The 127,996-nt window shown below is 55.9% G+C and overlaps 1 protein-coding gene across 2 annotated transcripts; it reads right to left on the minus strand.

Moving 5' to 3' along the window:
- Nucleotides 1-36,010: 36,010 nt before the first annotated feature.
- Nucleotides 36,011-106,495, minus strand: MGAT5B (alpha-1,6-mannosylglycoprotein 6-beta-N-acetylglucosaminyltransferase B; the record flags this gene model as incomplete). Of its 2 annotated transcripts, none has more annotated exons than XM_082326651.1 (17): nucleotides 36,011-36,335; nucleotides 37,498-37,772; nucleotides 38,270-38,344; nucleotides 45,215-45,331; nucleotides 47,197-47,343; nucleotides 48,058-48,213; nucleotides 50,998-51,128; nucleotides 51,820-51,953; nucleotides 52,874-53,005; nucleotides 64,910-65,079; nucleotides 65,754-65,918; nucleotides 66,756-66,926; nucleotides 68,413-68,486; nucleotides 69,852-69,964; nucleotides 81,497-81,641; nucleotides 99,914-100,026; nucleotides 106,428-106,495. In XM_082326651.1, the coding sequence occupies 17 exons, from the start codon at nucleotides 106,493-106,495 to the stop codon at nucleotides 36,137-36,139; spliced, it is 2,385 nt and encodes a 794-aa protein (XP_082182777.1). In that variant the 3' UTR covers nucleotides 36,011-36,136. The 2 variants fall into 2 exon arrangements, with proteins under 2 accessions (XP_082182777.1, XP_082182776.1); XM_082326650.1 differs by having other exon boundaries at nucleotides 50,992-51,128.
- Between the last annotated feature and the right edge of the window lie 21,501 nt (nucleotides 106,496-127,996).

The raw sequence follows: 127,996 nt of genomic DNA on the forward strand, positions 1-127,996 counted from the left end.
TGAAGAATCTCTAGCACTCAGGCTTGGAAAATTGATCTAGCAGTTTCTGTGAAGCAGCATTTCCAAGCTCCCCTTCCTCAAAATACACTCTAAATGTTAATTTGCATGCTCGAAAGGAACCGGGTGATTTGTCATTATATTTGCCTCCTCTCCCCTCTCCCAGATGTAGCTACTCGTTCCCTTCTTAATTGATTTTCATATTTAGATTCAGTTCTAGGGAAAGTAATTTGGGGACTGAATCGGAGAGAGAATTAATAGCTGACAACAAACGGGAACTTCGATGGGACTTCATTAGGCCATCCGAGCACCCAGACTGGTCCTCTCTTCCTCCAGCAGTTTAATTTTCTTGATCTATTATAAATCATTATATTGAAAAATAGCTACTAAATAGAAACTCCTCACTGCTTTGCAAAGCAGAGGCGGAAGCCTCCAGGTAAGGGGGAAGAAATTATTTGCAAGCGTTCATTGGAATACAGGCCCTGGCGGGTCTCTCCCGGCTCCATCAGCCGTGGCCGGCGGCAGCTCGGCCGTGCCGATCCGCGCGCCGCTGCAGCCCGGGGCCGGACCCGACGCGCAGCCGGAGCCTCCCCAGCCCAGGCGGGTGCTGCAAGCCTGGCGTGAGCCTGGCCTGGCCAGGCGTCGCCGGTTCGCCTTGGGACCTGTCCACGTCTCCGGCTGCCTATGGCGGGAGCGGGACCTGGACCGGGGAGCGGAGAGGAGCCCGAGGAGGTGCTCATCATCCCAGAGCTCTCGTCAACATGACTTAATTAGCGGTCACAAGGATACAGGCGGTGTAGCAGTGCTCCAGCTGATGGGAATTACCCAACACCAAAAAGTTCCCTGGGTTCACCTGCCCAGGGAGCTGCAATTCCACTTCGGCTCTGGTTATACTCATTGCACTTTTAGCACCTGAACTTGTAAAATAAAAATCTTTTAAGGAAGAAATGTTTTTCTGCCAGTATGTTTCCTTTTAGGGCCACTCCAAAGCTGGCTGGCTGGAGAAAGCAGGTTCTTCCTCTCTCCTACTGTTTTAAACACAGTTAATTCTTTTATAAATTAACTTGCACAATGTCATGGTACATTACCTCACCTTGGAATATTTTTATTCTGAACTTTGCATGGCTGATAAATGGAACGGTACTTGGATTTTCTCTGGGGATGTTTTACCCGTAATGTAACTTATTAAAATACAGCTGACTGCAGAAGAAATAGCACTTTTTCAACAAGGTCCAGGTTATCCAGTGAAACACAGATAATGAATAATGGTTTATGGCAAAACTGATAATTCAGCAGCTATTATATAGACTGGCCCTGTGGTTCCCTTTAATCATTGGAAATTGCTAGGCAAAGTGCCAGGGACCACCGGCTGGCTGAAAAGCAGGGGTGCCCAGGAGGGAATGGCACAAGGTCACCCTGAGGGGTGACAACTCGGGCGAGCCCTGCCAGCCACGACGTCCCTGCCTGCCTGCCCGCCGCAGCCAGGGAGCTGCACCCGCTTCCGCAGCCGCTGCAGTTTATTCCAGCATTTTATCCCTGGCCATGAAATGCTGCTTTATTTACAGCGGGGGCCAAGACGTACAGCAAAATGGTTTTATTTCTGCCTGTGTTTGCTTTCTCCCATGTGCCAGGCGAGGCCGGCTGCTGCGCCGGATCTGGGGTGCGTGGCCCTCAGGGTACCCCATCCCCTGCCAGCCAAGGGGGGGACCCCAGCCCTGCTGGCTGTCCCGGGGAGCGGGGAAGGGCTTACCCCCCCCAAAGCTTCGAGGATGCTGGGCATGTTTCTCCAGTTATTTTCCACATTTGCAAAGGCTGCCCCTCCGTTCTCCATCAGCTACAGCCAGCTACAATGCATCAGCAGGCAAATACCTCCTGCCGTTCAAGTCCCCCTGCCTGCCCCATGGCGGGGGTGGCCGGTCACACCATCCCACCCCCGATCCCAAAACAGCTCCGGTTTTAGCCACCAGCAGCCTGGCTTGGGCCCAGCCCACGCTAAAGGACCATTTCAGTAGCCAAGAAGAGAGAAGGCGGCTCCCACCAGAGCCAAGCAGCGGACGTAACCCCTGACCGTACCACGTTTCTAACATCTGCCACGTACCTCAGGGCGCGGGGGACACCGCTGAAGGCTCCGGACTGAAGGCACCAGGATGCCTCCAGCAGCATCGCAGCTCCTCTGCATCGTGGGGCTGGGGGGGAGCCGGGGGGAGCCGGGGGGAGCCGGGGGGAGCCGGGGGGAGCCGGGGGGAGCCGGGGGGAGCCGGGGGCAGGCAGGCAGGCAGGCAGCCCGCCCTGCCCTGCCCACCAGCAGCACCTGCCTTTGGCCTCCTCCCTCCCAGTAAAGAAGGGAGATGCAAGCCCTCCTTCTCCCTTTCCCTCCCTTTTATAGCACCCCAGCCAGAGAGGGACCATTAACCCTTCCCTGCCTGCAGGCCCTTGGCTGTAACCCAACAGGGCCGGGCAGCAAGGGGACATCACGGGGAGAGCTGGTGTCTCCATGTTGGCCCCATCCCATTTCTTCCCTCTCCAGCCCCCCATCACTACTCGGGGTGTTGCTTGGCTGCTGCCAGCGGTGATGAGAAAAAGCAGATGGTAAACACTCATTTTCTGAAGCAAGGTTAACCCAGAGAATTAGCAGCAGAGAGGCAAATGGAGCTGTTTGAAGGATCAAGGAGTCGGGGGGGACGTGATGGGCAGGGAAGGAAGGTGCACTATGCCCTCAGGTGGAAGAGGAGAGCAGTCCAGGATCACTCCACCTGGCCAGCATGATACCATCCAACCAGCATACCATCCAACAGGCAAACTGCGTTGTGTCGGGAGGCCTGGGCTGGCCCCAGCCCAGGTGACATCCAGGGATGCTGCTGGGGCTGCCACGGGCTCTGTTGGGTAACGCTAAGTGAGCACTTAAGTGCTGTGCCTCAGTTTCCCAACTTGTACCCCAGGGCTAACCTCAGTTACCAGCAGTGTCGGTAGTGACGTGTCACCCATCCAAAGTACACTGAGAATCTCTGCAGAGAGATGTAAATCCAAGTCAAACACTCCTCCGTGTCTCTTGGGCAGATCAGGCGGTAACCAGGTCCGACAGCAGGGCCCCAGCTGGCAGGAGGGCAGGGGCACGGTCTCGCTTGCAAGCACCAGGCGCTGCTTGCGTAGAGCCATTCCCCAGTCCTGCCTCGTGCCAGAGCATCCCGACTTCATCCCCAGTGGGGCCTGGAAAATCCAGGGATTTGCATGTGTGGACTCTGCTCAGCATTGAGTCGGGTTTAAAATAGCTTCTCTGTCCTGCCTGCAGCCGAGCCTGGCCGGGTCAGCCGGGATGGGAGGCAGTGAGCAGGATGGTTGGAGGCAACAGGCTGCTGGAAGAGGGCAGTTGCCTGAAGGATTTCGTGCAAACCTCCCTCTGCATTAGTCACCCTCGTGCCAGACCCAGCGCAGACCGTATCCACAGCGCGAGGGGCTGCAGCTTGCAAGGCTGGGCTTAAACTGCCCCAGACGGCATCCAAAGACCTCCCTTTTACTGATTAGCAGGCAGTCGTGCTTACAGCTCCTCGCAACTCTTCCTCCTCTCTTCAATAAACACCTCCTCCTCCTCCAGCGGCAAACCTGCCGGCGCGGGCAGGAGCCCCGAGGCCTGAGCGCGGGAGCCGCTGGGCCCGCGAGGTGCTCGGGAAGCCGGGCGGCAGCCACTGCTTTCCCAAATCCCTTCTTAATTATGCATGATGAACACTTGAAAATCTGACCCGAGGTGGCTGTTGTTGAGTCATCTTCTGTTTAATCGCTTGCAAATATTACACTGTCTCGCAGTGTGGGCTGTAAATTACCAGCAAATAAAGTGTGGAAGCTGCTTTACAGCTAATATATTGCTTCTTGGGAAAGTTTGGGATTACAGGAGTCTTTCTGCTGAGATTACAGCCCTTCCCAGGGATCAGGCTCTGGCGAGTGGAGGGCTGGGGGATGTTGCGGGTAGGAAGAGCCACGGGAAGGGTAAAGCAGGGAGGCAGCCAGGCCAACTTCTGTGACAATGTTTGTGCCGCTTGCTGAGAGCCTCAGAAGTGCCAAGCACTATTTATCAATATTTCCCAGTACCCTCCAAGGTGAGCCTTTCTGAAGATTTCAACATGAGGGTTCATTAAGTGACTTCAAGTGAAAAAGAAAAAAAATAAAATCCACTATTCAGCAGTACAGATTTCCCCAGAGGCTTCTGTTATTATCATCTTTCCAGTTATGAGTGATTTATCCTTGATATTCCTGGCTTGGCATACGCGCTGTGAATTGTTGCTCCCACGGTGCATCCAGCCGGTCTCGACGCCTGGGCAGAGGGGATGCAGCCGCCACAGGTGCCAGCATCCCTCTGCCTTCCCGGCGGCGCCGGGGACCGGGCCGTCCTGCTGTCCCTGCACGAGGCTGGGCCATCCCCGTCGCTGGTGTCTCTTAAGCTCCAGCCATGGCCAGCCCTAAATGCTTAAAAATTGTTGCAGGAAATCTTGAGATTGGGATGAAGCTTGGAGTGGGTTGATGAAGCCTTTGGGGCAACTTGGCTGGTGCCATGTGGAGCTTCATGGCCATGTTTGGTGGTGACCCGAGTCAGGCAAGACTTCTGCCAGCAACCAGCCCTGTTAGGAAGGTCTCCAAGAACAAGACTGAAAGTTGAAACTGCCCCAAAATTTCCCCTAATTTATTAATTCCCATCTCCGGACTCCACGGTCCTCCGTCCATCACCAAAATGCATCCATCCCAGGGGAAGGAGGTGATGGTTGGGAATCTGAGGAAAGGTGATAAAAAGCAGAAAAGACCAGCAATGCTGCTGAGCCACCTTCCAAAAATAGACAGTAGCCAAGCAAAGGAAGAAAAAAGTGTCTCCCCTCCCTGCCTTGAGCTGTTTGGGATTTTTCCAGGCACACGATTAGATGAATTAGAGGGTTACGGAGAGGCCCAGGGCCGAGCTGCTGCCAGGGGAAAGTCCCGCTGGGATTTGGCTTCAGCACCAGCTGGTGACGGCTCAGGACTGCAGCAGGATCTCCAGTCACATTAAAAATGACAAATTTCCAACCTGTGGCAAGCATGAAACGATGACTTGGATGTGGTTTGCCCATGACTAACAGGAAATAAGATTTCCCATCGTTTCTAGATCATTCTCTTAGTCATGCTGAAAGGAAACGTTACTCTGAAGCGAAGCATCCCCCCCAAGAAAATCAAGATTATTTCAAGGTTTTATAACTTCCCGTTGGCCATCAGAAAACAGGAGGCAAAATCAAGAGCAGCCTTGCTCAAATGTACCCCAACCCACTGCATCCCTCTGATTTCCTAGAAAAGGCAAACTAAGTGTTAAGAAGCACTACTGCTTTTTCCCAATCTTCCTCCATAACTCCAAGACAAAGGATAATTAATTGATGGAGGAGCCTCTTTCTATGAAGGCACTTACTCTACTTTGCAAAGGAATGCAAGCTATAATTAGCAGGGTTTTTCTTTCAGTGTGTGCAACCTGCAAACGCTTGGCAGTCCTCGGGGGCTGCTGTGCTGGGGGCTGGATCATTTCTAGGTGCTGAGCAGGGGTCAGCCCTTCAGGCATTTCAGCAGCAGCTGGCGGCACAAGTGAGGATTTTTCAGAATCAGCCAGTGTGTTTAGCTACATTTCAACTCAAAGCATCACCTTGAGGCAGAAGGAGATGTGTCCATGGTCCGTGAGTCCCGGTGCCTCCATCACTGTTGGCGTTTAAAAGTCCTGCAGGTTTCCCTATCTGCCTCAGACACCTCACCCTGACGCGGGACTGCAAAGGAAAATCACAGTTCCTATGAAAGGCAGGTGGGAAATGAGATTTCGGATTCTATAAGGGTGATGGATAGAAAGACTGTGGTTGTTTTCTCGGGGTGCCCAGCTGGGGTGTGCCTTCCCAGGGCTCACCCCGCCTCTCCTGCAGACCAGTCCCTCCCTGCCCGGGCACCCAGCTCGCTCTTTTTTTGGAAAACACTACCCGTGCCTTAGAAAAAGCCTGGAGCAGCAGAAAGCCATTTCCTCTACCAGAAATACCTGGAAGAGAGCAAAAGAAGTGGGGAGGAAGGAAGCTATAAAGCGGAGGAAGCTGTAAGGCATTCAAAACCTTGGTATGGCGACGCTCAGGAGCTGGAAAGGAATAAAAGAGTGTCTGGTCTTTGTTCACCCCTGGAGCCACGGCTTTGGCAAAGATGAGCAAGAACAATAAAAATTCCACCAGTCCTAGGTTTTCCTTGATGAGTGTTGAGGATTTTCTCAACAAGAACTCTGAATAGTGTGAAAATAATAACGGAAAACATTTTTGTTTTCTCTAGGGAGGAAGATGCACATAAAGTGGTTTTTCCTGGCCAGGTCATGCTGGCAGCAGCCCTGGGTGCAAATAGCTGCTGCACAGATTTCAGGAGCCACCCTTGGAGAAAGACTGGAAGGAAACATGTCCTTCCCTCCTTCCCTCTCTCCTTCAGCTAATTTTTTATTTCTCTTTCTGGCTGTGCTGCGGAGAGTAATGAACGTGGGTGATTTGCCATCAGATAAATGGCATGCCATTAGCTGCCTGTTTAGAGACCATATTTCCTCTTTGTGATGAGAGCTCAATATCTTTCCAATGAGTTATTACTTGGAGATCTTCTAGACCTGGACTTTAAGTACTGAGCAATTACTGCGCCGTAATTCCAGGGCTGCTCGCCTCCCTGCTAGACACAGTCTCTTAAGCCTCGTCAGGTTGACTGGAGGAAGCTTTTTTAGTTTTAAAAGAATGGCTTAATGGCAGCTGTTTCAGGCAGCTCCCTTTTCCCTTCGTCTCCTTTTCCATCCAGCCTTTCCAGTCACCTGCTGCAATCGGCTCGCCCTGCCCAGCAACGCGGGGTGGTGATGGAGGGGGTTGCTGGGGCTGCAGGCACCAGGGTTGCATCCTGCAGCAGGAGCGTGTTGGAAATAACAGAGAAGTGGCCAGAAGCTTGTACCCACACGTGCATTAGACCATGGCACTGCTGCCCCGTTATGCCCAAGCTCTCCTGGGCGCTGGCACAGCCACACGTCCCAGCCCAGCATCTCCCAGGGATGCAGCCCATCGCTAGCCCTGCTCCCCCCTCGCCTGCCTGGGACCTCCACCACTGCCAGCTCCAACGGCCTCGGGCAAACTCCTTCCTGCGCTAGGGCCACCTCCCCTGTTTGCAAAGCAGGAAGGAAAGCCCTCCCCTCCGCTCTGGGAAAAGCCCTTCACCCTGGGATGCAAGGCCGGAGCCACATTTGCATCTTTAATACATGCAATTATTACTCTCCAAGCTCCCAGTCGAGGCCAGAGCTTGGTGGGGCATCAGCGGAGGCTTGAGCAGTGGTTTTGTCTTTAAATCTCATTTTTGGGGAGTATCAGCATGCCCTGACCTTTTCTATAGCTCAAGGGAGTAGTGGGTGATGTTGGGGGCCACATTTGGAGCTGTTTCAACAAAAGGTTCCCAAGATATGCACATTTTCCCCTCCTAAAAATGAATTACAAAAGTAATAGGTGCTTTCTCAAGCTTTGCATGGAGCTGGAGTTGAGCCCGGCTCTTGTCCAACACGATCGTGGCATGGGTTGGAGGGAAGTGCTGCGGTTGTGAGAAACGGGTACTCTAAAACTGAAGGAAAAACACCAAAATTTTGCAAACAGGCTGAGCTGGCCCCTGTGCTCCCACGATGTCCAAGTGCAGGCAGCAACGCTGCTTCCCTCAGCGGCCGGAGGCCAAGGGGAGACAACGACGTACGTGAAAGCATCGTCCCTTTTAGCGAGCACCAGCAGCTCCTCTGCCTGCAAACCTGTGCAATCACTGCCAGAGACTGACTCCCCAAAAGCGCATTTCTTTTCTATAAAAGAATACAGCAACAACAAGCAGAAAACTCGGGGCTAAAGCCATTAATGCAGAGTTCACGGTGCCTGGGGCATCTCATGCATTTTTAAACGTCTCAACGTGCAGAAGTGGAAAAAAAGGCAGCAGAGTGCCCGGGGCTGTCCCGCCGCCCACTCGGCTCCTGCTCCGGGCACCTCCGCCTCCTCCCAGCCCCAGGGCACCCTGCTCCGCGTGAGTCCCCAGCAGCCCGGGCGGTGGGACGGGACAGGGTGCAGCAGGATGGGATGCAGTGGGATGGGATCCAGTAGGATGGGATCAGCAGGATGGGATCAGAGGGATGGGATCAGTGGGATGGGATGCAATGGGATGGGATACAGCAGGATTGGATCAGCAGGATGGGATGCAGCAGGATGGGATCAGAGAGATGGGATGCAGTGGGATGGCATCAGTGAGATGGGATGCAGTGGTTTGGAGTCAGTGGGATGGGATGCAGTGGGCTGGGATGCAGTGGGCTGGGGTCAGTGGGGTGGGATCAGAGAGATGGGATGCAGCGGGATGGCAGCAGTGAGATGGGATGCAGCTGGATGGGATGCAGCCGGATGGGATGCAGCAGGACACAAGACAGCAGACCAGGAGGAAGCGGGATGGGATGCAGCAGGACGGGACGCAGGGGACAGGGTGCAGCGAGCTGTGATGCAGCAGAGGGGCCGAGCACCCGTGGGTGCCCCCAGCCCTGCTGGGAGCCACTGCAGGAGCAGGGCCCAGCTCTTGCAGAGCCCCAAGCACTAACTCTCAGCAAACAGGTTTATTCACAAATGCCAAATTCCTATTCATTAAAGAAGAACATTCCTGATGAGCAATTAAACACCTAAGTAAGGCTCAGGTGGGTGGGTGGATGGATGGACAGATGGACGGGTGATGAGCACCACAAACCCCCTGATTTACCAGGGCAAATGCTTTTATAGGAGAAATGGTAAAACGGAGCTAGCCAGGAAACTTGCTTTTTTTTCTCTTTTTTTTTAGCAGCTCTTCTTACTTTTGACGTCACTGCACCTTCAGGGCTTGGGAAGGCTGCAATGCGCTCACAAGGCATGGTGTGTGAGGGGGGACCCTGGCTGCTCTTGGCCGGAGGGCTGCTCGTTTGAATCAAAATCTCTTTCTATTCCTCCTATGACTTTATTCCCACTACCAGATGCAGGACAAGCACCCCGTCCTGGGACAAGCCAGCCAAGGGGTCCCACACCACTCCCTTCCCCCCCTCCAGAAAAAAGTAGGGTAATTCTTGCAGCATTGGGGTTTTTTTGGATGACCGAGTAATGGAACAAATCTATGGGAGACATTTCAGCTTCCCAAACTGCTGACGTTGAAACGTATCCAGGAGACCAGGCTAATACTGGGAGTATTTTAAATAGATCAAATAATGATTGCTTTGCAAAGCCAGATTTTTATGTCTCAGGCCTCAGGCAGGTAGAGTTCAAGTGCGTTTCAATAGTGTATTAATAGTGTATTAATGAAGTCTGCATACACCACTTGCGATCTTCAAAGGCACTCTTGTTTTTGAACTGTAATTGTCCACTGAGAAATGACAAAACAAACAGCAATTACACTGGAAAAGGGATTTTAAAAAAATTATGCCAGTGGGACTGGAGCTCATAAAACAGCATTAGTGATATATACACATTAAACTGTTGCCAATTGCTGGTGAATTGAAAGCACAGAAGTGCCTTGTTTTCATGTTTTCTTTCTTTTCCTTTTTTTTATTATTAAATTTTTGCAGTGAGAGCAATGCCCAGGGATGGAGGCAGATGGTGCATCTGCAGCCGGACCATGAGGAGCTCCCAGAACGTCCCCAGGCTGAGACGGGACCAGGGCTGGGCCCCTGCCGTCCCTGAGCTTGCAGGAGACGTGGTCCCTGGAAATGGCAAATAATTCCTCTGCACCTGAGGTGCCCGACGTGGCCGCAGCGCCGGGAGCTCCCTTCCGGCGTCGCTGCCCTGCAGGAGCGAAGCTACAGCACATGCCCTGAAAACTGGCCCAGCCTCTCCAAAAAGATGAGAGCTTACCCACCCAGAGGGCATTTGCATTGGCATGATGCTAATAAGTCATTATTTTTATTAGGATGGCGCTGTCCCTCTTTATGTGCAATCTGCAGAATTCTTTTCCATGAGATAATATAACCCACGCCGGACCCAGTGTGCAGAAAACTGTTGATAACAACACGGGGCCATTTATTTTCTGCAGTATTGTTAAAGTGAAAGCACCAGCCAGGCAGCGTGGCCAATTACTGTCAGCTCCTACCTGCAAATACGGAAAAATTCCCCTTCCTAGGCAGGAGAAAGAGAAGTTATGGACTGGACTCAGTGCTGCAGCAAGGCTAATAATAATAATAATAATAATAATAATAATAATAATAATTTCTGTGTCCGGAAAGATTAGGGGCTGAAGCGCTCCCCGCCTGCTCTGCTGTGTTGGGTTTCCACCTTTACTTTTGGAGCGTTTCTAGTTTCAGACCGGTTTCTGTTTACCTTAAGTACACTTTTCTATTAAAAAGAGAAGTGTATTGTTGAGACCTAACCTACTGTAATTTAAGTAGCTTGTATAAAAACGTTAAGCAGCACATGGTTGCTGTCAGCTCTGCAAAGAAGCTCTAAAACCACTGAAGCATTAGAAGGCTCTGGCTGCGGGGCCAGATCCAGCGCCTGCCAGCACTGCTACCCTCCGAAAGCGCAGGCAAAATAAATACCTCCCTGCATCAACATTTTCCACTAATTTAGTCACTGCAAAACCGAGGAATCTGGGAGGAGGAAAAATGGAAAATCTCGTTTACCTTTCCCTGCCTGTGAAGAAAACCTAAGTGATACATTAATTTTAAAAACATAAAGAATATGAAAATCGGGAACAAAGTGCTCAGCTCCCTCATTGCAGATAGTACTTATCTTGTTTAGGAGATCAGTTTTAAATGCATGCTCAGATAAGCTTATTTTTTCATCTGTAGCTAGCACATTTTAAATGGTTTTATTTAACTAATAAAAACCATTTTTGATGCTGGTTTTTGGCCATCTTAAATTGAAAACCAATTTCCATCTGAATAGACCATGGCACACGTTGTGAGTCCAAAATTAATAATCATCTCATAAAAAAGAGATGCATCATTCCCTATATTATAACATAATAAAATGCAAACACGGAGAATTGCCATAAATATACATTAAGCTACATAATTGCTTAAGTAAGCTCACATACATAAAGGGTTTTCTTCTGCTTCGCAAAAAGGAGGAGTTGTAAAAGAAGTAAACCTGCAGATTAGTGGTTACCAACCAAGAAGAATCAAGTTAAGAAAATAAATAAAATGTACAAATGAGAAACAAGATTAAAGCTGATCATTTAAACCAAGCTTTCTGCTTTGCTAATTTAAATCATGATTAAAACGGGTGGCTGAAATCAATCGTCTCCGAAGCTCTAAAGCTCCCTGCACCCTGGGAAGGGCTGGGGAAGGGTGGGGGCAGCCCTGGCGTTGCCGGGGGTGGAGTGGGATGCGGTGGGACACAGTGGACGTGGTGGGACGGTGGCAGGGGATCCGCCGAGTCTCACCCCCCTGCGCCTGTCGGGCGGGTGCTGAGCTCTCATGGATTAAAAAAACTAAATTACAAGTGCCAAGAGCTGCCCAGGGTTGTTAAATCCTGCCCAGCCCTGGCTCCATCAGACATCGCGCTCTTGGAAAGATGCTTGTTCCACAGGTGCTCCTGACTGCACGGGTCAAAAAAGTAAGCCAGGGATTCAGGGCAAGGCAGGAGTATTAGAAAGGCAGCGGTGTGATGGTTGATGTTCAGTTTCGATGCACGTCCCATGATGTTCAGGAAACGATGGGTGGCCCAGAGCCATGGAGTGGGGAGATGGGGTCCCGGCACCCAGCAGCCACCAAATCCATCCCCTCCCAAGTTTTATATGAGTAGGATATGCAAGTTTTATAGGAAAGTGTTAACAGGGATCCTCCCAGGTAGGTGTCCTACAAGCTGGACAGGGTGAGAAGGGGCAGCAGACGTGTGCCAGCCCCACGGCAGTGTCCCGTCTGCTAACCCATCCCCTGTTGATGGGAGACGGGAACTACCTTGCTTCTGCCATCGCTGTTAGGGTGCTGCAGGGAGCCCGGGGATGTGCTGTGTTTGCAAAGCCTGACAGCAGCAAGCGCACCAGGACTCCCCGCCACACATGGCCATGCCACCACCCGTGGGTTTCCCGGCACCGGGGAGCAGCGAGGGCTTCACCTCTCTCCACGCCAGGCTCCCGCGGTCCTGCGCACTGCTCTCGAGGACGCACAGTCTTTTTGGAGTGGATGGGGAGGTGTCTGAGGAGCTGGTTTGGGATTTCAGCAGGGCCTGGGGCAGCCCAGGGGACGTGCAGGGACATGGTGGTGCAGCTTCCCGCTGGCTACGGCAGCATCCCGGGAAGATACTGAATTAGAAAAAAAATACAATTCCTTCCTGGCATCTCTCGCTCTGACTCGCTTCCAAAGCACACCCCCGCTGCCGAGCAAACCAGCCCATCTTTCTTTCATATGAAAGAGAGAGGCTCAGCAAGATGTAGCAATAATCTGTCGTTTTTCTATTCCACTGCTCAGCGAGGAGCCTCTGGGGATGGCGAAGAAGGAAAGGGACCTCAAAATAGCGGCAGACTTTCTGTGCAGCTGGAGAAGCTTTCTGGAACAAAGAAAAACCTGGAACAGAGCAAACATTCCCCTTCCCCATTGCTATCCCAAGGAAAGGGCTTGGGTGCAAGTGGCATGAAGTGCCCTATGTCTTCGCTTGGTTGGGAATAGCTAGTAGGACCTGCTTGGAAGGGTGGGAGGCTTCAAAGGGGCATCTCCCATCATCAACCAGCTGTGACACCCCAGGGCTGGGAGTCCCCAGCGCATCTTCTTTGGAAGCTGGGTGCTGCGCTGACTGCCAGGGTGCCAGGGAGGCAGCAGAGGCACGGCCAGTTTGAAGCCCCCATTTGAAGCCCATTGCCTGCGGATGGGACCACACCGAGCTGCGCCTGCCCAGTCCCCACTGTCGGTCCCCTGACATGCCTCCAAAATGAGACCTGAGCATTTGAGCTTCATACTCCTCACCAAACACTGCAGGCCTTCATCCCCTCTCCCCATCGTCCTCCTGCCCCCAGAAGAGAGAGGAGATGCCTCAGCCAGCATGGGGGAGGCTGCCCTGTAGCTGGGGCTGCAGGAGCGGCTCTTTGCTGGGGACAGGATGCCAGAAGAACCAGGACAGCGTAATTCCCTCTGCTGGAGCACGTAAGCAGAGATTTGGTTTCTGAGAGGGGTGAGAGGCACCTTTGCACCACCCAGCCTTGAGAAGGGCTCAGCCCCGGGAGGGTGCAGACCCCGCAGCCGGTTCCCTGCCCGAGGAGCAGGCTGCAGGCACCGAGCCGCCACGATTTTTGGTGCCTGCCTGACTTGAGCTCTGGCCGCAGCCCAGCTCAGTAATTTCCACGTTCCTACCACTGCCTTGTTAAACCAAACTAGGCGTAAGCTGAAAGCAAGCTGTGGCAAGGAAAGTGTTTGCAAAGCACCAGCACCAGATGTCCCAGGTCCCAGGTGAGCCTTGTCTGCCGTAAAAAGCACCAGCTCGAGGCTTTCTTTGTCTCGCCAAAAAACAAGCGCTAAGGCTAAGCACAGGCCTCATGCTGCCAAGGGGTGTAAATTGGCACCTATTAGCCATCCTCAAAATACCTCTAACTTGTTTGACATAATGAGGTGATTAAATCAGCATGAGAAATTCTGCTTCTTGAAGCCAACAGGACGTGGCGAGACAAATTGCATTTCAAATCTCAGCACAATTAGGGAAAGGACGGAGCATGGTTTGGGGAGGGGGACGTCTGCGTGGGCTTCACTGAGCTTGCTGTGCCGTGCCAGCAGCTCCGGGCCGGGCGAACAGGGAGTCTGCATTGACCCGCAGCCCTGCCTGCTCTGTTAGTGCTCTGAGAGCTGGGAAAACACAAAGATTGCCTAATATGCCTGATTCCACCCATTTTTCAGCCCCCCCAGACCCATGAGGCCCTGCGAGGACACAGCTGCAATGGGTGCCAGCTCTAGTCAACAGCTTGCCACCATCTCCCACACCTGCTGCCCACGAGCTTCCCTGCCACCAAGCTCTTGCTGTAGAAACGCCGTGCGTTAAAGCTGGCGTCAACACAGACAGACTCCTCTGGGACGGCCTCCGTTAGCAAAGAGCGTTCGGCAAAGAGCTTGCTTTTGCTTCAGCAGGTAGGGGAAAACGAGCAGGAAAGCTGCTGCACGGCGCATAGGCCGGGTAGTAAATGGAGTTTGCGCTGTTGGCGAGGAGCACCCCAGCAGCGTCTCGGGTTGGCGTCCTCAGCTGCTGGAGCAGGCGAGCATCTCCACACCACCACGCAGGAGAGGATCGGCCAAACATGAACACATGGGTGAGAGCGCCAGAAATCAGTCTTCGGCCCACACCAGCCGACCCAGGAGCTCCCTGAGATCCCGGGGGACCTCTCAGACCACCCAGCCCTGTGCTGCTTTGGAGACCTCCAGGGTCTCCACGTCGGTGTGGACCTGCAGAGCTCTGCCAAGCCATCCGCCTCCACCCCCCTGTACAGACGTTTCCAGCAGATTTTCAGTGACCTTCAAAGTGTTGTCTCTGCTTGGCCGGCTCTTGTCTCCGATGATTTGGTGCCTCTCCGGTTCCTGTCATGCAAATGCAGGGATGGTAAATCTTTGGCCAGCAGTAATTCACACCTAGACATCGTGGGGAGTAAAGATAATGAAGGTTTTTGAAATCCAACAGCCCCTAAACACTTTCAGGTGCTGTCTTTGCCTTTCTGTCTTCATGTTTCAGGGACAAATCATTCCTTACAATCTGTGTTCCCAGACCCTCTCGCCTGAACTCCAGAGAAGGTTTTCAGTTAGGTCTAGCACAACGCATGGTCATTTGTCATAAATTTTTTTTTGTTCATTTATCTCCATTCTGTCTTTTCAAGTCCTTTTCTTGCGTGCTACTTCGGCCAAATTCCCAATTCCCTGAATTTATTATCACTATAAAATGGTTGCCTGCTCCACAGCATGACCTAGACGCGCACCCCACTGCGATGCTTTAGAGGCCTTCGTCTGTTCCTATAGCAACTGGAAAAAGAGGCAAGCACTGCAGCCAGCACAGGGACGGATCCTGCACGGATGCTGAGAGCCCTTCCCGGCCGGGAGGCTGCGAGGAGGCCAGAAGAACACGGGGGCATACGCGATGCTGGGATGAGTGGGACAGAAGCCCACCTGCCCGGTGTTTGCTGTTCCCCGGTCACCACGTAGCGGCTCTGTGCTGGGTCTGGGTGTGACCAGGAGGACACGGCTCTGCTGGGATGCTGGATGGGTGCTTGGTGCTTTGCTTGTCAGAGAGGGGCAGAGCGTGGTGTGCTTGAAGCTAGGGTGGGATGGAGAGAACAGGCACTCATTGGGACATGGATTTAACCACGGGGACGTGGCTGCCAGCCCCGGGTCACCCGGGTACCCGCAGTGCTGCCCACCCATCGAAGCCCATCCGCTGCCTAAGGGAGCGGAGCAAGCACAGCCGGGGCGGGACAGGGACGGTGACATCCAGCCGGGTGGCACAAAATCCCGCGCCCTGCTGAGCTGGTCTGGCTCTGGTTACTCGCTCTATCCTCCAAGTAAAATACCTCGCACAAACCCACTCTCTCCAAACCAGCCATCTTTGCAACAAAAAACTGCTTCTGCAAAATCTACTGCCTTTAACCTGCTGGTAGACATTAACGCCTTTACTTTCATTTACTGATGTTATTCTCTTTTAATTCTTTATTAATCAATTCCCACATCAGCCACTCCATCAGTTTGCCCAGGATCGAAGTGGAGCTGACAGGCCTGTAATTATCCAGGTCATCTCATTTATCCTCTTTTAACGTTGGCAGAGATCTCACCTGGGAAATCAGCAGAGAAGATTCAGCTCCTGCTTTTGACACAGACACGATTTTGTTTTTCCTCCTGTGATGGGTCCCAGCCCCCAGGCTGGGGATCCTGTGGGGTTTGCCTGACCAGCACCTTGCGTACAGCCACAGGCACCATCCCTGTCTCCCGTAGCATCCCAGCTTTCATTAAAAACTGGGAAAATAGCATGGAAGGGCCCCTCATCCTCTCTGCAGCACAGGGACGGGCTCCTCTGCTGCTTGCAGAGCGTGAGCTGGGCTCTGGCTGTGACGGCTCTCCGGTGTCACCAGGATACACGCTGGATTTCCTAAGCATCCCCTGTCCTGCGCTCTGTCAGTCCCCTCCATCGTGCAGCAGGATGATTTCCCCCATTTCCCAGTTTGAAAGCAAATGTTCAAAACTAAAGTAAATAAAACCAGAGCAGGTGCTGGCCTTGCCCCAGGGGAAAAGTTTCCAGAAGGAAATAACCCAAAGGGGCTACACATTTCCCCATCCTGGCTGTTCGATGCGGTTCCCATGCGGGTCGGGCTGACGGCGCACACGAGCGTCCCGGAGCATCCCGGCAGAGCTGGCCACGGCCGCAGGGCTCAGCCCCGAGGGGGAGGCGACCCCCAGGACTCGCAGCGCAGCGGGACAAGAGCCCCCAGGTGCCCCCTTCCCTTCCGAGGGCAACGGTGCCAGGGCCAGAAGCTGCCCTCACAAGGGCTCCTGGCCGCTCTTTGGCCCAGGCTGAGCTTTCCTCCGCCAAGCAAAATACCGTGAAACTGCAACAGCCTCAAAGAAAATGAAAAAAGGAGCATTTGCAGGCAGCAAACGTTCATATTAGGGCTCCTCCAGCAGATAACTTATAGCCACCTATAAAAGCTACATGCAGCACGTCTTCCAAGGCCAGGCTGCTTTTAACACCCATCAAAAGACACTGAAAAAAAGAGAAGGGAGACAAACAAAAGCAGCAATGCTATGGAGAAGTGCCCTGGCTGCATCGCACCGGAGGCCGCACGTTTACACACACCTATCGCCTCTGATCCGGCGCTCCTTGTTTCTGATTTTACACTTCCAAAGGATGCTGCTTTTTCAGGCAGCACCGTGAGCGACCAGCTGAGCCCCGCGGGTCCCCGCTGCAGACGGTACAAAGCACGGGAGAGATGGATGGGAAATAGCTTCTCCTCCATCTGCAGCCACGCGGTCGCGACACGCTGGCAGGAGAGACGGGCAGAAAAGCCTTCGCTTGCTACCATCTGGCAGCCAGAGCCCAGGGAGCCGGGGCTGGAGGTGAAGGAGAAAATAGCTTTTCTGTTTACCTGCTTGTAGGGAGGAGGAGGAGGTTAAATTGGGACCAAGAGCCGGTTTGCAAGCCTGGCAGGGAGCGCAGAGTCACATTCATGACCTCTGCTCACCGCTGCAAGAGCTTCTTCCTGAAGGCAGATGAAAATATGGGGTTTTTTGGTGCTGAGATGCACTGGAAACCAGAGCAGACATCATCAGGCTTTGTCCAATGTTGATCAAAACCCCTCCGGGAGGCGGCTTTATACCAAAGGATTTGTGTGGGATTGCTGTTCAGCAGCGGAAGGGTTTGTTATGAGCAAAGGCGCCGCGGGGAGGATACCAGGGGATGAAAAACCGCTGCATTTTAATGCCTAAGGCTGGCTGGGGCTTGGTGGCACTTCCCTCTAGCTGCTGCTTTGTAATCCTGGTTTGTGCTTCCCAGTGGGTCACAAGCTGGGGGCCAAAAGCACAGAGCAAAAGGGCAGCCTGATGCCTGGAGGAGGTGGTCCGAGGGCAAGGGATGCTCTGCAGGGCTCGGCAGCGCGGGGACTGCTCAGCGCTGCTGCAAGGAAGGAGACAGCAGCAAACCTCATGGCAGCGTTTGCCAGCCAGGAAAGCTTGCAAAAAGGTAACGGCCTCCAAGCAAGTGTTTGCATGCGAGTTGCAGAGCAAGCGTTGCTGCAAGGCCCTCAGAAGAAGCTCAGCGCTGCTCCAAAGAGACTGAAATTTGGGTCAAGGAAGGGATGGAGTCGACCGTTCTCCTTCCCTCCACCTGAAGGCATGCTCACAGGGTCCTTGGGCACGGGGAGGGACCCTTGCTCCAGGGCAGCCTGGGGGACATCGTGGGGGCTGCTCCCATCCAACACAGGGAGCTCCAGATGCGCGGACCCAGGGAGCCTGCACTGAGCTGGGAGGCGAGCGGCACCGCTCCAGCCCTGTCAGCAACCTACACCAAAGCAACACTGACGTTTCCCACCAAGATTTCTGAACGTGAAATTTCTGCACGTGAAATTTCTGCCTGTGCCTGGGCTACTTCATTTTTCATCTCTCCTGACTGCGAGCTGCTCCACTCCTTTCCAACTGACGTTGGGCTCTTCCTATTTACTGCCTGCCCTGTCCTTTCCCTGCAGAGGTGGGACGCGCCTCTCTCCAGCCACGCAAGGGATGGCTGGAGGCAGCACGGGCACCAGAGCTGAAGGAAACGCACCGGGTCCCTCTGCCCCCCGTGGCCACGGCAGAGCCATCGGCAGGGAAGGGTGTGCGGGACCGCAGGCTGTCCAGCCCCAGCCAAGAGCAGCTTTGCCGGTGCCACGAGCCAGCCTCACGCTGCAGTTTGGAGAACCACCACCGACATAGAAAGGATGAAGACCAAGCGCTTTCTGAGCGCGGCAGGCAACATTTCCACGTGTCCCTGTTTGTGGCACAATAAACCCCAGCACATTATAAGGAGGGAGCCCACTGCTGTCTGAAAGGCATTTAAAAAGCTTTGTTCAATACACGCGTGGTTGTTAAAAAGCCCAGCATCGATTCTCCTTGCACATTCCCGCCAGCCCGGCTCTCCCCACCCTCCCAAACCCGCCGCTCCTCCAGCGCTAGGATCCCTTTGTATGGCAGCATTTTATCTAACGCACTCGATAGGATGAAGCTATGCAGTAGGACTCGCAGAAATGTCTTTTGAGCACACCTAAAGCTGCTTGTTAACCAGAAGGGAGATACAAAGAGCACAAACTACTTACTGGGAAATTACGGCTCGCATGTGCTGCTTGTGCACAAGCCCCATCGCTACCCGGCAAACTTCTCAGGAATTCAATAGCGCCAAGGATTTAATAGCTGCGGGGATGAAGCTGTGAAAAATAAATGGGCTTTGTTTGGTAGCTTCCTGCCACTTGTGGAAAACAAAATGGTTTCAAACACTGGGACTTTAAAGCTGGGTATACTTAAAATTAAATAAAAAAAAAAAAAAAAAAAAAAAAAGGAGATTTCCAGCTGATTTCTGAGTGGTGAGATGAGCTTGTTTGGAGAGTGTGGGGAAGGAGCCTGAGGCTTTAGAAATGCTCGTTCCTTCTTCCCTCCCGTGAAAGCATTAGGACAAACTGAAAGAGCCTTCAGCCTCACAGGGTCTGCATCGCACCGCCTCGCTTCTCAGCGCCGCGCCGGGCTCGGGTGGGAAAGCACCGCCAGGGTGCCAGGAGGTGAGGTTTCCTGCAGGAGCAGAGGTGCGTGCCACGGGGCGAGCATCAGCCCCGCTCGCCCCGCGCCGAGGGCTGGGGCAGGCCGACGAGCCTGCGACCCACGGCGGGCGGGCAGCAAAGCGAAAGCCGCTCACCTGTGGAAATACAGCCCGCCAGCTGGAGGAAGCATTCCTTTATTTACAGCAGCTTCCCAGGATCCTAGGTCTGAATTGAAAGCATTTGCTCGCTTCTCGAGAAGCTGTTTAGTCCTCTACAGAGAAACACACAGCATCTCCATAAATTTCAGCAATGTCCAGAGGGCAGTGGGATCAGAGAAAATGCCCTGACCATGAATCCATCAATCTCTTCAGGAAAGAATCAATTTTTATGTGCTTGTAGCTGTGGGGATTATTGTTGACCTTGTGAAATCATAAATAGAAGGTACTTTTGGCACAGTCCCTGCTTTCATCTGGCTTATTTTTCTCTTCCTCTCTCTCCCCACCTCCCCGGTTTTGGAAGGTAGCTGCCTACTTTGCGGGCAGCCTGCCTAGAGCATCCTCGCTTGGAAATATGCTTTTCTTTTTTTTTGTTAAAGGCAGAAGAGGCCCTCGATGCTCCTGGGCTCCATCTCCTGCTGAGGGAATGCACCCAGCCAGTGCTCGCGTTCGCATCAGCGGGGCACGGCCAAGGCGGGCGAGTGCGGGGCACGGAGCCGCTGCAGCCTGTGAGATGCACCCAAAGTCCTTACCACACTCATTTAGCAAATCCTTACGGCTACGCTTTTTTCACCATGCACCCACAGGCGTCATGTTCCCAGGTCAAACCGTGCTGTTTAGTTGGAGAGGGTCCAATAAAGTGTATCTGTCCGTAACAAATGAGCTCAGTGTTTAAGTCATTGCACTCTTAAAGACACCTGCAATATCAAATTTTGCTCTGAATATGCCCTCAGCCCCCTTTTATGGGCTCTTGAAATGCCTGCATGCATGGGTGCGCTTCTGCAGAAGCACAAACCCCCGAGAAACCATTTGGAAACAGGATCAGGAATCTAAAGGCTTTTGCAACAGTCTTCGCCCTGCTCTCCCACCTCCCAAGCCTTCCCGTAGGGAGAGCTGCGGCTTTCTTCCTGCAGCGCTGCAGGGAGGTGTTACAGCAACTGACCCCAAAAGTGCCTGAGCAAAACTCCATGAAGAAAACCCCTCTTTGTCCTGGGTTTTAACAGTGCCATCCTGAAGCAGCAGCATGGGATGCTCCAAGAGCTGGTCCAGCCTTGGATGGGTGCCTGGTACCCTGGGCTACGTCAGACAGACACCGAGACCACCCGTCTTGTTCCTTGGGTCATTCCCTTTGCCTGGCCAGCTAAGGAAACTGTAGGGATGCTTTTATATTTGGTAGATTACAAAGCTGCTAAGCTTTGAGAAGGACATGAATGAAGAACGAATACAGATTGAAAATGTTCTGTTTTTTCCCCATGCCTTTGGAGCAGCCCTGCCAGCTCGCTTCACGCAGGCTCTCACTTGGACCAAAGCCCTGGTTGTCAGCACCACGATGCAAGGAGCAGCCAGGCAGCGCAGGGTCCTTCCCTCTGATGGACCCATTTTGCCTCGTCATTAATCATCCACCTAAGGAAGCAGCAAATATTTTTCTGCATTATGCTTCAGTGGGAAAAAAAAAAAAAAAGTTTTAATAGAAGAAGCTCCAACACCTCAAAACAGTGGCTAAACCTGACCTCTTGCCTCTTCCCAGTTGCACAGGCTCTGGACAGGGCAGCTGTGGATTTGGGGAGAACTCCCCATGCCATGAGCATCACTTGCAGCCCCATTTCTCTCTCTGGGGTTTTCTGGTGGGTGGAAGGCGAGTGCTGCTCACGCTCCCCTCGAGCGGCCCTGACGTGGCTGCACTGTTCAGGGAGCCCTACCCCAAGAGCCAGGGAGAAGGAGGGTCAGGAAGGTCCTGGAGAGAAGATTGCACAGTGCTTCCCTTTCGCTGTTGCCTCTTGGCAGCATCTTCCTTCGGCTCCCTGCCACAGCTGCAAGCCAGTACCGCCTGGGACTGGCATTTACCCTGCCTGACCCTGGTCTTTCCTTTTCTCCCCCCCTCCCATAACAAGCCAACAAGCATACCATTCCTCCAAGTAGCTTTTGGCCCCCAGCACCTTTGCAGACCCCATCCTGGCTCAGACCTTCATAGGTTTTAAAGAAAATGAGAGCAGGGTCTGACCCTCCAAAGGACAGGACCGGTGTTGGGATGCTGCTCCCCTGCAGCCAGGCTGCCCAGCTCACGGGCAAACTGCTCTGCTGCTAAATGAAGGCAACACACTGCCCTGGCAGAACATGGTGAAAGGAATAAACAGAATGCAAGGCAGCCAGCATGGGCAGCATTTCAATCAGGTCAGATGAAAACTCAAGTTTAAAAAAAATCCCAGATACAAATCTAGTTTCTCCCATCAAGAGTTCACAAGTGGCTCAGCTCCAGAGAATGAGCAAGAAGAGAGGACAAGGGCTCTGCCGAGCATGAGGAGACCTGTCCGGGTCCTGCTCCCCTCTGCTCAGCGCAGGAGCAGCTCCTGGTGCACGTCCTGGCGGGGACGTTCAGCGCTGGGCTTTGAGCAAACCCTGCTGCCACCACAGCTGGTCCTCTCCCGTGGGGACCACGGGCATCCCACAACCAGGATTTAAACCCAGAATTGCCCTTTGCCAGATGCAAACCCAGATCTGCAGGAATGGCCCCGAGCAGTACCCCAGGCTCCCCACGGGCACTGGATCGTGCCGATCCAAGAGCTCTCCTCCCTGCTCATCTACCCCAGGCATCCAAGTACTGGAGCTATCGCAATTGCTCCCATAGCTCTTCCCACCTCCAGCCCCTGCAGCTCATAGGACCCCTGGATGGTCGGCAAGATTCATTCACAATCAGCATTCACTCACAGCCACTCTCGGAAAACGGAGAGCCGCAGCAAGTCGAGCCAGCGGGCAGCACAGGTCCCTCGGCCGACGGCCAGGAGCACAGTGCCAGCCCTGCTCCTTCTCTAGATGCACAGCCCAGGGCTGCCTTTTCCTTCTTCTCCAGTACCCAACCAATTAACTAAACAAACAAGGAAACAGCAATTAACCTGGTGTTGGCCTCTCCAGCCTCCTGCTAGCAATCCTCCCTTGAATGAAAGCTAACAGATTTCCTGCCACTCCAGACAGCCTGAGGGCATGAAATCAGCCATCATTTTTCATCCTCTGCCCCCCTCCAGCATCCCGTCTGTTCTGCGGTTCTCAGCCCCTCCAGCCTGCTGCCCTCGCCCAAACGCGCCCGGCGGATGCCTTTTAAGTGAAATCAGACCCAACGAGCTTTGCTTGGCCCACCGCCCCTCAGCCGCTTGGCCTGGGGAGATTTGCAGATGCAAGCGCCCATGGGTGCGTCCCAAGAGCCGGCCGAGCCCCCGTGACACGTGGCCCATGCGGGGCTGCACGGGTGGCCTTCAGCACCCCTGGGGCTGAGCACCCCTGGCACAGAGCCAGGTCCCTCTTCAGCCAAATTTGTCAGCATTTCAACAGTCTCTTCCCTGATCCTGTAGTTCAGCCCAGTTATATGGATATCTGCCCCGTCCCCGGCACACCGCCAGCTCGCTCATCACTAGTGGCATCGGGGCAGGCCTGGCATCAGTTCTGCCCGCACGTGGAGACACGCTGCAGCCGCTCACCGAAACGCCTCGCCCGCTCCCTGGGAGCATCGCAGCCACTTCACTGCTCCAGGATGCGCTGCAAGGCTGGATCAGGCTTCCCAAAGAACATCGTGCCCTTACAGATCCCACAGGAATGAGGCAAGGCACGGGTTTTGTAAAACTACTAAGAGAAAAAAAATAATAGTATGTATTTTACAGACCCATCTTCTGCACAGACAGGCAGCTCTTTGAAAGCCGGAGTGCCTTGTAAAATCTGGGTCAGTTTTGTGAGATTATTTTGAAGGAGTGGAAAATCATTTTGACAACTTCAAACTACCCTGTTTTGGCTTCCCTCCCTGCCCCCCTGAATAAAGCGCCTTGGAATGACTTTTTGTCTTTATAATCTACTGAAGTTAAATCAAAGTTAAGACCCAAATAAAATGCCCCGAATGATTGGCAACAGAGTGCTGTGAACTCTCCCCGCGGAGCCGGCAGGGAGCAGCCAGGTCTCTCACCCAGACCAGCGCTGCCACGACTGATTAACTGCGTCGGGTAAATCATGGCTTGTCTGACCGGTGCTCCTCTTCTAAGCCCAATTCCCTTGTATTTCCAGCCCAGCAGACATCACCCTGAGGGACAGAGACCTGGCAGCTGTGTTCTGATCCAAGAACGACTTATGCCCTGTTTCTGGGATGGGAATGTGAAAATATTCACGTTACAGAAGCAGAGCATCCCCAGCACGGAGATGGAGCTGGTTGTACCCTGTCCTTACTGCAGGCTCTGCCCCACGGGACAGACTCACTGCCCAACCGCAGGCAGAAGCTGCCTGCAAAGCCCCACGCCTTCCCATCACGTGGACCAAAACAGCCGTCCCACGTGAGATGAGACCCATTTGGGGACATGAATCTGGGTGGCAGCAGCATCACAGCGCGAGCGCCCCAGGTGCCACCGCACTAGGATTCACCTGCTTCAGCAGAGATCTCATCCTGATCAGCAGCATCTGCTCTCCTTACCCCACCGCTCCTGTTTCTGGAGTGACTGACCATCATCTGTTGCTGTGACCTTCCCTAAATACAGCCCGAACGGTGCAAGACAAGGCTTTGGCAAGTAGAGAAGCAGCAAAGGAGGTACAAGCCCACCCCATGGGCAGCAGATCACCCCCAGACCCCTCGGGGGGCTGCAACAGCCCCGTCGGCACGAGGACCTGCTCCCGCAGGGAGGGCACCCAGGCTCGAACAGGCTGCGCTCCCACCCCAGGGTGCTGGGTGCTCCCAGGGCCCCCCACTTCAGCGCCCGCCCCGCACAGCTCATCAGTCTCTGTGGCAGGAGGACGGCAGACGGAGCGGGTGATAATTTCATTTCCCTTGCAAATGAGGCCCCTTTCCTTCCCCATCCCCAGCACCTCATCAGCGGAGCCGTCATCTCCACCCCGCTCCCCACCAGCCTTCGCCGCCGCCTCCACTCACTTCAGTTTGCTCACCCAGCCCTGACAATTTCCATCTCGTGAGGAGCCCTGGCCGTCACTGTGTTCTTACCATCTTGTTGCAGACAGTTGATCAGGCAGGTTTGCTTATTAATGAGGTTATGACAGTTAACTATTAATAACAACAACAACAACTTGCTTTTCTAGCAAACATTGTTCCCTGAGACCTTATCCAATGCCGGTTGTTGAAGGCCATGTCCATATGGATATGCTGCTTAGGATGGATGCTGCAATGGGCTGGTGCCTACATGGAAAAGGGGCTTTATGGATGCAGGAAGAGGGCTGAGGTCTAAGACGTGGGTGCAATGAGCTGGAGAACCCCAGCAGATCCCACCTCGGCACGATGCTCCCCATGAGCGCCCAACCCTGCAGCCCCACTGCTCAGCCCCAGTGCTCACTGCTGGCAGGGAGTATTTTATCCCCCCGTTTCCCCATGCCTTGCCCTCCTCCATCAAGGCTTTCCCAGCCCTGCTGCTATCCCCCTCGGGGCGGGGGGGGTCTGACATCAGCCAGCCTGAATCCACGAGCTTTGCCAAGACACCGACTGTTTTGCTATATTTAAACAGCCCTGGGAGCACTCTTGGTCTCAACAGACCCATTCCCCAGCAAAGGTGCTTTTGAACTACACCGTGCCATAGCAGAGTAATTAAAAGCAAGCCTGAAATCTTCCCAGGGAGCTCAGAATACAATTAAGGCTGAGAAAGCTCCAGAAAACAGCCTTGGAGCTCCCGAGTCCCCTCCCAGGCAGGGGACGGGTGCAGGCGCTGGGTGGGGGGCACAAAGGAGCAGCCATGGAGTCACGCTGCCTCCTGGGGTAGCACCTGCCTCAATTTCCCCACTCTGGTTAACGCACGGTCTCCTGCGGCATTGATTCAGATCACAGCAGTTGCTGACCTTCCAGAGACCTGCACTCCGCGGCCGGGATCCCGCACCGCCTTGGCTGGAAATCCTGCAGGGAGCAGAGAAGGAGCCATTTATGGGGGGTCCCGCTGCCCCCCTGGACCTCTCCTCAGCCCAACCCAGCCCACACGTCGGTGCCCCCAGCCAGCCTCTGCCCTGGCTGCTGACAGCACCTGGGCGCTCCTGGGGAGCCCCGAGGCAGCGGGGATGGGCTTCATCCTCCTCCAGCCCTCCACCCTGCAAAGCGGATCGATGCCAGCCCCGCTAGGAAGGCCAAGACAGCCAGCAGGATCCAGCCCCGCTTTCATTAATTTCTGTTGAATAATTAAACCCTGGGAAGTTAATACTTTCTGCTTAAAAACTCAAATTGCAGTGTTTGTAATTACTGTTTTATTGAAGCATTAAAAATTAAAGGGCATCCTGAGGTTGCAGTTAGTACAAGAGCTGCGTTCAGCCCTGGGTGAGAGGAAGGCGAGTGCTCGGGCACCGGCCCAGCAGCGGGGGGGGGCACGGCCTCTCCATCCCCCCCTGCCACGGAGAGCAGGCTTTGGGGATCAGCAGTTACCAGAGGAGCAAACCCCCCAAACCTGAGGGTCCCAGCCACAAACCCTGCCCAGCTCAGCCTGGCTCCTGAGACCCAGGCTGCCTATCTCAGGATGGGGGGGACCCTCAACAGCCCCCAAACCATCACCCATGTCGCTGCCAACACTACCCCAACCCTCCCTGCAGGGCACAGGGGTGGGGACACCAACTCACCGAGCCAGCCTTGGGGCCCAGCCATCCTCTGGGGCCAACCCAGAGCCCCCACCTGCAGCAGCTCAGCCCAGATCCCCTCTGCCAGCCCTTTATAGGCTCCAGCTGCTCTCACCCTCCCTGCACCGCAGGGTGGACTCGCTGGAGGCCAGGCTGGCTCCAGGCTGCTGCGTATGGACCCTGGGAATAGGTAACAAGGGCAGAAAGGTGCTTTTAGGACCACAGCTGCAAGGAACCCTCATCTCCCCTCGCCCAGGTCTTGTGTGCTCCCATCCCTTCGCCATCACTTCATCCCATCACAAGTGGAGATACTCAGTCTTGAAACTCACAGCCAGAGCATCCGCTGGCCCCGCAGGGCGAGGGCATGTCTGGGTGGGAGGATGTCCTGACGCGGGGTGGATTCCCCCCGGAGCGAGGGGGCATGGCCGGAGTGCTGCGTCCGACTGGGCGGCTTCACAGCAGACAAGAAATGGCTGGAAATGTCGGCAGGTGTTTTCATGCATGCAAAAAGGCGAGCGGGCAGGTTGGAGAATTACCAGCTCGTGGCGTGGTGCTCATCACCTGCATGCAGAGGATCCCTCTGCCAGGTGCCGGTGGGGAGATGCTGCTGGATGCGGGGACGCGGTGCAGAAGGCAGCGCTGCTTCTCTGCCGTGTGTGTCGGGGAGGTGACGCTCCGAGCCCACCAGCCCACGCGTGCCAGCCTGGTCTGTGCCAGGAGCAGGGCTGGACGGGCACGGAGGCATCCCAGGATGTTTAAAACACTGCTGCGTGGCACAGTGAGCCTGGCCCGCGGGAAGGGTGACGAAAGCCACCTCAGTCCTCACAGAGGACACCTCTCTCTTGCAAAGGAGAGGCTCAGCCTGGGGGTGGCGCGGCCTCCCTTGTTTTCCCAAAGTCCTATTTTAGCAAGGAAAACAAACATAAAACCCAAACAGGAGACGCTTTATTGGCTTTGGGTGGGGAGGAAGAGCTATTCAGTGCTATTCCCATCACCTCACTGCTGCCAAGCCGAGATCATCCCTGTCCCGCCCGCCGCTCCCGCCGGCCCCTCGTCCCGGTCCTGCTCTTCCCCCCCAGCCCCGTGTGCCTTCTCTCAGGAGATGTGGCTTGTGCTGCATTTCCACCCTCAGCCACTTCAATGCTCGTGCTTCTGCGCAATTCGCAGTCCTGAGTGTTGGCAGGTTGTGCGTCTGAGCTCCCAGAAATAGCCATCGGCTCTTTCCCCGCCAGCCCACGTGACTCCAGTTTGGGCTGTGCGGTCCCCCAGTTTGGGGCTGTGTTACTCTAGTTTGGCCCCCAATAGCCCGTTTTGGGGGCTGCAGTGGGCCTCAGCCCAGCTCTGGGGCATCCGCCCATCCCAGCCATCCCAAGGCACGTAGACCAGCACTGTGACCTGAGGACCAGCCCGGCGGGATGGCTCCACAGACTCCCAAACTGGTTTCCATGGCAGCCAATTTTCAACTGTCTCATCGGTTTCCATGGCAATAAGACTTCTCCCTCCCCATCCAGGGTGGCAGGGCATTGCTCAGGGGTTCCCACAGCAGCTCCCCCCAGCTTGAGAACAACCCCCAGGTTTCCCAGCAGCTCCCCCAGCAGCTCCCCCAGCCCACCAGGATCTCTGCCCTGCAAGCAAACCAGTACAACCAGTGCAGCTCACTACACCTGCATGGGCAGCACTGCCTGGGGACCTGAGGGGCACAAACATGCTGCGAGCACCAGGGATAGTCCCCAAACTCAATGAGAGACAACATCATTTTCTCCTGCTTCTGACCCCCCCCCAATGCTTTCCTGCTGCTGTCTGTTGTGGCCGGGGCCGCTGCGCAGGTACCTGGCGCTCTCCCAAACCGAAACATGCAGGGCTGTAAACCATCCCTCCGGTAGGAGAAGGAGACAAGCTTTGTAAAAACGATGCACAGCAGATGCAGATTTATTTTACAGTCCTGTTGAGGATTTCGAGTTAGTCACCGATACGGGACTAAAAATGCCACCGGGGTCCTCAAGTTTTTATTTTTCCCATTCAACACCACTTGTAACAAAAACATGCAACCAAAATAGCATCTACAAAACCGGACCGAGCCCCTCGGGGGCGATGGCAGGAGCTGGAGGCGGGGAGGTGCGAAGGCACCGGCTGCGCGTGGGGTGGCCGGAGGAGGATGCAAACAGCATCGCCCTTCCTCTGCCGCAAACCAGGCTTCCACTGGAGATACCCCCGAGACCTGTGGTGCACATGTTCTCGCGGCTTTGGATAAAGCTGAGCCAAATCTAAGAAGGAGCATAGTCCTCTATTTTCTGTGCTTCTAAATATCGGCAGTAATGATTCTGGGGCTGCTGCAGGGAGTTTGTCCTCTCTGGGGCATTTAATAGAGCTTTGCCCAACTGCTTTGATGCATCCTGGACCGTGGGCACCCAACATTTCCTTTGGGGCCATGCTGGAAGCCAGCCCTTGGGGTGAAGCCCTCCAAGAGTTCCCCTTTCAGCCCTCCGGCTGGGCCTCGGTGGCCTGGGAAAGGACCCGAAGCCAAACCAGCACTAGCAGGGTCTCTCCCAGTGCCTGGGCAGGAGGCAGGCAGCGGGCAGGTTGTGGCTGCCGGGCATAATCCTCACCCTGCGGCCCCAAAAGCAAATTGCCCAAGGTAACACCAAAGCCGTGCCGCGATGCTCCCACGGGAGCTCCCACGAGCAGGAGAGGGGTGCAGAGAAGAGGTGTCGGGGGGTTTGCTGGGCGGGCTTCAGGGAGCAGTGGGGGGAAGCAGGGTGGGCTTGGAGCCGGGGCTGGGCTCGGTCCTGAGCTGCTGCCAGGACGCCGAGGGGTCCGGAGCCCACCAGCATCCATGGGACAAATGCGATCAAGAGCGGTGCAGGAGGAAAGGACTGCTCCGTATTCCTGCTGAGACCAACGCGTCACAGGAGGACACTGCTTAATTAACGTGCTCAGAAAAAGAAGAACAAGCAGATGTTTTCATTCAGGCTCTTTTTAGCATAAAACAGCAGGGGAGGAGGACAAAAAAAGTCAATTAAATCTCCCCGCAGTTTAGTTTTCTGGTAGGAAACGGCTCAAACAGGAGCACGAGGAGCCAAATTCGCTGTGTTCTTGGAAAAGCAGCGATGATGCAAGCCAGCGCATCATGCCCTGGCCGCCGCAGGGGGTCACTGGGCCACACGGCGCTGTCCCCCGCCTGTCCCCCGTCCTGGGGAGCAGCACGTTGAGGGGACCAGACCCGATCTGAACCCCCCGGGGTGTGCCCGGGTGGCACGGTGGCAGCTCTGCTGGCGGGGACACGTAACTCCGCGTCCTCTGCTTCCATAATAAAGTTAAGGCAGATAGCGTGGTTGTTGCTTGGGGGGGAAAGATGATTAACCACTATAATCCCAATTACAGCTTCTAATTGGGATTAATTTGTTGAGTTAATTAAGTGTGGAAATGCGTTGCCTCCCAGATTTCTTTTATGAACTTCTTGTTCCCAGGCCCAGTCTCTGCCTGGCCACATCTGGGCACAGCTGGAAGGGCAGAGGACTGGTCGCTACTGTGTGATGATGCAGAGATTGCGGTGGCACTGCCACCACCGGTGACAGCCAGCCAGGCTCCACATTAGCACCCATCTTCCTTTGACCTAGATGGAGAGATGGCAAGATTTGGGGACAGGAACCAAGATGATTCAAACCTCGGTGCCAAACCTGAACAGGCCTTTGCAGAGGGACAGAAATGTTGCAAGAGCCTGGGGACAGTGGTGGCTGGGGAACATCTTCATTGCAGCTGCAATGGAACTGGTGGACCGAGGGGCCGGTGAGGAGGGCTCCTTGCAGGTAAAACTGGTGCAACACCCTGCCCTCTTCCCGGAGCAACCCGGCGTGCCAGGCTTGGTGAGAGCAAAGGCTGTGGGTGAAGCACACAGAGGGGGCTCACGGGACAGCAAAGGCGTGGGACTGGCAATGCCAGGGAAGGGGAGACGCAGCGCTTTGCGTGCCCGGGCTCTGTGCAGCAGCCAGGGCAGCCGGGTGCACCTTTCCCTGCGGAAAGCGTTGCTGGAAGGGTGCAGACCGGGCTCTCCCCGGCTGCAACGGCTGTACAAGAAAGCCATGGACCTGTGGAGCGGGGCCAGAGGAGGCCACAGAAATGGTCAGAGGGCTGGAGCACCTCTGCTATGGAGAAAGGCTGAGAGAGCTGGGGTTGCTCAGCCTGGAGAAGAGAAGGCTCTGGGGAGACCTTATTGCAGCCTTCAGTACTTAAAGGGGGCTGGTAAGAAAGATGGGGACAGACTTCTTAGCAGGGCCTCTAGCGACAGGACAAGGGGTGATGGTTTTATACTAACAGAGGGGAGATTCAGACCAGATAGAAGGAAGAAATTGGTTGTGATGAGGGTGGTGAGGCACTGGCACAGGTCGCCCAGCGAGGTGGGAGATGCCCCATCCCGGGAAACATTCAGGGTCAGGTTGGACGGGGCTCTGAGCGACCTGACCTGGTTGGAGATGTCCCTGCCCATGGCAGGGGGCTGGACTGGGTGGCCTTTGGAGGTCCCTCCCAACCCAAACCCCTCAGTGACTCCGTGACTCCCACCTGCCCAGCGCCGCAGGGCCAGGCTCGCCTCGCTCCCCGAGCCACGTCTGCGGATCGTGCCCCTGCTCCCACCGCAACGAGACAGCTGGCAGAGCTGCTGCCGCTTCCTATTATTTTTCTCAACACTCTCCTGAAAATTAATTAATTCAATTAATTGAATAAATAAACAATCCTCCACGCTCAGCAGCGCTGAGCCAGCTGTGCATCGCGTCAAGCTGCAAGAACATCCCTCGCTCCTGGGCTGACTTGCTAAGGAGTGAGGGGTCCGGGTCTCGGTGACATGAAACTGGGGTAATTTGGGAAGGAATTGGGGCTGGTGAGTAAGGGGTTGCAATGCACCATTCAGCAAAAAGTTAAACCCCTGAAATGGCTGCATTTCCATGCAGGTTGCAAAGTCTTTCCTTATTTCTTAGAGGTGCTGCCAGATGCTTTGAATCCTTAGATGAAAGGAACTAAATTAGGGCAGGTCATTATTTCCTGTTTTCTGGCTTGTATTTATAGAAAAGCTGATACATCTGGTAGCGTGTTCTAAAACTAAAAGCAATTCTCTGTCCTGTTTCCAACTGGTCTTTACTGGGAGCTGGATTCCAGGGGGTGGGAGGCGGTGAGAGGGGCTGCACGCCCCGCCGGCCTCTTTCCTCCCGACTTTCCGAAGCCAGCAGCCAGGGGTTGGGAACGGCCACGTTATTCATCTCTTTTTGCCCTCCTGAGGCCCTTTGCAGGCAGCGGTGGCACCTGCACCCAGGGCTCCCGGCTGGGGTCCAGCCCCGCAGAGGCACCTAACCCCCCCAAAGCACTCCCCCCTCCCCAGCCTCCCAACCTTTAATTTTTCCCCCTTCCCAGATGACCTGGATGCCGAGGGCCGGCTCCCGGCTCGGCTCCCCTGCGGCCTGGGCTGGGGCATGTCCCGTCCCCCACCGTGGGTGCTGGCGGGAGAAGCTGCATCCTCAGCAGTTTTGCTCTGCTTTGTGGATGGGGCATTGGTATTTCTCTGCCTGCCTGGGAAATAATATTGGATGGGCCCTATCTCTCCTGAGAAAATATCGATCCAGAGTTTTAATGGCTTTCGGCTAACGAGCCACAAAATGAGTGTCACTGGGCATCGCTGCTGGAGCTGATAAGAAAGGGAGCACTTAGCCCCACAGCTTCAAAAGGGGTTTTCACCCCCCCCATCCAAGTCCTTTCTACTGGAAAAAAGAAAAAGAAAGAAGAAAAAAGAAAAAGAAAGGAGAAAAAAAAAAAAGATTTCACTGCTCTTTTCACTCAATAAGTCTGAGGACAGATTTGCAATTTGTTAACTTTCTTTTTGGCTCTGACTTTGCCAAAGGGAGGGAGAGATGAGGGAAGGGGACAGGAGATTAAATGCGTTAGTTTATTTTGGGAAGTCTTTCTAAAGGGGGGAAAAATAATAATAATAAAAAAAAAATTAAATAAGCATGACCCCAGGGAGACAGGACTCAATTAAAGCAAGACCTTGAAATACATAAGCCAGTAGTCTGGACCGCGGGGCCATTAGACATCCCTGTCAGGCAGCACGCTTTGCTTACCGGAGACTGCGTGGCAGCTAGATCCATCACCTGGGGAAATAACCACCGGTGCTTACATCTTCAGCAGCTCCTTGATCTAGCGATAAACCCGTTAGGGGAAATAAATGGGTTTCTCTTGCCTGGACTGTCCACATCATGGATGCAATTTGCCAGTTTACCTGGCTGCTGATAAGCAGGCGATTGGGAGGGAAAAGCTGCTTAACGATTTCCTAATAAAGCCCCAGATAAGAGCGGAGCAGCACCATTACCTCCCTCTGGTTGTGATTTACAGCCCAGATTGCCGCTCCGGGAGCCAGCGGTGACTGAGCCTCTGCGGGGACGATGCTGGCGCGGGGCGAGGCGCCAGCCGGCAGCGGGATGCTGCGAGGGGACGCGGGGCAGGGACCACCCGCCCTCTCGCCGGGACCCCCACCGCCCCTGGCACTGCCAAGGGAAGGTTTTGATGCCATCAACATTAAAACCAGAGGAAAAGAAAACTCTAGAAAGAAAGTTCTGAGTGGAATTCCTAAGGAGAGCGAGGCTCAGGAACAAAAATCACCCCTGGCTCCATTTCTAGGTACAGAAAATGGATTTCCAGAACAATATCACTCTTTCGACACGCCTGTCCTGGTTTCACGGTTGCCAGCAGAAGAAAACAGGTTAAAAAAAAAGAAAACCTTCCAGGAGTCTCTGCCTGCTGCGGTGCCACCGGAGATGCCATCAGAAGGGCCACATTCCCCCGAGCAGAGCCCAGGGGCTCCCCACGCACATGCTCTGGCTGTTAAATAAACTGGCCTGTCCATGAAGCTGACAGCTCCTCATTTGATTTTTAATTGTTTGATTTTATTTGTAGTTTTGACACCGTTTCCCTTTCTCTTCCCCCTCCCAACTGGGGATTTATTCTTGGTAATTAGCTGCAGTAATTAGAATCTCTTTCATATGGCAGCGCTTCGGCTTCCCTTTAAATCTCCTCCATGGTTCTACTTAATAAAATGTGAACTTAATGTCTGTATCATCCTCAGCTCTCCCTTCCAGATGGAAATGTGTCCTGACGGGGGAGATCGGGGCAAGCACTGGAGACCTGCTTGGGCAAGGGCTCGGGAAGGCAGCGGGATGCTCCAGTGACCGCTCCGGCACAGCTGGGGCCAGAAACAGGCAGAGAAAAAGCATTTCCAGGTGACAAAGTCCCTTCTCTTTTACGCCAGCTCCTCTGGGAGGAGATGACCCCATCCCTTGACGTCCATGTGGGGGTGCCCGGGACCAGCAGCGCTGCAGGAGTCGATGTGCCCCGCAGCCCTGGCACACGCACCCCACCTAACAAACAATTCGGTGCCAATTCTGCACCCGAAGCTGCCGTTAATACCCAGCGCTGGCGTCACTGAACCAGCCGAGCCCCCACCTTGCCCCAACGTGGGGTTTTATAGACCAAGGCATGCCCCTGCTCCCAGGAGCTGGGGCTCCATGCGGGACAAGGCAGGAGGGGCTGCCCCGAGCAGCCGCGCTCCGGCCCCCGTTACGTCCAGCGCCTGTGAGCGATCAGCAATCGCCGACGGGCCAACAAAAGAGGCTTTTCCCCAGGCAGCACTGAGAGCAGGACTTGGTGCCAGCTGATGGGGCAGAGACATGACAGGTAATACCAGAGCATTACTCAGCCCCATCACCCAAATTTACAGGCTGGCTCGAGATCCAACAAGCTTCCAGACCGATCATTATTTCCCGTGACAGCGGCGAAGGTGAGCCAGCTGCCTTTTATTTCAGCTTGGAGAAAAATGCTCCTGCCAGGGGATAATTGGGATGCTCTGTGGCAGGACGCAGGTGCTGGGCTGCCGAAAGGTGAAGGCTATTTTAAAAGCAGCTGAGCAGAACCAGTGGAGAGAGCTGCCCAGGATGCCGATGTGCAACAAGCGCTGCCTCGAGGGGCATCCCCAGCCTCTCGGTCTTTAAAGCTCACTTAGATCCCCTGTAAAACCAGGTTGTATTTGGTCCTTACAACCCTGGGAAGTGAATTGCTGGTGCTTGCTGCTTGCAAATCCCCGTGCCTCTCCTGGGCCAGCTCCTGCCCACCCAGCACTTGCAACAGCCAGGGCAAGCGGCACGAGAGCCTTTGCCAGGCGATGCTTTGAGACTGAGATGAAAGGTGCTGTAGAAACGCACAAGGTATTATTGTTCAGCTCTGCAAAGAGAGGTTTGCGCTGCTTTTATTTATACACATGCTGGCTGCAAGACACAAAAATTACTTAATCAATCCTTCCCCTTGCCTGGCGTCACAGGCGGGATGGAGGCTGCCTATGCAATTTTGCACTGAAGATGACAAATTGCTCCAGGATAACGGCAGCGTCTCCAGCTCCCACCTCATCCAGCACAGAGCGTGGCCGGTCTCGCCGCGGTGGGCTCGGCAGAAGGGATGCCCGGAGGACTGAGCACCGTGCAGTGGCCCTCTTCCCAGGGCCAGAGCGGGGAGATGGCGAGGGAAGCTGGGGGGGAGCTGGGGTCTGCCTAATGCTCTTGCACAGCTGAAGGAATGGGATTTTCTCCCAAAACCTGGCTGCAAGCCACCAAGCCACCGGGAGGACAGGCTGGAGGTGCCAGGGCTGCGTGGCACAGCTCCAGCAAGTGGCTGGGTCGTGGGGGAGACCTCATGCACTCATCCTGCCGTGCCACTGCTCTCCATCAGTCACCTCGAGCCAGGGGGACAAGCCTGCCAGGGCCTGGGACCCTGCGGTGACTGCCAGGACAGGCTGCCCCACCAGCCTCCCTCACCGGCCGCGCCAGAGCCTCTTCCATGCAGTTTCCAGCCCGTAACTTGCCAGCCACGTTTTATGGGATGCAGAAGTCTCACCACTGAGCACTCTGAGCAACGGCAGGGCCGAGCACCAACCTCACAGCACCACACTCACAGCCTTGCTCCGGTGAGCAACCCTACAAAAACAAAGCAGGTCACCCCAGCCAGCACTAACCCAGCAAGGGGACACACCAGGAGGGGAAATACCGGCAGCAGTGAAAACTCCCCTAAAGCGAGACGAAGGGCACAAAGAAAAGTTAAAGATGTGAAGACAGCACATGGAAGATGGTTGACGGGAGCTCACCTCCTCCCGTGGCTGCAACATCTGGGGCACGCAGAGACACGACGTTGCTTTTGCAGCTGCTGAGTTGCCCCCTCTCACCCGGCCTCTGTCTGTGCCCGCTGGCAATTCCTTTTGGCTGCTGCAGCACGTCCTCCTCCCTGCCGCGCATTCGAACCCCGCGCAGCCCCCGTGCCCCCAGCTCCGATGCCTCGGTCCCTGGGGGCACGTACAGCTCTGTGCACAGCCCAGCAGGGCGCAGAGCAGCCCAGGGGCTGGGGGACTCGCTTTGGGCACCGCTGCCCTGCCGGCAGCACTGCCCCGGGGACCAGCCCCCTTCCCAGGACCCCTCCCCGGCCCCATCCTGCCCCTCGCTTCCCAGCGACAGCCTGGGGACCCGTCCAGCCCCCCCAGCTCTTCCTGGGGGCAGCGTGGGCACAGACCCCGCTGTGTCCATCCAACCCAGCTGCTCCCCTTGGGCTTTGTCCTCCCCCAGCTCCGCAGCCAAGGCAGGCACTGGCAGCCCCCCTGCGCCCCCCAACACAGCTCTGCCCAATAACTCCCACAGAAGCGCTGGGTGTTGCTTCCCCTTTAATTTACCACTTGTCAGGGGGAAGGGTTAAAAAAAAAAAAATCAATAAATAAAACAACCTAGGATGCTTGAAGAGGATGAAACCCCTGAAACTGCAGTCTGCTGGTGGCTCGTCCCATTGCCAGAGGAGGGGAAGGGTGTCCCCGGCCCCCCTCTCCCCACCACCCCGTCCCAGTGCCACCAGGTCCAGGTGGGTTCGGATGCGGTCGGACAATGCTCCTCGAGAAGAAAATGAAACCAAAGGTCAGGACACGGTCATTCACAGTTGACTGGCGGACGAAACAACCCCCAGAGTCTGATACCCCCGGCTCACCCGCCGGGAGGGACCTGTCCCACCTCCCTCGGCTATTGCAGAAGCTTTGAGAAAAAGCCACTCGTTGCACGTTGTGTGTCGCAAACACGGGGAGGGGACACATCGAGTCACAAGCAGTCCCTGCACAGAGCCACCTGTCCTTTGCGGTAGTCGCGGCAGGGGCAGAGGCGCCGGTACTTGGTGTTGTAGCCCGCGCAGCTGAAGAGCAGCGGCTCCTTCTGGAGGTAGCACTCGTGGACGTTCTCGGCCACCGCCGGGTAGAGATGGTTCATCTCGTACTCAGTGCTGTCGCAGGTGATGCTGAGCCTGGGAGCAAAGACAAAGGTGAGTCAGTTCAGGTGGGGAGGCTGCCTGGGGTTTCACTGAAGGGTTTTTAGTGCTCTTCGGTCCTTCTCGGGGAGGAACCTTCACTAAGTGTTGAGCCAGATCTTTGCTGGTTGCACCAGCTATGTTTGGCGCCCTTTGGCTAGACGTGACTGCTTGTCACCAGCCCAACACACCGTGCAGGAAGGGGTGACCCTTGCAACTCAACCCTGCAGCCCAGAGACCACGCCAGCCCTCACGTGGGCCGTGGATGGCTCAGGAAATCATGCACAAAAATGCACCCAAACCTATTACATCCCCCAGTGACCAAGAGGTCTGTCCGCTCTCCATGGGCACCTCCCACAGCAGTTAATGGCCCCCAGGAGGGCACACGAGTTCAGTGGATGCCCACGTGTCCCCCAGCTAGCCGGGATTAGCCAGCAAAACCGGGACGGGCACCAGCAAATGCCTCAAGGAGCAACAGAAATGCCCTGTGCAGATCTCGGCATCTCTCTCCTCCCACCCGTGCCCGCATCTGCAGATGGAGAGGCATCGCCCTCCCACCAACCCCTCTCAACCGGTGAGTCCCTGCGCCAGCTCGTTTTAAGGGCTGGAGGGGGGCATGGAGGGGAGAGAGTGAAATCCAAGCCCCAGCTCTAATTTATCATATAAATATGTCAGTGGGACTCACAGCGCCTGCCTGACCAGCGTGACAGCAATGGTAATGCTCGCATTTTAATTGCCCACAGAGCAACACGGAGCCTGGTGGCAGATTTATACTCTATTAAAACTTCACTGCTGTGTGTTCAAAATGCAGTTTTATAGAGAAAGACATTTAAAAAGAGAAAAAGGGAGAGCGCGTGGAGGAGGTGGAGAGGAACGGGGTGGCAGAGAGGCAGGAACAGGGTGGTAGAGAGACGGAAACGTGCCTGGAAAGGCTATCGTTGCCTGCTGAATCGTGAAGCTGGTCAAGGCCAACATGTGCAAGCAATGGACTGCTTTGCAGGCAGCACCCTGCCTACATCGCCTTGGGCACGAAGGTACCTCGATGGGATTTTGGGAGGGAGGACACAGGGAAAATGGGTGCTGGGGATGTGGGGAGCAGGGGGAGCATCGCCTGGCTGACGGCCCCCGCCACTGCCTCGCCATGAAGAGCACAACTCACTGGAGAAACACCTCCTTCTTGTTGAGGAACCTGAAGAAGGTGGGCTCACAGACCAGCCCGCGCCGCCGGCACGTCTCAGTGCAGGCGTGCCGGGTCTCCGACACCCACACCTGCAGCGAGTCCACCGGTGGCCAGGCGTGGGGGTCCCGGCTGGCGCTGGGCGACCACACCAGGTGAGTGGCATTGGGGGACAGGGCCAGCGGGCTCGGAGGGCTTTGCATAGCAGGACTCTTGGCCTTGGGAGGCAGAGGAGGAGACGACGTGGTGCAGAAATCCTAGCGGGAGCAAAGACAACAGGTCAGTGCCCGGATGGACAGGGCGAGATGTTGGGAATGGGGAAGGGAGGCTGCTGGTGGGACAGGAGGACACTTGGGCTGCTGAGTTTGCTCCTCAGGTTGAGGTCACCTGCATGCATGGATGGCATCTCCTGCTGTGGGAGATGAAGGCACCAGCCACCTCTTCTTCTCCCTGTGCTGCCTTATTCTCTGCAGCAGAAAGGCCTTCACCCAGCCCCAGCACCCCCAGCCCCCCTCCACCAGCCCCCCAGCATCTTTGGTTCATGAAAAATCTCCCCCAGCCCCCATCTCCCGGTGCTCTCTGCGATTAGGCCACCGGCTGCACAGGGCTGGGACCTGGGGGCCCTCGCTGGGGAGCTGCAATGGGTCAATGGTTTCTCTTGTCCAGGGAAACAGGGATCAACCCATGGGAGAACAGGGATGGTTCCCAGGAAGGACAGGGATGGTCCTCCAGGATGACAGGGACGCTCCCCAACCTGGTGCTGAATGTAGGCGTGGATCCGCTCCAGCATCCCCTCGCAGGTGTACTCGTAAGGCAGGTAAGGGTCCACCTGTGAAGGGGGAAGAGCAGAGCACAGGCAGCAGCCGGGGACAGCCTTGCCCTCCCCCTGGGCCAGCAGTGCCCTGGGCAATGGCTCTCCCCGCCCGCTGAAGCCCACGGCTCGGCTCGTGTCTGCCCACCAAAGCAAGCAGGGCAGAACGCTAGGACTGGAAAAACTTCACAAGCCATAAAGCACTTGAGAGAAAGAGGATGAAGGATTAATTTGGGTTCAGCCCACATATTGGTGAAAATGAAGTCACCCTTTTCCATTTCAGTCTCACTTTTCTTCATTTTTGGTAAGTTATAGAATAAAATAAAATAAGATCAGGTTTCATGCAATAGGTCACTTCCAATTAAAGCATGAACTGTTTCAGCCCAAGAAACACTCCGCAGCTGCGGGCAGGACTGGTAAAGATGGCAAGCTAATCCAGAGCAAGAGCACCCCGGTGGCGCATCCCTGGGTCTGGTCTAGCATCCCCTGTTCCTCTGCTCCCTCGTGCTCCGACCTGGGCACGGCTCTGCCTGCTCAGAGGGGAAGGTCCAGGCTTCACCGCCCCAGCACTACGACCCACCAAACCCCCCGGCCGGTGAAAAGCCCAGGGCTGGGACTGGCTGTGCACAATACAGGAGAAAAAAAAATCTCTTGTCCCACTGCCACTTCTCTGAGGGTTTGCTGCCCAGCACGGACGGTTGTGCTGGGGTGGAAGCCGGGATTTCTCCCAGTCTCTGGGGCTCGGTGCCCCCCACTGACGCCGGCACAGGCTGGGACGGGGCAGGGAGGCAACAGTCGGCTGCACACCGGGACGGAGCAAACGTTGATGCCGGCGCTGTTGCAGGCGCTGCACCCCCACGTTGATACCTGCTATTTATACAGAGCCAGCAGCGCTTAAACCGCGGGTGTATTTTTAGCGCGGGTTATGAAACGCTGCCGGTCTTCGGGAGACTTCTGCCTGCGCTGACATCCCGACATTGCATCTCCCTGTCCCGAGAGTCACTCTTGGGTCCTGGCCTGGGAAACCCCCCCCTCTGCACAGCAGCATCCCCCAAACGAGCATGTCCCCTGCACAGTGGCAGCCCAGGGTCCAGGGCGAGCAGGCAGGAGCAGGCAGAAGCAGGCAGCCAGGCTCGCTGCCCACCAGCAGGACTGGTGCGTGGCCATTGCCCCGGGGTCAGCGGTGATTTTCCCCATGGGAAGAGCATTGCCTTGAGGGCTGCGTCACTGATGCACCCTTTCCCTCCAGAACAAATTATTTTTTAAGGAACTTTCTGCCCTTGGAAGACAGATTTTTCCACATTCCCTTATTTTTCCAGAGAGATGTTACCTGAGCCACAGGACATCAGTGCATGGAAGGGGCTGCTCCTGGGACCCCCCTTCCCCCCATGCATCTCTGCAGAGCTTCATGCAAAAGAAAGATTATAAGCAAAAACACCCCGAAGATAATTCATCCGGAAACCAGTCTCTTCTATTTTCTGAGCTCTGCACCTCCAAAATAGCTATCTCCTTTTGAAGTACCTGTCAAACCCAAGCTCAAAGGCTCAGTCTGCTGAGAAGATCCCTCTAAGCATCTCCCTGCCATAAATATCCCACCTGAGAGCTCAGCAGGGCTGGAAATCACAGCTGCTCCGTCTAATTACAGATGTGCACGCTAATCAGGGCTGACACGATGACAGCCACTGATCCTCCCTCCGAATTGCTGACGGGCGCTCAGTTAACCGGGGCAAAGTCCTCCACAAAGCAAAGCTGCCTGTCTCAGTCGCACAAAGCCTGTGCCAGGCTGGGTGCTGCCCGGCACCCGTTCGGGGGAGACAAACCTCCCCTTGCTCAGCATCACCAGCGCTCGGTCTCGTCTTACCACTGCTTTCATGGCCGCAATGCTGCAGGGCTTTTCCCGGGACCCCTTTACACCAGGCCTGGTGCAGACTTAATTCTGTAAAACAGCCTCTTTCCCCCAAAACACCGCTGTGGTACCCGGTGGGATGCAGCACGTCTGCAGCAGGGCGGAGGCAGAAAGCCTCCCTGCACCTGCGCGCGGACTTGGAGGCGATGCTCCGGGCGCACTCCCACCCATGCAGGCTCCCAGGTCGGGTCCAAGGGCAGCAGGAGGCCGCGGCCAGAGCCTGCTGCAGCCCCCGCTCCCCCAGCCCTGACACCCCCATGCACCCCTCTCCCCCGGGGGCTCCCCCAAAGGCTCTTGTTTCCCCCCGCTCCCTTCTCCTGGTCTCGTTAGGATTCAGCTTGTACACCCGGGACTGATAGAAAATGCCAATTTCAGGAAGATAATTGTTTAATTAAAATCTGACAGCCACATCACTAACGCTGCTCCCTGCACCGGCAGCTCCGGCTCTCCCCAGAGCCCTGGGAGGGAGAGGGGGGGCTGCGAGGTGGGGACCGCTGCATCCCCTACGCAGCGGAGCAATGCACGGGGTGCCGCGGGAGGGAGGGGAGGGGTTGGTGAAGAGGGATTTTGCCATCCTTTCCCCCAGGCATCGGTGGGGAACACGGGGCCAGAGCAAAGGCACCGCACAGCGCTGCAAACCGGGATGTGATCAGCCAGCCCCAGTGCTCTCCATCAGCCAAACGGGGAGTTACTGGTGCCCCATGGGGATACCGCCACGAGAGCCCAGGTTTTATAGTCTTCAGCAGGAATCCCAGAGCTGCAGAGAGCAATAAGTCTCCCTCGCTCAAAAAGAAAAGAAAGAAAAAAAAAATCCAACCGTCATCAGACAAATAAGTAGAAAAATAATGCAATTCTCTGCTGGCACGTAACAGCAGGCTGGGAACACTTTAACCAGCTATTTTCGCTGTGATGTTTAATACGCCACTCTTTCAAGCATAGTCTGAAATGTATAATTTTCCATTATATTCCTGTGTGTTTGACTTTAATATAATGAAGCCTTCTCCCTTCACTACACCAGAATATTGGGTCTATTAAATTGCTTGTGCGAGGACTATTTTTGACAATGGAAAAAGCTGAAGGCCAAGAAAATGGTGGCGCCTGCAAACGCCTCTCCTTCTCCAGCCTCTAACCCCTCCTGAGGGCTGTAATCCATCACCGGGACAAACCTCCCAGCATCACCTTTCCCTCGGGGATGCAATTTGTCTCTTGGCCCCGTGCGACTGTGCCGTGGGATTTGATCTCTGGGGTAGAGGGGTTTGGTGCTTCCATGATTTCAGTTTTCCTTACGAATAGGTCAGGGATGCGAACCCTCAGGGAAACCCAAAACTGCTCCAAGGAGGGGTGAATGGCAGAGGCACGGCTTGCCAAAAACCTTCCCCAGCAGTTGCAGGGTGACCTGGAGCAGCTGCCACCTCCAAGAGGACGAGGGAGGGGAGCACAAGGGCTTTTCTAGGGAAAAAAACCCATATTGCAAACCCAAGCCACGATTCAGATCTCTCTCCAGAAGGGAGAAGTTTCTTTCAAGCAAATCCAGGCTGGCGAAGGGCGCCGGCTGCATCTCAGCTCCTTTATTTGCACAAATAGGGCAGCCAGCCCTGCCAGCAGACCCGGGCGGCTCCAAGCACACCGAAGGGGCTCTGCCAGCCCGGCCGGAGCCGGGGCAGGGCTGTAGGTGCAAGCATGGCACATCCCGCCCCGAGCTGCGCAGCCGCGCCGGCAGCGACCTGGCCGCAGGGCCACGGGCAGGCCGCGGCAGCCGCAACGTAACGCTGAAATATCGCTGGAGCACCAGCAAATCCCCCAGAGCCACGATGCTCCAAAGCAGGAGGAGCTGGTTTGTCAGCTTGACCGTACCAGAATTACTACCAGGTTCAGGAAACCAGCTCCCAAAGCCCTTGGGGGGTCCCAGCACCCAGCACCCTTGTTCCCGGGCCCCAGCACCCGGCACAGCATGGCTGCCGCCGGGAAAAGCTGATGGCAGAGGCAGAGCAAAGACGACATCTCACAGCTTCCCAGAACATCCCATATCCCCAGAAATGTTTTACTGAGTTTTGCCTGGAAGATGCAAAACTAAAGCTGTGGGATAAGTGATTTTTCAGTCATACAACAAAAAAAAAGAAAAATAAAATCTGTTTCAGGTCAGTTTTCAATTTCCAATGTTTCCACCCATCAAGGGGAGGAAAAATGCTGTGTTTCAAGTTCGGCAGTCTGTTTGGGTTGGTAAAGCAAAGGGAAATGCATCATTTCAGACACAAGCCTTCCTTTCAATAAACTGGCAGGGTATTTTCAAACAAAGGCAGGCAGATGGGAAACAAAAACATATTATTTCATTCCAGTAATGTTGAAATGAAATGTTTTGATTGAAAAAATAAATTCGTGATGGTTATTTTGAAACACAGACAAATTCGTTAGATATTCTGATAACAAAACACCCCATTTTGCCTTCAGGGAAAAAAAGGAGTCAGTAAAATAGTTTCTCCGAGCTCCGGTACCTGGCTGGGAGCAGCAACCCTGAACTGCCCGGCCACCGGCTTGCTGCCGCTCCTCAGGCTAACACCCTTGCTTCCAGTTCCTGCTGTAGCAAACAGTATTTTAAAGACAAGATACCAAGGGATTCCTGAAGCCAAAGCCCATAATAAGGTTTTTAAACCTGTACGCTATGTCAATTTTTAGGCTTAATTGCCTTGACGCCATCTCTAATAAGAGATTTTTCTATTTAAAAGACAAAAAGGGAAAAAAAGGGAGGAAAAAAGAAGTTGCTGTAAGTTATTCACATTCACTCCCTGCTCTGCTGCGGGAGGATTTATACAGCATCGTTACAAAAAGCCAGGGAGGCGAGGTGTGGGATTAACCCAGCGCGCTTCTTGGTGGGAAGGAATAACTTCTCTCCAGAGCGGCTGCACGTTTTCAATGCAAGCGGGACGCCAGCGCCTGGTTTTATCCATTTGAGGCAAATTCAGGCCTTCAGCCTCTCGGCAGGCGAGGGTCATTACAGCGGTCGGGACGCTTCACAGGAGGGGACCTCGGGGTGGGGGTCCCTGGTCCCGCAGAGGCGGGCGGCAGCTTCAGCTGCCCCGGGGTCCCATAGGAGACAGAGTTTATCCGACTACATGTGGTGCCACGCTGGGATGGGAAACAGAGAGCAGCCGCCCTGGGATGCCTCACCGGGGCTGCCTGCCCGCGCAGGCAGCTGCCAACGCTGCCCGCGCGCCGCGCCGGCGTTACAGACACCCTTGTTCCAGCTCGGCTTCCCCTGCCCTCCTCAGCTGTTCAGCAACTGAAGAAATGTTAATTAAGGGAGGGAGGCAGGACGTGTTGTGACTGCACCACAGCTGCATTTACATGAAGAGTGGGAACGGGGAGAAAAGTGGAGATGGGAGCTCGTCTTTGGGCAAAACAGGGATCGGCACAGCAGCAGCATGCTCCGGGTGAGCACCCGGTGCCAGAGAGCGAGTCCCCACACCGGCTCCTCCGGCCCCGGTGCCCATCACGCCACCAAATCCTCTCCTAAAATCCTTTCTTTCTTCTATTTTTTTTTTTTAACCAGAATTATCATTAAGCGTCTAAATGACCTGGTGCACATCCATTTGACACTGCAGTGCAACACAGCTGCTCGGGAGCCAGCAGAGCCCTTTCCCCGGCCCTTAATTCTCCAATCATTTTTTAATTATTTCAATAGCATGGCAGCGCCAGGCTTCACTATTTTCTTTCTCCTTTCTGGAAAAACTGAAAATTCCCTTCTCTCTCCTGAAACAGAGCCTGGCAGCTGCCGGCTGCCCGCCCACGGCATTGCCTTCGCTTTGGGGCCATCTCTCCAGCCCAGATGGTGGAGGGTCAAGCGCTGACAGCTGGCCCAGCAGCACAGCAGCAGGGATGTAATTATTTTTAATTTAATTTTAATCGAGATACCGGAAAGAATGTGCAAAACAACAACTGGTTTTGTAAGTCAGGTTTGTTCGGTCTTTGCAAACTCATAGAGAAAATCAGCGCGAGGTGAAGAGCTGCGGCAATCACCCATGATAAGGTGCGAGACCCGGGCAGACAGCACGGCTACATTAGCTCAATGAAGTCCCCAGACTGCCACAGACACCCACTTCTGCGGCCTCTAATGTGGGGAAAAGCAAAGATGACACCTCTCCAGCCAGCATCACCCCTGTCCCCCCCAAAATCCCACCCAGCACCACGAACCCCAGACCCCCGCAGCCCGACGCAGAGCCCCGGTTTCACAGCACATCACAGTCCTCACGAGGGGACGGCTCATCCCGAGCAAAGCAAATTGCAAGCAAAACGGAGATCAGCACTTTTCTCCCCTCCAGGAAAATTGACTTTAATAATTTGGACAACTTGAAAGGCTCCTGCCACAGGGCAGGAGGTAAATATTCATGAGGGAGCGTTTCCAGGGCAGGCGCAGCCGCAGCCGGAGCGCTGCCTTCCCTCTCTCCGTACTCCCCTTCAGCCTTCACGGAGGCAACTCCTGGGGCCATTCCTGTTGATTTGCTCAATCCAAATGATAACGAAGAACAGTGAAATGGGGGAACAGCGGCGCAGAGGCCAGCAGCTCTCAGGGCGCTTGCAGGAGATGCTCCCTGGGTTTATCTTTGCTTCACACCAGGTCCCAGCATTGCCGCGCATCTCCAGCTACCTCAGCCTCCTGGTCCCAGACCTCATCTCCCTTATCTCAGCTTTCCCTTGCTCCAGCTCTGCCTGGAGGATTCCCAGGGGATCCCTCAAAGGCATGGCGCTGCCCTGGGGAAACACCTACGATGCTCAGTACCAAAGCAAGGTGAGGGCACGAGTCCCCCTGAAGCTGCAGGAGAGCAGGATTTCTGCTCTGCACATGCAAATAGTTTCCAAGGGGAAGCAAGGAAGGAAAAGCAATTAACACTCGAAAGGGAGAGCCAGGCACCAGCAACTGCTGCCGATACCTGTCCCAGCAAACCCAGCAGCGGGGAGATCGCCCAGCCACCTCCTCTGAGCCGTACCTGGGTCCTCATGATGGTTTTGATAGCAGCTTCAAACTCCTCGGAGTTATTGTAGTCAACAGTCCACACATGCGGCTTCCCGATGAAGTCTTCAGCATATGGGTGCTGGGAGGACACCTAAAAGACAGCAGCGTGAGCTGGTTTTTGCAGTCCCTCCCAGAACGGCCGCTGTCTACCGCCTGCAGCCGCGACAGCAGCCTCTTCTCCCCAGGAACAAGCGCTGGGACGAGAGGGAACGGCCTCAAGCTGCGCCAGGGCAGGTTTGGGTTGGGTATTGGGAAAAACTTCTTCCCCCAAAGGGCTGTCAGGGCCTGGCCCAGGCTGCCCAGGGCAGGGGCTGAGTCCCCATCCCTGGGGGGATTTGAAAGACGGGCAGACGTGGTGCTCGAGGACATGGTTTAGTGGTGGCCTTGGCAGTGCTGGGTTAACGGTTGGACTTGATGATCTTAAAGGTCTTTTCCAACCTTAATGATTCTATGATTCTAACAGAGAGGAGCAGCAGGCTCAGGCACAGACACGCTGGGTTTCAAAACACTGCACATAGAGATGTGCTGGAAAAAGAAGGTCTCCTCTGAACCCAGCTGTCCCCTGACACCAGGCTGATGCTCTGAAATTCCCACTGGGTTGGGATGCCCCATTCCCATCAACACCAAAATCGCCTCCACAGCCCTGAATATCTCCATCTCTGTAATACAGGTAAAACCTTGACTTGAGCCATTTGTGGGTCTGGAGTGGCAAAAACAGACGAAAGCAGCGAAGCTCTGGGAAGGCACCGTGTCTCTAGGGTTTGCCAGCTCCAGAAACAAGGCACAGAGAAAACCCATCACCACCAAAGACCGGGGAAGTCTGGCACCAGGAGAACGCAGTGCTGGAAGCTGCATCGCCCCGATGCCACAGGCAGCCCCGTGCACCCGTACCCTGCAGCCACCTGCCTCTCACCGGGCAATTTGGGGAGATATACCTCTTCTGTTTCAGCCCCTGAGCTGCCTTTTCAGCCCCACATTGCTGCAAGGCAGCCAGAGCCCCAGATCTCCTCTCGGGAAAGGAAGAGCGGATGCTGAGCAGAGGAGGTGTTTCGGGGGCACCGCAAAGTGTTGCAGAGGCGCCTGAAAACCTGCCAGCTGGAGGAGGCGAGCAGTGCATGCTCTGTGTTTTATTCTCCAGCTTGCTGTCCTTTCTCATTTTTTGCTGACAGATTGGTCACCTCCTTCCCCTCCGGTGTATAAATACCCTGGAGCATCTCACAGCCCTCGCCCTGGCGCCGGGCTGAAGCACAACCACAGCACCCACCCAGGATGGGTGCTAACACCGGCAGTTAATTAGGGGCGTGTGTGGGACAGATACAGGGGTGCAGGACAGCCCTACCCCCAAATGATGGGTGCCGCTGAGCTGGGCTGCAGCAGGGCTGAGCCACACAGCCCCCGACAAAGCCCTTTTCGGCGGAGGGAACATTGCACTGCATTATCCACTTTATTAATAATAAAAGAGGCAATTTTCTCAACCCTTTAACTTTTAAAGAGTTCCTGCTTCACTTAGATTGAATTCCCAGCGACAGGCAAGTCCTGGGAGGGATTTCGTACCCCTGCAATACTGTGGAGGTCCCAGCGCCTCCCAGGATGTACAAAAGGATGAACAGGGGAGCATCAGGCCCGCTTCGGGAGCAGGGTACGGGGTGTGCGCGGGTCTGCGCTGATGGGGAAGGAGCTGGGGTCTGGGGTCTGCAGAAGTCTCCTGCACCACCTTCTCCTTTGCAACCCCAAACCCACGGCAGGGCCCCTTCCATCCAAGCGCTCCGGATGGAGACGGTGTGAGGATGGCAGAGGGGACCCCATCTGCAGGTATCTGCACTTCTAAGTTCGGAGGAAATCTCGCCAAAAAAAGACTATCTCAGTTTAGCAACTGCTCTGCCCCGGGCCGGCCCAGCACCCCGGTGCCAAGGGGTGGCTCCATCCAGCCCATCGCTCGCCTCCTGCCAGACTCACCTCTCTCGACGTCGGCTTCCCGCGGAAGAACTCGTGGTTGAGGGAGCTGTGCGGGGGGTCGAACCGCGCCTGCAGGAAAACGCAGCCGTTGGCGATCGCCTCCAGCGGGGCAGGACCCTCGTAGGGGAACCCAAAGCCAATGAAGAGCTGCAAGGGAGCAAAACCATGGGCTGGTGAGCAAACACAGACAACCCCATAGGAAAGTCTCCCGAATAACCCGCCAGCATCCCTCTCTGCTGCTCTGGTCCCGCACACCAAGCCTCTAAAGGCAGCTCCGTAGCTCCCCATAGCTTAAATGTGCTAAAAACTCCCCCTCCTTCATGGCTCACAGCCCACTTGTGCAAAGCAATGGGGTGTTCAGGAGCTGCACGTTCCCCCGTGGTGGCTACAACCATCGTATTGGTCCTGTACAGAGAAATATGGGTTTGCCAAAGCCATTCGGGCTGGAGAACCAACAGCATTTCCTCCAGATGCTGGCTGAAGGCTCCCGGGATGTGCCTGCACCCCACACACTTGCTCCGAGAATCCCATTTATCACAGCCATGGGGAGAAAAAAACCCCCACCCCATTTAGCAATAAATGAATTAATCAGGAAACTTTGTGCTCCGTCTGCAGACAGTCTGCAAGGAGGAACTCATCAGACACATCTTGATTTGAAATGATGTGCTCTGCTCGGCTCCCGGTTAATTAGCCCTGCTGATAGCGCCTGCAAGGCTGGGAGGAGCGCAGATAACGGCCTCTCACCCCACCCCCTCCTTTAATTAGGTTTTATTTCTCAAGGCAACTGAGTCCTGGCTGCTGGCTGGTTAACGGGGGGCGGTGAGCGGGGTCCCGCGGACGCCCCGGCTGGCTCTCGCCCACCTTCGCCTTCCTCAGCAGCTGCTGAAACTCGTGCTGCGGCAGCAGCCCGTGGTTCTTCACGAACGCCGGGACCTCGGGCGGCCGCTGCGTCTCGTAATAAACCGTGCCGTGGATCTCCATGTACTTGTTGAGGATGGCCAGGAACTTCTCCTTGCCCTGGGCAGGAAGGCAGAGGTGTGAACCGCACCAGAAGATGGGGATGACCCCCCTCCAGTTATAGGGGGAGATTTAACTCTCAACCGCTGTCCCGGAGCAGCCGCGGTGCTTCAGCCCAACCCACGGCAGTGCACAACCCGCACCCGCCCCTCTGCATCCCTTGAACACGCGTCCTGGACCGTCCCAGGCTGCCAGCGAGCCTGGACGGCTGCGGGATCCGGCACCCGGCACCTCGAGCCCCTGCCTTCCCTGCCACCTCCGCGGGCAACTTCCGCGCTGGAGCTGCTGAATTAAAGGTTTCAGGGATTCAGGGGGAAGGTTGCAAAGACCAGAGCTTGCTAATGGCCTCTTATTCCAAGTAACAAGTCCCCAGGATTTTCTCACTCAGGTTTAAGCCTGTTTTACTACCTGGAAAAATCAAGGGGGTCATCAGTTTTCTTCTTCTGGAGGCTTTCCTCCTTTTGCTCTCTCCAAAGCAGCCTTCCATTTTGACAATTTCCCTATTGCAGAGTTTTCTGCTCGGGAAAACCACAGAGGGACCATCCTTGAGATGCTGTATTTTCAGCTTGTTCCAGTGTTGCAATAGGCCCCGAAAGAGCAGAGACCAGGAGGGAATAAGGAGGTACAAACGGGGAATTGGAGAAAACCCCGTACACCTCTGTAAAGCCTCTCTGACCACTGTTTTTCTGCCCTCAGCCATGTATCCCTGGACTTCTCTAAGGCTAAAAACAAGTGCTTTTGGTGGGATGAGGCTGCAGGGTGAAATCCTGGCCACGGTACCAACAACACCCAAATCAGCACTGTTTTGATATCAATTCCCTAAGGCAAAGGGCTTGGGGAGATGGAAGTGAAACACAGCTTATAGTCCCTGGGTAGCACCGGGCACTACCAAGCATCATCGAAGGGGTCCGATCCCCAAAGCCCCCTGCACATTGTGGGGGCCGGCATGGGAGACCCCATCCACCACTCCATCCAGGCACCACGAGCCGCTTCGACCCCTGGAAGCTGGGCAGCAGCCTGATGAAAGCGGCCTTTCCCAGCTTATACAACTTTGGCTCCTGTTGCGAGCCAGAGGCGAGAAGTTCAGAGGGGCAGGACATGAGAAATAACGGGAAGGCAGGTTTAATGAAATGTTTCTAAATGTCAAAAAGATCCTGCTCTGGAGACGGTGCTTGGTCCAAGGCTTGTAAATAAGCATTGGGCTCTGGAAGATGGAGGTGCTCTTTTCCTTCCTAGACCTCAAAATCACTCAAAATAAGGAAAGGCTCCTCTTCCCCCTTATTTTAATTACATGGGGTAGCACAAGATACAAAGCAATGCCCAAGCAGCCTGGCCTTGAAGAACAGCCACCGCAAGAACCAGCCCCAGCCCCTTCACCCAGTAATAAATTACCCCAATTATGCAGTTTTGGGGAAACTGATGTTGTTTGTGAAGTCTGGCTAAAAGGAGCAAACGTTCGTAGCACGAAGGGTGGAGGGCAATGTCCCTTCCGAGGTTTTAATTCTCTTTAGTGCCTTCCCAAATTAACCTAACTAAGCTCAAATGGATAAGAAAGGGCGGGGAAATGGTAGAAAAAGACGACAAGATGTTACAGTTTCCCTAAAATGTGATTTAGTGGGTTTCAGTAGTTTTTTAGGGAGCCCCCCAGCTAGGTGGATGCTGGGGGGATTTGCCCTCAGACATGGGAGGTGATGGAAAAGCCACAGACACCAGTGAAGAGGAGCTGGCGTGGCTGGATCCTGGCCCACCGCAGGCTTCCCTGTGAGGGCAGAGCCGCTAATCAGGAAAGGTGGGGATGGGGAGGAGATACAGCCCCCGGCTGCATCAACCCGCGTCGATCCCGGCAGCTCGGGAGGACCAAGCCCACGATGAGGCAAGGTCAACTCCGGCAAAACCTCTTCTCTCGTGAGAAGACGCGCAGAGGTAAAACCCAGCAGCAGCTGGTGCGGTACAGTACCTGCAACTGGAGCAGCCCCAGGCGGTGCGCAAAGGGAAAAAAATAGAAATAAATCAAGTGACAGTGAGAATTAGCTCCTTTTTTTAAGCCCTGGAAGGAAAAGCAGCTGGCTAACTCTGGATAAGAGAGCGGGGAGTACACACGTCCCCTGGCCGCAGGGGAGATGCAGAGGAGATGTTTCGGGGGGCTGGGGGTACTGTTGGTCTTTTTGCTCACTGCCAGAGCAGTTTGGGGCTGGGGGAAGAGCGCGAAGGGTTTTACCCCGCGTCCACTGGCCTAGAGGTGGCCTCAGCCAGGATGCACCAAACGTGGCCGAGTGTGGGGTCCCAGCAAGGACCAGCACCGGCCACCACCGGGGATGGAGCAAGAGCCCCTGCGCCACTGCCCACCCCTCTCCCCCGGGCGTTACGGGTGTGGGAGGGCAGCGCAACCGCCTTTCACTGGGCACGTGAAAGCAGAGACAGACCATCCGCATCATAACATGGGAGATCACCTAACGGCAATCATTGTAATTAATACATAAAATCATTGATATGAAATCCTCAGTCTAGGCAGTGTGTTGGGAGGAAGCAGCCCTGGAGCAAAGAGCAGGGGACGGGGTCTCGCCAGCCTCTGCCTGGTTTGCTCGGAGGCGCTGGACGTGTCGCATCACTGCAGCAGCCTCAGTTTCCCCTCTACGAATGGGATAAGGATGCTCCTCTACAAACACACCGAGATCTGTGCCTCTGAAGCTCGGGCTAGGAGCCAGAGGCTGCTGCCACCCCACAGCTCTGCCTACGACTGCCCCTGCCCGCCCGGCTGCTCCCCGCAGTGCCGAGGACACCCACCTTCCAGATGCTGGCCTCCTTCCCGTACACCACCGCCATGCTGCTCACTTTGTTGGACTTGATGAATTGCCTCTCTGTCTTGTTGAGTTCCTCCGACACGAAGCCCATGAAGGAGTTGTCAGGGGTGTGAGCTGTGGACACCAAGGGGAGAAGACATGTGGCTGGACAGATGTTTTCTGGGACCTCATCAGGGTTAAGGACGCAGCCCCACCACAGCATGGGGCTGAGACGAGCCCAGCTCCAGAGCCTTGCTGGAGGTTTGAGGAAAAATAGCATGAGTCCCATCCAAACAGCTCATAAAATACAGGCTTTGGAACTCACTCGAGCGACTGTTTAAAAAGTAGTGCATTTTTAAGGCTGCCAAAGGGGCTTTACCCAGACAGGAAAAAGCAACATTTAAGTCACCCAACAGGTCACTGGGCTCATTGCAGACAAGCACATCTCCTTTCCACACCACAGGCAAGTTTGAACCCCTGAGCTGCCTCTTGCCCCTAAAACCCCAGCTGAAATAAAACCAGGCTTTGCAATCAAAACCGCCTGGCATTTCCCCTCCCAGGAGCTGGAAGCTCCTGGCTGTGCCCTGTGTTTGGCCCTGGCTATGCTGGAGCCAATGACCCATCACGGAGGAAGGAGCCAGGTCTCTCTCTCCAGCGCATTTCTATAGCCCGAGAGATGGCCAAGCAGACTGCGGAGCTCCTTGCAGGCAGTGGCGGGCAGGGGGAAGCAGGAGCGGAGCCAGGGAGGATGGCATTGCCCACACATCACCTCCTCCAGGAGGCGAGCCCCTGAAACCGCCCCGCCGTGCCCCCGTCCCCCACTTACGGAACATGGTCATGAACTGGGTGGGCTGCAGGTTCCAGTAGCCCCAGTTGGTGCGGTAGCCTCGCAGCGTGGCATACTCCTCATGGTTGTAAGCCGGCTCCGTCCCAAAGGTATCGATGACCCGGACGCGGCACCTGGGAGAGGAGACGGGGCCTCACACCTCGAGGACATCGGTTCGAGAAAGTCCCACTGCCAGGGACATCTGGTGTCCCCGGGCAGCTCATGCCTTTGCTCCCCGAGCAGAGGGTGCAGGCACATCCCAAGCAGCCCTTCCCAACCCTCCGCTCCTTCTGTAACAAGCAATTTCCCCTTGCAGGGCTTTCATCTCCCTGATGCTGGTGAGAATGATGTATCTCCTGAAGACTTGTTAATGCTTTTCCCAATATCCCGGGAATGCTGAGGCAGGCATTACCAGCACAAGACTGAGGAGAGAAGGGGAGCATCAAGCAAGGGAAGAGCAAAACAAGTTGAATGCGAGAGCAAATGCATTTATAATAAAAGCAATAACACTGCTTGTCATTTTTCTCTCTAATAAAATTGTGTAGGATAGTGGAGGAGATGGGAGAAAACATAATAAATAGCAGGACTATCAGCACTAAATTAAATTGCGTATTTTCCTGGCTGGTGATGTACCAGGGGATGATGACATTTGTCTTGATGCCGAAGGAGCCAGGGATGGGGCTCTGCTTCTTGCAAATAGAAAGGGCTCGCACTTCCCTCTGTGGCGCGGCCGCCCCTGTCTGCGGGCTGCAGGCACGGCGCTTGGACGCGCACACGCACCGCAGGCACACGCAGGGGTTTTTCCCCCGATTCAGTCTCTTCTAACGAGGTTTTATCTTAAACACGTGAGGCTCCGGAGCGAGCAGACTCCTCGTGCCGTGGCAGCGGGGGACACAGCAGAGCAGCAGCAGCTGGTGGAGCCAGGCAAAAATCAAAGGTGCAATCAAAGGGTCCGACTCCTTGGACGTGGGGCTGTCCTTCGCGGTCATTAACATTAGTCTTTGCTTGCTAATTAATGAAATGGAGAGTAAGAGAAGGGAGTGGCTTTGCTTACCTGTATTTCTTAAAGGAGAGCCCCATGTGCTGCTTCATCTGTTGGAGACCGTGGTAGTCGGTGTAAATCAGGTCGAAAGGCAAAGGATTGGTCAGGGGGCAGTTTCCCCGTCCTGGAGGCACCCCTAAGTGACTGGGGAGAAGCAGGAGGGACTGATCAGCCCCCCAGCACCATGAAAGCCCTGCAACACCGACACTCATTTCCCTGCCCAGTGTTTAACAGGGGCCGTCACCAGCTCCCCAGTCGATGAGGGGAGGAAGGTTGTTCTCCTCTCCCCAGCCTTTGTTTCTTGGGCCAAAAATCTGAGGTTTTGGGGAGTCCTGCTCCCTCCCCATCTTCGCACATGCTCCAGCCGAGTTCCTGCTCCTCACACATGGATGATGAGGCTTTTGCACAGCATTCCCAGCCAGGGCTCACCCACGTCTCATTCGACACACACATTCCCCTGGACCTCTCTTGTCAAAGACACCAGATGTCATTTGCTTTCATTGCAATGACAACAGTGACAGACTTGCAGAGCCACGTCTTTCCCCTCCTCCCTGCCTGCAAGGCTCCCAGCTTAGCCTAGATCTCCCTGTTCCCAGTCCCATATCCCGCCCCGTGCAAACACCACGCATCCTTTCTCTTACTCCAGTCCTTACAGGTACCCACCACATCCCTGAGCACCCTCAGATTCTCCTCGATGCTGGTGGCGCTGCCTGTCCTTGGACGTTGTGCACATTTCAGTAGTATTTCTGCCTTCTTGTCCCATTTATGAAATAGTTCAATAAAGCCAGGGCAGCCGGACCCTGGGTCCTGCTCAGTGGGTTTTCAGCCAGTTCCTTACAACAGCCGTACTCAGCTGTCCTCAGGTCTCCATCATATCGGAGAAGTCGGGGCAGTCTGGTGAAGTTCCCACTGACTGGAAAAGGGGAAACATAACCCCCATTTTTAAAAAGGGAAAAAAGGAAGACCCAGGGAAGTACAGGCCAGTCAGCCTCACCTCTGTGCCCAGCAAGATCATGAAGCAGATCCTCCTGGAAACTACGCTAAGGCACATGGAAAATAAGGAGGTGACTGGTGACAGCCAACATGGCTTCACTAAGGGCAAATTGTGCCGGACAAATTTGGTGGCCCTCTATGACAGGGTTACAGCATTGGTGGATGAGGGAAGAGCAACCCACATCATCTACCTGGACCTGTGCAAAGCATTTGACACTGTCCCGCATAACATCCTTGTCTCTAAATTGGAGAAACATGGATTCAATGGACGGACCGCTCTGTGGATAAGGAATTGGCTGGATGGTTGCACTCAAAGAGTTGCGGTCAACAGCTCGATGTCCAAGTGGAGATCAGTGACAAGGGGTGTTCCTCAGGGGTCGGTATTGGGACCGGCGCTGTTTAACATCTTTGTCGCTGACGTGGACAGTGGGATTGAGCGCACCCTCAGCAAGTTTGCCGATGACACCAAGCTGTGTGGTGCGATCGACACGCTGGAGGAAAGGGATGCCATCCAGAGGGACCTTGACAGGCTGGAGAGGTGGGCCTGTGAGAACCTCATGAAGTTCAACAAGGCCAAGTCCAAGGTCCTGCACATGGGTCAGGGCAATCCCAAGCACAAATACAGGCTGGGAGGAGAATGGATTGAGAGCAGCCCTGAGGAGAAGGACTTAGGAGGTGTCAGTTGATGAGAAGCTCAACATGACCCAGCAATGTGTGCTTGCAGCCCAGAAAGCCAACCATATCCTGGGCCGCATCAAAAGAAGTGTGGCCAGCAGGTCAAGGGAGGGGATTCTCCCCCTCTACTCCGCTCTCGTGAGACCCCACCTGGCGCACTGCGTCCAGCTCTGGGGCCCCCAACGTGAGAAGGACATGGACCTGTTGGAGCGAGTCCAGAGGAGGGCCACAAAGATGATCAGAGGGCTGGAGCACCTCTCCTCGGCAGACAGGCTGGGAGAGTTGGGGTTGTTCAGCCTGGAGAAGAGAAGGCTCTGGGAAGACCTTATTGCAGCCTTCCAGTACATGAAGGGGGCCCACAAGAAAGCTGAAGAGGGACTTTTTACAAGGGCCCACAGTGATAGGACAAGGGGTAATGGCTTTAAACTGAAAGAGCATAGATTTAGATTAGATACAAGGAAGAAATTCTTCACTATGAGGGTGCTGAGGCACTGGAACAGGTTGTCCAGAGAAGTTGTGGATGGCCCATGCCTGGAAGTGTTCACGGCCAGGTTGGATGGGGCTTTGAGCAACCTGGTCTAGTGGAAGGTGTCCCTGCCCATGGCAGGGGGGGTGGAAATAGATGATCTTTAAGGTCCCTTGCAACCCAAACCATTCTATGATTCTATGATACAAGGCTGGTAAACCTGCGGCATGTCTCCTTCCATTTTCAGTTACCTCTGTGAACTGAAGAAACCCTCTCTCCAAAGCTGTTCCACTCAGTGTACCACTGATGTCAGCCTGACAGCCCATCTGCTCGTCTGGACCATGTTTCCTCCTTCTTCTCAGAAAAAAAACTGTGACATCTTCCAGCTTCAGCAGGTTTCTCAAAAATCCTTGTTACATGTACTTGTGATTTCTGAGTGCCAGTTTGCTCAGAAATACAAATGATCCACCCCTCAGTTTCAATGTTCTTGTATTTTTTTTTGTCCTCCCAAAGACAATAACTCCTCATCCTCACCCCCATAACCCCACTCACACCCAAAGAGCAACAGCAACATCCTCAAGGAAAACCAAAATGTTGAGCAGATTTGGTCCACTCGGGCTCTGCCCCACTCCCACCACGCAGTCACCCTGTTTTGTTCTCAGTCCTTCTAACAGGGCTGAGGAATTTATGTTTTATTTTGCAAGTCTGAGCTCAGACAGTGTGAAATCTCACCCTGAGCTCCTGCCTGCCAAAATGTCTGTCTTTGTTTTCTTCTGGGCTCTTCACTTACTCCTAGCACCTATTTGGAGATGGGAATTTATCCCAGCCATCCCTATAAGTATTTTCCCTTTTCTTAGGAATAAAAAGTCCAGCCAGGTTTTCAATTCCCAGGCTTTGAAGCCTTCGCTCTGTGACCTCTCTTACTGGTTCTCTTAATTTCTCTGCATTTGCCCTTCTGAACCCGAGAATCCTCTTTCCAGCCTCTTTCTCTGTCACTCAGCTGAAGCTCGAACGGACCCGCAGTCCAAAGGTCGATCCTCTGGGGAGCACTTCCATAAGGTCCTCATCCCTTGCCCACACCTACAACTACACACAGCATTTCGTCTATTGATCCCATGGCTGTTTGTGGAGGAAACTGGTGGCTCTCCCACCCAGGAAACAGCCAAGTTATACAGTTATCACAAGCATCTGCTCTCCAATCTCTCACTAGTCTTCACCAACATCATCAGCAGGGTCGTATGTAGCCAGTGAAACTGGCTGGCCATTATAGCTACCATAAAGGTCTCTTGGGTCTCCTCCTGGCCATATCTCGCTCTTCTTCTGATATGGCTTGAAGCCCTTGAGCGTTGGGCACCAAGATCCCTCTTCCAGTCCCATCCCGACCCGAGACTGGTGAAGGGTCATCCCAAACTCCTGACTATGACCGTGACTCCAGAGAGCAAGTAAACGTGGAACCACATCACTCACCAAAGCCAGGGAAAACACAGAATTTCAATTTAAGGCAAGGAGCTGCATTTGCAGCTGCTTCATTGCTCTTGTCACAAGGAATACAAGCGTCAGCTCAGGGCAGCCCGCCCGGGTCAGCCGCAGGGGAAACAGGCGGCCGTTTTACCACTTTTATGCACAATTTTACACGACATGGTTGATCGGGAAGATGGCAGGAATAGAAAGGCTCTCACCTCCAACAGCCACCGCAGTACGATAAATAGGGCAACAAGGAGACCCACCCCTCCCAGGGAGGCTGAACCAGAAGGGGAAGTAAAAAACCCCAGGATTTTATAGAGGTGCAGTGCTAAACATCACATTTGCTAGCACATGTACTGCTTTTTCCTCAGTCATCAGGAACGTGTATTCAACAGCTACGATCACTTTGCTGCTGGAGGATGAGCACACTGCTGCTGACCCCCCAAGCCGGGCAGCACCTCGCGCTCTGCTCCTCAAACCACCCCTGAATTTTGACTAAAGCTGATCCATAAACCTTGTATTTAACTAAAAATCCCGAAATCGTAATGCTTCTCTTCCAGCATACCCCATCCTCTTGCTGGTAGGCATCACACAAGCCGCTGTGTTACAAAATCATCCATAATTTTAAAAAGCCCTAACCAAGCTTGACAAGGGGCGGCGGAAGATGGCAATTAGTGTATCTATCTCATCCTGAAGCCTCCAAAAAACTTCCCACTGGTTCGGCACAGCAGGTCTGGCTGCCCCGTCCCCCCTCGTCACCGCGACCTGCCACACGTCCCCTCTCCGGGTGTTTGGGACTTGCCACGTCCATTTATGTTCCAGCACCAAGGCTGTGAGGTAGGAATAGCTCTAAAGGCAGGACGGGTGGCTTTGAAGCAGAGCATCTCTCTCATTTACCCCCCTTATCCTTCCTAAACACTTGATAAACACTGATTTTAATATTCCAATCATGCAAATCCAGGCTGCACCTCCGAGGTGGGGGGGATTTTTTTCATTCCTCCTTATTTAAACATTCTTTATTCAAGCTTTCATCATCTGCCAGTTAAGTCAACTAATTTTCTACTAAACCCAATTTCACTCATGGTTGGAGCGAAATTTCCTGATTTTTCCTCATGCCATGTACTATTAATGGCGCTCGAAATTACGCAAATAAAATTGATGAGCGCAAATGCCTTCTTCTCAGCCAGCGCAGCCAAGAGATTTGTTTTTGAAAACCACTCGATCCCAGCTCCTGGAGAAGCCTCCCCTCCCAGGCCAGCCACGGACGGCCGCCAGCTCGTGCCCGGGCTCAGCAGCTCCGGAGCCCCCGCAGGTGACCCGGTGGCTTGTCCCACCCCAACATCCAGGATTAGCGCGTTGGCTCAGCCCTCGCTCCCCTTCGGGAGAGAGCAGCCGAAGCGGCTTCAATCCAAGCGGATGCAAGCGCCTAGCTCGCCTCTCCGCCAGCTGCCTCCACCAGCTGTGCCTACTCCAGAATAAATCTACAGCAGCTTCTTGTCCTCCTATTTTCTCCTTATAGGTACTTTAATCAACCAAGGGATGCATTCCCTTCCTGAGCGCGGTGCAGGCTCTCTGAAATCAGATGACTGCGGGGTTATCTTTACATCCCATTGACCTACTTTCAAATTAACCCAACGTTTCCTTCCACGTTATCACTCCTGGGGCTGAAAAGTCCAGCACTAAATGGATCTCGTGGGCATCTACCGGCAGGCTGGGCCAATATCTTATCTTATATTTAATTGCATCTTCTCTGCCTGCATCTGCTATCATCAGCAAGGCAGACTGCAGCAGGGATATGGAGAAAGGCTTCTGTCCTTTCTGCTCCCTTGGCTTCTCCCTGTCTACAAGAGCCCAGCAAGCACAGGGCCGTTATCCGGGGGATGAAAGGTGCCGGAGCTGAGCCTGGGCAGCTCCCAAGGGTCTGCAATGACCCTGTCATGAGCAAATTAAAGTGCAAATCGGAGCCCAGGAGATGAACACCCCACTGCCTGGCCTCCGCTCCCAGCTCTCCCTCCTGCTAGAAGGGACACGATGACCTCAAAAGCAAGGTTTTTCAAGCAATTACAGCATGCTTTTTAAGCCACCTGCAATGATTTTACTTTTGCAACGTGCATCTGGACCGTTTCTCTGGCCCATCATCGATCCCATGTGATGCAGCCCTGCCCATCTGGGGGGTGAGGTTCAGCAATCAATTTATTTATTTCCGAGGTTCAACAAAACCCCATTTTCCCGTCATGGCAGGACGCAGCACTTGCTGGAAACCTTTGCAGCACGTCCCCAGAAGACAGCTAATGCTGAGGTTTTGCTGTTTGTCTGAGCAGCAGCAGCACCAGCGGGTCGGGGCAGGGAGGTCCCCAGGACAGCATTTTTTCTGGGCTGCAAAGGTAAGCCATGAGGAGTAAAGACTGCTGGATGCTTTGCATCTTATAAGGGTATTGAAAGCCTCCAGAAATGGGAAGCCAACAGTCCTGCGGGGCCGGAGGGTTTGATCCAGGGGCTCCCAGCTGGACCAGCTCTGGGTATGCTGAAGCCTCCGTCCCCAGCCTCGCCAGCCGAGAGGGGCTCTGCCCCTGCAGGGAGGATCAACCCTCCCCACGCGCCAGGCGTACCCTCCTCTGACCCATATAAATCTCCCAGCAATTAATAAGGTTATGACAACCTTTATTTGACAAAGCAGAGGTTTCTGCAATGGCAAAGAAGCCAGCGAGCGAGTCGTCATTTGGCTACAAAATAAACATATTTCACGACGGAGCGCAATTTAACAGCTCGGTAATTCCTGCTAATTTATGCACCTTCCTCTCCTACAAAATGAAGCCCTCAAAGGTGGAAGAAATCCCTCCCCGCCACTCCTCACCACAGCTCAGCCCAGCTCCTCACGTGGCTGCCGCCAGCAAAGCTCCGAGCCGCCTCCTCGGAGGCACCGGGAAGCTGCTGCAATCAAAGGGCGCAGCTCTGGCAGTCTCATTTCGATGTACCCGGCTTTTAATTGCGGAGCTACACGGCTGTCCCCGGCTGGAGAGGGGAGGAGGAGCCGGGGAGGCGATGGGATCCACCGCCCTCCCGGCCAGGCAGAGTCAGACCCTGGGGAAGCACAGGAGGGTGCCAGAGCAAGCAGCTCTTTCCACTCAGCAATTCAGCAAATCATGAAGAAACTTCCCAGGAAAGGGAAATAAATACTTGGGCTCCCCCGGGAAGCAGCAGAAGCTGAGCACTTGTGTGCTCGCAGTGCCTGGGCAGACCCTCAGACAGACCCTCGGACAGACGGGCTGTCCCCTGCTGTCCCAACTGCTCCAGCAGCTCAAAATGAAGGCACATTTTTAGCCAAATCTTCACAGACACCACTAGAGCAAAGCCGATTTGTACCCACCGACACCCCAGACCCCTGCCTACCCCACCACCTAAGGTACGTCTGCTGGAAACACGTCCTGATTAAACGACGGACTGGAGAATCCAGCAAAGCTCGAACACACAGCAGTGCGTGTTAGCCCTTCGTTAAGTCTTCGCCTCTGTCTTTGCAAGGGTTTGCAGCAGTCGAGTACCCACAATCAGGGGCATCATCTTCAGCTCCCACCGAGACCGGTAACCAAACATCCAGCCTTTCCAAAGCCTGCAGCATCCGTACGCAACTGTGTCCCAGCAGGAACATCAAAGCCTGGCCAGAAAAAGAACAACCCGGTAAACCTAACAGCTTACAGAAACACTCATCCTCAAGTAACGGGAACATCTGATGCTGCAGTAAAGGCTGAGGTTTCCTCCCCACACTGTGGAGCTGATAAATCCCACGGCCACACCACACAGCTCCATCAGGACCGCGGGCGACCGGTCACTCTGGCTATTCCCACGAGAAATTCCTGGCTCGCCTGCACAATGTCGGGACTGTATGTGCCAACTGGTGAGGGAAGGTGAAGGCTGGAGCCTGGGCATCGCACGAGTTTTTACGTGAACAGATGCAAGACAGAAAGATAGCTTTTATCTGCCAGAAAATAACTGGAAATGCCTTCGTGCGGACATCGTGTTTCCATTTGAACAGCCTTTTTTGCAGCCCGAGTACACCTCGGTGACTGCGGAAAGCACAGGAAAACAGCAGCTATAATTAAGTACGTGCCCGGCAATGAGAAGAGAGCGGCGGCAGCGGGAGCTGAGCCTCGTCCCGCTGCGGTGCCGGCCCCGCCGTGGTGCCAGCCCCGCCGCAGCCCGTCCACGCCGCCCCGGCACACGGAGAGCGGCTTGCTGCCCAAAGCACACGCTGGTCACAGCTGCCGCTCAGCAGGGAAGAGGGCTGCCAGCACGGGGTACGAGCACGTGCTGAACGTGAAGTGCCTTGCCAGGGCCGGCATTAGGAGTCACGAACTTGACACTGGAGCAATTAAGCTCTGAGAACACTTTGTAAAGCCCTGACCCCACGAGGCATCAAATCCTGTTTTCTTCGACTTTCTGTCCTGCCTTATGAGCACTTAATCTCAAGGGGGGCACTGCAAAAAGCACCTTTCGGCGTTGCTGAGATCGGTAGTCCCTGCCACTCCAGCAGCTCACAGCACCGCACCCCTGTCTCCCAGAGCCTCTCCCTTAGCCCCGCAAAAGCAGCTGGAGATGCCGATGTGACCACTTCCATGGCTGAAGGGCAGGGGTAGGAGCTGGAGGTCCCCGCAGCGCCCGTTGTGCCCCTTCTCCTGGGGGAAAGGCCGAGCGCACCCCTCGCCGCCTGCGGCTGGGGAGGAAGGAGGCTCGGCTTATGGCGGCTTCTGCACCAGCGCAGCCAATGCTCCGAAGGAGCCGCTTGTAATTTTCCAACGTCTGCTCCTAAGCTGCCTCATTAACAACCCAGCTCAGGTCTTCCAGGCACTTCCCACTCCTCCCCTACCAAGCCACACACACACATGCACGCACCCCGGCCTGGATTCCCACTTCCCTGAAAGCACATTTTGGCTACCAAAGCAGCATAAGGAGCCTGTGGTAAGAATAAAGTGTTTGCATTCAGATTTGGGATCTTTCCTCCCTCCCTGCTTCAAGGCAGTGCTCAAAATGCCGCCGGCTCCCTCCGCCGCCCCTGCCCACCCAGCACAACCCTCCGATGGGAAACAGTTCCCGACTCCCTGCTCCAGCTCGGCGCCCCGCTGTCCTCCCGGGGAGCTGCACACGCCCAGCGACACTTCACACCAGCTCCCAGATAATCCCGTGTTTCACCCCTTGCCTGTCAAGACAGATCACAAGCAGCTCACAAATTCACCGGGAAATGCAAAAGAGGACGAACACCTGCACTTAGTTCAACTACAGGAGAAAAACTAGCCTCTGGTAGGACACAGCGGCGGAATTCACAGCTCTTTAATGTCTACAGTGGGCAAAAGATAAGCTAGATAAGCTAGCCCTGGAAAACCAGGGCTGAGCTCGGCAGCACCGGTCTCAGACCTCACAGGGGCATTTGGACAGCGCCTAGCCGAGTCGGGGAGCAAGCCTGCAGATCCCCAGAGCTCCCTGGCTTCACTCCAGACTAGCACCGGTCCCCCAGACCGAAGGAAGAACCATTTAACACCCCTGCTATTCACCGCTTGGCATCTGCTGCTCTCCCCATTGGAGCCCCCCGGCACGGAGCGGTGCCCAGCACAACACGGTCACGCTCCCGACCTGTGTTCACACCCAGCCCTCCATCACCAGCTTTTTGGAGCAGGGACTTACTTTTCCTCCTCGATTGCCTGATCCCCAGCATTTCAGACCCAATCCTGACCACTGCCTCCGGGCACTGCTGCATTGCAATCAATACAGATGCTAATAATGAACAGCTCTTAGATAACTACCGGCTGAAGCATATGCACACAGACCTTCCAGTGATCCCTTGCCAATGATCAATACATGTAGAAAAATCAGCTCAGAAATTTGAAGAGACAAAAAACAAACCAGGAGAGAGGTTATTGCATGCTGAATAACTGATGGGCACCAGCCTTTGCTCCATGAAGGCCGTGCTGGGTGGGAGCAGCTACAGCTCTGAGCCGTGAAAGGAGAGGGGATGCCAAAGAAAAATAAACAAGAAGCGGACTCAACATTTCACATTGCTGGAGCAAAATATCCCCAAACCCACACCGATGCCCATGCCTGCCCTGCTGCAAGCTCAGCAGGAGATACCTGGGATGGGAGAGGACAAATTGAGCCCCAGTCTACAGCGGAGCACAGCTTTGCTGCTTCAGGAGGTTACATGGGGCAGGAGAGATGAGAAACCACTCAGGCTGACCCTTCCACGGCGACAGAGCTTTAGCTCTGCTTCAGCCCCACGCCCCAGCTCCAGCCCCTCGCGCATCCCCTGCCTCTCTGCGTACCAACCCCCGCGCAAAGCTGCCGCTACAGGTAAAGCCCCCTCCAGGCTTTAACGAAGTACCCAAGATTAACTATTAGCACAACTCAGGATTAATTACACATGTTCTGCTAAGCCTCCCGCTCCCTCGTGGTCGGGCGAAGGCTTCTCTCAGCACTCCTCAGAGCCACCGCTAATGCCGTACCAGCCCGACAGCAGGGACGTCGCTGTGAGGTCTGCAAGCACGGAGCAGGATTGCTGGCACTGCTCGGTCCTCCCCTCGAGGCGGACCTCCGCTCGCCCCAGCCCCATCAACATGCAGGTAGACCCACACCGTGGGTGTCCAGCATTTAAAATGGCATCAAAGCCAGGCACAGGACAGGCGCTGAGGGATGTGGGGACAGTTTCTGTAGCCGGGACAGAGAGAAGTGCAAGATGTGCAGCCCCAGCCTGGCTCGCTGCTACGAAGGGGAAGAGACAGAGCTGCCGTTCCCAGGCATCCCAGGGGATACATCCAAATCCACGTCAGAAGAGGAGGTCTCATCGCTGCCAACTGATGTCAAAGCTCCTGCGCTTCTGAGAAAGGCGAAACACTGCAGGCAGCAACGCAGCTCTCTCCAGAGTCACTCGCAGAGGGAAACGGATGCCGCAAACCCCCCCGTAACTCAGCCAGCTCCTTCCCCTCATTAAACGACCACCGTGAGGCTCTTCATTAAAAAACACAAACAAGAACCACACAACAACAACAACACAACCCTCCCAGCCATTAACTTCTTTCATCCTTGAGTACACGGATATTATTTAGCAAGTCAATTTAGCTCAGCACGCCACGTGGAGATCACCGTGATGCATGCCCGCCTCTTTGAGAAGCTGCTGCCTTTTGCGTTAGGACCAGGAGGGGTTTTTTGAGTTAATTGGTCAGGAGCTAATTCCATGCATTAATTCTGAATGCCACAGGGGCTGGGTTGGGTTTTTTTGTTGTGTTTTTTCCAGGATTGTTGTTTATTTTCACTCCCTTTTCATCATGGCTCATTATGTGGCCAATGCTGGCTTAGCAGCGCCCAAAACCTACCCAGTCCCCAAGGCAGCTTCAGGCTTTCCTTGATTTATAACCCATCCTAATTTGCGTTTTCCCTGGCACTTGCCCTCCACTCGAGATGTCTCACGGGAGGCAAGGAAGCCTTGCAAGGTTACAGGAGGCAGCAGCATCAGCCCAGTAATAACAAAACTGCATCAGCAGAGAGGAACGTGGCATGTGGTTATCTTCTCCCTCTTACTTGTTCCATCTAATATTGGTCCCTCTTGGAGACAGGGTGCTGTCTAGAGACACTTGTAGGGTGGCCCGGTGCTGCTGTTTGCACGCTCTCACCCTGCATCGCCCGATATCCCATGGTGGAAAAAGCCCGTCCCTCTGTGGGAAGCGCCCCAGCAGCGGCAAATTCCCCCACAGGTCTGGAAGCCACCACCGGCACCCCCTGGAAAGGGACTCCGTGGCGGCTGCCACCCCCCTGCAAGGGACGCAGGGTATTTTTGGCAGCCGCCCCAGCTGCCTGCCTCGCGGCGGAGCAGGAAGGCAGGGAGGGAAGGAAGGAAGGAAGAGAGCACAGTCACTGCTCAAACAACGCCGGCGAAGCCACGGGGGCTGAGCACAGCCGTGCATGGTGGGAAGAGCCAGCGACCTGCAGGACACCTGCATCCTGCAGCCATACGGCCACCAGCCCCACAGAGAGCATCCCTGGGGAACGGCGGGGTAAAAGAGAGACTTTCCCATGCCCAGCCCCAGGCAGGCATCAGGGGACACGTGCGATGCTGACAGCAAGGGATTAACGTTGCTCAGAGCCAGCGCCGGCACCACAGGGCAGAGCCCTGCCCCAGACATCTCCACATCAGCCCCATGCAAAGCCCTGCTGCAAAGCCTTAGTTTGCACCAGTCCTCCTCACTTTCCTGGGATGCAGAAGGGATGGGATCCATCCCAGCTGTGACGCTGGTGGTTTGCACTTGCCCAACACCTGCACCAGCACAGCACCAGCACTGACCAAGGTGCAGGTGGGGAAAAGCCACCCTCGAGCCTTTGCAGACCTCGTGCTTTCACACAAAACCTCGATGCAACCCACACATGGGGGGGGCAGACCCTCTCGGGGGGGACCACGCACCCGCAGCACCCACCTCTGCAGCTCCTTCAGGGAGACCGTGACCCTCAGGCTGTGTCCCAGGAGGAAGAGGGCAGCCAGGATGTCAGCCCACTGCACCATCTCGCCCAGCGGGCCCCCCTTCAGCACCCGCGGGCTGAAAACATCCCCCGACTCCTCCGTCAGGAAGCCGATATGGATCAAGATCTGGAGAGACAAGGAGAGGGGTCAGTGCCGGAAAGGGCAGTGCTGGGGGAAAGGGACAAGTTGGGTTCTCCAGCCCAGAATGACTTATGGTCCCTGATTCCCTCCAGCTCCTTTTGCAGGCTGTAATTACTCAGGGAAATCATTCGGGTGTAAAGACAAGTGATCTATGTCCAGTTAGCAAAGACCCAATAGTCAGAGGCTACCAGCTCCCATCGACTGATGCTCCCTATCTTGGGACCAGGCCCATGTTCCCAGTGTACATCATGGTCCGTCCCATGGACCGGAGCCGGATCTCCGGGGACACAGGGACCAAAGGGCAGGGCACCGCAAAAACAGGAATGGGAGGGCCAGCAAGCTCGGCACCTCCACAGAGGAGACGTGCCAGCCTCCCTGCCTGCTGCCGACAGCAGTCTGCCGGCTGGACATTGTCTCCCACCCACCAGGACCTGTCTCCAAAATTCACCCCATCGTTCAGCAATGCCAGTCCTGCAATGTCCTGAATGCACGCAGAGTCGCGCCCACGGACCACAGACCCAACCCTGCAGACCCACGTGCTTCCGTAAATGAATTTTCCTCCCAGCCTGCTCACATCCCAGCTGTCTCCGCTCCCCGTGTCCCCAAGGGCTCAGCTTTTCCATCCCCCCACCACAACCCCCTCTTCAATTTGCTCGTACGTGTTTCTGGTCCCTTTGCCGGCCCTTCAGCTTCTGCTTGAGGCGCCGAGCCGCCCGCAGCCACTGCTGGGCCAAGTGCCGGATCCTCTTCTTCATGAAGCTGAGGGACTCCTTGCCCGTGCCGATCAGCTCCAGGAGGCGAGCCAGGTCGCTCCGGAAAGCTGCCTAGGAAAGAAGCATGCTCTGCGTTTTGAGTGTAGGGAAAGCAGCCACGAGAGGAGCCCCTGTGCTGGCACGGGGCTGGCGGAGGTTTGCCCATCACGGCTGAGGTGCTGTGGGTTCTTCTGGGATGGTCACCTTCCCCCGGTGCCACCAGACCTGACACCAGAGCTCCTCCTCTTAACGCACCAAATCCCAGGGGCCCTGTTGCACCCAGAGCATCTCATGACATCCTGGATTCCTCAGCACAGGACAGACATGGACCTGTGGAGCGGGGCCAGAGGAGGCCACAGAAATGGTCAGAGGGCTGAAGCACCTCTGCTATGGAGAAAGGCTGAGAGAGCTGGGGTTGCTCAGCCTGGAGAAGAGAAGGCTCTGGGGAGACCTTATTGCAGCCTTCAGTACTTAAAGGGGGCTGGTAAGAAAGATGGGGACAGACTTTTTAGCAGGGCCTCTAGCGACAGGACAAGGGGTGATGGTTTTATACTAAAAGAGGGGAGATTCAGACCAGATAGAAGGAAGAAATTGGTTGTGATGAGGGTGGTGAGGCACTGGCACAGGTCGCCCAGCGAGGTGGGAGATGCCCCATCCCTGGAAACATTCAGGGTCAGGTTGGACGGGGCTCTGAGCGACCTGACCTGGTTGGAGATGTCCCTGCCCGTGGCAGGGGGCTGGACTGGGCGGCCTTTGGAGGTCCCTCCCAACCCAAACTGTTCTGTGATTCTGTGGAAACCTATGTGTGGCATCGTGGCCCTTCTGACACCGCTGGCTCTGGGAATATTTATTTCCATCATCTCCCCCCAAGCCCCAGGACCAGCAGGACACAGGCTGCCCCCACCTTACCTGCACCCGCGGCAGCGGCGGGGGGGAAGGCAAAGCCGCCGTCCGGTTTCGCCACGGCAGGGGAGGGCAGAACCACTCGACTTCACTGAGGTAGATGAGGAATGAGCACTCGGTGCCGTCCACGCCAAAAAACGCATAGCAGGGGTCGGAGGTCCACCTGGCTCTCATCCACTGCGAGGGGGCAAAGAAACTCGTGGGGCTCGTCGTCTGGACGGGAGGGGACGCGGCAGCCCTGCGAGCTGCCCCTGCTATGGGCAACCTCTATTCTCCATCACCTTTCTCTAGCTGGGAGCTAGAACTGAAGGGCAGAGGGTGGATAAAGGGCTGCAAACCAGCAGGCACCCAGCGCTGGTGCTGATGTTTGCCCACCCGGTGCCTCCGGGGCACACGGGGCAGAGGAAGAGCCAGGAGGGTTTGCTGGGGGCTCCCTGGGTTTCCAGCACTGGTTCCAGCACCAACATGTGCCTTCCCGGGGGGCACAGCCATTAATCCCTAGGAAACGATACACCACAGGGTATCTTCTCATTAGCTTTGCTGGGGAGCCAGCCGAGCTGCTGATCTCATCATCCCGGGCGCAGCAGCGCGAGGAGACAGATCCACCGGCAGCCCCAAGGATGATTTCACATGAAGGAGAATAACCAGCGACCGGAGCAGCGATTTATCATCCCCCACAATGGCTCTCGCCAGCCTCTTCCTAATTCACCTACAAAAACAAATCTACTCCGGAGACAGGTCACTGCGCCCAATATGTAAAACGCAGCAATCACCCGGACAGGAGATTGAATTACAGCCTTCCACAATTAAATTACATTCCGAATTTACTCAAATCGTGGAAGGAAAGGATGCCTAGCACCAGGGGAAGAGGAAAATCCAGCCCCCCGGTATCATTTCAATATACCCTTCAACATCTTTTCAGGAAGACTCGGCCCTGCAGAAGCCTGAGCTTGAAGCAGGAGGCTGGGAAGGGGAGGAAAGAGATGCTTTTAATTAGTTCATGTAAATATGCTCTCTGACAGAGCAATCATGCTGCAGGCCAAACGCCAGGCTGCGTGCAGGTGTAAAGCGCAGGCTGGGTCAGGCGGGACATCCGATTCGAGGCGGAGGTCGGGGCCACCTTAACGAGACGCTCTTCTGTGCAATGCTGGGAGTATTCCCCAGACACGAGCTAACGCTCCAGATATTTAAAGACGATGTGACAGTGCTTTCTCCTCACCGCGCTTCTGTCATTAAACACAAACTACAGGCAGGGAGGCTGCAGGCAGAGGTGGTCTCACGGTGCTGATTCTGCTGCTGCCTGCACACCCCTGGGTACTGTGGCTTCAGTGCTTCGTATGACTAAAACCGAAGGTATATGCCTTATTATTGGGGGAAAACAGTCACATTGGTACAGCAAAGGCTCCCAGAGGAGGTCGGACACCTCCCTCGTGTTTTCTCCTTGCAGCACAGCCGTGCTTTGCTTTCCACATCTTTGGCTCTGCTCCTCCTTCTGCAACCAGCCACACCTTTCCCGTTTTAAAGCAAACAGGTTTATTCTGGAAAGCGTCCCCCTCCCCACTGCTCCTCCCAGTTTAAACCCCAGAGCCATTGCTTTGTGCCCTCCCCAGCAGCTTCCACCCCAGGGTCGAAACCCTCGCCCAGACAGGGAATCCTGACTCACCTCCACTTTCCCAGCGCAGTCAGGGTACTTGGGGTCCCTGGGCACCTCGCACTGGTCCCTCCTGCCTTCCACCGCTGCAGAAAGACAATTTGGGCATGAGGAGAGCCTGGGATGTGCTGGCAGAGCAGACAGAAATGCTGGGATGGGATGGGATGGGATGGGATGGGATGGGGCTGCCAGCCCCCAAGCACGTTCTTCGGCACCGCAGCTGGGCTGGCAGGCAGCCCCCTCCCGCTTGACAGAGCAGGACACCAAGATGTGATGCATCTTCCCCAAGGTCAGGGAGCAAACAGAGGAAACCCAGGAAACCCCCCAGCTCTGCTTCAGCGCCGAGAGCACATTGCCCTCTCCTAAATCTCAGCAGGCCTCTTTATAGCACCTCCCTGCTGCTCTCAGCCTGGTCCAGAGCCCGGGTCCCACCTATCCCTGCTCCTGTTAATCATCCCTAGGCAGGCTGCAGTATCTAAGGAAGCACCTGACAGCCTTCACACCGTAAACTTGCAATAGAAATTGTCCTGCTGAGCTGCTGAGAGAAGACTCAGCCCCCAGGGCCAGCCCCAGAATAAAGCACAGAAGTGGCTAAAAATGGTAATAGGATCTTTTCTTCCTCTGTGGTTGGACTAATAAAAGACAACACCCCTCCTACATACCCTCCTTTGCCTACAACTGAAAAAGCATGAGCTGGAAGAGGCAATGGAAGCATCTTCTACCTGATGATGCCAGCCCAAACCTCGGGAAACACACAACTGTGTGGAGAAACATCTGGAGAGCCAGCTGCCCTCACAGCACTGCCGGGCTGGGATGGCAACGTCTCTTCTGGCGCTGGATCCCAGCCCCTGGGCTTTGGATCCAAATCACCACATTTTTCTATCCAGGTGTTTGTGCTGGCACTGCTCCTCGTCTTTAATTCTGCATTTAATTCTGTGGCATTTATTTCTGACAGCAATTCAGATTTGTCACCATTCCTCCCCCTTGCAGGCATGAGCTTCCCAGGTCTTGCTCCTCTGCAGATTGATCTCCCCCGCTCTCGAGTCCTCCTGGGCCAAGCGAGGCAATGCTTTTAGAAGATTACTGCTGTCAGAGGCCACGGAGGGGGGTTCCCTATGCAGCCTCCTCTTCCTGGCTGTCATAGCAAGGTGAGAGCCCTGGAAACCTCCGAGAAGGCTCAAACCACACTCAGGACCTCCTTTCCCTCACAGAAATGGTCTGACCACGTGCCGCATCCGCACAGAGTTGGATGCAAGCAGCCCTAGGTCTGCTGAAGAGCTTCAGGTGCCCTGCTTAGCCCTGCAGACAGGAGCGAGCTGGGCAACCTCAGCTCAGCATCCATTCCCCTGCATTTTTACCAACCCTTTCATGCTAGGCTTGGCTGGACCTCCCTCCTGCAACTGCCCAACAGGCAGGAGGTTTGGAGCATGGGGACCGCTGGGGACACTGACCTTTCCCGTTCAGGAGGCTGTTCCGGAGAATCTGATCGACTTTTATTGCAATATCCGAGACGTTTTGAGCTATAGCTTGGATCCTCTCCATCAACCCGGCTGCTGGCTGGAACCTGGGGAAAAAAAACCAAATAGACCCTGAAAACTGGGTGTCTCCCAGTGGTGGCACCCCGGGGTGCCTACAGCAAACTTGCCGTCCTTGGAAGCTGCCAGCAGGTTAAACTTAGCTCCAGGATGCAATATGGCAATGCCTGGTCCAGCGTGTACGGGGCAAAGAGCTCATTGCCTTCCAAGAGGTTTGATTAAAAACCTGTGTAAATCGGCATTCTGCCATTTTTCGCACTGTGCTGATAAACATGGATACATCTGTGCATTTTAGGTGGGGGAATATTAAATAGGCTGGAAAAAATTGCTTTTCTTATTTCAGATGTGCTATGTTTGAAAATCCTCTGCTGTGATTATTGGCCTTGCAATGCATGTAGGAAGCTGTGCTGGGAAAAAAAAGGGAGAAAAAAACCCAATAATACAGAGAAAGGAAGGCAAAACTGGAGGGAAGCTGAGGAAGCTTGTGGGCCTGGAGCAGACTGCAGACAGATGCAAAACACGCGGGGCACACGGATGGCCCGAGCCAGCCTGCCCACCACAGGCTTAGCGAGCGGCTTTCCAGGTTCCCCAGCGAGGAGCAGCGGGGAGGGCTGTGCAGGGCCGGGGGGCCGGGGTGAGCGTGGGCAGCACAGCGGGAGCCAGGGTCGAGCTGGGTGTCGCAGCCCCCGCAAAGCCCGCAGGCACCTTCCCACCGAGGCTCGAGATCAGATTCCACCGGTTTGAATAGCCGCATATGCCGTCTAGCGAATTAAACCTCGCAATCAATACCGTCCTGGGTAAACAGCACCATTAAACTCATCTACATAACACATTGTGCAGACGGAGTGACAGAGCACTGTAAAGAGGCCGGGTGTCAATTAAAACCTGGTGTAATATATAAAAGGGCAAGAGAACTCAATCCATCAGCGGCGGTGCCCCGCCAGGCTTGACGAGGAGCAAGCTCTCCACCTCCAGCGCCTTGCCTGCCACTTCCACCACGAACAACCACCACGTCTCGGTAAGCGCGGCTATCGCAGTAAATAACTTCCCGTTCTGCAGCATCTGGGTCATAAGTTTTTCCTCCTGCTGCCGCCAAGATCATTATAATACAAGGAAATGTCATAAGCAGTGAGCAAAACCAAAAGGGCTACCTTGAATACTCTTGGCACAGAAAATATGTGCTGATGTCAGGTCCTTCTCAGTGAAGTTTTATGTTTGTTCTCCAGCAGATCAGTGAACCCGAAGGCTGGGATTTAAAGTACCTCTATCCTCAAGGCTAAAAAAATCCTGTTTTTATGAACCGATACTGCTTCGGTTGTTGATTTAAAGTCCATTCGCTAGCAGTGAGCAGCCCACATTTTTCCTTCTGGCATGGTTTATGACCATCAATACTCAACCTGCATGCCTCCACAGGGAGCCACATATCTTAAGCTTTTAAGAAATAATAATTAAATGCAGAGGACACCATTGCCCCCAAGTAACTTTCAACCTTTTGCAAAAAATAAACCCCAGGTCTCCTGCCAGCTGCAACAGGGAGGTTGCTCATGAGGGTCTGATAAAATACAGGCAGAAAAATGACCTGCGATGAGCTCTGCTTACAAGCACGGCTCCGAGGAGATAACACGCTCCTGGTCTGAGGGCTGCACAGCTCAGCCAGCCCTGAAAGTCCTCAGCCCCCCTGTTTCTGCAACCCTTTTTCCACCGGCAAGCAGCCCTCGGGCCGCTCAGGTGATGCACGTGCACTCAGTAAACAGGGAGAAGCTGGGAGGGGCAGTTTAGGAGCAAACATCCCAAGGATGCAGTGCATTTAGAGCCAGCGAGCCCAACCCCCTGCTCCAGCAATAGGAGAGGGACGTCAGCTCGGTGGAGATGCTCCTCAGGTTTCTCCACTGCTCACGGAAAGGAGAGAGGATGAGTACAGCCATGGCAGCCCTGCTCCCGTGCTTCAGAGCACCAAATCAGCCCACGATCCAACTTCTACCTTCTCCCAGAAGCTATCCCAGTTCTCACTTGGGTCCGAACCGGCTCCCAAACACCCAAGTCACTAGGTGAAACCCAAAAGTCAACAGCAACCTCAGTACCCATCTCCTCTCTGATGACTTCCAGACCTCAGCTCAGCCAGGGCTGAGCACTGGGCACCCACAAACATGTTCAAACAAAAATCAGGATCGTTATCCTAAATAAACGGCTTTCTTCCAGGCCCAGCCTCACAGCCAGCCTACGTCCCGCCGGAGCTCCAGCCACAGCAGTGGTTTCTACCAGGTGATGGATCTGGCCCAGCATCTATGCCAGCCTGCCCAGCTCCTGTAAGCTACAGCTGCTCCCCAAACACAAAGATTTCAACTCGGAGCCCTTTGATGTAAAACGTACGTTTGATCATCACACCCGGACAGCGCTTCCAGGTCGCGCAAACAAGACAGTTGTGTTGCATGGGCTCTGTGAGGCTTTCCCCAAAACGCAGAGGGTTACTGAAAAGTGACGCATGGTTCAGTGTCCACCGTGGCTCTTGGCATGTGTTAAGACAACGGAAAAACTGCAGAAAACCTCCGTCCAAAACAAGCAACCAGGCTCCAATCTCCCTCCGCCTGCACGCTCATCACCCTTATTTGTCAAACCAGTTTTTGCCAGATCCCCAAAGCTTTGCGTCAGGGATTTCATGCTTGGGGTAAAGAGCCGTGCTGCCACGTCGGGAGCACTGATGGGCCTCGCTGTTAGCGCTGGCACGGGCAGCACTGAGTCAGCCGCCTCGGTGTTTTTATCTGCTGGGCAGCAAGGCTATCACTTGAGCAGCAAATTTCATTTAACGTATTAAAGAGATGACAAGAAGGTTAAGCGTAAGCTGCATCACCTATCATTACACTGATTTGTCACCTGGGCAGAGGACAAGAAAATAAGACATTGAAAGCAAAACCTTAAATGCAAAAAGGTTTTCTGTAGCTCGTCGGAATTTGATGCCTTATTCTTAGTAACTGGAGACACTGGGAAGGACAAGGTGAGCGGCTTATTCTGCTCAGTGACGCTAAGCAGAAGGGGGCCATCCCGCCGCGTGTCTCCGGCCCAGCCGGGGTGCCAGCACGGCTCTGCCAGCCCAGCAGAAAGAACAACTCGCTTCCAGCACTACCACTGCACTGGGAGCAGCGATGGGCTTTTTTTTTTTTCCTTGTTGCTTTTTAAATTTTTCTATAGCAACAATATAAATGCCACCAAAATGCGCTGGGGCTGTGCCAGCTATTGAAACTATAGTAAATTACTATGGGTTTTCTCGAACAAATTTTTCCCTGGGACCTTAAAACCGTTTACTACAGCAAATACAGTACTTTTACTTCTAACTATCAATATTGATTTCATCTTTATTATTTTCAGATTTATATTTCCCCATGTTGATTAAGATTCAGATCACACTATGCCTTATAATGCACTGTATACAGTATTCATCTCGTTTCAAGAACTGCTATTAAGATGTATCTTTCCCCACTGGCAGATCATTTGCCATATAATATAGCTGGAGGTTGAGTTTTCCTTTACTTTTTCATGCATTAATTTGGTTCCCTTCACTTTGTCTCTTGTCCCCAACCCTGCAGCAGCAGCTCAGATTCAGCCTCTTTATCCCTTTACAAGCCACTGTATTTTTATTGCCTTTTATAAAAGTGGCATTATGAAAAGATGAATCTCTTTCTATTTGTGTGTTGTCTTCATAATACAAGCCCTAAACATATTTGCTTGCTCATCCGATATTTCTTGCTATTAACTGGTGAGAGCAGTGACTTTGGGAAGACCAATACAGATGGAGAAAAGCAGATGTTTTGAAAATAATACATCAACAAGCGCAGCATTCGCACAGAGCAGTTTACCAAAGGATTTCAGCTTGCTCATTACAATGTCGGCACTGCCATTTGCCTCTTTAAAGGTTTGGGGTTTTTTTGTGCCCAAAGACCCAAAGCAGAGCAGAAAGCAGCTGGGACGGGTGCCTGGGGCCGGGCTCTCGCTGCTTCCCCGCTCCGGGGACACAAATCACCCCCTGACATCCAGCCCCAGGACAGCCTCGCTCTCCAGGACAGGGAACCAAAATCCCGGGAGGGGCACTGATGGATAACCCTTCCCAGCAAGGGGAACAGGGCCTTCCCGTCCTCCTGGCTGCAGCATTCAAGGTGGTGCCTGTTAAAATAGCCGGGGTATCTCCTGGAGAGACGAACCCCTACGGCATCTCCGGCAGGGCACCCCGCAGGCTCAGGCTCCTCTCCCCACCCACCCCGGTGGGATGAGCTCGGAGTCGCCCAACAGCCGGTGGGGACAAACCAAGGAAAGCTGAGGGGTCCCCAGGGACGTGGGGAAAAGCCCTCATCGAAGCACTGGATAACTGAAAAAAGGTGATTTAAATCTCCAAGAAGATGGAGCAATTACAAGCTTCGCTCCTCTGGCATAAGAGGATCCAAGTAAACCTCATCCATGCTGGAGGCAAAACTTTTTTCGGGGATCCACGCCCTTCTGCGCATCTCTGCATCCTCTCCGAGGTGGCCTGCACCCGAAAGTCCGGGAGCCAGGGCTGCCCACGGGGGAGAGAGCAAGGACAGGAACACAGACACCGGGCGGCTGATGGTCTCCCCAAAACCTGGGTCACGGGCCCCTGACACCGGTGCTCCCAAGGCGGGGTGTAGCAGGAGAGGCAGCGGTGGCCGGGCAGGCGCCCCGCTCATCAGGCTCAGCTCCACGCTTTGTGTTTGGCTTGTAATCTTGGTTTTCATCCTCGTAACTCCGCTGTTGGAGCTATCACCCTGAGCCTGGATAAACAGCCTTGGCTTGGTTTGAGCTCGCGGTCCGTGCAGCGGTGGGCAGGCAGGAGAGCAGCCGAGCCCCCCGGGAGTGCGGGGAGCGTCCCGTGCCCTGCTCCGCTTGGGAAGGGCTCAGACCCCAGCAAGCAGAGCAAAAGCCCAAAGCCCTGGTTGCTACCAGCTTGGCAGAAATTTATAGCAACATTAGGGGGAAAAAAAAAGTGCTGGAGCCGAGGCATGGGCCCTGCTGCTTTGCTACCCCCAGCGCGGGCCCTGCCAGGTCGTTCAGCTCCTCGCAGCCTTTCCTGACATCGAACGAGGACGGGGTGCTGCACCCGCCTCGGCAACCTCCCCGAGGGCCGCGTATGAGAAGGCCCACGCCACTGATAAGTGGGTTTATGCTTCACAGGCAGCTCCAGCCAGTCAACTGGATAAAAATTTAAAAATAAAGAAAGATATTTTAAAAATCCCACAACAGTGTATGCTTCCAATACAATTTCTGGCATCTCTGTATACCGCAATCTTTTCCATTACATCTCAGGGCTCAGACAAACAGCCCGGTCTCCCCTCCACAAACGCCTGAATAAAGACCTGAGCTCACTCTGGCCGTGTTTGCGCCCGTTGGGAATTCATCCCGGGCAAATATTCCAGAGAACGCGCTTCGGGACGGGAGCACTCCCTGGAAACTCATCCGAAGCAAACATCAGGTGACGGAGGGGCAGAGCCCTGCCCAAACCCCTCCAACTCCAAGTTACGAAATAAATCGTGTAATAAACGCCCGAGCATTTTCCTCACTAAAGTACTTCCATTTATTTTAATGTCAGTTTACTGTGCGTGACGTTTCTCAGGCAAATGCATTTAGAGGAGCAGACCCCGAGCTAGCCCAAACCCCGCAGCTGCACACCCCAGGGGAGGATGCTCCCATTTTAGCGAGCTGGCAATGAATTTCATGAAAAGAATGATGAAAAACAACTTTCCAATCAAAGTCAACATCTCACCAACATAGGGACAACTTGCCAGCCAGGTATAACCAAGATCATTAAGATATTTTATGAGTGCTACAAAGTGCTCTGAGATCCTTCCCAAGCAGAACACGAAGCCGAAGCTACAAGCCCAAACCTTTGCTTTCCTCCTGACTCCCAGAGCAGCACCGAGCCAAGCCAAATGCCCGGGCAGCAGCGGGTTTTATTTACATGAACACAAAGGGCCACGGACAGAAGGGTTACGGGATCGTCACTTTGATGTATGTTAATCTTCACTTGATTGGGCCATAAATCAGACATATTTGCCTATGTGCTTGAGTAGCCTGATGCAGGCTGCGAGAAACTCCCTTCGGGGAGCTGTGAAGACATTGCCAGCCTCGGCAGCCTCAACTAAGAGGGGCGTGCCAAAAAATGAGACCAAAAATACCCGGTTTTGACCACGAGGCAGGGGATCCCCTGGACAAGATGCTCTCCTGAGCCCGTGCTTTTCTACAGCCCTCAGCCTCGCATTTTCTTTGCCAGCTGGGTGTTTCATGGGCACACTCCATTTTGGAAGGGTTATTCTGGCAGCCTGCGTGTCCACCATCGGCACGACAGCCTCCGCAGACACCCCCTCCGTCGCACCCATGCCCCTCAGCGGGGAAGCCCCCAAGCCCGTCCCTCCGGAGGGGGCCGCTTGCTCCCGGCGGCTCCCAAATCAGGGACATCTGATGGAGGGTTAACGGGATCTGATTTTCCTTCTAGGGTAAATTAGACACAGAGCCTGGGCAAAGGCACCCTGGTGCCATGCTCCTGCCCCCCCCAGCACCATCAGCAGCCCCCCGAAGCCCTGGGCTCTGCCTGCCCCCGGGCACCGGGTACCGAGGGCTTTTGCTCCGCAAACTGCCCGAGACAACACAACCAACCCGGCACAAAAACGCCAGCAACAGCACTTTGCCTCCGCATGTTAATGCATCAAGAAGCCTCATTTGCAAAGCCTTGTGACAAAGCAGCCCCTGGCATATCAATGTTTTGGGCTGGAAAGGCACAAAATAAACAGAAAGCAAAGTCTATTGCAGAATTAGGTTCAGCAAATTGAGCTGGAGGTGCTGGGGGAGGCACAAGCCTGGGAGCAGGAGGGGAGGCTGCGAGTGACCTGCGCACACACGGGCGCCTATACGCCCACTGCGCTGGCGATGCCCATCGCCCTCCGGCTGCGGGTCCCTCCCAACGTGCCCAGAGCCCCTCGGGCAAGGTGGGGGCACGTGGATGGATCCTGCTCCCCCGGCCGCCCTGCTAGTGGTCCACAGCCACCTCCCCGCTTGGCCTTAGAGAGAAAAGCAATTTAGCTCAGCTGCCAGGCATGAATGTCCCTGTGCATCTCCTCCCCTGACCCTGATGGGGACCCCAGAAGTGAGGGGTCCTCACGACCCCCTGCGCTGTGCCTATCCCCTCCAAGCTAACACCAAAAGCATCCAGGACCGGGCTGCAGCCGTCCTCAGGAGTGGCAAGAAACAACTCGCTGCCTCTGCCAGGATGAAAGAGGTTGCAGGACCCGTGAGGAAGGAGAGCACTGGGGAGGAAGGCTCCCGCGGCGCTGGCTGCCAGGGTCCCCTGCCAGCCGTACCCCTCCCAGTCCCCCCTCCCCGGTAGCATCAAAGAGAAGATGCTGCTCCCGCGGCCGAGCTCTGCTCGGCAAAACTACAATCCAGCAGAGCCGGGCTGGATCGCAGGACAGGTCTTACCTTCCCCGCAGGCTGCTTCGGGGCTCTGCCCGCTCTGGACAGCTTTCACTCCACACAGCACCAGCCTCACCTTGCAGGCGCCCTCGCTGAGCCCCACAGCGCGCCGAGGAGGCGATGCACGGAGGGGTCAAAGACCGCTCCGGGCTCACCTGGATAGCAGGGGACCGTGGCATCTGGCAGCGATTTCTCTAAAGCCAGCTTATCAACAGCGACAATGCAGGAATTAATAGAGCCAGGCTGGCAGGATGCAGGAACATCACCCATTTAGTGTCATATTGTGCGACTTTTAATTACTGGGGGAATATGGAGTCATGTAATGATTACAAGAACAAATACTTAAAGCGTGTGGAAATTAACCGAGCCTTGGCAGTAATTAAGCTTGAAGATGAATCAGTCGTTAGCAAATAACACCCTTTGCAGGCTAACCACTATGTGGGGGAGAGGGACAACCGGGGACGCTGCGGACCCCAGTGCCAGGCACGGGGCAGGTCGGGGGCAGCCCGGCCCCAGCAAAGGGCTGCTCCGAGCCCCAGAGCTGTCAGGTTACGGTGCCGGCTTGGGTGAGCCGCTTCACAGCCCCTCCTTCCCTCCCAAGCGCTTTCCAGCGGGGGACCAACACTTCCACTGCAAACTAATATTTCCCTTGCCCAGTAAACAGCTCTCCAGGAGGCTTCCATAAGTACTTCTCATTTCCTTCCCCTCTGATGATTTACGAGGGTTGCTTTCAATTAACAGTGGTATTGATTTTTCTGCAGCTGACTGGCAGGCTGCTCGCCCTCGTTAGGGAACCCATCGCTTACCTTCCCAGCACGGGCAGGGTGCGGGCAGGGTGCGGGCAGGGGGGAGCCGGGGAGGGCTGGAGAAGGGATCCAGCAGCGCCTGGGGGCACAGCAAGCCAGTTCACGGGTGCAGCCTGTGTCCCCTTACCCCAGCGTGACATCCCACAAAACCCCTGGGCAGCTCTTCTAAGGAGGACGTTGGACATTTGGGTCTTCCAGGAGTTTTATCTAAAGCATTGCAAGAGGCTGGGGGCTGCGCAGACAGGCACCTCTAGAGTATTCAATCAGACAGCACCTATGGAGCAAGAAAGATCTTGGAGTGACTTTCAGCAGCATAAAGCTGCCTGCCCTGGCAGCTGAGAGGCTTTCCAAGGCAGGTCATTAATTACGCCCTGTATATTTAAATTCCTCCTTGTATTTTCCAAGTGGGAAAGCCACCCCTGCCCTCTGCCAGAGCGGCAACCCTCATGGGGGCTGCGAGTGATGAATTATGGGGCTAATCCATAAAGCCCACCAAAGCCTTCACCTCTTCATTTGGGCTTGGCAAACCCAAGCCCTCCCGATTTCATCGGAGGTCCAGCGTTAAGCAGGAGAGCGCTTTGTAAAAACAAGAATTAATCCACTTTTGCGCAGGTGGAATTGCAAAGCCTATGCTCATGGCTTCGCTGAGCAGGGAAGGAGATGAAGGCGGCCGCCGTGCTAACCAGAGACGCTTTAAAGAATAAAATCCCTTTGAAATTAGCACCCTTTAATTGTATTATCTTTCGCTGACAGCTTCAATCGGTCACTGGTGATCAAAGAGAGAGAGGCAGGGAGGGAAGGTGGAAACAAACCCTTGGTGGAGTCCGGGGCTCCTAATACTGCACAGCACCAGGGCGTCTCCGCAGCACCGGCGCCGAGCTGGGTTCAGGAGACAGCACTCGGTCCCAGTGCGGTTGGTGGTGCCCGTTCCCCCTCGGCACAAGGAGTCCCCGGGGCTGCAGCCGGTTACCCCCAAGGGACAGGGACCTCAGCACGCCTCTCCCCAGCTCCGTGAGGGCTCAGCCCAGGCTTTGCACCAGGCGCTGTTCGATGCCCCCCAGGATGCTCCCGGCCGCTCTGGAGAGCATCCATCAGAGCAGCGGGGTCAGCCTAGAGCCGGGCTCTGCTCGGAGCAGGGCAGCAGATGGGGTGCATTGGCTCTGCACCCTTCCAGCTGCCTTGTGCACCCCGCAAAAGAGGACAGGGACTAGGACAAGCGGATGAGGGAGCATGCCTGGCAGCAGAGACAGAGCCGCTCAAACCCACGAGACCCAGCACAGCTGTAACACTTCCAACACGTCTCCTCTGACCACAGACCTCAGCCAAAGCCGGGGCTGCAGGGAAGGAGGGGAGCACTTGGGAAACGCTTCACGAGTGTTTGCAAATGCTGACGGTGCATCGTTACAGACCATCACAGCAAAAATCCATCCACAAGAAACACCCCCCACGATGGTTGCTTCATCTGGAGATGCTCTGCCCCATGGCCAAGTCCCGACCTTCAGAGGCAGGGTGAGAACAAGGAGATGACACAGACCAGTCTTGATGCAGGATCAAGCAAAGGGACTTGAATGCATTTAAGGGGTAATTTAAAAGGAGCAAAAGGTGATAAACTAGTTGTCCCTGACTTTCTATTCCTGAAAATTAAGACATCTGTAATCTTAACCACTCAAGCCCATCTCAGCACATACGCAAAACCCGAGGCTGTTTGATGTGCTGCGTCCATCAGCTCCCATCCTCTCTGGTCTCTCCAAGCGACGGCCCTGGAGTCACCAGCCACACGGCAGATCTGAACCGCGAGATCCCCATCTGCAGCGACTGCTGCCAGTTCACATTAAATGCTTTTAAGTTTATCTCTTGGCTGCTGGTGTACAGAAATTACCATCACCTGAAATTACTGGTTCTTTTAACATGAGATTGGCCAAGAAAATCATCAAATGTGAGCAAGCGCCTTCCAGTCGCTGGCTGTAATAGTCCTGTCCGTTCCTCTCCGGGATTACTGTTGTCCTCCTTGCACACCTCGTAACAACAAAATCCCCAGCACCTGCCATTACTGAGGTAAATTATATTTTTCGGTGGCTGAAATTATGTTACTTAAAAGGCAAGACCATGCACTCTGAGGCTGCTGTGCAGCTTTAATTCATGCGTGCATGCAGTACAGCACAGCACAGCCTTTAATTACAGGCTCACTTACTCTATTTTCCATTATAGGCACAAAAGAGACTTGTAAGGAAAGCGAGGGGGAGAAATAGAAATAAAGATGGAACCAGGGAGGCACAGGAACCCCCACTGGCCGTTGAGCACGGCCGCAGCGGGAGGCAGAGGGGGGAATGCCAGGCGGGAGCCACCGGGATGCACCGCGGCTCCTGCACCGGCTCCGGTGGCACGGCACAGGGCAGAGGAGCCCGTTGCATGTCACGTCCCTGCCGCCCGCCGCTCACGTGTCACCTCTGACTCCACCTCAGCAAAATCTACGCTGGCATTTTTTTTTGCATTGCAAAGTTTGTCCCAAGCACCACCCCCTCGGTTTTTTCATCTCTGCCCCTCCACGTTCAAGTCACTTTAGTTACCATTCTTGCAGGCCTTGGCATGACAGCCAAATTAGTATTAATAAATGTTTAAAGGCTCTCAAAGCAAAGAAAAATGTCTCTTTATCAAATCAGCATGTCACAACGGGAAGGTCCGATGGCATCTCTCAAGCTGCTGGCCAGGACGGATGCATCACGGGGAGCCAGGACGCCGGCTCTGCGCAGCGAGCGTTTCGGGGGCCGACAGTTTCCTCCTCTTTCATTTTAAGCCTTGCTCGACTCCAAGACTGAACATACCACCCTTGGATGTCAAACAACGATCCCTTCCACAGCTACCCAAGGAATATGGGCACAAAGAAAGCGGCCTGAGCGCGCTCCGGGATTTAATGGCAGAGGGAGCACAGCCCACACAGCAGGTACTGCTCCAGCCACCGGTGAGTCCCACCGCCAGCTCCACCACAGCACGGTGGTGAACAGACGCCCTCCCACACGGCAGCACCAGCAGCTGGGACAGGTGCTACAGGGAACGCCAAAATTCACAGTAATTTCAGAAATCCCAAAAGAAAAGGTTTCCAGAAACGGCAAACAGTAAGCCTGCAAAAGATCCGCCCAAGCCCCACGCCCGGGTGGGCTCCACCGTCCCCAGGCAGCAGCTCAGCCCGACACCACAGAGCACATCGGGGTTTTTTGCTCCTGCAAACCCCCCGAGCCCGGCGCCGCTCCACGGGGTCTGCACGGGGCATCGGCGCGGCCGACTGACCTGTCCAGAGGGAATCGCGCTTCATCCCCTTTGTGGAAGTCAGTGCTATTCTCCAGCCTGGCCAGGATGTCCATCCTCTTCATCAGCATCTCCAGCATGTCGCTCATTCGCCGCAGCACCCCTCGGGACTCCAGCGCACCCATCACTGCAGGCACACAAAGAGCAAGCGAGACACGGTCAGGGGCTGGGCACTGCCGTGTCGGACCGAGAAAATCCCCCTCCCCACGGCTTCAGCCCCAAAGCTGCCCGCGGTCCTGCGCTCCCCAGCCCCGCTGATGGGCTCGGTGGTTTATGGACCATCTTGGTGCCCCGCTGCCCCTGGACATCCCCTCCCTGGCTTTGCCAACAGACCCACAGCCCCGTACACATCGTCCTGCCTGAGCATGGGCTAATCCCTGCCTGTGCCCAAATCCATCTGGCCCGCTGCAGCTCCCGATAGCCAGCGGCTACAGCACTCCTGGATCCAGCCTCCTCACCTGCCTCTCCAGGCATAAACTCCTGACTTGTCCACCCAATCCAGTCTGTCCTGAGCGCTTACGGGAAACCAACTTTATTCTCAAACACTAACCAAACAGCCTTTCATTTTGCACTTCTGTTTTCACTCTCCAAGACCCACCTAGCCCAGCACCCTGCCTTTGACCCTGCTAAGCAGCCCGCAGGGGATGCTTAAGGAAAAGCATGGGAAATGGAGCAAATAGGTGGTCCTCCCCCGATACATCCTCCCAGCGGCACCGGATTTTCCTGTTGCAGAGAATTTCTTCTCTATCCAAATCTGCTATAGGGTGGGCACCCCATCACTGGAAATAGCTCAGTCTCAAACACTGCCGGTACGCTGCATCTCAGCAACCCCCCCAGCAGGGAAAGCCCCCGATTCCCAGCCCCGTTTAACGCTCCACTTCCTACGGGCTTGCACAGCACCGACTCGCCGCTGTGCTGAAAGCGCCGGGGGAGACACGAGCTCCTGGCTCCCAGTTTGCTCTGCTGCCTAGCGACAGGCAGCCCCGAGCCCAAAGCCAGGGAACAGAAAAAGCTCCTGTTTCATCTCAGCGCGGCTCATTTCACATTGGTAATAACTTAATCAGTGCATAATCCCCTGAACTTCTCCTGTTTAGCTTATCTCCGCCATTCCACTCATATGTGCCTTTCAAGAGGCAGCACACATTTAATTTAGGGAGCAGCAGGAGCCGGGCGGGCGGCGCTGGGAAGGCGAGCGGCTGCTGGACACCCCGGGTGGCGATCGGGACTTACGGACATCTCACGCATCTCTGAACAGATGCAAAACCAGGTCTTGAAAAGCCAGCGGGTGGCTGTGCTGGTGCATCCCCGCATCCCCCACCCTGGCACAGCACCCTGCACCCAGCTCAGCCCCAGCGGTGGGATGGAGTGGGGCATCCCAATGGCACCCTGTGCCGGCGACAGCCTCAGTACAGGCTTCTCCTCACCGCAGGAGCTGACTCAAGCTGCAGAGGCCTGAATGCCAGGTCTAGATGGTTTTGGCATTCAGGTGAGAGCAGTGCGTATGGCCGTGGTGGGAACCGGCTCACTGTGACAGCTCCCACTGCTGCAGAGATGCAGCCTCGGCTCCCTCCCCACTCCCCCAGTAAATCACCCACTAACTCCAGCTCCAGATGCTGCGGCGCTGGCGCCATGGCTGCCGGGGGTCGGTTCTGCAGCTCTGATGGAGGAGGGCTGCATCGGCACCGCAGCGGAACCAGGGGCTTCCCCATTCGAACACCCCCCTGCCAGGCTCTCACCCCAGCGGGCACTGTGAAAGCATCGCATCGCTGCGGCTGCTGTCGCTGTCGGACCCGCGGCACGTGAACACGGGCTTGCAAGCCAACCGTTAACCCCTCCGAGAAGCTGACAGCGGGCCAGCCAGACCTCACCAAAGGCTCTCTTCCACGCTTGGCTGCGATTATCAGCAACACATTATTTTTCCTGATGCTATTTAAGTAAATGGAAGAAAAATTGAGAGCAGAAGCAATTCCTCAAATAAAAAAAAAAACAAAACAAAACCAAAAACCATTCACGGAGATTGAAACCGGGCTCTTCCCCAAACGCTGCCTGCACTCCCATGGCAAGAAGTCGGTGACTTCTGTTTGAATCGGTGGGTGCCCGTGGTCCTGTGCAGCTCCAGCCTTCCCTGGATGGGTCTGGAAACGCAGGAGCCACCTTTGCCCGTCCCACCAGGAACCCCTCCCAGTCCCCTGGGTGGGACACAGGTCACAGCCTGTCCCATTAAACGGCAGAAGTGCTAACGAACTTGCAATTAAAAGATGCTCTGGGGGGAAAAAGTGGAACTTGGATCCTGGAGCTCAGTCTGTACAGGGGCCTCCCCAAACACAGCTGAGCAAACTGGGCAAAGACACAGCCAAGAAAAACAGAAAAGCTCTGAGATGGACTTAAGTCAGAAAATCCACATTAGTTCTTTCCCCACGGGACTGAGCCGGCTCCGGTGACATCCCCACCGCGGCTGGGCTGTGCTCCCGGCTCACAGCCCCCAGCACCCACCACCTGCCTGCCCCAGGCAGCTTCCAGGACGGACCACCCCCACACGGGGATTTCTGCTCAGGATCTGCTCCTGCTCCGACATCCCGGCACTGCCAGCAGGTCAGAGCTTAGACCTTGAACTCAATTTTTGAGCGAGACTGAGATGGTGCATCCTTGCACGCTCCTGTGCCAGCAGGTGAGGCTGGAGGTCAGGAAAAGGACCCGCTACAGCCCCTACAGCTGGCCAGAAGGGCTTCAACACAACCACCACGTTGCCATGGCCGGAGGGGTATCCCCAGCCCAAGAATTTGGATCCCAGCTTGGTTTTGGGGGGGGGGCGTGTCAGGCCATGCTGTTTCACTGGGAAGATGCAAGGATCATGTCTGGAAGGCAATGGAGATGAGCGAGAGTCGCTGCTGCCCTTGCCACTCAGGGCTGGGCTGTTGCCCCAATTTGTAGCCAGGCTGCATTCATTTAATTACGAAGGCCTGTGTAGTGGTGCAGCTCATTTGAAATTTAAATGGCTGCTCACCAAGCCCGGGCAGAGAAACAGCTTCTGGCCTGATTAAAAAACTCAGACACACGGATGGAGCTCGTCCCCACAGAAGAGACTTGGGAAAAGCCCTTTCCTGAGGGGTTTGGGATGGGTCCCGGGAGCCTTGCCGGCCCCACTAACGGAACCTAATCCTGCCCTGGGCAGGGTGACAAGGGAAACTGAGGCACGGAGTGACACAGAGCCCATGTTTCCAGCAGGCAGCAGTGAGCTGACGTCCGTGCTGGGCACCCAGGGGTGCTCAGCGCCGCGTCCCCACTGCCCGGGGGGATCGCCCTCCTTGAGCTGGAGCAGGAGACGGAGATTTCCTGCTGCTCGGGCCACAGCCGCAGCCCAGGCAATCCAGCCGAGGGTGTCTGCTCCGAGTCCTCACCGCAGAAGCACAGCCGACAAGACGGCTCTGCTCCCAGATCGCTAAGGAGGGATGAGGATATTCCCACTGGGGAATGAAACCGTTTCCCCCTGGATCCCAGGGAAGCCCGCAGCAAATGGAGCCGCAAGCCCTGGCCCCAAAGCCGAGCCCCCAGCGCCAGCCCGGCTCTCCGACTGGCTTCACTGGGATTTCCCCTCCTGCCGCTGCCACCATCCAATTTCCCAGCTGGTTTTCAGCGATTCCAGGACGCTTTTCAACAGCAAAGCTCTGGGCTTTGCTGTCAACAGTGAGCAGAGATATTCCTTCTCCAATAAAGAAATAAAAACCCACTCCAAATCCCAAGTGAAAATAGTAATAAAAACAAAATCTCAGCCTTCACTGGGTTATCTTTTTGGGCCCCCTGCCAGAAAGCAGAGCTGGCGCGGGGCACATCTCCCCCAGCCCTCCGCTGCCTCTTGGAGATGAAGTCGAAGCCCTTCCTCATCAACACCTCTCTTTTTCTGTTCTTGGTCTTTGTTGTTGTTGTTCCAGAAGCTTATGGAGGATAACAAGAACGATTTGACATTTTTGGCAATGATTATTACATCTCTTGGAAAGCGTGTCTCATTAAAACCAAAAGAAAGGAGAAAAAGTGCTGAAGCGACTCTTTTAAAAATGCAAGAGCCGGGATTAATTTGTTAACCCGAGGTGGGGACCCAGGCACCCACCGCACGGCTGCTCGGCTGCCTGGCAGCGCGGGCCGGCGACGGGGACTCGGGGCACCCCCAGTTCTCCCCTTAAGCCAGTGATGAAGATCCCCAAGAGACTTGCAAACAGCATTGCAGGCAGACGGGATAAACCGAAACCCAACTCCATAGCATGAAACCCCAGTAAAATAGTCCCGCAAGCCACTTTTTTTTTTAAAAAAAAGCAAGCTGCTCATTATAAAGGAGAAATATTCTAATTACCCTTGATAATCAGCAATGATGGGAAAGAAAACACAAGTAAAACTGCTCAACAGATTAATTGGAGTTTGCTAAAGTATGACAGGTTTTTGACAGTTTTCCTGAGTGGCAGCCACTCTTTAAAGGCAATCACCGAACCTGACAGAGGTTTTCATAGCAGCACTAGGAAATAATGATTGCAATCAATCATATCTTACTGGATTTCATGAGACATGCTGGTAAACACAGCAGAGGGAGGAGAATTATTTATGGTGCTTCAGAAGAGCATACAGCTAAGTAATTGGATGAAATCAGGGAAAAAAAAGAAAGCATCCCCTAAGGGTGATGTCTAGTGAAAAAAAGAAACAGTTTCTCTGCAAAACCATTGGAACAGCCAACAGCCAATATGCTCAAATTTGGATGGGTCAAACCCTGGGGAATTCACTAATGATACACTTGCCTCCGCTTCTTGGAGTGAACACATCCCCGGGCAGGCGTCCTGCCGTACCGTTACCTGCCACCGAAACCCCCAGGGACGGGAGCCAGGACGGCCGCGCGGGTGCGTTCTGCTGCGTGTGCAGACTGCCCTGGCTGCGAGGGCGACGGTCAAGGCCGGACGCCTCGGGGCCACGGCGCAGGAGGGGGGAGCAGCTGAGAAAGCAGCATTTCACGGAGCATCGCCAGCACTGCCACGGCACGGGGGACTCCCTGCCGCGCAGCCCGGCGCGGGGCTGGGCCCAGTGGAGACGCGTGGAGTGGCGCTGGCCAAGCCCGGGTTGTGCCACGGGGGAAGGAGCAGATGGGAAGGAGTCTCCTTGCTCAGGCATCGCGTTTTGGGATCCCGAGCATCCTCTCCATGCCGCCCCATCATTGCTCACGCTGGGAGCCATCTCCACCCTGCCCTTCACAAGCACGGAGGGAATGCACGGCATGTCACCCCATCACACGGGTTTGCGTGTGGCTCTGGGATGCTCGGGCTGAGGTTTTCAAAAGGAGCTGAAACCCTTTGGGAGAAAAAATTTGCATTTTGGGGGCACATTCCCTTTGGCCACTTGGACTGATTCAAACCTCCTTACCCTGCGTAGCTGCTGGACCCAGATGACAGCTCCCCGTCCCTGAGGCGCTTGGCCCCATCCTGCTCGGGGGATCTCACGCTGCTCAGCATCAGCTTCATGCCAAGACGATGGGGAAAGAGAAACACGTAGGGGGAAACGGTGTTTGAGCTGCACGCTGGCGCCCAGTGCAATGCATCCCTTGTGTTTCCCTCCTAGTGGGTGCAGGACCCCGGTGCCACCCCACGGGTGCAGAGGTGGCATCCCACCTCCCGTGCTTACAGGGAGCTTTTCCACCCCAAAACCACTCCAGTTTCAAGGGCAGCAAAAGCCTCCCTCACCCAGCGGCCACAAGAGCCGAGCCCCAACCGTGGCGGGGGAGACGAGGCACAGCCTCGACCCACATCACAGACAGTGCGAGCGGCGCTGAAACATCCCCCTGACGTTTAAAACCAACCCCACGATATATCTTTGCTGTTCCTAACATGGCTGATTTGTTGTTGATCCCCCCCTTCTCAGGCATAAGTCATATCCCTGCCTGGCTGTCTCGCAACAGCTGAAAGCTCCAGTACAAGAAGGGAATTTGCTCAGAGAATGCAAGATATTACTTATGTCCATTGAAAATACCAGCTGAATTAATTTCAATCTAAAGCATCATTTGCTTTGCTTTGTTTTTCTCCTTTAAAGGACAACTCCAGGCTACTTAAACCCCTCAAAAGGACAATGTACTCTTGAAGGATTTCTTGGAGAAGAAGCCAGAGGACCCCCCCGCGGTGCAGCCGGACCCAGAGCTCACCGCCCGGCTCTCTGGGTGGCTGGTACCCCGGGGCTGTCCTGGGGACCCCATCCTCCTGGGAGGGCACCCACCCCAGCACCTCCCCGGTTCCCGGGGAGCAAAGCACCAGCCCTTCGCTTCTCTCCTCCTCCCATGCTCCTCTATTTACTTTCACTGTTGATTTTGATTCAAGCAGATTAAAAGACCAAAGAGCCAACTAGCCAAGGGCTCCGGCTAACGCTGACACATAATCCATTACAATCACAGCCCAGAGACCCAGCACTAACTGGCAACAAGAAAGCCCAAGGCCAGGCTCAGGCTGGCAGCGATAGCCGCCTCCCGTCTCCATCCCTTCGGCACCCACCCTGGGGGGAAGCTGCTCCAGGGACGGACGAGGTCCCGCTGGGCAGCTGCACCCCTCGAGGGCGCCCACTCACCAGCATGGGCACCCAGCCAGTTGCTGCCTCCAGCAAACCCACCCACATTCGCCATTAAACTGCTGTGGATTTACTACTTTAAGTTACGCAGAGAAAATATGGACCTGCTTCGCCAGTGCCCCAATGCAAAAAGCACAAGAGCCGCCCAGGGAGCTCCAGGCCAGCAGCAGCGATTTGCACCCAGAGGTGCTCACGAAGCAGCTTGGGGGCTGCCTGTGAAGCGGACGCTTCGGTACAGCTCCAGCTGCACCATCGATCTGCTGCTGAGCCGCTGGAAACGGCCGGCAACAAAGTGGTTCCCTGGTAATCAGCCAAATTAAGCAGCCTTAAGTCACCAGCTAGTAAAGTAGATTATGTCCTGCCTGCCTGCTATCATCTACCCCCTGGATTTATCCACCCCCCTCGTCCACTGCTGTGCAATCAGCGGCACATGTGCAGCCGCAGGGATGTTTTCACTCCCTCTCACCGCACTCATAGGCAGGCAGAGCCCGTCAGGCCCCGCTACACCCCGCGTCGCCGGCTCCGGCACCGCGGGGCTGGCAGCCACGTGTCACGACCGAGCCAGGCAGGAGCTGCCCCAGGGCTCTGCCGTGCGATAGCAGCGACTGCCACCCTGCCGTGGGCTCCAGAGACCCCCCAGCTTTCCTACAGCCCCCCACACGTCGGCAGCACCTGGGGGGCAAGACACCGCAGCGGGGGGACCGATGTGCTGCAGAAATTCCCTGGCTGAAAGCAAGGGCCGGCTGTGCTGCGGCATGCATGCTGCCCGAAGCAGCACCAGCAGATGGAAAGCAACCCCATTCGGCCCTGTAAATTGCTCCCACAAGCGCCATGCCACCCCTACGGCCAGGCACCGCTCTGCCCACCCTGCTCCCGGACAGCCACGGCAAAGCCACATCCCTGGGCTCCGCTCTCCCGCGCTGCCAAGGGCTTCACGAGCGATGAGCCGTACCTCCGCTTCCCTTCTGCAGCCCCGCGCCCCAGCACGCTGCAGGTCCTCCCCCGGGAAGGCGACGCCGCACTCGGTTTCACGGAGGTGGTTGGTTAGAGAGGGGCCACAGAGGTCCCGAGCAAACTTCAGCCTCCACCCAAGGTCCCACCAGTCCTCGTCCAGCCTGCTGCTGCACGGAGCACGGAGCGGGGTGCCAGCCCAGCGTCCCGTACCAACCCCCGGGTCTGGGGTCTCGCTCCGTCCCTCGGGGCAGCCCTCTGGCCGCGGACCCCGAGCTGAGCCTGCAGGAGGGGCTCCGGCAGCTTCTCCACCCCAACCAGCTCCCCCTGCCCAAAAGGAAAGGCCCGCAAGAGCCGACTGCAGCTCCGTCTCCACCCTGACACACGTTCGCTCCCTATTTCCAGATAAATAAGAAAAGGCAGGAAGCCGAGCAGTACAGACGGACACTTACACTCACAGACAGGAGCGTTTCATTGCCGCAAGGGAGAGCGCAGGGCTCTTCCCCCAACTTTGCTTACTCCTGACCCCCCCAAACACACAGCAGAGACCTGATGTTCCCTGTGGGACATGGGGAGGGTCCCACAAGTCCTGGCACAAGCCATCGCTCTCCAGGCAAAACGAGCTCGGTCGTCTCCTCCTCTCCCCAGCAGCCCCAGGAGATGGCTGGGGGACGTGGGAAGCAAAGACTAATATGCACAACCCCATCACAAGCTGCAGTTCAGCTTTTATTTTTTTTACTTTTTTTTTTTTTTTTTAATTAACCCCATCTTTTTCCCCCCTTCTCCTCCCCCTTCCACTTTTTTTTAAAAAGTACCAGCAGCAGGGTATTTTTAGTTGCTCCTCTGTTGCCAGCCAGCACTATTTTAAATTGCATTTTAAGCTGTTCTGCAGTGCTCCAAACACCTCACGCTGCAGGCAAGGCTTTCAAACTACAAGATTAACATCGATTTTAAATTGCTTCCTAAACACAAGGGCTCCAGCGCAGGGCTCGCTCAAGGGCAGTTGCCAGGAGCAAAGCCCAGAGGACGCCGGGGCTCCCAGGCACGGCTCCAGCCCACGCCGGGCTGGGTGCTGTCGCTCCGGGAGCAAAGCTGGACCCCGGTTTTGCAGCCGGGCCCCCCAGCTCCAGGCAATGAGCAGCGCAGACCCGTCCCACGGTGGAGGGGCAGCCCCAGAGCGGCTCCGGGGACCTCCCTCCATCACCAACCCTCGTTTCAGTTCTTGGTCTTTACAAGAGAGACATTGCTCCAAGGGCATCGGCATTTAACTCAACTAGCTGTTCTCCTAACAGCCCCCCTTGCTGACCTGAGGAAAATTGTATTATCAGGAGCCAGCGCCCCAAGGGTTGCAGGAAATCAGCCCCAGCGCCTCGGGCAGAGGAAGGATTCCACCCGGCATTTGCACAGCCGGAGGAAGGCTTCGGGAGGCTCGGCACCGCCATCGCTCCTCTGGCTCCGCACGACCAGCGCTCGAGCCCGCAGCCTTATTTACAGATGCCCCGAAACGTTATGTTTCAGAAACAGCAGAACTCACTAATTTAACATCTCCAAAATGATTACCATTTTTCCTTCAGCCAAAAATACTGGCCAAACAGTGCCAGCCATCCTGCCACTCTGCTTCCAGGGGTGAAAAAATCATCCCTTTCCTCCAAACCCATCAGCCTCCGCCAAGCCCGGCGGCCAGATCCTTCCAGCAGCAGCCGAGCAGGGCAGCAGCCCAGAGCCGAGCCCACAGGAGCAGGGGGCATTGGCAGAGCCATGGGACGAGCCTCAGCTAATCTCTGCCCAAGCTGAACCGTGCCCTGGTCTCTCATTTAGGCCAGAGAAACAAATAAATCAGTGGGAAAACTCAGCTTTTAGAGAGGCTGCTATGTTTCCCACTGTGCTAGTTTTATTTTCTGAAGTACCTGCTGCCTCCCCGGCTCAGGATGAATTTTGATTTAGGAGTGAAAAGGGGTAATAAAAGCATAACGAGCCATTAACATTCCTCCTGGCCATGGTGGGGTGTTTGCTCATCACAGGTTGATGGAAATGCCATTTGACTTCCTTATGAGCTATAGAAAATCAATTAATTGATTTAATCATTCCCTGGGAGTCGCTGCGTACGGAGATAACAGAGCAGCGGGGCCAGCGGGACGCTGCGCCTCCCTCTGACACGGCAGCGGCAGGGAAGGGGCCAGCACGTGTCGCCGCACTGAGGTCTTCATCTCTGCTCCACCAGACTCGTGAATTCACGTTTCTATCTTCCAATAAGTTTGGTGGCATTTTTTTTGTCTTTTTAAGCCTGCAGGCATCCAATTCTGAGCAGCGATTGTATCAAATGGGCCCTTCTTCGGTAAGAGACGTGTCCCAAGGGTGGATTAAGCCTTAACCGCTACTATGGCAGCCCTTCCAATTCCGATTACCCCTCTTTGCCCTGCAAAGCACCACTCTGCATTTTACTCCCCCAGCACAACCCCGCAGAAGTGGGCTGCAACCCCTGGCATCACGGGCAGCCCCCACGGACCCCTTTATTCTCCTTATTTTAACAGCACTCGTTTCCCTGCCTGCAATAGCCATTTAATAAGAGCAGTAAAGTTTTACACTTCCACTTTAAACTCCTTTTCCAAACGTGGGTTGGGGATGGGAGCGCGGTGCACGTTCACCCACCCGACGGGGGATGCAGCGCGCCGGGACCGAAGCGGGATGGCCCATGGGCACGCCAGAAGAAGGACACGTGCTTTTTATCAACCACTTTCTCCACCCAAGCAAAGCACTGGTCTGCTCCAAAAAAACGCAGATTAAAGACATCCCCATGGGCAACACGGTGCGACCAGCAGCAGCCTCTCCCCACGGCCGGGCAGAGCCAGTGGCACTTGCAGCCCGGGGTGCAGGGGGGCTCCCAGGAGACAGAGGAGCTGACACCCGCAGCCACTCCCAGCAGCACCCATCCCCATCGCCAACAGCCACTCTTCAGCACACAGCACCACTTTAACCCATAACTAAAGAAGCCTCCCCATACTAAAAAGGAAGAGCAGAATAAGTTGTTATGGCTGCCGCGAGCAACATTATCCGCTTAAAAGAGCCCCTGGAGCAACCCAGCATCTGGCAGGAGCCGCAGGGAGCAGGGCCGGGGGCAGGCAGTGTTTGGGGCAGAAAGCCCTCGCCCTGCACTGGGCTCTGCCTTGCATCTCCATTAACCCCCTTCCCCCACCGACGCTTGGACAACCATGAAGAGAGAACGGTCCCGAGCGGAGGGAGCTGCAGAGCACAGCACCTCTGGGCAAGCTGCGGAGCCGGCCCCATCGCCCCAGCATTTTTCTGGGGGAGGAAGAAGCAAAAGCCCGTCTTCCCCAGCACAGCTCCTCGCCAAGGAGGTGCTCCCAGTACCGGCCAGCTTGGCTTGGCACCGACCAGGTGCCTTACAGCATCAGCTGGCCGCTCCGGCCCCAAGGCTGCCTGGAGCGGCTGCGGATCGGACAGACGGACGCAGCGAGGCTGCAACGAGCCCCAGGCACTGAAGAGCGGTACAGCTCGCTCTTCCCCACGGGCCACCCCTCCAGCGGCCCACGGGCTCCAGGAGACTCAAACCCAGCTCTGGATGCAGCAGCAGCAAAGCGAAGTGTTGGGGACGCGCAGGATCTGCACGTCCCAGCTGGTGCCAGGGAGGCGACAGGCACCCGCTCGCCCACGCCCTCCCCACGGGGGCCTGGGGAAACCCCCCGGCTCACGGCCCCACGGGCGCTGCGGGAAGAGCGGGATCAAGAGGGAAAACTCCCGCTGCCTTTCGAGAGGGTTTTGCATAAGCAAATTCTGGATTCAGATCGCGAGAACGGCCCCATCCCTCCGCCTGGACAAGCATCCCGGCCGCTGCCCGTGCCGCCCGGCGAGACACGCTCAAGCAGCGGATCCTGACAAGCTGCTTCCAAGCTGCTGCAGACCATCACCCAGAGCTGCTCAGCAGACAACATCAAAACATAACCCTCTCACGGGCTGCTCATGTTTATAACTCACTCAGGAAGAAACCGGGAATAATTAGTGCTGAGTTTGCACAGCTGATCCTGCCCAGCTCCCTCCTTTGCTCTGCCCGTGCCCCCCCATCACCATCACTTGGTTACACGAGACTTTGCAACTGGTTCTCCTGTCGCCTTCACCATGCATTGAAGGCAACAAGATGAATTTATAACTCGCGTGACTTTTTGCGAGCAAAGGGAACATGAGCATCCCTGGAACCGCACGTCGGTGCGTCACGTCTCAAGGAGGCAGCAGCCCAAGCTCTCGCTCCTGGGTGCTCTCTCCAGCAAGTTCAGGTAAGAAAAGCAGCTGTCAAAGCCATAAAGCAACTTTTGGGTATTTTGCCCAACCCCAGCTCCTGTCAGAAGAACCGTGTGCTCTGCCGAGGAGAAGTAACTGAGGAGCAGATTGGGATCTGTCACAAGTGGCAGCGACCCAAGTTTGCAAATGGGTCCAGAAATTACCTTTCCCAAGAGAGAGGGAACTGGGATGGGAGGATGAACACATCTGTGTTTTGCTTTAAAGCTCCTTCGGGCTGAGCAGCAGCTCACTGCAGCCAGGACCTCGCAGGCAGAGCCCAGCCACCCCCTCCTCTGCTGTCCTCCCTCGCGATCAGCCGTACACAGAGGGTACGTGGTGGGTCAGGATCGTGCACACAGACCTCCTCCTCCTCCTCCTTTCCCAGCATGGCCGACTGCGAGGGAGGACGACAGAGTTATTCAAGCTCACTCTGATAGTCAGCAAATCTGAGCTTGACCTCTCTGCGTCCTCGATGAGAACAAAGGGCTATGGTACCCAGCCCTGGCAGCCCAGCTGGGATGCTGCTGGAGCAGAAGAAAACCCAGCAGAGACGGGAGCGGGAGCAAAGGACCCCTCTGAGGACATCACGTAGGTTCTCACATGTCTATTTGGCCTCTTTGCTCCACTCCTCGGGGAGCCATTCAAGGGACTGAACTAACATGAGATCCCACCGCTTCACAGTATCATGACTCTGGAACAGTGAAGATGCCCTACAAAACCCCAAGCAACCTTCAACATTATCTCCTGTGGCACAATTCCTGCTCCTCTGCCCCCTTCCACCATCATCCCTGCTCTGGAGAGAAACAGAAGCCACAAACCAAAGTATTCAGCTGTGCTGCACAGCCCGAAACAATCTCCCTCTCTCTGCTCTTCTGTGTTCACTGATGGAAGAAATTGCTTTAAGCAGGTGAGACTCCAGGAACTGGAGCAAGCAACAGCCGCGGGAGAGGCAGAGCACTCCAGCAGCCGGGACGCAGGAGGAGTGCTGGGTTTGGGGAGAGCAGGGCAGGATTTCTGCCAGGTGATGTTAAACACCATTTCCAGTGCAACACGCCGTGGCTGTTTTCTGCTGGACCTCTCCCAAGAGTCCCGTACCCCGACACAGCAAACCAGAAGCCCAAGAAAGCAGCGCTGCTCAGCTTCACCCACAGCCTGCATCCAGGACAAGGTGCCCCAAGGCAGCAAGGGGTGCTTCCCCAGCAGGCTTCCTCCCGAACCTTTCCACATTTATTTTTCTCTCCCTGCAAAATGAAAGTGAATGACCAAATCTCAGAGGCGCTTGCAGCAGAAGCTGTTCTCTGGCCACCCGCACTTCTGCTGTGCCACAGCCCAAGGAAAGTCCCCGCAGGCGCTGGTGCACTGCCCACCTCCAGGCAGACGTGCAGGCCGAGGCAGTTACCATTGCCCAGCTGCAGAAAGTCTCAGCAGACTGGGAAACCCCCTGCCCCCGTCCATAAGCTGTTTAATATCCCATCAGGGTCCATATCCTGCAGCCCCAAGGAGATCAGACCCCAAAACACATCTCAGCAACCTAGGGCAAGGTGCAGCAGCCTTGCAGGGGATGTGCTTCAGCCCTGCTCACTTGCATTTTCCAGCTTGCGCTCTAAAATCAGCTCTCCCCCAGCACGTCCTTCCTTCACCCCTGTCCCCACTGATCCTGTTTCCCAAAGCGGCTGAGGAAACAACGCGGAGCCCGACTGCGGTCACCAACAGGAAACCAGCTGGAGATGCTGCTGGGAGCTCCGTTTGGGGTGGAAAAGGCAGGTGTTGAGCTCTCAAGCTGAGCACCAATACAGGCAGGAAACACTTGAAAACGGGTTGAAAAGACAGTTATGGGAACAGTAAACACACAACTCCAGTGCTCAGCAAACCACCGCTTCCCAAAAGCATCGAGATCCAAGGACCTCAGTCAGCACAGGAATGGCTGCTGCACGCAGACCCCAGGCACCGAGCTACCTATATCTATATGAACCACTCAAAGTACCAGCAAGGTCAGCTGAAATTAAATCAGTGCCCTCTTGCAAGAATCAGCAGCCGACAGCAAGGGCAGAGCTCAGCTCCGGCCATTTCGGGACATCAGGACCTGTCCTACACGTCCCCTGGGTCTGCAGCAAATTCCTCCAGCACCTCGTCCCCTGCCATACAGGAATCAACAGCAGAAGAAATCAGAAGTCTCTCCATTTTTTAAACTAGCTACAGCAGCTGCAGGCAATATTCCAGCCACATCTAATCATGTTTTAACACTTAATAACCTGTTTTCCTCCGCTAATCCCCTGCAGCAGCAAGCTCCACCAGCGGGATGTTCGCCACCGAACCCCGAGTGGGGCACGGCCACGGCAGAGGGACCGCTGCCGAACCCTCCCCAGCCGCACCGCAAGCGCCGCAATTAAAGATTTTGATGCGTTTTCAGGATCAGCCCCCTGCTCCAAGACAGCTCAAAAGAAAGACGCTTGGAAAAAAAAAAAACCAAAAAACATTTTAAATTCTAAAGAGGAGGAGAGAAGAGGGCACAGAAAGCTCCATCTCTCGAGTCTAGAGCCGTTCCCAAAGCGTCTCCCACATACAAAATTTATAGACCTGTCTGTTCTCTTTTTTTTATCTAGATCTTTGTTTGTAGAACAAATTCTCTTGGTGGCCATTTCAAAACAAAGGAACCTTTGTCTGTGTTTACTTGACAGCAGCAGATTAGGATAAAATAACTTGTATTTCAGAAGGTTTTTTTATTTATTATTGAAACACAAAGCCTCTGCTGCATGGAATCACCAAGCAGAGAATCCATCTGAGGAATGATTTCTGGCACACACCAAGAAACTTGGCTTTTGGAGAGAGCCTCCGAGAAGGGGATTCACATATAAAAATAAAATTAAAAATGGGATTAACTTTTGGGCTGTGACATTATCCATTTCTCCTTTTCATGCTCCTGCCTCACATCTGTCTTCATTTTGGTTTTGATCGGCCACTCACGCAGTTCAGAAGCCAAGAAAGCTCTGGGCAAGTCTGGGGCATTTTCACAAGCTTTCCCTTTGATTGCGATATCCGAAGTTCAGCGCTGGGCTGTTCACGACACTCAGAGAGAAACAGGAGCAGCCCCAGCCTAGCCTGGACCATGATCCTTTGGTTTTCCCACTTATCCACAATCCAACAGGATTTCTGCGATGCAAATGATTTTTAAGTGCTCGGGTGTTGGGCTTGGGCTTGACCCCCGGCTCTTTGCAGCCACCCCAGCCCTGCAGGCGTTTAAGCGCGTGGGCAGCTTCATGCGCGGAATGCCGCCGCCGAGCCCGGCGGGACGCACGGCACGAACGCCGCCGCCACCGCGCCCCGCGGGACGCACGGCACGAACGCCGCCGCCGCCGCGCCCGGCGGGACGCACGGCACGAACGCCGCCGCCGCCGCGCCCGGCGGGACGCGTGGAAACAGGGCCCGAGCAAACAGCCACAAAAGCCAGCATCGCCCCCAGGAAAGGCCTCAGGAGCGGACCCTCGCTCGGCACAAACACACCCGACTAAACACACTGGCTACGTTGGTAAAGCAGCCCACACCCCGCACGTATGGGGAGAGGATGCTGCCAGCTTGCAATGCAAAATGAATCAATTAATGAATAATGCTCAAAAGGGCCCATTAAACCCAATGCTTCGATGAGCCCACGCGGAGAGGAGAGCAGCGGCAGGGACCAGGCTCCCTCCCCGGGCAGGACCACCGGTGCACCCGGAGGGTGTCACGCTGGGAGCCCGGTCCTGGGAGATGTTGGAGCCCAGGCTTCCGCGCGTGGCAGACCTGAGGTCGGGCACCCAATAACTCCTCCAAAGCCAACGGCCCTGAACCTGTCCAGGTTTGTGCAAATGCTGGCCTGATTCCCACCATTACCCACATCAAGAGTTAATCAGCCCCGCAAAATTAACCTGCTCCTTTGAGCTCATCTTCAGACCAGCATTGTGCGCTTAACAGCAACGACAACAACCGGCAATGTTTCTTGGCTTTCCTTGGGACCCATAACGCACGTTAATTAAATGCCAGTTTGTTATTCAAACAGACCTATCGAGACTTCGCAGCACTAACAAGAAGCAGAGCCATTTCGGTTCCCATCCACCTGCGCCGACTCGGCCGCGCGCTCAGCGCTCCTGCACGCGAGCTCAGCATCGCCCCAGCCGGGGGGGACCTCTGGAGCCCCTTCCCCGGCCCCCTGCTCCGAGCAGAGACAGGAGCGAGGATGCTTCGTGTTTCAAAATGGTGTGCGAGCGGTGAACGAACCAAATCTTCCCCAACAAGAGACACAGCAACAGCCAAATTTGCAGCAATTCATCTGGAAGCAACACCTTGCTTAGCAAATCCATCCAATAAAGGTAAAAAGAAATGGTTTTACATTGAATTTCTGAGCTTCCTAACAAAGCAGGGCTTGCCTCAGCTGGTTACAGACCTAGGAGACCAAAAGCTTGAAAAATTAGAGGACCTAGGTGATAATTTTTTTTTTCTTGTTCTTTAAACGAGACCAGCCAGCCATTACCAGAAGTGACGCCCCAACCCGCGCAGCCTCGGAGCAAAGCAGCAGGCATCTCTCCGGGCTGGCACGGCAGGCGCCTGCAGCACACCCCCCGCAGAGCCACCGCCACCGGGAGCTCAGACGCAAGAAGGCGAAGCCATTTACACACCTGGATTTAACCACCTAAAGCAGAACGTGCGGAGGGCTCGGAGGTGTGGGAGCCTGAAGAAGGAAGCTTCTTTTGATCCAGCTCCAGGACTGCGCTGACAACGCGCCCGGTGAGCCAGAGACATGCCAGGATGGGAATCAGTGGACTCAAAGATCTGGGTTAAATTGATAACAAGAATAAGGATGGGAAAAGCTATTCCACTCCAAGGCATCCAGAAAGGGGACAGAGAAGCTGAATAACTGTCTTTTTGCCGTCATTTCACCACAACTTTAGAGTCCTCTGGGGCGGGACCAGGGGCTTCTGCAGGTTTCTGGAAGCCTTTGCTGCTGTTTGCAGCATGACCTGTGCCACCCCTCAGCTCGGGCTGGTCCCACGGTTAATCAGAGCCTCTTTGCCTTTCTTCTGCTTGTCTGCAAACTCCCCGGGGACGCGGGGGCCCTCCGGGGACAGAGGGCAGCTCTAACAAGTGACACCTTTTATTCTGAACTCGGGAATCTTTTCAGGACCCATCTCCTCAAAAGCCAAGTTTGGAGAAGGCAGTGGTCCGGGGGCTTCTGCCCAGCCTCCTCACGTGCCGCTTCTCATCTCGAGAAGGAAGAAATCCCCTGCAACCAGGCTTCACTCACCCGCCGTCCCGAGAGCTGCGCTTGGCATGGGGACAGGGACATTAACACAGCACCCCCCCTCCTCGCAGGGCGGGTGCCCTGGCCATGGTAAAACACGCAGAAAACACCCGAAGGCACTGATCCTGCAACCTGCTCCGGCTCAGGCTGAGGTCAGCCAGGCAAACACCAGTCCCTTGGAGAAGGGGCTTAATGGAGTTGGTGGTGGGAACAATTAGGGGAGCACAGGGGCAGAAATGCCAGCCGCCGTGCGCTCTGTCCGCGGGGAGAAAACAAAGCCAGCTGCCGCAGGCTGCACATTAATCTCTCTGCAAGTCAACTAAGCAGTTTACGAGCACCATCCGACTTCTGGAAACCACCACTTCAGTCCTCTCCTTCTGTAGGAAAGCAACCAGCACTTCTTCCGGCACCGCAAGGAAAAGATTTAATGCCCAAAAATCACATTCCAGGAGAGGCTGGGGAGCTCAAATCCCTCCACGTCTTTGGTATGGAGGAGGAGAAGACCACGGCGGCCTGACCAAGCCTATCTCACCCTGCTCAGCGGAGTTCAAGCTCTGTACAATTCAGTCACGCTGTTCCAGGCTGGGACCGCAGTGGAAAAGCCCGGGCGAAGCTCAGTTCAGTGCAGCAGCCTCCTCCCGGAGCAAGCGCAGGACATGACCCTCCTGCCATGGAAGCTGTCACCTGAGCTGACTGCACATCTCGCCAAAAAACGTGTTTTAAAAAAATGTAACAGAAACACACTTGCTAAAAATCAGAATATTTCTCTTCTACATTTCAGTATCTCCACGAAACCATAAAGGCCTTTTATTTTCCCATCCCTAAGAACAATTTCCACTCCCTGCAGACCAAATTGCCCAAAGCACTGAGCCCTCCAAGCACCCGAGCCAAGTCCTCAGCACGTCAGAGCGGGTGCAGCCCATGCAAGCCACACCACCGCCAGCAGCTGAAGTCTCATCCAGGCAGCCCCAGTCACCGGTGCTTTCCCATCCCTCTGCTGCAAGCCAGGGGCAGCATCCACACTCCGGCCCACACATGTCCCTGCTGTGCCTGTACACCGCTGCGTGTGAGCACAGCCAGGTTTTAGCCGCATGGCCGCAAAGTGCCTCGTGCCACGGCAAGAAGGGCCAACGGGACCCTGAGCCATCCTGACGTCCCTGAAACGGGTCAGGAGGGAGCCTTGGGAGCAGAGGCACCCGAGCACCATCCTCGCTGCATCCCTGGCGCTTGTCAGCTCGGCTGGACCATGGTGGGGGGGTCATCGAGCATCACACGGACGGGCACGGAGCCACGCTTACCTTCGGTCCGGATGGTGAAGGGCGAGTCCCCCAGGCGCTTGGCTGAGAACTGCCCTCCCAGCGACGTCATTAGGAAGCACAGGGTGAAAAATCCAATGCCCAGCACGAATATCCTGCAGGAGGGAGAGCAGAGCTGTAGCGAGGCGTGACGAGGAACGGGCTCACTCCTGGGACAGCCCCACCACCCTTCGCCCCCCCAGGGTAACCCCTCTGCACAGCCGCAGGAGCCGCTTGGTTTTGGGGTGCCCTGAAGAGCAGCCGGGACAACCCCTGCCTCCTTCCCAACTGCTCCATCCCCGTGGCTCCCCCCACCCAGCCCGGGCAGGGAGCACCTCTGCGGCCCCAGCCCCACCAGAGCACACCAGTGCCTCTCCCCAACCACGGCCAGACCCACGCAGGCTTCACGAAGAGCCCAAGAGGCTTCTGCCCGCACCCTGGCCCTGAGCAGGCGGGTTTTGCCTGAGAACACCCTCCGCAATCCCTGCAGCCTGCTCCGACGGGCAGGCCTCGAGCGGGAGCGGAGGACTTGCACCTTAGGTGGGAAAGCTGAGCCAGACCATGACTGCCCTTACGATGCTCTGCTACAGCCAGCCCAATAACCCAGACCGCAGGAACCGCAATAATAAACAATACCCATTTTCCTTCAGGAGAGTCCAAAGAAAAGAGAGGCCTTGTACCTTCCCTTCCTCCCAAAGGATCTAAAAAAAAAACCCCATTTTTTTTTTTTAAAAAGGTCTTTTGTTCCCCCTGTAACTAGGCCACCAGTATTTGCCATTGTGTCGGCATTGCCTGCGCGGCGCGGGCAGCCCTGTGCACAGCAGGACGAGGAGGGACCCACGCTGGCAGCTCACGCGGTGGCCTGGGACCATCCCATCGCCTCTTTGTTCGTCCGGGCTGGCAGGAAAGCGGCTCCCACGGGGATGCACCGGGCAGGATGCTGACCCGCACGTCGCTCCCAGCCGAGCTCGTGGTCACCTCCAGCTGCGAGAGCAGCAGGAGCTCTCAGCGCTGCTCCTATTCAGGCCAGTAACTTTTTGCGGGGTGAAAAGGCTGAAGGCAGGAGCTCTGTGCAAGCAGGACAGTTATTGTGCACCAGGGAGCAGAAAGCCAAGCCTTCCTGTGCCCCCAGCATGCAAGGAGAGCACGCTGTGCCGAGGGACAGACGCCCGGCCTTTTTCCACCGCACAGAGATGCTGCCATCACCTCCGAGCCTCCGTGGAGGTGCAGCATCCTCCAACAGACACGGGCAAAGAGCCGCTGCCGGGCACCGTGTACGACAGCTCCCGGAGCCACGGCCGTACCGGGGATCTCATCCAACCAAACCCAAGGAAAATTTCAAGGAGAAGGAGAAAAGACAACTGCCAACCAGCCTTATGAAACAACGGGTTTGTCTTCAAACAGATAAATCCTATGTGGGACAGGGAGCTGAGCAAGCCCTTAGGGGTGCCCGCTGGCATCTCTGCCTCTCAGCATCCCTGAGCTGAAGGGAAGCAAACCACTGAGGACGGGAACCGGTAACTCCTTTACAAGCTCACAGCATTATCCGCAGGGCTCAGGAGCCACGCAGAAACACAGCGTAGCCGCCCAACACCAAAATCAGGCTTTTCCCGAGAAAGGCTTGCAAAGGAATGCCACAGCCCTCCATCCAGTTGTTACTGTGTAGTTAAAAGGCAGAGGATTAGGAGCCAGCCATTAAGTCTGGGCTACGATGTGCCAGCATTGCAATTATCGTTTCTGGAAAGGGCTGGCAAATAAAGTAACTTGCTTCAAAGCACTCGTTAGCTACAGGAGATGTTGTGGAGAGCTGAAGTATAGCGTCAAGCAGCTCAAGAAGGACTGGGCTTCCCCAGGATGATCTGCTGGAGGAGCTCCCAGGGCAGGTCCCTTCTGTCCCGGCACGGCACAGCCAGGCTTCCCCTGCCCGGAGACGCTCCTGGGCCAGACACGTGCCTCCACGGGACCCCACGGCTCCCTACCTCCATCCCGCCAGCTCCGACGAGGCTCTCACACAGCCGGCACACACCTCAGCCCCAGACCCAGGGCAGCTTTGCTCTCAGCATCAGGCAGCTCAAGGGCAAAGGGTTTCCTCCGCCTGCTCCGAGGAGGATCAGCCCTGCCCCATCCCCAGCTGCGCCCCAGCACACCAAGGGCTTTGGACACACAGCACCCTGCAGCTCCCGATCCCCTTCTTAGCTCCCTCCTAATCAAGAGAAAAAGCAACACCCTGGGCTCATTAGCATTAACGAGCTCTGTGAGCAGCACACTCAACCCGATGCAAACAGTCCCTAACCCTTTTGGAGACCTGCAGCCAGGCGCCGGGACAGCTGACCCGCCTGGGAGGGGACAGGGCGCATCGGTAAAACTGCCCGGCATCCCTCTGCGGGCACGCCAGGAGCCAAGCAGCTCAAGGCCCTCTTATTTCTGAGTGAGCCTGCCCTGCAGGGTGGAAAGCAGTTTAAACAAGCTATAAAAAGCATCGTGCACTCGGCTAATCCAGACTCCCGTCCCTGAAGGCCTGTCTGTAGGCACAGCTGGCATGCCCTACAAGCAGCCGCCAGCGAAGCACAGCCATCCCCTCCCTGGCAGACGCTGACAAACCATCAGGCTGCGGCGTTTGCACGTGGAGATGACTACGGACCTTGGCCCCTCTCCCAAAGCAGACCTCGGAGAAGGGTTTCCAGACAGCCGTGGTCCAGCTCTGGCAGGGAGGTGATTGCGGAGGCAGCAGAGCATCCCTGGTGCTGCAAAGCAACGTGGTGTCCCATAAATTGCTTGAGGAAGGGGTGATTTGGGGCCATTAGTCCGTTCCCATTATCACACCCTGTGCCCAGCCATGCGGCAGAGCGCTGGGTCTGGAAGAGGCTCTCGGGAACACGACGGAGGGGATTGCAGCACCCATCTCAGCCTCGGAGGGATGAATTTGTCCTTAGAGCAGGAGAGGGGGAAAGCTGTCTGCCAGGACACCTCCCTGGTGGGAGAGGACAGCAGCAGAGCGAGGAAGGCTCAAGCTGGAGGAGGAGGAGGAGGCCAAAGCCCAGCTGTGCCCCACGACCGAGGGTCCTCCCTGGGAGCACGTCATGGTACAGAACCCACCCAAAGGCCCCGTCCTGCTGCCGCTGCCTCCTCTCCCAGGGGACAATTTAATGAAGCATCACCTGATTAAATAATCAGAGCTGATCCTGCTCTTCATTCTCACCTCTCCTATTGACAATACCTTCCTCATTATGCAAGACCTTGTTTACGCATTTTCATCTTCATAATTATACTCTGGCAAGGAATGAAACACCGAGAAGAAAGAAAAAAGAGGAAGGAAAGAAAAAAGATTCGAAGGTGATCACCTAGCACCTCATTAGGAGACAAAATCTTTTTGATTGTGACTGGATTACAGAGGGAGCAGGGGAGATGCAGGATGCTTTTTTGTTAAGAAAAGAGGGCTCAGAGCCTAACCAGAATTCCTGTGCCTGGGAGAGACGCGGACTCAGCCCAGCAGCCCTCCAGGGAGCAGGGGGGTTGCAGGGATGGGCTCTTGGCCCGAGGACCCCGTCTCTTTTACTTTATGCTGATCTTCTCCAGGTGAATAAAAATGCTTCGCCCAGCCTTAACTGTGTGGAAACTCCTTGTGCAGAAAACAAATACCATGAAGTAGGTAAATCATACCAGAGCCCAGATCTTCCAAACTGCCCATCAAATGCCCTGGGCCCTCTGCCCCCAAAATCAAGTCTCACCCACTGAAGACCACGGAGCTCCAATGACCAGGTAACACCTACTCTGCACGCTGGCTTTGCCTGTCATCCCAAGTCACGTTTAATTCATCACCTGGGCATGGCTCTGGTGCCAAGTCCCTCTCCACATCCTCCTCAAACTGAAATGTTAACAATTCTGGGTTCTGGCTTGATGCCCAAAAGAGAAGGAAGCCAAATTCTCTGAGTCTGTAGTGAAAATTGGAAATGATGCCCCAGTCGTTGCAGATTTTGGCCCGTGGAACTGAAAGCTGGATGTGGCCAGGAAGGTCTGAGCGATGAGCTGGGTGGCGATGGGGGGAGGAACGCCAGCAGCACCCGGTGGGATGGGGCTGCGACATTGGGACTGGCTGTCCACGGTGCCACATCACCCAGCGGGGACCTACGGGGAGAATATTAGACGTGCACGGGGAGCCCAAGGGCTACAGGGAAAGGTAATATCTTTTATTAGACAAGTCTTCAACACCCAAGTCTCTTGAACCCAAAAGCTGAGCCACAATTTCTGACAGCAGCAGCCAGGCTAATAAAAGATGCTCCCTCTCCCGCAAACCTCGTGTTGCTCAGAGCCCAACACCGTCACGGTGCTGTCGAAATGATGCTCAGCCACGGGAATCTTCTTCCATGAAGGGGACCACAATGAATTCTCTTACTGGCCAATATTACAGACACATGAAAAGCCTGGTTGCTTCCCAGATGACAAACTTGTCTGAACTCCCCATGCTCTGCACGGCCACGAGCTGGGTGAGCTGGATCAGGGCCCTCCCAGCCCCATGGTGAATTCTTGCCTGAAGCCAGCACTGTCACAAACAAAACACCTTTTGGTGCTGAGATGAAGTCAGAGCCATCCTTGGACGTTTCTACAAACAGCTTCTACACTGATTTGCTCTCTCTCCCCTTCCCGTTTGCTGCAGGCGCTTTCACAGCTCAGGGCTTTGCATTGCTTTGCTAAGCATGTCTGGAGCATGATTAATGAAATGTTTTGGTGCAAAGGGTCAGGTTCCCTGTTCGCTGTTTGCTGATGGCACTGCTGCCAGGAGCCTACACCAGGGAGGGGATCGCACGATGGGCTTCCGTAGAGCAGCGAGGCTTTGCCCAGCCAGCAACAAGCACCCGATTTACAGGACCCATCCTGATTGCCAGTATCTTCTGCCGCTCCTGCAAGTCGTCCCCAATGCACATCAGCTGAGAGCGTGGGGTGCTGATTTGAGGGGAGCAGTGCTGATTTGCACCAGGCTCCAGCTGGAGCGGGGCAGTGCCAAGGCTTGCCCACGCTGGGCTGGGAGCAAGGTGACACAGGACCGTGACACGGAGGGGTCAGGCTCAGCGGGACACCAACGCGGAGGAGGCGCAGAGCTGGGCACTGCGGGACAGCTAGGAGAGGGCCTTGGGAATTTCTCCTCTCACACAGGGAAAGCCTGACTGGTTAACAACAGGGTAGCCCTGCTGGTTCCAGTGGCACCCGTACTGGTCTGCACTGGTTTGAAAGCAGAAGCCAGCCCAGGGCACACAGACAGGACTGTGCAGGTGCTCCGCTCTGCTATGAACACCAGGGGCCCTCCAGCCTGGTGCTCTCCTGCCGTCACAAACCCCTTGTCCACACGTCCTCATCTCCAGTGGGACTCTGTATCCACCCCGCGACTCCCCCCGCGCTCCCCCAGGCCACGGCTGAAGATGGGCTTCCCCTGCCCCAGGAGCGATGCCCGGGGCACGGGGCAGAGCGATGCTCAGGCCAGTCGCTTCCTCGCTACGGACTTCAAACCTACTGAAGCAAGCAAATAGCCGAGCAAAGAGCACGGCCCTGGGGTGCGTGTGTCCTTCCCTCCTCGCAGTCATTCCCCACCCGGCACTCGGACCAACCCTTCGTGCCCGTGCTCCGCCACTGCTTCCCAACATCACCTTGGCCAAGGCCCCCGGCCCCAGGGCACTGCCGCGGGATCCAGCCGCAGGAACCCCTCCAGGCAAGCGGCGCAGAGCCAGGCAGCGCCGGGGGAGAGGCAGACGTCTCCAAACCCGAGCACAAGCAGGCGGCGTAAGCACAGCCCCGTCCTCCTTCCTAGCTCCGGACAGTGGCCTGGGCTAAGCAAAAAGGCAGCAAGCAGATCCCTCCGGTGATCCCAGGTGATCCCCGGCCCCCAGACACAGTGGGGAGCACTGGCAGCTGCCAGGCTAGGCTCACCCCACCCGGGGCTTTGCCCCTGGCACCTTCCCCTTCTGTGGGTTTTCAGTCCCTCTCCCCACAGAAAAACCAAGCAACTACCAGCATCTCCCCTGTGTCTCAAGGCTGGGAGCAACCAAAGCGCATCTCCGGTGAAATAAGGAAGCTGGAGAGCAAGGACTGGAGAGGGGAAGCGAATGCATGGAGGCAAAACCGGGGAGAGTTACCCCAAGGGGAGAAAAGCAGCGGGTGGGCAGGGGTGCGCTGAGCCAGAGGGCTCCAGGCTCGGGTACCGGCCCCAGCCCGCTGCCCGGTCAGGGCGGGCTTCAGAATCCCCAGCAGCGGATTTAAATCAGAGGAACCGATCCCCCGTGGGTACCAACGTCTCCGGGAAAGACATGACAAAGGCAGCGGCAAACAGCCCTGTAATTAACCCCCAGAGGTACCGGCGTGACTTGGGAGCCGCCGGAGAGCGAGCGCTGCGGGACGGGCACGCCGACCTGCGGGCAAACTTGCCCGGCTCCCGGCCCCCCTCGCCCGGACCCCCGCAAACCGGGTCCCACAGGCGCTGCCCGCCCCGCGGCGCCCGGCCGCAGCGGGGGCCCGCCGGCAACTTTACCTAAAGGGTCTCCAGGCGACGAGGCATCTCCTGACCATTATCTTCCCATCCGCGCCGACTGTGATCATCGTTCAAAGTCCGGGGGGAGCGGGGAGGGGGCGGCCCCCCCTCGCCGAGGCAGCGAGCGGGGCTCAGCGGGCGGAGCGCGGGGCTCCGCGGGGGCGCATGGGGGCTCCGCGGGGGCGCATGGGGGCTCCGCGGGGGCGCGGAGCGGGCGCCTCCCCGCCCGCCCTCCCCCTACCCCTGCCCGCCGCCGGCCGAGCCCATCGCCGGGCCGCTCCGCTCCGCTCCGCGCAGCCCGGGCGGGGCGCCGCGCCCTGCCCCGCTCCGCGCCGCTCCGCGCCGCCCCGCGGAGGCGGCTCCGCCCCGCGGAGGCTGCGCGGGCCCCGCCTGCCACCTGGCGGCGGCGCGGCGGCGGGGCGGGGGCCGGGGGGCGCAGCCGGGGCGGGCGGGGCGCTGCTGCGGCCGGCGGGGCATCGGCAGCCGCGGCGAGGGAGTCAGGAGCCCTCTCTGCCGGGCGCTTGCCGGGCCGCGCCTGGAATCCGGTGCACGGTTCTGGGCCCCGCCATGCAAAAAAGGCGTGGGCGGGCTGGAGGGGTCCGGAGAAGGGCCACCAAGGGATCGGGGTCTGGGCAGCCAGGCTATGGGGACAGGCTGGGAGCTGGCCTTGGTCAGCCTGGAGGAAAGGAGGCTTTGATGATCTCATCACCATGGACCAGTGCTTAAAGGGGAGCTACAAGGAAGATGGAGGCTCCCTTTTTACAAGGAGTCCCATGGTGAGGACGAGGGGTAACGGGTACAAGTTACTCCCAGGGAGATTCCGATGGGACACGAGAGGCAGATTTTTCACAATGAGAACAGTCAATCATTGCAATAATCTCCTCAGGGAAGGGGTTGACTCCGCTACGCTGAACACGTTTAAGACTCAGCTGGACAGGGTGCTGGGCCATCTCATCTAGGTCGTGCTGGAAAGGTTGGGCCCGATGATCCCTGAGGTCCTTTCCAACCTGGGATTCTGCGATTCTATGATTCCCGGGGCAGGGGGTGCCGTGCAGAGGGGGGCTGCACCCCAAGGCGGGGAGGCATTTTGGGGGAGGATGGGCAGGTGACAGCCCCCGGCGTGGGGACTGCAGGAGCCGGGGTGGCCCTTGTTGGGTAAAGCAGGGGGGTCAAACCAGAAATGCCACCGTGCAGCCCCCGCGGGTGCTGTTGGCTTTGGGGGGCTGCGAGGAGCAGGGCAAGCCCCACTGCTGGGGAAAAGGGGGTCTGGGGTCAGGCTCTGCAGCACCGGCCTGCGGCTTTGCTTCCCCATCACCCCGTTCTCCTTCTGGGGGGTCACAGTCACGGCCCGCGGGGTGGCTTCCCTCCGTCCCCGGGCACCCCTGGGTGCGGCTGAAAGGACCATGGTGGCGCGGAGGGGCCGGGAGGCAGGGAAGCGTCCGTGGGAAGACAAAGAAGGGGCCATGAGAGCCGAGACAGGAGAAGCAGCTGCTGAGCTCAGCAGAGGTGTTCCTGGCTCACACGTGAGAGGCGACAGGCACAAAAAGCCTCCCAAAGCTTGGGACTGAAAGGCGCACAGAGCCCGGAGGCACCCCGTTTCCAGCCCCCGGCTCGAGGGTGCCTGGCGGCACGGGTGCACCCCACCAGCGGTGAGGGAGGGGAGGCATCGCCCCGCAGGGTGAGCACAACATTGCAGAGAGCTGGAGGGAGACCGTTGTCCTCGGTGCGCACATTTGGCCAGGCCCTGGGACAGGACCAGGCTCTTGTCTGGGGTGGCCGTGGTGCACGCAGGGCCCCCTCGTGCCACGCTGGCCCCACGGCTGGCCGTCCCTCTCTGCACTTGGTACCACCATAAAGCATAGGGCGACACTGGGGGAAAGCTGCCCCTTTGCCGTCCCCATGCTGGGACACTCTCCTGCCATGGTTTTTCCCAGCCCTTCTCCATCCTGCTTGCTTCCCAGGCAAGAAACGTTCCCCAACCCCAACAGCCTGGCATGGCTCAACCATCTACTCTGCGAGTGCTGGGCAATTGCAACGCCCTCCCAGCACCAAGCAGCCGACCATCCCCTCTTCTATAAACTAATGGTGGGCTCCTTTGCTTGTGCGGGATCCCGGTGTTTTCCCACGAGGCTGATGAAGAGGAAAAGCCGTATTATGACTGTTGTGATACCGTAATTCCGATTTCCACAGGGATCCCAGGCGCTCACTCCGCTTCCTTCTCCCTGATGTAAACCAGGGGTGGCTTCGGTCAGCAGAGTTCCAGGTAGCATATGCTGCAACAGCATCAGCCACAGCCGAGCTCAGAGACGAGACAGCTGGAAATTTTCCACAAAACAGCACTTTCTCCCCATGAAACAGCACTTTTTGCCAAGGAGAAGTGAGAAGAAAAAACACATCCTTTAGGGTTTCATAAATACAAAAGGAGTTTTGTGTTCATCCACACTTTTCATGGGCAGGGGACAGGGAAAGAGTCACTGCCACACCGGGTCTGCACAGGGTAATACTGGGCTGAGGCAGACGGACACACAGACACACCGAGGATTTGCAGAAAGGGTGGCTCAGAAGCAGCAGCCAGCGCTGTCAGGCCAAATTCAAATCCTTAGGTCAGCTCTCCCTGATCTTCAACGCAGGCAGCCCAACACCTTGGCAAGGACACCCCATCCCAAAGCCCGTCCCGTGGGGACCTTATGGACGTGACTGCGTGGACCCGCAGGGCTGGGCAGACACCGGACTCTGGCTGGGGTGCCTCGGTGCTTGCCATTTTAGGTGCAGCTGGGAGCCTTTCGGTGCATCTGGCCTTCTCTGGAAAAACTGCCTCGTTTTCTTAACCCCGCCTGTGGGAAAGGAGGGAAGCAGCAGACTAACGAAGGTGCTGCGGGCGTCCTACCACCCCAGTCTCCCTGCTCCTGCCTGCTTCCTCCATTCCCAGCTCCTGCTCCTCTGGCAGGAGACCCTCCCTCCCCATCTGAGATGTAAAACCACCTTCAAACTTGGTGTTTCCCTACTCACTGCTCTTGAAAGCATCGGCAGAGCCTTTCGCTCTGAGCCCAGCTCAGCGCGATGGGGCTGGAAACCTTCCCAATGCACATAAACACACAACATGAAGTGGTCAAGGGAGCAGCCAAATCGCTGCCTCCCGCGTGCCAGGAGCTGGCTGCGCCTTCCCGAGAGGCTGGGAGGAAAACCTGTCCTGGGGGATGCAGAGCGGGGGGCTACGAGAGATCCAGCGTGGGGTGAGTTTTGCTGTGGGACGGGACCCCCCCCCTCACTTCCATAAGGATCGTGCTGAGGTCCCTCTGCGCATCCACAAGCTCTGGGTCGTGCCAAGCAGCAGCTCTTTCCCGAGACCAATAGCAGCAGCATCCCAGCAGGAAAAGGCTGGGGTATGACACATTCATTTTGTAAGACTTTGGGGCGAGGGTCATCAGGGGGGAGAAGGGACCGGGGAGGAGATGGTGCCCCGCCGTGCCTCCCTCCAGGGCCGACCCCAGGCTGCATAAGGCCCCCGCCAGCCCCCCGAGGGCCTGGCCGTTTCTCGGGCGGGCAGAAGGCAGCTCAGCCACCTTGGCTTCCCCCAGGTGCCTGCTGCAACACCAGCCAGCAGCAAACACAAAATAAAATAAAATGCAGAAAGCGGCTCTTGGCAATCCCCTTTCAACAAGCTTTTATTTTGCCAGCACATCAGACGGCAACTGTCCATTGCCCTGCACGGCAGTGCACGGGCATTAGTGATGTCCTGACAGCCCTATTAGCAATGTGCAAAACCCCATAAGCCCGGCGATTACCGGGGGAACCCCGACAGGCGGGGACACCTCCGTGGCCAGGCGAGGGAGGGAGGTCGGTCACCAGAGCCCGCTGCTCTCCTTGCTGCGGGTCTCCTGCCTCTCGTTGCAGAACATCCAGCCTCATCCCGAGTCCATGAGGCCACAGGGGAGAGGGATTGCCCGGAGGTGGGGAAAGGCATATCCCACATGCAGAGCCTGGGAGGGCGCTGGGGGCGGCAGGAGCAGCACTTGCACTCGCAGTGCTGGCCGGGGACCCAGGCAGAGTTACCTCTGCCGCCCTCGGCTCCTGCCAGCGCCGTCGCCTGCAGGATTCCTCACCCCGTGGACAGAAACGTGGCATTCACTGGCCCCGCGGGGCCCTCGTCCCCAAGGAGAAGCACCGCAGCAGATGGTCCCTTCCCTGTGCTGCTGCTTGAAACAAAAGCTTAATTAACTACCAGTTTGCTGTCTGTTAGAGGGATAAATCTAAAACCCAAGGATGGTAATAAAGCAGTGAATTATCTTCTTCAGCGGCTGAGAAGCAATGGCCCCAAAAATCAATATGCTGAAGTTATATGTGCACACACGCACACGTGTATGTTTGTTATTATTATGAATCAGGCAGCAGCAGAGAATGGAGAGAACCAGCTCAGCAGCCAGCTGGTATGAAAGAAACCGGTTTCCCACCAGTTAGGGCCCCTGCCCAGCCAGAGGTAGACATGGAGCATCTCTGGTACGGGCTCCGGACAGCCACCTCCGCGGTCCTGCCTGTAACCTGGGGCAGAGCCGCAGTTCCAGCTCTGACACCAGAGCATCCTCCGGCAGCCAGGATTCACCCCATGCCGCTGGCCCAGCAAAAGACCTCGGGAATTTTCAGCTGATTTTGAGCAACTGTGTTACCGTGAGCCCCAAAGCTCCCTAACCCAGCCATCGTTGGGCAGAACATGATGGTTTAGATGACGCCAACTGGAGAAAATAGGTTATAAATGCAAGGTGGGCTGTAAACCACCATAGACAAAGCTTAAAATATCATATCCCTGTAAAGAGCACAGACTGACAGTCCTAGCTGCTCCGCTGCGGGCAGCACAGCCATGGGCAGCTCCAGACAAGTCACAGGGACAGCATTTATGTTGGCTTTTGGTGAGCAATGCCCACGTGCTGCTGAAGGCCCAGAGGCACCCCAGGACCCTCCAGAGAGGGACCCCGCTCCAGCCCAGGACCCTTCTTGGATGTTTTCCGAAGCCTGGGGCTCAGACTCTGCCCACATTTCTTCTTGGAGCCTCCTCTCGAGCCTTGAGCTACCAGATCTTCATGGAAAAATAATGATCACAGAGGAGGAGAATCACAGTAAACCACCGAGCTGTAATGTGCTATGACAAGCTACTTCCTCAAGTTGTCCCCGCACACAATTTTGCCCTTGAGGTAAGAAATATAATTTGATTGCAGAAGCTGCAATGCCCAAATGCTTTGGACGTAAGATCACTTAGTCACAGTAACTTCTCCATCCGCCTCAAGCGACATTGCTGGGTACAAGGCGCTCTTTATTGATATAAAACAACTTAGCTCCATCACTGGCTCAGCCTCAATTACTGCATTCACGCCTCTGTCCATCTCTGTAGCAACAAGGCGGAAAGGCTTCGAGCCTGGTACCCATCACCCGCGCCGGCGAGCATCACCAGCCACCCAGCACCAGCACCACACCGTGCTCTCGCAGGCACCGCAGGGCTGTGATGCCGGTGCAGGCAGCCCTGCTCCAGCCCTGCAGTGCAGCGAGGCTTCCTGCCTCTTCCCAGGGGCAGCAGGAACAGCCCTGAATTTGCTCATGTGTCGGTGTTTGGAGAGGGCACCAGGCAAAGAGCAGGGAGGGGATGGCAGTGCCCTAAAGCCACCTTTGCATCCCCACACATAGGATGCTCAGGAGCCACACGGGTCCCCAGGGCTGCTGAAAGGGACCAAGAGAAACTGGAAGGGACCGTGGCTGATGGGACATCTCCAGCAGCGAGTAGCATAGATGGCCTTGCTGCTGCCAGAGCACTGAAGCCGCAGGTGTTGGAGACTCGTCCGCTGGCTTAGAGTCCCTGCGATGGCAGCCTCCAGAAGATGCAACGTTTCCCTTCTGTCGTGATTTAACGCCAACCAGCAACTAAGCACCACGCAGCCGCTCGCTCACTCCCCACCGGTGGGACAGGGGAGAGAATCAGAATGGTGGAAGGGAGAAGACTCATGGGTTGAGATAAAAACAGTTTAATAATTGAAGTAAAATAAATTAGAACAGTTAAAAAGGCAAAGCAAAAAAAACGTGCACGCAAACAAAGCAAAACAAGGAATCCATTCCCTCCTTCCCATGGGCAGGGAGGTGCTCGGCCACCCCCAGGACAGCAGGGCTGCATCGCGCCTAACGGGGACTGGGGAAGACAAACGCCATCGCGCCCAATGTCCCCCCTTCCTCCTCCTTCCCCAGTTTCTATACTGGGCCTGAGGCCATAGGGTACGGCACAGCCCCGGGCCGGTTGGGGCCAGCCCCCCCGGCTGTGCCCCCCCCAGCTCCCCGTGCCCCCGGCGGAGCAGGGGAGGCTGAAAAGCCCCCGACCGGTGTGAGCGCTGCTGGGTGCCTACTTAGCAACAGCTTAGCCAGAACCAAAGCATCCGTGTGTCATCGACATTGTCCTCATCCTGAACCCAAAACGCAGCCCGTACCGGCTACCAAGACGAAAATTAACTCTATCCCAGCTGAAACCAGGACACCTTCAAAGCTTGAAAACCAGAAGCGCTGCTCAGCTAAAAGGCAGCTGCGAGAGGGTGCCTGACGCTACCCCGGGGGTGTTGTACCCACCACGGGGGCCTGGGGCTGTGCCCCGGTGCCCGGGGCTGCCCGCACGGCTGAGGTCTCGGTGGGTGCAACGCAACCCCAGGCAGACGCTGAGCTCTGCCCCCCCTGCCCTGGGACAGCAGCCGGGAGCCCAGCGGTGATGTACAGCGCTTTGCATCGCTGCAGGGTCCGAGCCAGCAGCATCCCCTGGGGAGACCGGCCGCGGTCGGGCTGGTTGCAGCCCTCGGCGGTCAGGCCGGGCTCTCCCAGCTCGCCAGATCGCTCCGTGCTGCCTGGGGAGCAGGAGCAGCATCGCAACCCTCGCCGGGCTGCGGCTGCAGCCTCCGGTACCGGCTGCGCAGGTCAGGTGTAAAACATGGGATCCTACAGCTCCCGCCAGCGCGGCCTTGCATGGGGAATTTGGGAAGCTCCTGCCCTTGCAAGCCTGTCAGCACAGTGAATCCTTCACTTCCATTAGCTGCTAATTCACTTACAGCAGAGGGAAATAATAGAGGTAAGGATCACTCCTCAGCTCCCAATAGGATTATGTGTTTTGAGAGCAGAAGAGAAGCTGAATTTCCCTTTCTCTTCTTGGAGAAAGAAGTTACTGCATTTTTCTTACAGTGGTAATTAAAAGCAGCAACGACCCTGGCTTCACCAAGAAGAAAACGCAAAAGGTAGAAGGAAAGCCTGAACCACCTTTATCGATCAGAGAGGTTTCCTGGCTGACCTGCTGCAAAGGGAGATGCCCAGAGGAAACAAGAGCAGCAATTAAAAATTAAAGAGAGAGAGAGGGAGCTGTACAGCAGATTACCGAGATGTATCTGCATCTCTGCAGCGCATTAACAGGGCCGCGGTTCCGCTGGGGAGAATTCCCGACAGCCGCGGGGAACAGAGACCGTGCCGCCGCGACAGCGGCGGGCAGCTCTGCCCAGCTCAGGCCCAGGCAGGGAAGGGAGACGCAGAAGGGACCAAGCCCGGGGGAAACAAGGGCAGCAGTGGGAGAACGGGAAAAGAGCATCCTCCCTTTGGGCGAGGTTATTGGAGGCTAAAGCCCCAGAGAGCCCCCGCCGGGAAGGGGCCAAGGCAGCACATCCTGGGTTGGAGCCAAACACCTCCAGAAAAAGTCAGACCCGACGGCTGGATCTGTCCTTTTGCCGTGCAGGCTTCTTGGAGCTGCCAGTTCAGGTTTGCCTCCTCCTCCGCCTCGCTGTCACACTCAGCTGAGCAGCATTTTCCAGCCCGGCGTGGTCCCAGGAGGACACTCCATTGCTCAGCCATTGAATTAGTGATGAACGGACGTCGCGCAGGGGAGGCTGCAAGAAAAATAGGCTGGAGGAGCCTCCCAGGCCTATTAGCATGTAACACAGAGCCCCTGCAGAAAGCGCTGCCTCCCCAGACCGGGGGTGTCCAGGGGCCACCGGTGTCCCCGGCCATCCCACTGAGGATTTCGTATCCCCGTGGCCCCAGGGCTCGGCCAAACCAGCTCGCTGACCTGGTGGCATCAACACGCGCAATTTGGAGAGATGTTTGAGCTCAAGAAAGGAGGGTGCAAAATGGTGCACCAAGGGGCTGGGAGGAAGAGAGAGCTTATAACCTGCCCCCGACAGCCTCCTGCATGTGCGTGGGCTCACGCGGGGCCCAGGGCTCGTATCGCCAGCCCAAAGCGAGCCCAGGAGCCAGGGCAGGACACTGACACCCACTGCAACGCAGGTGGGGAGCGCCAGAGCCGGGAGTCACCGCGGTTAGCGGCGGGCTGCTAGAAGGCTTGCACCAGTATTAACCAAATTAAGAGGGACAAGGCATGTCAAGCTTCAGCTGTAATTAAAGAAAATAAAGTCAGGGGTTAGGAGAGCAAGAACTCTCCAGCCTTTTAATTACTGCAGGAGAGTCGCTGCTGCTGAGCAGCGCTCGCAGCCCTTCCTGCTGGGGTTTGTAAGGGCTTTGCTGCCTCTGCCCCGTGTGCGTGGTGTCCCCAAGCCCAGCAGCCACAGTCCAGGCACCCAAAGGGGAGCTGCAGGCACACGTCCCCGCGCCCCATCCCTTGCAGCTCACCAGAGGGGAGGGAAGCGCCGCTGTCTCAGCCAAGGCAGCCCCCAAAGCTCCCCCCGAACGCTGCCATACCCCAGGCAAAACGCTTCTCCTGACACGCAAGCGCAGCTCTGCAGCAGGGCAGCAAGCGCGTTCCTCAGCGATAGGAGCCATACATCTTAATTTCACATCTCATAAACCTGTCCTGCTCCCTCGTTTATCCCTTGGCTAACGAAGCCCTGGCTCTCCACCGGCGCTGCCTCAGCTGCCGCATCCCAGGCGGGCTGGGGGATGCAACACTGGGATGCCCCACGCCAGCTCCCGTTCCTCTCACCCTGGCTGTCCCCAGGGAGGGAGCCGGGGAGGGTACAGAGCCCACACCACTGTAACTAGGGAGGTGGTAGAGCTCCGCCGGCAGCCGGGGCTCCACAGGCTCCCATGTTGCTTATTAACGCACGCCCATTACACACGAACAGAGCATTCATGCATGGCATCTCCGCAACACTGACCCTGGCACCTCGCTCCCCTTACCTCACCTTTCGCACAGATAACGAGGAAAAGGGCTCAGCCATCGCTGCTGTTGCTCCCCGGGAGCTGGCAGGAGGAGATGGAGGAGGTGACGGTCCCACGGTGCCAGAGCCAGGCAGGAATGCCAGTGCTTCACTCCGGTAATGAACTGAGCCTCATCTTGCTGGGAGAGCTGCATTTTGGGGATGCTTGGGATGTCTCTGTGCAGGGGACTGGGCATGGCAGGATCAGACCCCAGCCAGGGCCCTCCACTGTCCTGTTTGGGCTGCCCAGACCCATCCCTCATGGGGCTCAGCCAAGCTACTGCACCCCAACAGCCCCAAAACCCACAGCAGCAGGAGCACACCCAGCACAGCAGCCCAGCACCAATGCAGGCAGCTGCAGGCAGCTGCAGGCATGGGGCACAGGCAGCTTTTGTTATCAAGCCTCTCCTTTAACACAAAGCACCTGGTGGACCCTGGGAACCGCCAGCACCTTCCTCACCCTCTGAGCCCCAGCCAGAAAGCGAGGTCGGCTCCAGGCACAGGGCACAGCCCAGGAGCTGGTGGTGCTGGGGTGATCCGAGCACGGAGCAGCGGGGGGCTGGCGGGGAGGCATCAGCCCGCAGACCGCTCCAGCCAGCACGGGGGGATGCTCAAGGTGGTTTCTTTGGGTGCCCGCCAGCCCTAGCTGTGCTGAAGGCTGCTGCATCGGCAGGCAGAAACTGGGAGAAGTCTCCTTTTGCAGCCCCATCTCTGCCAGAAGACTTCAAAAATCACCCAGGAGATCATATATTGTCCCGACTTATTCAAATTCATAAAGCAACAATTGGAAAGCCCCCAGCTATGGGCTGAGATCATGCAATTAGACCATTAAAAAATAAACCTCTGAAACCCTCAGACATTTAAACCTGATAGGCCATATGAAGAAAAATGTTCACTTTTCACGTACAATGAGTGGAAATCATTTTAGATTTTTATTATTATTATTTTAGAAGAGAAATAAGCATATTTCAATCCAGTCAAGAGTGAAATTGAGTTTAACAACAAAGCAATTTCTATTAGCAGAGACCCAGGAAAAAAAAATATGGATGAATAGAAAACTCACAGAGAAATGTGTCAGACAATGGTGGAATTAGGAATTAAAAGCGACTTTGCTTTACTGCTGATAATATAAGCACATAATGATCTACCTCATCGCTAACGTGCTCCCTGCCCATATAAACACCGTAAAATCACAGCAGCAGAAAAGATGGGGATGGAGCTCTGCCCCCTCCCAGCAGGGGAGGGGGGGGTGCTGTGCCTCACCAGCCCCCTGGGGCTCGTCCCCCTTCTCCTCAGGGGCGCCTGGAGCAAGATCCAGGCCTTCGCCCCCGCCGCGAGAACGTGCCTGCCCCAGCCTGGGCTGAAAACGGGGTGGCTGCCACCCCCGCTGAGCATCTGGGGGTGCCCTTCACAAAAAACAACCTCGTGGGCATAACCAGGGAGGCACGGGCTGCCCTCCGCGCCAGGCTGCTGCCGCCTGCCCTCCCGCTGCCTGGACCACGGGCAGCAACACAGGCAGCAGCCTGGCAGGGCTTGCGTTCCCGGGAGGTAACTGCTGTTGGGAAAGGATATCGAACCCCCGGGACGTTTCCCGGCGTGGGGCTCTCCCCCTGCCCCGCCAGCCGAGGGGACCAGGCCTTGCACGTGTCCGGGAGCTCGGGCTGAGCTTCCCGCGAGGGTCGTGGAGCCGTTGCAGCCCTCGCCCCCAGCTCCCAGCCCCAGCAGTCTCCTTGGAGAATAACCACCTGTAATGAGCTGCTTCGCTTGCTTTGCTCCGGCATGTGGCTGGCTTTCAGGATGGCCTCCCGCCCCTTCGCCCCCGCGGGGACAAGGGAGAAGAGAGAAGGGTGTTTCTGCCTGCTCCAGCCTCGATGCCCCAGGGTGGATCTGGCTGCCATGGATGGAGGCGGCGAGAGGAGAGGACCCCCGCACTCCCACCACCCGCAACTGCGGGCTCCGAAGTGGGGGTGCTCAGCCGGGGCGGGCGCGCAGGGCAGTGGATGGGCAGCATCCCTGCTCCAGAGAGAGGCAAAGGGGAGGTCCCCAAGCCGGGCACGCCTGCGTCACAGCCGCCGGTGGGACCTGCCAAAAACCACCCTCACGAACACCAGCTCCTGGCCAAATCCTGTCCTGCCACACCGGCTGCGCATTTTCCTTCACCTCCCCATATAGCGTTTCCCATCCTACGCTTCTTCACCTTCTCTATTCACTGCTCGTGCTTTTGGGGACAGACAGCATCCAGCTCTGGCATGTCCCCCCTGTGTCCCCTGCCACCACTGAGCCACGAGTGACCCCGAGGTCCACGTCCCAGGGCTCACAGCATCACCCCAGCTTCTCTCCAGGATGCGGGCAGACGCCAAGGTGGCATTGCTCCTCGTCTTGAATCCTCTCCATTGCAAAGGATCTAGGTCATTGGGTTAAAAATGGAAAGTCTGAATAGTCTAAAGTATCAAATCTTAAAGCAATTACACTGTCCTAAATCTTTATTGGCTTCAAAGATTAACTTCTCATGTCCAACGAGGCAGCTCCACTTGTTTCTCCTCAGCAGGATTCACAATTTCAATATGGAGACAACGGAATATTGATCATGCCGTATATTACTAAATGGATTTTTTTGCACCATTTTTTTTCATTTTTCTTTCTTTCTATCGTTCTTCTCCTATAGGCGACCCAGTGAAGGTGAACTGCTGCAGGAGCGGAGCTGGGGCCACCGGGCGCTCTGTCACGGAGGCTGAGAGGAATGCAAAACTCCATTTCAAGCAAGTCCTGTTCCCTTTGAAGTTAGGTGGCTCCCAGGGACCTCAGCTGAGAGGAGACGAACGGAGGCAATCAGGGGAGCAGCAGTGGAGTAAAAGAGCAGTAAAAGCACAGAGCAGTTCCCTGAAACGCCGCTGATCCATCAGCTGAGAGGGTCTGTGAAGGAAGAAGGCTCTCGGCACCCAATGTTGTACCAGCCCTCCGTCAGAGCCTGGCCGGGGCGCGCTGCCGTAGCCACCCCGGCCGCAGGACGCCGATGCGGTGGGACGGCTGCGACACGGCACACGGTGGCTTTTCCCTGGGGTCGGATCTAGCCATGGGTCAGGGACCCAGACGTGTCTGGTAGGGATGAGACCTCAGCCAGCCCCGGAGGGCACTTGTCCCTATCCCAGGGGGATTCCCCGTGCTGCAGGCTCAGGATCCCTCCGGCACGATGGGGCTCCAGAAAGGGACACCGCGAGGAACACGCAGCGGCATTTGTGTGACCCAGGGGGCCCTGGCGGGGACGGAAAGCCGACCGAGCACAGGCAGTTCCTCAGGGCACAGTGGTTTGGGTTTTCTCCCTTACGTTTACTTACACAGGAGGGAAGAGCGCGCTGCTGGCAGAGCGTGCGTTTCCACATTTACCCATGTCAAAGCTGTCTCAGAGCCCGTCTCTTCTGAATTTCCAAAACCAGGAGGACAAAATCAGAATCAGCAAATTGAGGAGCAATTGGAGCCGCGCTTGGCACTCGTGAGGATTGATAAATCTCCTCCAACACCAGTAAATAACCAGACTTCGCTCCTTGCTCAGAGGAGGGAGCATCCCCCCTCCAAACACCTGCAATAAGACACTTGCAATTACTGCTTTGTCTCCTGGAAACTAGTAAATAATTCAAACAAACTCTTTTTTTTACTTTTGTTTTTCATTTTAATTAATCCACATAGAATTTTGTCCTCCAAACACAATCACAGCAGCACAGGAACAGCAGGTAGAGAATCTCATTACCCAGCTTACCAGCCAGATCCTAGAGCCATTATTAATAGAGACTTCACCACATGAGGAATTAATAAAACCCAATGGCGAGGGGGAAGGGAAACGCTCCTTCTATAGTGCATCGTCCTCTCCACCTTGTCCCCGGGATGCCCGGTGGTTAGAGATGCCGGGGGCTGCCGTGCTTTAGGGACAGCCAGCACCCTGCCTCGGGCAGCACCCGGTTGCTCAGCCCTGCAGCCACCTTCAGCACACGTGGTCCAGGAGGAGCTGCCGGGCTCGAAGCAGGATGAGGAGATCAGGAAAGCTGCCTCCGCACATGCAGGTCATTGCAGAGACTCTTGCCCAGCTGCTGGCAGGAGGCAGAGTCCAAATGCATGTTATGGTGCTGTGTTAATCCTTCCTTTCCCTCCCACTACACCAGTTACACCAGTAGCAGCCGCATCCTCAGAGCACTGCCTCGGCAACAGGAATTGCTCTCGCCTGGGGTGGCGTTGGGGAGATGCAAACACGCAGGCACTCCCAGGTACCTGCGCTGGGAGGAGAGCGGGACCGTGTCCCCCAGCACCCCAGCTGGGGGGGGGGGACCCCCCTGTCCGGCTGCTTTTGGGGGTTTGGATCCTGCCCCCACGTCGTGCCCACGAGCCTCCTGTGCTCAGGGCTCTCCTGCAGTGAGCACCCACCGTCCGTCCATCCCTGGGTGCCGGGTCCGCTCTCTGGGTGCCGGGTCTGCTTTCTGGGTGGCCCCGCGGGCCGGGCGTTTCTCTAAGTGCCCAGAAGCACCCCCTGTACCAATGGGTTTTTTCCTGACACAAGGCAGTCCCGAAGGGGCAACACTGGATACAGGCGTGCACACGAGGGACACCTTTCTCCCGAGGGACACTGCATGCACGGCACGCTCCTGTGACGGCTGCCAGCGAGGAAAACGCCGGTATTGCCTGGCGCTGCTGGCACAGGCAGGGCATGGTCGCGGCTGGCTGGCAGCACACGCTTGTTCGGCTCTGTCTTTCCTCTCTGGCTTTTCTCCTTGTCCCGCCAGACCTGGGGCTGGGAAGTGCCGTGCTTGGCGTGCAGGCTGCTGCGCTGCAAGGCAGCGAGGTGCGATTCACTCAGGCTCGATGGCTGCTCTGCCTTGATCAGCCGCACTTAGGCAAACAGCAGTACATCAATAAGCAGCTCTAATTAGAGGTGTTAATAGTGCTGGGAGCTGGGGGGACGTGCATCGAGGCAGGAGGGAGAACAGTTTGCAATCTAAGGAGAGCAACAGGAGGAGCTGGGAGACCTGGGATGCCCAGGACCTTCCCTTTCTGCTGCACACCCAGCGGGTGGGACAATCAAGCTCCAGGAGCCCATGTGAAATTGCCAAGGAAATATGCCCCATGCTGATTATCTTGAATAATTTATGCAGATGTTATCATACATTCATTTTTTATGGAAGTCTTGCAAAGCCATGATCACAGTTATTCACAACCATTTGCTCCGTTCCAGAAATCTCCATCAGCGGGGCTGCGGGGACGAAGCCGGCGTGCAGGTTACACCTCGGGGACCTCGGCTCCCCATGGCACGGGGGCAGCCGCGTTGCTGGGGTGCTGGGGGAGTTTTACCCCTCCATCCCAGCATCCATCCCCCAGCATCTCTGGGGGAGAGGCACACCAGGGCAGAGGGGACAGGAGACACTGACAGTCACGGACACAGCGCAGCAAGCGCAGCTCCCACCACGCCGCCACTCCGGCGCCCGTCTCCTTGCCGCCCTCTCTGGCCCTGATCCTGCAAAGCAGAGAGGTTCAGGGCCCCAAGGAGGGGTCCCAGGAAAGGACGGTTCCCGCAGCACCGTCCCCAGCGCCCAGGAAGCTGTCGCACAGCAATGCTGAGCAATACAAACGGACAGGAGCTGCTCCCGGGGGAGCGGGTCCCTTGGTCCCCCAATGGGTGGGATACAGGCTGGGGCGGCGGGGAGCCCAGGGCACCCACTGCCTGATGCTGAGCTGAGCAATCCTGCCAGCTCCAGTGCTTTCACCGCTTTCCCAGTGGCTGTCTCCCTGGAAACTGGAGCCGGTGCCGAGGCGGGAGGCAGGAAGGGGCATCGCTTCCCTTTGGAGAAGGCGGGCGGCTGAGCTGTGCCGAGCTGTGCAGCAATTCCTTCCAGCAAGGGGGATGGATGGAAGGCCACGGCTCTTCTGCTGCCCGGCTCAAGGTGTGGCGGGCAGGACCCTTCCTGCCCGGGGGTCCCCCCATCTCCCCACGGCTCCGCATCTCCATCTGCTTTGGAGTCAGGAATACTCAGCGCCTTGACTCAAGGCCACACGGGGCAGTGACCGTCACTGCAGGAGAAGCAAAGGACTTTGTGGGGAGCCAAGAGGGAGCAGGGGGAGGAAGGGGCAGGCGGTGGATGGGGTGGAGGAGAAAAGACAGGAGTAAGGGGAAAATTTGGGCAACCTGAGAGAAGGTGCTCAGACCGTGCTGGAAGAGGACATGGCTGCAGGGAAGCCGGCCAGCACCCAGCAGAGCAGAAAGTCAATGATAGTAAAGCAAAGACGCTGGATATTTTAATTCCCTGCAGCTCCTGCTCCTCAGAGGACAGCAACGATGACTGAAACACAAGCAGAAATTAAACAAGAGGCATCTTGGTCCGGTTGTTCAGCCTGTAAAAGGCCTGAGGAGCACGGCAGAGACGCAGCTCAGAGGCGGGCAGAAAGGACCGGCACGTGTCCCCAGCCAGCCCAGTGCCACCCCCGTGTCACACATCCCGGGAGGTGCCGCCGGCACTGCCTCCCCACCGCCACGCTCCGGTTTCTGCTGTTTTCTTTCCCTTGGGGGCACAGGAAGCCTTCGCTCAAGCCAGGCTGCCTCTGCCTGCAGCAACTTCCACCTATTTCAGTTAGAGAGCCGTCCCCGAAAAGGGGCCAGGCACCTCAGCTCCTGCCGGGCGGAGCAGGGGGATGCAGAGAAGCGGCCTCTGCCATGCTTGGGGCCGCTGCTCAGAGCCTCATTTATCATTTACCAACAGCGCAGGCATGCCCAGCCGCCCCCGCGCCGGGCAGGGGACGAGCAGCACCCCGTCACCGGCTGGGGTTAATCAGGTTTGGCCCCTGCCAACATCTTGCAGCCTGGAGAGGGAGCACGCTGCGTATCCGAAGGCAAGCAGGAGCCTGGGGACTCACCCCGGGCTGATTTGCCTCCGGGAGCTCACATCAAGCTCAGTTAGAGCACCAGTGATTTATTAGGAGAGCTACTCCTTGGAGCAGCTGCGAGCCGTGAGGCTGTAGTACAGGCATCTGCTCTGCCAGGGAGGGGGCGCGAACAACACGGGGGGATTTATGGGCAAAAGCTGCTGGTTTAGCACAGGGTGCACAGCATGGGGTGACCCTCGGGGCTGGCTGGGGCAGGAGAGCTGCCAGCAAGCCCGCAGGGACCCTGGGCGATGGGCTGTGGGCGGCAGTGCTTGGGGACGGGGACACCCCCACCTCCCCACAGCCCAGCCGGCAGCACGATGCAAAGCAGGCTGCGAGCCCTGCCGAGCAGCAGAGGTGGCAGGAAGACCACATCTCAGCTCCGAACCTACAAACGAGCCTTTTTTTTTTTTTAATCTTTTTTTTGGGAAACAGCTTCTCCAGTTTTTGTCTGGAGCAGCCAATCAAACCCAAAGAGTTGCATCCAACTGCAAGGCAGAAAAAAATCCAGGTCTATTAAAAATGATGAAAGACACCTTGACAGTGTCCTTTTAATGTAATTAAAAACCTATTTAAAGGCATACCAAATGTTTACTAATTAAACGAGCACTTCATTCTGTAGCCATAATGAAAAAAGTAATTGTGATACTTTTAGCAAATCCCAGGTTTTTAAAGAAATAATTACTTTATAGAAAATCAGTTACTAAATTAAACCATTCTTTACCCACTGTTATTTTTGCTCTTTTGCTCATTTTGTGCAGCAAGTTGAATCCCGAAACTACCTGGAACAGATTTTTATTCTGAATAATGAGTATTTCAAAGGAAGTGGGAATAGAGGAAGAAGAAAAGCAGGAACCGTTAGTGGGCCCCCAAACCTTAATACGTGGCTGGTGGGAAAAGCGCGACGTGGTTGGAACAGCCCGACAGGTGCCCGCGTGGCTGCGCGCCCGCTGCGCTGACGGCGGGTCTCCAGCAAACCGTCCCGCTACCGCTCCATCGCTACCACCACGGCAAACGAGGGCGCAAAGGGCGGGTCAGCCCTCCGAGCAGGACTGCCCTGTTGTTCACGGAGTCAGCCACGGACCATGCTGATCACCTGGGGATGAGCGAGGCGGTGGAGCCTCCATCCTCGGAGACATCCAAAAGCCAGCTGGTCACAGCCCTGGGCACCCGGCTGTGGGTGGCCCTGCTTGAGCAGGGGGCTGGACCAGATGACCTCCGGGGTCCTTTCCAACCTCAGGCAGTCTGGGATTCTGTGGTGGCCAACCCGAGGAGCAGGAGGGCAGGAAAGATGGTCTGGTAGGAAAGGCAATGCTGCACACCACAGCCCTGCCTGCAAACCTCAGCTCCGCGCTCGGATGCCATCGAGAAGTCACGTAACATCTTTGTGCCCTACCTGCAAAATAGGGTCCTCGGCTTAGAGCACGCATTCCTCCCAGGCAGGCCCATCCCTTGGTGGGCATCTACAGAGACCAGGGCCGCACCCCAGGGCTGCCGATGCCCCCTCCCGAGCGGGTCTGAGCTCAGACACGGAGGGAGGGGGAAAGGAAAACAAGCACTCCCACCCCTGTCATTAATAAGTAGTCATCATAAGAGTTTCTCTCCCTCTCCTCCTTCCGCAGACACTTTGAAAAGCAATCCTGGCCAAGAGAGAGCTCTTATTTCTGTACCAGGGCACACAGCACTAAACGAAACATGGCTCTATAAACCACCCGGTGCTTGTTTTTCAGCCCAGGTGCGTGCGTGTGCTTCAGCCCGTCAGCTCTACCTGGCTCCTTCTGAGGAGGCACAGGCTTTGAACGCAAGCCCGCTAATCTAAGGTGACACCGGGCTGAACCTAGAGGGAGGCGAGCGAAGGCGCGCGGTGACCAAGCATCTGTGCAGGCAGGCGGCGGATGGCTGGCTCCCAGTTGTCAGGTTGCAGGGGCCTTTGATGGCAGATGGAGAGTCTGATTGCATTTGCTGATAATGGATTAGGAGGCTTATCTTTGATCTCGACTTTCTCCGGGTTAGCTGATTTCTTGAGGGGCTCTGTGGGGGGGTGTTACAAGAGATTTATTAACAAGATGAACTGCAATGCCAGGAAAAGCTACTCCTGCACAATGCACTTTCCCTCTCAGGCACGCACAGGCTTAAACCCGCCCCCCGTTTGAACGCACTCAGCATCTTCCCTCCTCGGGGGACTCAAGCAGATCTGCTCCTTCCCTCGCTGGCAGAGGTTCATCGATGCGATGGGAAGCTGCTGCAGTCCTTGCCCAGCCATCCAACAGCTTCCAAAATGCCCTGATTTGCCAACAACAGCAAATGAAAGCACCTTAAAAGTTAGGCACCCAGGGCAGAAGAAACTGTAGGTAGAGGCAGCTGTGTCCCCATGTCCCCAGCACCATCACAGCCTTTCCCCAGGGCCAAACTCCGCTCGGCTGCTCTTGGAACGGGACACGGGAGCCCAGCTCTTCCCAGGGCCGGGGAAAGAGGCAGCACCTCCAAAGATGCCCCAGTAAGGTGAAGGATTGGTTTCAATGCCCACAGGTTTTGGGGAGCTGGGTCTGACTGGCAGGCCAGCCTCTCGGCTCAGATGCTCCCCGCTTACCTTACGCAGCCTCCAAAAACAACCAAGCGCTTCCAGCAGCATCGCCTGCTCCCCGCTGCCCCTCGAGCTGCGGGGAAGTAGCAGACATCCAGTCCCCTCCTGGGTGCGAGGTGGCTTATTTGGGGTGCCTGAAGGCAGGCATCACATCTGGAAGCCCTGCCGGCCCCCGGTGTGTCCGACCACAGCCCTGAAGCAGGGCTGTTCCTGCAAGGATCGCTCCCAGCCCTGGGAAGAGCTAGTGACTGAAGCTGCATGTTGCTGGCCAGCATGGTCTGAGTAACTCATTTTCAAGTGTTTTCCCTTGAACATGATCCACCAAGCATGCCTCTCGCTGCCCCAGAAGTGGGCTATTTTAGCAGCAGTCCCGTCCTGCAGGTGAGGAAGCCAAGACCTGCTCTAAGGCACCTGACTAAGGCCAGCAAAGGAGCCAGGATTAGAAATTCAGAGCTCAAAGCTCAGCTCGCTAGACTGCCTCATCTGTACCACACATGGACATGGCACGAGGTGACACCGCTGAACCTTGAGACAGCTGTGACCACAGCTACCAAGCTGTAGCTACAGGGGAAGGAAGGAGCAAGGAAAAAAAGAGATAAAGCGATGGGGGATGCAGACAAGAAGCAGGGAAAGTAAAGGAGAGAGAGGAAAGCAGGGAGGTAACCCGCACGTTCATCACCCCACGTCCACCACGGGAGTTTTTGCTTGTTTTCACTACAGGCACAAGTCTTTGCTGCTGCTTTCTGCTGCTAGGGAGCAGGGCTGCCCCGTTGGTACCGGCGTTGCACTCCAGCAGAGCAGCGAAGCTGCGCACGACCTGCGCTGCCAGCCAGGCTAGAGCCTGACCCCAGGCTGGACTGCGCACGGCCTTTCAGAGAGCATTTGGCTTTGAGGAGAGAAGAGCAGGCCAAAACCAGCCCCCTCCCACCGCAGCCTCAGGGTCTCCCAGCGCACCTCCTGCAGCAGCGGCGGGACAGGGCGGCAGCGCCGGCCGTGCCTCGGCTCTGCCCCGGAGCCCTGTCCACCCGCCAGCACGGCTCACCCCCACTGCCTTCCAAAGCAAACAACAGGTGAAAATAAAGCAGACACGCCACCTGGATGGATTCTGAATTTTCTTTGCCAGTGATTCTCATCAGCTGCAATTTCTCGGTGCTTTTGGACCTTGCTGCTGATCTACAAACCCTTGGCTAGTGAGAGCGCAGAGCTCCCCCATCCACTAAAGCGTGCATTCGCTTTCCCCGGCAAAACCACCCGCTGATCCACAGCACAGCTCTGCACAACAGGACGTGCCGTTTCACCTGAACACAATTATTTGTATTGCAACAGCATTTGGAAAGTCTGGGCCCAGGCTGCACGGCCACCGCTCCGAAGAACTGGCAATTCAACTCCACAGTCATTTATTCGTCTCTCTGGTGCTGCCGCGATACAGCCGCGCCGCACAGCGGCAGCCAGCCCAGGGAAGGGCTTCCCGGTTGGCCCCGATGGCAGCGGTGAGGATTCGGCCAGAACCCAGATTCATGCAAAAGGATGCAATAAGCGAGCACGGGGGTACGGGAACAGGAGCCTTCCTTAAACAACAAGCAGACCATTGCACGTTTAATCTTATGCTTCACTGCAAGCTAAATAAATTGGCTTTTTCCCGAAACGACGGCCACAGTGCACACCGTCACTGTGCCTGGGAGCCTGACAGCATCTCAAAACCAACGTCCAGGGTGAGCTGCTGAGATTAACCAAACCCCAGGTCAGATCAGAGCGGTTGTGTTGCCTTTTAGCAACACACTTGCTCTCTGAGAATTAACCCCATACCTTGTAACCTTATCTCCCTGGGGAGCGATGTTGGACTGCAGTCCCCGAATGCCATCACAAAATGACAGCACAGGTGGCCCCCAGGGATGCAGGCCAACAAGCCGTAGTCTTTCTTTTCTTATCCATGTTGCACGTGGGATATTTGCAAGAGATGAGGCCCCAGGCAGAGGAGGAGCGTGGTAAGTGTGCAGCGCAGATCGCACAGAAGCCGTTCCCGTGTCTACCTTCAGGCCCAAGGATGAAAAATGAATTCAGCGACCAAGGCACGATTCATCTCAGCTGGCTGAGGCCTGCCCTTGCGGCCGGGATCCAAGCACAGACACCACTTAGCCTGGCCAATTTCCTGCGTCGATGCTTCACCCAGGACCCTGGCGGGAGAGACTGGTTAATTACAGAGGCTGGAATTGTCTCTCCACTAGATAAGGGGGAAGGCAAATGCAGGTCAGCAGCGGTATGTGCCCAACAGAGCAATAAACTCTGCCAGCGAGCGCTGCTACAAACAGCCCTAGCAGGGGACGACACGGGTGCTGCGTGCTCAGCTAACCCGGCCGCGGGCTGCCCCAGCGACAGGTCCAGCTTGGTGGGTGCAATATCGGTGCCTTGGGGAGGAGAGATGCTGCCACATTCAGAACTTTAGTGCCAGCTGTAGCCAGCCAGAAAAGGCTTCCTCTGCTGCCCTCGGGCTCTTTGCGATCCTCATTTCCACCCACTCATCTGCAGGTGCTCTGCAAAGAGGCCAGGAGCTCTGCGGAGGCACCGTGCCCCACGGCCAGCCAGCAGCCACAGGGACGGGACCGGTTGCCACTGCGTAGCTGTGACAGTGACGCACCCCCACCCCAGCGCGGGGCAGGTAGGTGGGACCTCGCCTCCCGCACCCGCGGCCCCGCACGGACCCCGCAGCTTCATCGCTCCAAGCTTGGCCGCCTGTGCAGTCACAGAGGGTGAAGGTGCTGTCGAGGTCACGCACGAACCCCTTGCCCCAGCCAGGCTTCTGATGAATCCCATTAAATGCAGAAACATCACAAAGTGCCCCCCATTCCACACAACGGCCTCGGAGGCTCTTAATCACCTTCCTGAACCGAGAGGATGAAGCTGCCACCCCACAAAGAGCAGGGGAAGTTTCC

This window comes from Platalea leucorodia, assembly GCF_965183815.1.
Source record: "Platalea leucorodia genome assembly, chromosome: 14".
NCBI classification, from domain to species: domain Eukaryota; kingdom Metazoa; phylum Chordata; class Aves; order Pelecaniformes; family Threskiornithidae; genus Platalea; species Platalea leucorodia.